General features: G+C 41.4%; 2 protein-coding genes across 7 annotated transcripts; both read left to right on the forward strand.

Moving 5' to 3' along the window:
- The first annotated feature begins 15626 nt into the window (after nt 1–15626).
- On the forward strand, nt 15627–18569 carry il12ba (interleukin 12Ba). Of its 2 annotated transcripts, XM_067518713.1 has the most exons (8): nt 15627–15728; nt 16317–16457; nt 16549–16836; nt 16984–17089; nt 17469–17710; nt 17842–18014; nt 18208–18348; nt 18490–18569. In XM_067518713.1, exons 2-8 carry the CDS (start codon nt 16370–16372, stop codon nt 18538–18540), a joined length of 1089 nt encoding a protein of 362 aa, XP_067374814.1. In that variant the 5' UTR covers nt 15627–15728; nt 16317–16369; the 3' UTR covers nt 18541–18569. The 2 variants fall into 2 exon arrangements, with proteins under 2 accessions (XP_067374814.1, XP_067374815.1); XM_067518714.1 differs by lacking the exon at nt 15627–15728 and having other exon boundaries at nt 16209–16457.
- Nucleotides 18570–33973: 15404 nt separating this feature from the next.
- ebf1a (EBF transcription factor 1a) lies at nt 33974–87536 on the forward strand. Of its 5 annotated transcripts, XM_067517583.1 has the most exons (17): nt 33984–34815; nt 35655–35811; nt 36865–36928; nt 37675–37730; nt 39061–39134; nt 40684–40752; nt 63242–63323; nt 64202–64343; nt 66696–66826; nt 68212–68338; nt 75445–75533; nt 78828–78893; nt 79516–79678; nt 80837–81016; nt 82805–83002; nt 83265–83333; nt 84602–87536. In XM_067517583.1, the coding sequence occupies exons 1-16, from the start codon at nt 34682–34684 to the stop codon at nt 83330–83332; spliced, it is 1800 nt and encodes a 599-aa protein (XP_067373684.1). In that variant the 5' UTR covers nt 33984–34681; the 3' UTR covers nt 83333; nt 84602–87536. The 5 variants fall into 5 exon arrangements, with proteins under 5 accessions (XP_067373687.1, XP_067373688.1, XP_067373684.1 ...); XM_067517586.1 differs by lacking the exon at nt 80837–81016 and having other exon boundaries at nt 33974–34815; XM_067517584.1 differs by lacking the exon at nt 83265–83333 and having other exon boundaries at nt 84599–87536.
- Nucleotides 87537–105119: the final 17583 nt, after the last annotated feature.

Consider the following 105119-nt stretch of genomic DNA (forward strand, 5'->3'; position numbering starts at 1 on the left):
CAGTCATGTTCCTGACCTGTTGCCAGTTTACCTAATTAGTTGTCAAATGCTCCTCCATTTGTTTTTGATTTGTGGCAATTACTTTTCCAGCCTTTTGTTGCCCTTGTTCCAACTTTTTTGAGATGTGTTGCTGCCATCAAATTCAAAATGAACTAATATTTTCCATGAAATGGTAAAACGTCTCAGTTTCAACACCTCATATGTTATTTATGTTCTAATGTGAATAAATTATGGGTTGATGAGACATGCAAATCATTGCATTGTATTTTTATTTACGTTGTCAGATCTTCCCAACTTTTTTGGAATTACGATTGTATGTGGGCCTAAAAATCTCAGAAATATGATGTCCAACCATATCGTTACTCTAAATGACATAGCTCTGGCCTCCAGTACTACTGCAAGGAACCTTGGAGTTATTTTTTAGCAGGATTTGTCCTTTACCTCCCGTATAAAATAAATATCTAAAACAGCCTTCTTCCATCTATGGAACATTGCCAAAATTAGGAGCATCCTGCCTCAAAATGATGCTGAAAAACTAGTCTATGCATTTGTTACTTCTAGGTTGGACTACTGTAATTCCCTACTTTCAGGATGCCGCAGTAACTCCATAAAAAGCCTGCAATTAATCGAAAATGCTGCAGCAACAGTGCTAACTGGAACTAGCATCATATTATCGAATCATATTTCACTTTCACTAGCTTCTCTCCATTGGCCTCCCATAAAATCTACAATAGAATTTAAAACCCTGCATCTTACATACGTATAAAGCAAAAAATGGTCAAGCTCCATCGTATGTAAAAGACCTCCTAGTACCATATCATCCTAGTAGATCACTTCAATCTCAGAATGCAGGCCTTCTTGTGGTTCCCTGAATTTCCAAAGGTAGATTGGGAGGCAGAAATATTTGTCATAATAGATGAGGTTGCGGTGAATGAATGGCCAATAAAGCAGACATTCAAGAGACAGGAGTCCAAATCAAATCCAAAGTGTGGAACAACTTTTTGTTGCTTATTGTGAGCAGTCACATGACTATGTAATGAATTTATGCAAAACAATAACCATAACCATGTTAATGTCTAAATCTAACACTGATTATGTTATGATAAGTAATTATCTGCAACAAATATCTGCCAACAAATGAAAATATCAAGCACCTTTTGTGTACAAAATGATGGGAAGTACAGCATTACAGCTTACCCCATGGTTAGGTTTAACTCTACCAGTTAGTTATAACACTTGCTAGAAATGTCTGATAAATGAATACAAACCAACTTGTTTTGTTATAATTCTATGTTTTATTAAACAAATATATTTTCCAACCATACTGCATTATATAATCTATTTACACGTCGGTCAATGGATACAAACACACACCTCAAATTATACAGTTCCTGATGTGAAACTGTGCCAAATGATGAAAAATATTTTTTTGTCCACAGTGTGGGACAGCAATTCTTTGATTTTCTCTTCTGAGTTACATATCAATTTATATAACTTATTGATGTTGTTTAACTGAGGTGGTTTGCAGTGTGTTACAACTAATAGCACAGGGTGCAGCCTTGGTAACACTTACTGCAACTATGTCATCTGTTTAAAACCTCCACAATGTTGTAAACAACAAGATGGTAATTACCACAACGTAAGGTTAGATATATATGATTTACACACCTTGATAGGTAGGAAATACTGTTCCCATGCTCCCTTAACAGCTAATGAGCATTCATATTCATAAACTGCTGTGTTAGCATGGATCTAATCCACTGTGTCTAATCCAGTGTTTATCAGCTGTCAAGGTTGGAGGACTTTGTTGATTTTTAAATATAGACTATTTGTCTCTATCTCTCAAAAGAAAATATATTTATTTTGGATTAAACTGTTTAAAAAAATGTATCAATCAAACTTCAGTTCAGAGAAATGGCTCCTAAGCAATGGGCCCCATTTTGCCTCCCAGGTTCTGTACCAATCCCACATTATTCATTGCGTGTTATAAATAATGCAGCTTTTTAATTCTGAATTTAACTGAAAGATGCATTAGCAAAATCTCTAAAATTAGCGTTGTGTTCCGGAAGAGAGCTGATATAATTATCGAATCTGATTGCTCTCCATCTCCACCATCATCTCTGACGTGTTGTTTACAAAATAGGAATCAAAGGGATAATAGACTAGCATACACCTGCTCACTCACCTGCATATAAATGGGAATATTTAGCAGGAACAAAACTGCATCCCAAAGAACCTGTGAGTGGGAGAGACAACAATGAGGTAGAATGCTTCAGGCTTTTCTCCTTTCTCTGCTCATCTTTTCATTTTTACTTCACATAATGGCTGAATAGCAATACTGTATGTTCCGGCCAATATTTAATACCTTTTTTTTCTGCTTGAGCATTTTTTAATACGTCTGTTTTATGAAATACAAAAGATGGGTGGGAGTCACTACAAATATTACAGTAAAATGCTGATTATGTCTTTTGATTTTTTGTTTTTTTGTATTTGAGGAACATATTACAAAGGCTGCAAGCCTGTCCCCAAGAGCAGTTGCTATAGCAGCAAGATCAGACATGGACAAGTAGAGTTGACTTTGTATAACTACAATGAAATTACATCATTGGTAATTACAAAAATTTAATTGAACACAAAAAACAGCCAGATTAAGTGAAGGACTAAACACACCAGAGTGTGCATCATTTTACCAGGATTCTTCAGAGGATAACCATCATTTTTTAAATTAATCATATTTTCAACGATTGCCATCCAGACACTAAAACCAACAGTGACTTGCTTTGATTTACATAATCAATGAGATCATCAACCTGGATGATCTCATTCATCTTTGCTGTAGACCATTATTGTCATCCAAAAAACCTTATTAACACATCAGCAAGAGACACTGCTCCACTGGATAACAGGTTTTCACTTCCAAAACGCATCGTGGAGCGATTTTTAACAAATGTTGCCCTACTGTGGGATCTCTTTCTGCAGCATTGTGAGCCAGTTAACTTCACATGCATTTCCTAGTGGAATTATGCTGATTGACAGCATGTGGAATCATATTTTCCTAACAATCTGTCAAATTGGTATGAATAACCATGTCACCCAGGGGTTTATGTGATTTTAAACATTTTTAAACAGCTGTTATACAACACAATTAATAACCTACTCCAGGTTGCAGAGTAATGGACATTAAACGTGAGAAAAAGCAATTGATTGTTGGTTTTAGTGTATGTATGGGGCTGGTTGGTAAGACACACTTTAAGTGTTTGGCATGCGAACGGTCTTTTAATGCTTCAAACTTTTTTACACGCAAAAGTAAACAATAATACAAAATAATGGCGCAGCTCAGAAAACGCTGCATATAAAGTGCCAGGGTCTTGATAAGAATGTTTCAAGGGAAAAAGACAAAAGATTTTTTTCACAGAAAATTGCGGTTTTATTTCAAACAGTATCGCTGCAATGTAGCGACATAAAATATGTGCATGTGCTGCTTAAATGCTACAGAAATCTCTCAGTTAGACTTGCTGGACACTGAAATAATACATTCTTCTCTATGATGCTGAACAACATAAAGAAAGGTGTAAGAATAAAGGAGAGCACACAATAGGTTCACCATTCTGTAGCGACGCGATTAGCAGCATTAAAAGTAAATCATATGTCCGCCTTGTTTTCAGTCACAGCTCTTTTATCATGTTGTGTCAGACTTGCAATCCAGCACTGAGTGACAAAATGACAGAACACACACTGCATTTAAGGCAAGTTTAAAATACTTGAAAAAAAGTTGAATTCCAGTATAGCAACTGTTTGAAGATGATGCAGAGAAAATAGTGATTTGTAGTTAATAGCTTACAGGGAAAACCACATGGTCTAGGGAGTGCACATATTTTCCAGGCTTGATAAATGAGGAAAAGATTCCAATGGATATGTACAGTATGATAATAGCAAAGACAGACATAAGTGGTTGGCCCAAATACTACATCAACTCTTTACACCCACATCACAATTCAACAAGTATGCACCATCATTAAAATGATTTATAATACACATGAACTCGGTTTATTTACAACACTCATTCAATACTAATTTATTATAATAGAGGAACACTGTAATTGTGTTGTTTTTTTTAAAGTGACAACTCTTCTGGCCAAATTCATATATAACCAGGCTTTTAATTGGATGTAACTCAAGTTCAAGAATGTGCAGCCTTCATCTTGGCTGAGACCGTGAGTGTAACTTCATCACCTACTTAAAACCAGTCCATGAACAGAACCCGAACCAGTCAAGACCTTATCATCATTAATACTCAGAAGGGGACAAGAAACCACTCGAACCAGTACAATGAATGAAAGCTGCTGCCCTCTGAGCACAGTGAGCCATATCACTGCTCTGGGTGAAGGGGATGAATAACTTAGGAAGTGCGCAGAGCTGTCTATTCTTATTCTTATTAGCCCCAATCAGCCTACTCAATGGAGAGGTGTGTTTGGCTGATGTGTTTTCAATAGTTGTTGGACATCAGGCTAACAGGCTGACAACTGACCAAGTACAGAAGATTCAATGTTGGCTTTAGCAACTGTACAGTATAGTGATTGGAGACAATACAATTGATCTAGAAAATTATCAATCTAATGCTCTAACATAAACATTGTGGACGCATAACACAAAGCATGTGCTGGAACAGTCAACCCAGAAAAGATAAGTGAGTTTATCACGGTGCTGAGACATGGTTTGGCAACCTCTATTTTTTTCAATATACTTTATTGATTACCATGAGGAAATTGTTGTGGACAGCTGTTTTCTTCAAAGCACTACAAACTGCGGGACCAGTGTCAACATGGACTTCGTCGTGGGGCCACGAGGAACTGGGAATAGAACCACTGACCTTGCAGTTCATGGACGATTGCTTTACCAACTGAGCCACAGCCTCAGCATGAACTAGAGTGCCCCCAACATATTATTGCTTTTACTAAATAAATACACTTTTGAACACAGGGTTCTAAGAAAGCAGTAGGAAAGAGGTAGAAAAATAAATAATGACATGGACTGAGACAGGAAAACAGTGGAGTTCATGTAAGGGAGAAAATAAGTTCACTAGAACTTGCATGAGTTATGATCATGGGAAAAATTTTTTTCTTTGTTGTCGCTTTACTTAGCCTACATTGTGGCAGATACCTCACATTTTTTAAAAGAATGAACTCGTTTTTAGAAATCTTAGTACAGTAACAGTTTTACAAGCTCCATTACTCCCAAAGTTAAACAAGAAAAACATAAATTCTGCTCCATTGAGTTCAAAATACAACAAGGGAAATGTAATAAATCGAAATTACTTCGATTTGAACATCTTTCAAAATGGAAATCTGCAAGGTGTCTACGGTCAATAGGGACTGACTTTTTTACAGAGGTGTTGTACTTTTCAGTGTATATGTGTGTGTGTGTGTGTGTGTGTGTGTGTGTGTGTGTGTGTGTGTGTGTGTGTGTGTGTGTGTGTGTGTGTGTGTGTGTGTGTGTGTGTGTGTGTATAAACATAACCATAAATAAGCTTGGTCGGGCTTTAGTTGGTATAAGCAGATAATACATTACAACATTGTATAGTCTAGGGTAAAATAAACTGACATTTATTGTTAATGAACATATTGGGGATACCGTTTGTATCAATATTTAGTGACTTTGGTATCTTACTGTAAGTCTCCACTGAGAACTGTGTATTGCTTATTTTTACATTGCTGTTCAGAGTGATGTACTATGTGTATAGAGTTTGACACTAAAAGACTAAAGATGTTTTCACATTCATATCCAAAAAACTGAAAGATTATCCATGCTTTGTGTTGTATATGTGAGCATGTAGATCAATGACTTCACAAGTTTAGAGCAAATCAGGGCCAAGTATCTGACTTACCAAAAGTAATGGGACTGTTTGCAGGTCATTTATGTCACAAATGTCAACAAACACAATATTTCTAAGTTGATAAAACACAAACTGTCCTGATCTTTTGTGTCTGTACTGAACACACCCAATACATATACAAAGTGAAGGTGGAAAATGTCACTAAACGTCAACTGCAGTCAGGTGTTAGCAAACCTGGAGTCCAATCAATAGAATTTGAATAGAGGTGTGGTTTAGAACTACTTTGACTCATAAAAACACTCAAAGGAGCGTCAGTGTGCTAGTCACAAGCAGCATCAGCTGATGGTGTGCCGCACAAAGAGGAGATCCCGGAAGACTTGTTGGAAAGATTTATCACATCACAAGATTATAGCCAATCAGGGCCTGGTATCCAAACGGCACTGTTTGGAGGTTTTCTGCAAAAATCGATCGTGAAATGTGATCTGACCAAAACAATATTTCTGAGCCGATAAAACACACACTGTCTGGATCTTTTGTGTCTGTGTTGAACACACCCAATAAATATACAAAGCGAAGGTGGAAAAAGTAACAGCTTCTGATGTCACTAAACGTCATATGCAGTCAGGTGTTAGCAAACCTGGAGTCCAATCAATTGAATTTTTTTTTTGGAAGATTCGATGTTTGGTTTTGATTCATAAATACACTCAAACAGCGTCAATGGGCTATTCACAAGCAGCATCAGCTGATGCAAAGAGTGTCTCGCAAAAAGGAGATCCCAGAAGACTTGCTGGAAAGAGTTACAGAGTAAACTCAAAGACAGGCATATTCATCAGTCCCACCTTTAGACATATTATCTATAAATTAAGATGATTTAATACTGTTGCTATTCTCTATAGAAGCTGGCACCCAGCCAAGATCACTCCAAAGGCACAACACAGACTGCACAATCAGGGAAAAAAAAACCTTGTGTAACAACTAAAGACTTGAGGGATTCATTAAAGTTGGTTAATATCTCTGTTCATGAGTCAGCCATAAGCATAATATTAAATAGGCATGGTATCCATGGCAGGACACCACAGAGGAAGCCATTGTTCTCCTAAAACAACCTTGCAGCACTCTTGAAGTTTACCACCTTGACACTCTACATGACTGGGAAAATGTCTTGTGGACAAAACAAAAGGCGAATTGTGTGGGATGAAAACACAGTACTACATGTGGCATAAAAAGAGAACAGCATACCAACAAGAATTTACATCCTGACAGTGAAGTATAGTAGAGCGGGCATCATGATTTGTGGCTGCTTTGCTGCCTCTGCATCTGAACTGCTTACCATTGAGGAGGGGAAAATGAATTGAGCTTGGAGTGGCTGTCTCCAGGCTGAAGCTCAGAAGAAGCTTAGTAATGCAGCAGGACAATGATCAAAACAAATTTACTAATCAACAAATTGGCTTTGGAGACAAATAAGGTTGAATCAGTTCTTTAAGAAAAATGTTTCAAAATTCCTCCTGAACACTGTGCAGGTCAAATCTACAACTACAGAAACCACTTGTTTCAGGATATTGCTGCCAAAGAAAAAATGCAAATTGTTTCGATACTTTTTCTTGTGTCATATCGAAACCTGAAACCTCCACACACTGAGATTGGATGTTGTTTCACTTGTCTGGAGATGTTTTGTTGACGTGAGTGAAACCTTTTGAAATCAAAAAATGTAGTTGCATATATAATTAGGGGTAGATTACTTCTTAACCCAGTAATTGAACTTTTTTGTGGAAAGAAACATACAGGGCAAGAATAATTTTTTAATTGGTCATAAATCACATCAGCAGATCTTAAATTGAACAAGTCCTGACAAAAAAACTAACATACAAACATAATTTCAAGGAAACAATTTTGCCCAGCTACTGTGTTTAAACACAAGCACCTTTAAACTAATCACAACATTAAGGCCATCTGGTGGCTTTAATGGTGTGACAGCGGTCAGCATGGGCACTTAGCCTCATAGCCACCTAGATGCAATCCAATGTGTGTTCTGACACCTGTTGATCATAGCTAGAATTACATTTTGCCTATGCTGACCCCTGACCAACACAACATTAAAACCACCAGGTGGTATTAATGTGTGGCTGTGTTGCTGATCAGGGGAAAATCACTGACACGTAGAGCTGATCTTTCATTTTGCTTGGTGTCTACTTACTGTACACACATCTTTCGTCACCACTGTATTTCTCCACTAAGTCCTGTGTAATACTATGCTGAATGACAAGTTTTAAAAACAAAGCATTGCAATCCACTTGGTCTCTGGTCCCTTTAGTTTAGATGAAATCAGATAAGCAAACTGTACATGACAAATGTTCTGTGGCCACAGACATTTTTCAAACATCAGCGCCTCCATTTCCTGTGTGTAAGTCCTTCAAGCTGTTCATCAAGCAAGAAAGAGGAAACAACGCCACGGCATTATCCTGCCTTTGAAGACAGTGCCTCAGTGGACATTTGGCATGCTGGCACGGCATCACAGGTCCATTTCCCTCATATGAGCCCATGCAGGTCTGATAGTACAAAGTGACTAGACTGAAATAGTCCATTACATTGACTGTGTTGGCCTGTACTACCAATTACACATCCCACTCTTTGATCCAAAATTACACCTGGATGCATCTGAGCAATGAAGTATTACCTTTAATCAAATGTACAGACTAACAAATCCTCTTGACTCCTCTTCTTCTTTTTTTTTTTTCTGTCTGTCCTTACATGACAAGGTGCCTCTCCAGAGACACACAGCCACATTGCTCCGCTTTGAATTGACAGGTCTAGCTGACAAGAACAAGAATTTTTGTGACTTTGTGTCATCACCATTTTCTGCAATAGTGACTAAATTCACAGTAATAGATGTTCTCAAGATCAACGGCTTTCAGCTTGTCCCTTCAGGGGTCACCAGTGTGGAACATGTTCCGCACATTGATTTAGCATGAGTTTTTACACCGGATGCCCTTCCTGCCATTTTTATCCAGCCTCGGGACCGGCACCAACGTGGTCCTTGGTGGCTGGGGGGGGCCACACCTGGTGGGCCCCTAGCAGCCTTCCACATCCCAACCCATTGCTCTACCACTGAGGCACCAGGCCGGCGTACAGTAATAGATGTTTCATAAGTCAATGTTTTCAACAAAGTAAGCTTTTAAAAACCAGGCAGGGCATTTGACAGCACTTACTGCCGTTTCAAGGACGTATCAGCACTCCACAATAAGTCTTTAGTGTGAGTGCTGGTGATCAGATCCACTGTGCAATTAAGTCAGTGCTTAATCTTTTCAAGTGCCCCGCTATTGTTTCAACTAAACAAAGACATAACGGGAAAGAACATAAATGTATTGCTCGTTTTTATGACACATCATCCCATCTTTTTTTATCGGGGTTCTTGTCTTCGAAATGTACCTGCATTCAAAACAATCATGACAGGAACCATGTTTGATAATGCAAAATATTTCTGTGTATGTGTGTGTCCTCATAAACAGTGGAACAACAGAAGTTTAAACAATTCTGGGCCACAGAGAAGATGACACTGAAGGTAACATCAGCTGTGTAGCAGGCGTTATCTGAAAAAATGGTTAAGTGAAGCTTTCTTTGTAGAGCTGACAGGACATTCATGTTCTCTTCATCTCTCTGTCATCCTTTCATTATCATGACTGTACATGCAATTGTTTTTGACGTTGCTATGGTAAGGTTGTGATCTACTTCTTTGCACACAGGGAGACGGATTAGCCCATTTTGTCTCTGATTTCTCTGACTTTACTTCTTGCTTTAAATGGCTTCAGGGTAGAGTGCCAAGACCCATGAGGACAGTTAAGTCTTTAACCATTTTCCATTATAAGAACTCTAGAACAGGAATAAACATGTTAATAATAGGGGGAAAAAATGCGATTTAAAAAGCAACAAAGAAGAAAATTAAAGCCACAGAGTTTGGTGCCATACCCTAAATAACCTAGATAACAGCGGGGCCAGAGGTCAAGTTGTTCAAAGCATATTTGAGCAGCTGATGTCAATGTTACAGGCAGACACTTAAAATAACACCAAAAGGGAAGTGATCCGTGAGTCACTTAGATTATTTGTCCTCTTTGATGCACACATACACCCACACACACACACACACACACACACACACACACACACACACACACACACGGGAGCAGCAGTCACTGACCTCAGTCTGATAAAGTTGTCAGACAAAAACAACAGTTTGCGCATGAAACAGCTTCTTTTCATGCTATAATACCACCCACAGACTTAGACAAAAAAAGCTCTATCCCACACTACGTGGACTGTTTGAAGGAAAACGTATCCTTCCTGGAAGTAAAGAAGGACATTCAGAGTTTAAATAAAATGCCCCTGTGTGATCCACTGAAACTAATCCGACACTTTTTTTAATATCACCAGTCCTGGCTAAGTCAGTGTTGGAATAATCAGAGTGTTAAATGCACAGCTAGAAAGAATGTAATCCAATATTACTGCCTGCCATACTAATTCCCCTGAAATACTAGATGCAGTATTTTAATATTGTAAAATATGTGAGTGTTACACACTTGAAAGGTTCCTAACAACTCTGTCTTCATCCTCACACTCAACTGAGTGGAAAAATAACAATTATAATTGATGGTATTTTATAAGATATCAATCATGAGATAAAGGCCCCTTCTCTTTCTGCTGTCTTTACTACAAAGATGTCAGTTTGCATTTCCTCATAAGCACCTCTTGCTCCACAGCCCTTTCGGTGCACATTGGGAAACAATGGGCAAAATCAATGCCCTCAACATTTTCTGGTTTTGCTGTATTCTTCAGTTTCTTCCGTTTCCTCCTCTTGTCTATTGAAAAAATCATCACCTCTCCTTGATAATTTCTGTACATAATAAAAAAAGAAACTCTTTGTTAGACACAAAGGCCTCTTTGTTAGACCATCGTCAGGACATCTGATAGACACTTTGATCACATTGATCTTTTTAAGCTTGAGCCCTCCCCTTGCTTGAGAACAATATTTTCATCTTTAACAAGTTTTGGAGTTGAATTGTATAAGTGAGTTTCCTTCAGTGTGTAAGGAGAAACGCTACAGGCGCCTGGAAAAAGGTGATATAATGCCAGAGAAAATCCCTCCACCTTCTCTCCAGCAGGCTACCCCTCACCGACCTCGTTCTTCTGAGAGAGGACGATAAACGAACCAGCACCAGCCAATATTTTTCTGAGAGAGGACGATAAAGACTGTGGCACTCTGGGATGGTGGTTTCATTAATAATTCTTCATCTGCAGCAAGAGTCTTGTGTTGAAACTTATTAAACTTTGTGAACTCTATAATTTGTTCTTAAAGGGCGTTGGTAGTTTTTCCTTTTGCTAAAGTTCTTTCAGGAGAGGATTTGATTTAAACTCTAGCTTCCTAGTGACAAGAGTTAATTAGTGATTTTAAAAAAATCAACAATTTTTAAATGAAAAGCAGTATCTTTCATATTTGTTACTGATGGTGGTGCATAACTGGTGGCACATAACACTATTAACCCTTTTATTTGAATCTAGCAATTGGCTGACTGAACCACCATTTTGGTCAGGACAGCAATGCAGATGCGTTCGATGGCCAACGCCAACTGACTCCCTTGGCCCCTACACCTGCTCTGGGTTAGTGCAATCACGTTTCAGTACATAAGCCAGCAGCCAACACTCACTCCAGATTGTTCACTGTGTGCTTTTCTGTGCGAATCCAGCAGGCCTGTTTGTTTCTGCATTTGATGCCAACCTGTCTGCCTTTTAAGTTGAGAACCTGCTTGTCGTTTTGGGAGGGACCATTACAGGCGCTCGTGCATGTTTCTGGAACTGTTCGACTACATCTGCTTAACTTGTGGCCACGCTTCTAAGTGTTTTGTTATAATCATCCAAATTTTTATTGCCAACATGAGGTTATAACTTCAAGTTGGCTTTAAACTCTTTAATGGAATGTTTTCATGATGACTTAAGTTTATTTTGAATATCTCAAATTTAAAAAATGGGAATGAGCCCAAAAAACAATTCCACAATTTTCAGATCTAGTTAAGAAACTCAACCTAATCATCAAACCTGGAACTAGACTACAGTATATATGGCCTATACCTGTGGTATCAGATTACAGGAAGAACAAATGGGGACATAAAAAGTAATCAGATGTAGTTTATTTAGATAAAGACATGTTCTTGCAAGTTTCTAGCTTGAACCAGTTCTCTAGTTTAAAACTCCTCTGGCACAAATCCATGCACAGGGAGAATTCTTCACCTCCATCCTGACAGAACAGTTTGACTTTATTAATGCAATAACTCAAGTCTTCAAATAATGAGCGGTTTTATACTGAGACAAATGTTACGAGCAGGAAATAGTACAATGTGTGACAGACTTAGACACAGTGTTCCTTGAATCTTTTGTCTATACAAATACACTCCCCATTTACCCCTTGTCCAGGATTCCACGGATTCACATGCAGTTGGAAGTTTGAGTTTAAAGACACACATACACATGCTGAGCTTTAAGAAAGCCAACTGAAACAAACAAATGCCACAAAGGTCTGTCTACAATGAAAAATAAATGAGTTGCCGCTAAGCTTCACAAAGTGATCTACAGAGAAGTACAGAGAAGGAGCGGTGCAGAATCCAGTTCTTGTACTTCCATCGGCTTCTTTCCTCGTCTCTTTGCTGCACACACTTGACATCATAAATGCCTTTCTCTTTTCCCCTTGTTCCCCCACTTTCCATCCTTCACCCAGATGAGATCATTACACTGATTTCATTCCAGCTGTTATGGGTTGTGGGAATGTTGGCATCATTCCAGTTAAGCACTGCAGATCACAAGCCTGAGCAGAGCCTCTCGCCCAGCCGTGTAATTCTCAACAGCTGCAAAACACTGAGCAAGGTCAGCAGCCATACTCAATTAAATCAAAATGTGTACATGTACTGCAGTATGAACAGTGTCAAATCATCGCTCATATTATGTTCTGCATAACTGATTGAACTGACTGAAGGATTTGATATTTCTTAAGTATTACTGGAACTAGTGAGACAGTTGTCCATTTTAAATTGAAAACTGAGATTACAGGCAGACTGCTGTAACCCCCTGGGGACATCTAGTGGTCAGGCAGAAATACTACATAGTTTATGCATTTTGTCTGTAGACATCTTCTGAAACATATTACTGTATATTCTATTTTAAAAACCTGCTCTAGCCACGCTATACGTGTTTATGAATTACAAAAGGCTGTTACACATTGTGATTTTAAAAATATATTATATTATAATAGAAAGAGAGTGCAAAGCTACATGTATGTATCTTGATGGATCTGAATTGGATTCAATGGATTCCTAGAAAGGCACATACGCTTTATAAACAACAATCTAAAATTACCCTCTGCATGATGTTCACAGTTTCCCTAGAAGGAAGTTTTAAATGTCAGTCACATTTTTAAAGTAGTCAAAGTGCATCTAAATTCTGCATATATTATACCCAAAACTCATATGTCAATATGCATGTGACCACAGTGAAGCAAAAGGGGAACATATGTTGTCCCTCAGTAACAATAAAGCTTATGAAACTCAGACCAAAGTTTCAATACATGCCTATGTTCCTGCTTCACATATACAGTGCCCTCATAGATCATTTTTGGATTATTAATTAATTATTATTTAACAAATGGCCACAAACCAAACCAAGAAGATCTGAACTCAATAAAATATGAATTCTAACTTATCAATACAAAGGAATAATAAAGAGAAGCAATAATAGTGTGACTGCTCTTTGTTCTGACCATTTTATTTCATGTTCTCCACTTCACTGGTTTCACTATGAGTTTGCAGTTCTCAGTGAAAACGATGGTGGGGAACTTTTCCAGGTTTGTTACATCTTCTCTAAGTGCAACACATAACCCTTCTGCTTCTGTTTCATATTTTACATCATTTATTATTAGTCCTCACTGATCATTGTAAAACCTGTTTTAAAAGTAAGTACTTTTAGGATAAATAATATGTTGTTATAGTACATAATGCAGTCACAAATATAGATGACAAATAGAAATAAAACTGATAACGGTCTAACCAAGATTGTTACTAAGTAATTGGAAACTTCGAGAATTTCGAAGATAACATCTGAGAAAATTAAGAAAATCAAAAATGAACAAATGGAATTGAAAGAGAAAGAAATTAATTACTTGTGGAAATAACTAAAAAACTGAGCACTGTTTTAAAAAAAAAAACACTATTCCATTAAGTTAATGATGGGTTTTCACTTCTTTCTCTGACAATAAAAATTGTCAGAACTCTGATGTTTCCAGATCACAAAGGCAATGCATTAACATCACTGGTATAAAAGCACTTGCTATACAAACACGCCTCACTCCAGGGCAATGACCTGTAGTAAACCAAACCCCCACTTGACATTCCAGTCTGTCATGTCCAAAAAAATTTTCTGCACATGCCGGTATGTTATATCCCACATGTCAATGTTCATCAGCAGAAAGACCTGTATGAAAACACCTCGATTGGGGAATAGCTGAAGAAACAAACAATCCAAGAATAAAATTACCACAAAAAGTAATCAGGCAGAATGTACTGTAGTTTATAAAGGCTGAACAATTCACAATTAATTAATAGTAACATTATTATGGTACGGTGCTATTGTAGGCACATGGATAGCTGGAGAAAAATATCTGTTTAGAGTTGATTTACTTAACATTTCTGCATATACTGTAATGGAATAATGAAAGTTCAAGGCTGCAATACATCATTTACAATATTGTTGTAGTATTGACCACTTTGCCAAACATTTTAGCAAATGATTGTATGGGATTAACAATAGTGCAGGTCACCAAGAGGACACATTTAGTCTCAAAATAACCTGAACTCTTTTTATTGGCCAGTTTCATTCTTCGGGTTTTCAGAGTGATTATGAAAAATAATTCAGATGAAAATTTTGCAGTTTAGGAATCAATTTGAGTTTACTTGATTTAGCTGATGGTCAGTGACATAGCTTGAGGCTGTCTGTATACACAAACAATGAAAGGCCCTATCCTGTCCTGGGACAACAATAAACTTTACCCGGGTGAGAATTTTATTATTAATTTATTTTTAAAAAATACAGGTAACAAGATCCTTTACAGTAGCCAGGCGTGTGTGTTTTCCAAAGGAAGTACGTGGAGGTTTCATATTCACATTTCTGTATTGTGAGGTGATTACGTGATGAAACACGGCAGCGTGCTGCCACAATGAGAATTTCATTTATTCCGTATCTCGTTAGAACGAGAAAAGAATTTGAACGACAAAACTTTCCCGTTATAATGAGAAGTTTCTTTGAAATACTGTATATGTAGTGGACCCATTGGTGACATGGATGGACGTGAACGTTTGAATCGGACCGATGAACTGTATCCTGGCTCGCAGCAAATCCTTATATCCGTGTAGTTTCCTGAATCGGAAGCTCCCCCGTGAGGGATAATGACGTTATAACGAAAAAACTTTCTGCAACCAAGCTGCTTATTGTTGTCCGTGTTACAGTGCGTCATGACCAAGTGAAAATGGCAAGGAAAACCCTGCCAACCTGAAAGTAGGTCACACAGGTATAAACCAATACGAAACATTATCATATTAAAGAGCACAAATACCTGTAATTGTGCATAATTATGCCCATAAAGACTGAGTGCATTAGCCAGTGAAACACATAAGTGGAAGTAGGCAAAGGTGGCTGAATATCCTGCCTCTGTTCATGCATGACTCCTGTTTGAAAAGTGAAGTGTTACTGGTTGTTCAGTGATGTTTTGGTTGATATGGGGAAGTTTTCTTCTTAAAAGTCACAGACTCTCGTATAAAAGTCACTGAGCCTCACAGAATTGCATTCACATACAGATAGTGACAAGGTAAGATGAATTGTTCACCCATTCATTTTTATTATGACTTTGTTGAAACTAATATAACAATATGGGAAAAGAACACTGTGTAGGTTTGCTTTGCCAATCAATAACAATACATGTTTCCTGAAGAACTATGTTGAGTTAGTTCGACATTGATGGACGTTAATTTTTATATTCTGGCCACTGGTTAGTTACCTTGTTTAAAAGCATAACCAGTGTTTCTTTAAAACAGGCTAAAGTTTGTGTTATTTTTATTGATTGTGGATATACTGGTGCAAATCTGTGAAATCTGTGTAATTTTGTAATTCCATAAACATCAGCCTAGCAATTTGGTCTATATACTGTGGGACTAGTAGGATTTTGTGTTGTCCCTTATTTAATTTCGTTTAGTTTTATTTGTTAATTTACTTACATTTTCATGTTTTTGTATTGTTATGTTTATTGATAAATTATTGCATTGATTTATTACAGCACACAGCTTTATTGCTTTTTCTAATATTAAGTCTGGATGTAATTTTCTTTGGGGATGCCCATTCAAGTCATTTTGATTTTGCTCATATTGAGTTTTTTGTGTCCTTTTTATTTCGATTCCAGTTTTACCTGTCACCACTACAATCACCCCCTTCTGTCTTCGCGCTGTGCTTCAGATGAAGTTGCTTGTTTTTAGCATAATTTGTGCCTTTCTACATGTCAATAGCCAAAATCCTAAGAGCCACAGGACTCTACTTCCCAATGGTCTGTATAATTTCTATGACAATACTTTACACAGCGCTCAAATAATTATCCATCAGCCTCTTTTCATCTCTGTATGTCTGTCCTTGGATAGTTCTGGTTGTGGAGGTGGATGGCTCTCTGGGGCAGCAACCCTTGACCTGTTTGGGGTCACCAGATGAGACGGTGAGGAGAGACAATGAGAGTCAGGATATTTTTTGGAAGAAAAATGGAGTGGATCAAGCAGAAAGAGGGAATTCATACCTGGTGCAGCTGGAGGAAAGCTTAGGAGGAGGCGAATACACCTGCCACAGCAAGGACGGATCACTTCTTAATCACACTATGGTCCTGATCCAAGAGGATGAAACCAAGAGGAGGAAAATTCTGGTGAAAAATGACCAAGGTACACTCTAATGTAAAACGCTCCACCACTGCAGTGGTACAAAAGCTTGATTAAGTTGAAATTTATAGTCTTTTTATAGTTAAATTTGATCTTTTTTTTTCTTTGTCTGTGTGTTTCTATTTCTGTATGTCTCTCTCTTTTCATTAGACGATTATTTAAAGTGTTCTGCTCAAAATTACAACGGAGAGTTCTACTGCTCCTGGACTTGGCACAGGAACCGCGTTGGCAAAGTTGCATTTATCAAAGCTCGACGGTAAGCTCACAAACTGCTGAAAACTTTTCTGTTTCGCTTTCCAATAATAACACAGTGCTCAGACTCATGGCAGAGTTGAGACTGCACAGTGACACCCTTAAATACTTCCTTATAAAAGAAAACATAACAAAGGACTTTTTACGTTATTTGAGGGTCACGGTCATGTCTTGGGATCAGATTTAGAGATAAATATAAGGCAGTTGCTCCTGAATGATTGATTGGTTTTGTTTTTAACATGAACTGCTCTTTCACCTGCTCATCTATAACAAGTTGCTACAACTTCTGGGCAAATAATCAAAGCCAACAACTACAAAATAAGTGTAATGCAAAACTGAAATGATTTTCTTCCTGTTTCTTTCTTTTTGGCTATTTTATGCAGTGTTTCTGACGACAATTATACCCAGTGTTCTGTGGACGCCAGTGGTCAGCATTGGACATGCTCCTCAGGTCAGAGTAACATCAGCTGTTTAGTGGACAGCAACGGACACAGAATCTCCTGCAGAGATGAGCAGCACTGCCCTTATGCTGAGGAGAGCAAGCAGATCCACATCACTGTGTATGTTAGGACTGAGCACTTCCTGGTGGAGAACTACTCGAGACACTTTTTTCTGTCACAGATAGGTGAGACATCTCGGAAAAACCTTTTTGTGTTTTGTACACAGAACTTCCTGCTTACTTTAATAAGTTTATATATTTTCTTTAACTCTTGCTTGTTTTCATGTCACTGTGTCTTCTGCTTAAACCCATGACAGTGAAACCTGACAAAGTGAGGATCGGTCAAGTCAACGCAACTCTGATAAAGTGGAGTTACCCAAGCTCCTGGAGCAGTCCCTACTCCTATTTCCCCCTAACCTTCCAGATCGCACTGCTCAGGGGAAGGTGTAGAAGGTGTGCAAATCCATGCAGAAACTCAAAAGTCACAAAGGTAAGAGGAACCTATTGAATGTAATGTGAATTTTTCATCAAAGTTCTAAAGAGATGAGTAAATACACTAAAGAAATGTCAACCTTACAACACAGTGTGTGTCAAATGACAGGAAATGCATCAACTCAACACAGAACAGAGAAATAGGCTACATATTGTGAAACTTCAGTGACCAAAATTTTTTTTTTTCTTAGATCTTAACCATCCACTCTACAGACATTTGTCAGTTTGAAGTCAAACACAAGGTGAAAGCCGTCTGTGTCCGAGCCAAGGATGCTCTCTGTAACTCACAGTGGAGCGAGTGGAGCAAGTGGAGCCAAGGGTCTCCCAGTGGTGTAAAGTTTATTTCTATTATTACCAATTTAGATCCCTTACATATGATGTAGACACGTGGCACAGGGTAACTTTTAATAACATCTGTAAATGCAAAATGGGAGTTATTTTAAACTAATCCTCCTGATTCATCTTCCTGATAGGGTGTGAAGAGAGGCCGAAAGAACCGACAGAAAAAAAGGAAACAAGCATAAAAGAAGATGAGACAAATCCAACACAGGACCTCTCAAGAAATTATTATTTAATAGATGTTTTTCTATTTATCTTATTTTATTTCCTGTAACTATATTTAATGATAAGTAAAGAAATAAACTTGTTTTGTTTCCTATCAGACATGTGTCCATTTGCTTTATATTAATTGCTCTGACCCAATCAGCAGGCTTTATCAAAGGGTGTTTTAAAAAATTGTGTCACTTGTAGAGAGAAGAGAGACTTAAACAGTTGTTTCTATTTGACCAACAAACAACAGGTTTAAATGTGATCCTCTGCTCAGAGCTTTGTGGCTTTTCCCCAACCTCTTAGGTGAGAATTTCGCTTTCGATGGAAAATTCTCCACTTTACTGTAAAGCAAATCATAGTGCTTTATATTTTAGGTTTGAAGTATTGCCCATCAGCTAAAAGGAAGATATTGAGTGTGTGGTCACATGCTAAAAGACACGTGTAGTTTTTCTCTTGTCATCTGCTTCCAAGTAACTATTGCTCTCACTGTCCTTCTCCTGGGTGCATTTGCCTGCCAAGTCACAATTCTGAGCCATTGTCACAAAGCGTCTGCTTTACATTATAAAAAAGAAAAACTAAAAAATATTAAGCCAACTAAACATTTTAATTAGGGTGGGTAATAAACAAAATAAATGTGTTTTCTGTGAAATTACAGACTATAAGGTGTTTGTATTTAGACTCCCTGAGCTGCATAGTAATATTAAAACTGAGCTCATCAACATGCCCTTCTGCAAACTTGCCTATAGGAGCATCTTTCATGGAGCATACTGATAGTTAACGGGCACTGACTTACAGTATAAGCCACAAACAGGGCTGATGCTATGATTCCAGTCATCGCTAGCATCCTCAACTGCCATTAACCCTCTTCTATGAGCAGAAGGAGTGAGTGTCTTACTCAACTTTACAATTACCTCTTCCTCACACTCAGTAGCTAACCTTGCTAAAGCTATTCCATGATTCCTTTTGGCTTGTGACACTTTACAATAAAGCAATGTCCACACATGACCCCTCATCACAGGGTATGGACCTAAGCGTTTTTGCATTCCAATTGTTTTTGAGATAGAATGAAAGTACAGTAATGCACCACATTTCATCAACTTTTTAAAGATAAATTAACCTGTAACCCATGAGATATTCATATACATCACCTGACATCCACTTTTCAACGACCATTCTCTGAGTTGCATGGAGTGATCTCCATGGTGCAGTTTTCTGATTCACCTGCCCACAGGTGATCACTGTTTGGGTAACTGTGCGACTTTATGAACTGCACCAGTGATAATTTAGATGAGTTACTTTAAAGGGGGTTAATATTTACGCAATCAGTAATTTTCAGTATCACATGGTTTCAGATGTAGAAGTTTCACATTTTGTACATTTTTTTTATACAGTAAATATTCACAAATAAATCAACCACGATTAAATAAAAGGTGAAAACTTCTCTGTCTGTTATAGGTTACATACCATTTAATATGGACTGTAGTTCTCCAGCAGCCTCTCGGTGGTGATTCTCACCCTAGGTTGAACACATCTGTTCTAAAGTTAAAAGACTAGGATGTCATGATCCAAAACTCTTGTTCACTTCCTTCCCCGGACTTTTATTTTGTTCCTCCTTTTCTCCACTTCTTGTCCTCAGTTTTGTCTCCAGCTTCACCAGTCATCCCCGCTCACAATTGCTTTCACCACTTGGTTCATTTTTGGATCATTGTGTTTGTTTGTCCCTGCTGTCAGTGCAACACTTTGTTTTCTGAGGTACCTAACTCATGATTCTTGGATTCCTGACCCTGCTCACATGGACTATTTTTGGTTTAAGGTTTGATTTGTTTTTTGTTTTGTTTTTTATTCACGTGTCTCAGTCGCTTCAACCTTTGGACATTATTAGTTTTCTAGTGTGAGTTAGTCTGGTTTTGATGCTACATTCTTGTTTTGCTCTTCCCAGTGTTTTCGTTTTTTCTGGTGTCTTCGTTTAGTTTCAATTTCCCGGGTTTTTAGGTTGCCACCCATTAAACCCATGTTTATCTTTTGTTCCGCCTCCTAGTTTGTCTTTTTTCAGCCCTCGTTAAATTCCTTTAAGGTCACGTCTCAGTTTTCAGTTTTGTAGTCATCCCTCTGGGATTTGCTAGTTTTGTCCTCCTTCATAGGAGTGAATGAGTTAATGTTGGTTGCTTTTCCCGGTCCTGTGTTAAAATCTTTAAAGCTCGATCTTTTCACTGAACCTCTATCGCCTTGTTGCTCTTGGGTCCACGTTAAATCTAAACCCTGACATAAGAATTTTCTCCAGAACAAACTAAATTTAGACAAATATAATGGCAGCTCTTTCCAAGTGTAAAAACCTGTATAATTATGTATTTATTAAATGATTTGTGATATGATACTTCAACGAATATTCTTCATATACCAGAAACATGTAAAGTGAAAAATGTTGCTTTGTTTCTGGTCTTATCTCCAATAACAGATCCTTAAAGATGTTAGTGAAAATTTATGCATCAAACCTTGCATAACTTGGGCTTAGTGGCTCTTTGCCATGCAAGGGAAAAGAATAAGTGCTTCGGAAACTGAAAAACCTGAAATTCCACTGTAACTTTTAGCATGGTTGATAAACAGATATGTATATTAGCAAAATTCCACATCACATGTAAGAAAAGCCCAAATAAACAATAGTAACCATCAGTCTTCCAGTATTGGTCTGTAACTCGACTGGTCAGGAGGTTGTGGTAAATCGTCCCTTCCCCGTCATAAAAAGCAGAAGAGGAGGTTAAGTGATGTAAGCACCCAATGAGATAATGTACCACAAGTGTTACTCTTGACACCTCTGACCTTTGACAATTTTGTTTCCCCTTTGTTAGAGGGGGCACTTGACAGTTTTGGGAAATGTTTCTGCTTTTGTCTTCTAGTTTCCTCCGTCTGTAATGTCAAACTGAAGAGCAATGTGATATACAGTAAGTGGAAACAGTTGAAAATGAAAGCCATATGTAACAGAATATGTTAACCTACGTATAACTCAATCCGCTTGTTGAAATTACTATGGAGCTGATCAGTTGGTTTTATCTAGAAGACATAAGAATTTAATGAAAATCCTCAGTGTGATTTTATTTTTCCCAAAGTCACATGACTTGATTTATCAGATAAACAATCTAAAATTCAAAAAATTTGTCAACTGTCAAAATTTGTCAACTGTCAGTTTTCTACCATATGCAACAACAAAATACACCATCCTTACATCCATTAATCTGGAGCCAGGAATTGTTTAAACATTTTACTATAAGCATTAGTAAAATAATTAATTGACAGATGATTATGTTTAATGGAATAAGTACTTCTGTGAAGTAACACGGGGAGCAAACCACATTTTACTTTAAGTCAAAGTAAACCGCAGTTAAAAAGAAGTGGTTACATAAACAAGGAGAAATGAGACAGGTAGAGACAGTGAGAGAGATAAATCACACTTTTGCACAATACATACAAATGTGGTGAATGAGCCATGAGCGTGTTGACTCTTAGCGATACTGGGTATCGCTAAGAGTAAACTGTGTACAGCGAGTGTCACGTCATTTCACAACACGCAGGACTGCATGGAAATGGCTAATAAAGGCCAAAGGGTGTTGATAAAATCATATTGTTTGACTCATGTAATCACAGACTTCCTAGTCTTGATGATACCACTTGTCAGCACTTTCTATCTTAAACCATTTGTGTCGAGGAACTAAACAGATGTAAATTGCGAATTAGCCAATTGCATTTTTAAATGTGGCCATTGGTAGGGGGTCGGCTTCTGGCACGTATACCCCAAATATGTCAAAAGCTTTGAGTCTTTCTCAAAATCGCTTCTTCTTTGTGTCATATACAGTCTCAGTGGCAACAGTCTTAATACTGTGGAAATCTCTCCAGCTATAGATCCGAAATAATTGTTATTGAGGTTGTTTTGTGTGTGTGTGTTGTGTCTCACTCACTAACAAGTGGGATCAGCCGCAGCACAACACCAAAGGTGACTGGATTGATGAAGCAGAAAGTTTAAGGTTTGTTCATTAAAACATACTAGTGCGGTGAGTTGCTGAGATGGCTAGCTGGCTAGCTTCCTAGCCGACTAGCTGGCTAACGTTACCCACAGCTATCAGCTGCGCCTAGCTGCTGGCTAGCGCTAGCTGATGTAGCGTATGAGCGGAGATAAATACAGGAGATGCTGTGCTGGGGAGTGTGAGATGAAATTGTGCCGCTGCTGTCTGCAAAGGTGACAAATGTTTTATATGGAATAATATTTCTTTGCTATACATTTATTTTAGAATATTTGACCGTTATGAATGTGGTGAATTTGATATATGAGTAAGTTATACTTATTTACAAAATGTTACTCTCCTGAACTTTATTTACAGTAAGCTAACTTAGATTATGTCAGGTAAGGAAAGATGAGCATTTTATGAAAATCATTTATTAGTAAGATAGTGAACTATCTCCATCCTACACATTTGTGTTTAGAGCTAATTTGTATTGTTCATCTGTCTAATGTTGACTGCAGCCCACGTCCTTTTTTAAATTAAATCGGGTTTTATTATTTAACTTAAAATCACAATTTTACTGCAAGGGGCTTTACAGCCTGAACAGTAACACCCTCAGTCCTTCACACACTTTCCCTGGTGCTTTTGTTTTAAGTTTTCTTAAAGGATTTGTTTATGGCAATGTGTTATAGTCATAATGCAACCCTGCTTATGCATTTCTAAATAAATATTTTAGTGTGACTTGAATTAAAGTAAATCAGGAAAATGGGAATATTTCACTATAAATGTAATTTAAATCACAGTTGTGCAACCTGTCAGCAATAACTGCATTACTGGTTTTAATTCTATATTATTAATTTATCATTTATTTACAAAACTAAAATTACAGTCAAATCATTAAGGACAAAATGATACATATGTCAGGTAAGGCATGTGCCTTCACCCCAAATCTTTAAATAGGTCTAGACCCTTTTAATATTTTATTCTGTAGTTTTGCTTCTTCATATGTTTTATAAATTTTCAGTCAAATTTGTTACATGTGTATGTGTGCACACATATAAACACCTGTCCATCCATAATCTATAATTGCAAAAAACATTTCTAGTGAGAAATATAGACTATATTCTTATAAGTGTTTATAAAATGTTTGGTTTATTAGTTTATTATGAATTTTGGTAGAAAAATGTAATGCCAGTCCATCTACGGTTCCCTTTACTAATATCATCAATACTCGTGCACAGTAAGTCTTTATTCATTTCGCTGTGTAATATTTCATGTAATTTTAAATAATTTCTATTTGGTTTCTGACAAAGTTTCCATCAGTTTCAGGGAACAAATCACTGTAAAGTGAAGTCATTGGCATTACCAGGACAGTGGGCAGGGGGTGGAACCACTGGGGTTTTTGAACCTCCTCATTTCTCATATAAAGATCTCCTCCTTCAGCATTCTTCCACATAAAAACCTTCAACGAGAATTATCAAGTCTCCTTGACAATTCAGTGATAATGTATGTTCATTGGGTGGTCATCAGTTAAATACTTTCATCTTCATTAATTAGAAATATTTTTTTTCTCTGTTTGATGTGATAAGCAGCTGTGGGTGCATTCAGTTTCTACTTTGAGCTGTTAACTGTGGCAATTTTAAATCATTACGGCTCTTCATCGTTATCATTGTCATGCACAACAAGACTAGAGGTATCATACATATATTGGTATATTATATTTAATGAGAAATCATAGAGTAATTGACAGCCTAAAGATCCAATCGCCTCAATCTGGCCTCTTTGACTTTATCTCCAAAACATCTAACATGAGCTGTCCCTCTGATGTCCTCATTCCTGATCCTGTCCATCCTCATCACTCCCAAAGAGAACCTCAACATCTTAAGCTCTGCTACCTCCAGCTCTGCCTCCTGTCTTTTCTTCAGTGCCACTGTCTCTAAGCTGAACAACATCGCTGCTCTCACCATCATCTGGAACACCTTTCCTTTCATTCTCACTGATGCTTTAACACACGACGCGCCTGAAACATTGCTCTGAACCTTTGACCCTAAGTACTTAATGTCCTGCACCTTCTTCACCTCTGCTCCCTGTAACCTCACCGTTACACTTGGGTCCCTCTCATTCACACACATGTATTCTGTCTTCCTGCGGCTAAGATTAATTCCTCTGCTTTCCAGAGCAGACTTCCACCTCTCTAGATTTTCCTCCCTGCTCTCACTACAAATCACAATTTCATCTGCAAACATCATAATCCACGGAGATTCCTGTCTAAACTCATCTGTCAGCCTGTCCATCACCAGAGCAAACAAGAAGGGGCTCAGAGCTGATCCTTGATGCAGACCCACCTCCACCTTGAACTCCTCTGTCACACCTGCAGCACATCTCACCATGGCTCAACAGCTGTATTCCTCTGTAGTTGCCACAGCTTTGCACATCTCCCTTGTTCTTAACCAGCACCAGTACACTTCTCCATTCCTCTGCATCCTCTCACTCTCCAAGATCTTGTTAAACAAACTAGTCAGAAACTCTACTGCCACCTCTCCTAGACACTTCCATACCTCCACAGGTATGTCATCAGGACCAACTGCCTTTCCACTCTTCGTCCTCTTCAACGTCCTCCTCACTTAAATCTCACTAAACTTCACTACTTCCTTCTCCACACCAGTCACCTCTTCTACTCTTCGTTCCCTTTCATTTTCCTCATTCATCAACTCTTCAGAGTTCTCCTTCAATCACACTCCTGGCACCTGTCAATAAATTTCCGTTCTTATCTTTAATCACACTAACCTGCTGCACATCTTTCCCATCTCTATCTCTTTGTCTGGCTAACCTGTACAAATCGTCCTCTCCCTCTTTAGTGTCCAACCTAGCATACAAGTTTTCTTCCTCATCACCAGAGTAATTTTACACACCACCATCCTGTGTTGTCTGGCTACACTCTCCCCTAACAATACTTTACAGTCACTGTTCCTGCCTCTTCTGAAAGTATTAACTACAGCCATTTCCATCCTCTTTGCAAATTCTACCACCATCTGTCCTTCTGCGTTCCTGTCCTGAAGACCAAACCTGCCCATCACATTATCATCACCTCTGTTCTCTTCAGCTACATGTCCATTGAAATCTGCACCAATGACCCCTCTCTCACCTCTGGGGATGCTCTGCATCACTTCATCTAACTCACTCCAGAATTTCTCCTTCTCTTCTAACTCACATCCTGCCTGTGGGGCGTAACCACTAACAACAGTGAAGATCACACCTTGAATGTCCAGCTTCATACTCATCATCCTGTCTGATACTATTTTCACCTTTAGGGCATTCCTCACAAACTCTTTCAGGACCAATGGTAAAACAACTTGAACCCCACTCCTAAGCTTCTAGCCTTGCTACATTTCCACTCTCTAGCCTTCCCTGTCATAGTCCCAACATTCAAAGTCCTAACTGTCAGTCCTACACTCTTGGTTTTCCTCTTCTTTCTTCCTATGAACACGCCTTCTCCTCTCCTTCTTCGACCAACATTAGCCCAATTTCCATTGGCACCCTGTAGGTCAACAGCACCAGTGGCTTTCGTTGTTAACCCCGACCATACCATCCGGTAGGAAAGTCAAATGGTGTGTTGATTTGCATGCTTAACATGTGTTTTATGTTGGACGACCTTCCTGACACAACCCACTGCGTCCAGACTTAAGAAGACATTAGCTTTTGCCCCCTTTTGTATTTGCATAATTATTCTTTAACCGGTAAATACGACAAAATAATTAAACTTCTGGGGAGCTGCTGGGGAACTTGTCTTATCTATACGTGCAACATATGGGCTAGTAAAAGCTTTTTGATTTGTTTGGTTTATTTACAGTACAGTCCTATGATGAATTTCCCATGGACTTTTTATTGTTCCTAGAAATCAGACTTAAAAAAAATATCAAAGCAAGATAACAATAATAGAAAATTGCTCCTCTTACTTCTCATTTGCTTAAACGGTTGTGTCCACTCAGAAGTCACACTTTCAAAGCAGTTAAAACACAGGCTGAAACAGAAACTTACTCCCTAAAATGGCACAAGTTGACTACAACTTGTAGTCACACTTTTACACTTTAGTCAGTTAATAACTATACAGTAGACAACAAAATAAAAAAAATGTAATATCCCAATATTCAGGGTGATTTAACTAGAGATAGCGAACCCTGTTGCACCCTGCACCTACACTTTTTAAATATGGGCTTTTGAAATGCTGTAAAAAAGATCATTTCTAACAAGTTTTATTTTTCATTCCAGGTCCTCCTGCATTCATTTGTACTATATTATTTCTTCAGTGGAAAATGTTCACCTAAAATCAGATTGTTATTTAATTAACTGCATTAGATTTAATTCTTTTTTTCCATATTGTTTAAGTTCAGAAAATATAACAATGTAAATGCTAGTGAAAGTGTAAATACAGAAAAATATAATGAATCTAAATGAGCCTTATGGATGAAAATATTCTTTAAAAAATCTAAATGAAGACAAGTAGTCTGAAATACTAATTTTACATTTATTCCAATTTCTATCACCTCGAAACATGTGTCTTCCTTTACAATGACAGAGTTAATTCAATAACTTTTTGGGTGCCTGAATGTTAACTTTTTGATGGTAACACCATTCCATTCGCCCTTCACTCCTCCCTCAACCACCAGGATAAGCCTGTCTCAGCATTTAACATGTTGTGCCCGCTCATCCCAATATTAATCTCTGGAATCTTGGCTTGAACATACAGCTGGATTCTAAACTTTTGAACAAACAGTGGTGAGAATTGTTGACATCTTTCCTTCACTTTGACCCTCAGCGCCAGAGTACCAGGGTTGCAAGTCCAGTCTTGTACACCCTCTTTACCAGCAACTGTGTAGCAACACACATTCCCAACGCAATCATAAAGTTTGCAATACCATCATGATCGGCCTGATCATTGGAAATGATGAGTCAGCCTTTAGAGAAGAGGTATAACAACACTGACATCATGGTGTAAGGACAACAAACTCCACCTCAATGTCTCAGACTAAAAAAAAAAAATTGGACTTCAGGAGGACACAGAGAACAGACAGCCCTGTCTACATCCAACGGAGACCTGTAGAGAGAGTTGAAAGTGTTAGGTTCTAAGTAAGGACTAAAATGGTTGCAACCCAGCACTCCACCAGGTCTGAAGTGGGATCTATGCAAGATGTGTATACCCACAGGACCATGAGGAAAGCTGGACAACTCATAAAGGACCCTAAACACCCCAGCCACAGACCTTTTACAATACTGCCATCAGGGAAAATTATACGGAGGCATCAGTGCCAGATCCAGCAGGCTCAGAGACAGCTTCTACTCATAGGCCATGGGTTTTGTGGCATTGCAGGGTGTATACGTAAGAGCAGTGGCACCTGTTTTTCTAATAACATTTTTGACTATTAACATATTAGTCCCAATGAAATTGGTTACATAAAAGCTATATGCTAATACAAATTAGATCAGACTGTTACTTTAAGTACCTCTATGTTTCTCTGTATTTTTTGAATGTAGTTACGTGTGTTTTCCATATGAGACATAAAAAACCTTCACAAACCCTAAAGCCTAAAGACTCAACATATGTGAATTGTATAGTTGTGTGAACTGGAACCTTTTTAATATCTTTTTATTTTGTGATTCATTACAGGTCTGTTTGCCCCATTATTTGTTATTGACCATTTTTACAATTAAAGTTCAGATAGGTCCTACTGAATAATTATCATTCAACAGCAATGAGGTGACGTATTCATAATAAACTGTATTAACACCAAACATTGAAAAAGTAGTAAAACCTTGAAGCAGAATGTGTTGGGAAAAGTGAGTGCTCACCACCATTCACATGTCAATATTTTTTTTTGTCCTCTCAGTTTATCCCGTGAGTTCAGAGTCGCCACAGCGGATCACTGTCCGCATGTTGATTTGGCACAGTTTTTACCCCTTCCATACGCAACCCTCCCCAATTTCTACCCGGCTTTGATACATATTCAAAATAATGTATCAATCCATAACTAATTTATACTTATGTACTGTAACATTGTAATGACAAAGTTATTGATAAAAATGTCTAAAATTTGCTTTAGAGTATTCTGTGAATGTGGATGTCGTCTTTCTATGAGGACTTGTCTTCTTTCTTATAAATGACTGAACACGCTTCCTAAATATTCTATTGTGTTCTACATACACTGATAAAACAAACAGATTTTTTTTCTAGTACCAAAAAAAAAAAACATTCAACATTAAAATGCCATAATAGGCTCACACCATTTTGTCAGGGGTAATGTTTGTAACAACTAATAAACCAAACATCCTATCGATCAATGAACGAAGTATATGAAATTTGTGCATATTTCTTGCAATAAAAGTTATCAAAATGTATAAACTGCATTTCCCAGCTTCAGGCAGAGCAGAGTCCACAGCATAGTGATTTTATAAAGGAAAACCTGGAATAACATTTTTGTGGAAACATGTTTCTCAAATTTCCTTCTCTTTTTTTTATTATTGTGACCTGAAAATTGTTACCAGACACATAGCAGTATATTTTGGATTTTCACAATAGATTTCAGCACAACAATATGTCTGTGGAACATACGAATGGACACTGACAGAGACGACTGGTGTTACATCAGGCAAGCTGGTAAACTATACTAAATGGATTTTGATTTACCAGCTCATGAGTAAGGTTGTGTTGGCTCATGTAACATAGCTGGAGCATCTATTTTATTAAACATTATAAGGCCTGTTCCAGGTGCATTAGACATCTAAAATAGAGGCTAAGTTAAGATTCAATGGCTAATTTTAGTATCCTGGATTGTGGTTTTTTCCTATATACTGATGCCAGTAGCTGCACCATAAAGTACCGATTAGGTAAAATTACCCAAACACTGAAGCCCTTTCTTTTCCCATGCTAAATCACAAGTTAGACAGTATGTGAATTGTAGCATGTTCTACTAAACGTCAGGCTACATGTGTGTTTACATGAGCCGACACACAATTTCTCATGGGCTGGTGATTCGAATTGAATTTAGTATAATTTACCAACTTGTCTAATGTAACATCAGTTGTCTGTGTCAGCAACTATTCACATGTTTTTCCAGTTCACAACCCAAAATTAAAAACAACTGAGAAAAAAATGCCCACACACACACATTCTAATTCCTAATATTCCTATAAAAAGACACCAAATAAAATTCAATGGTTGCCCGTTTTTTCCATTTTCTGATTTTTGTTATTAAATCAGAAAACAAAAAGTGGGTCAAATCCATTTTCGCCCTTTTTCTAAACAAACATTTGCGAACAAACCAGTGTTCCAGTTTTGGTTTTGTCGTGTCTTTTGTTTTCCTGCCAGAAGCCACTGTCACTTAATGTGGGCACAGGCCAATAGAAAACAATAGGGTACAAAAAGCATTGGTATCTCAGAATATACAGCCCATATTGTGACACTACGATGTTTTGCAGTGTGGACTATTGTAGCGACTGTACCTTTTGATGTGAGACTGGGTTGCTCCACCTAGTAGTTTTGTCTTTACAGTCAATATTATTTTCAAGTTAAGAGTCCACTCACATCAGAAGGGCTGAAAATGTTTTGGAAGTGAAAGATCAGGTTAGCAGAATGTTGCCATGATGCTGTGAAAAATGCCAGATTTTCAAAATATAAGAAGTGAAGTCAACACTCCTTCTGAAAGTTGCTTTCTTAGTTTTTCTTTTTTTGAACTTCCTTCATTTCTTTTTTACTTCCTTTTTAAATGTCACCTCTTCTTTATTCTTTAATGCCAACGTTTCCTATTTGTCATTTTTGTCCTTTAATGACAACTTCAACTTAACCGTCTTCCATTTTTTTCACCTTCTTTCAACTCTTATTCTCTTATTTGTACTACTTTTGAATTCCCTTTTCTTTTGCTTCTTTCTTTGTTTTCTCTATAGCTCCTTTTGTTTTTCTGTGTGTCATTATCTTCTGCTTCTATTCAACTTTTTCAGTTTAGACTCCAATTTTATGACTTAAATTGCACAAACTTTTTAGTGTTCAGCAATTTCTAAACTCTTCCACATAATTTCGTCTGAAATTGCCTTTTCTAGTTAAAATTGATTTTAGCTAAAATGGTCGCATCGGTCTTTAACTTGACTGGTTAAGGTAAAAATGGGATATATATTTTTTTATATCTAAACATAAATCCGCTATCCTTCTACTCAGAAATGAAAAAGAGAAGTGGCCTTATGCTTTTAGATGCATGGCAGGATATTTTTTCCCCACAAAAACTAAACATTCAACCATTAATTTCAAAACCTGAACTCCAAACAAAGATGTGTATTCAACAACAAAATTAAGAATTTTTGTGAGGCTCTGGTAAATCCCCCCTGAGACAGAAACATTTATAGTTTATGCTCTGAGTCATCTGGTGGCCAGAAGGGACATACTGAATCCACATGATTTATTTTAACTCTTTACCTTATTGTGATGTTCCCTACGAAATCAATTACATTCCCAACTTGTTCTCATGAATCCACAGGCTCATTGACCTTGTCCACATTTGTTGGCCATGTTAATTAATGGGCACAGACAAACAGCAATTTGGACAGATGGCGTTTATCTGCATGCTGCTTAGTATGCAAGTGTTACATTTGAGAATACAACTGACCTGAGAGAAAGTTAATCCGGTCTATTTAGTCGTGCAATAGCTCTTTATATCCACTAGATGGCAACATTACACCAAGTAGAATAACAGCGGAGCCTAAATGTATATTAAGCGTGAGAGTGTAAAGTCTTCGTAATTAAGTGCCACAGATGTGCACAGAAAATAATAAGGCAAAATTATTAATAACAATTTATATATTGCAATTATTTGTAATTATTTCTCACCGTTTTCCCTGGTTGTATTTTTAAGTTTGTATTTCTTTTAGTTAAGTGGTCAAACATTTTCCTTCATTTAAAAAAAACCTATTTGAGTATTTTAGTTTTTTACAACCGTAATGACTTTGTCTTTATTGTTGGTATCACTGAAATTGTTTTCAGCTGGCATCTTTTCTCCATATCTAAACAGTTAACATCTATCTTCTTTTATGTCGACTAGAGAGCATATTGTTAGACATACGGTCCATTCTCATAAGCATATGCCTGAATTTTATAACTAGTTATTTTTATGATTCTTCAATTCGATCAGGCCACTATTATCATCAGCCCAACCTTTTGATTTACGAGAACATCTGGTGGTTGTACAAGAGGCGATGCAGCAGCCTCTACAGTTTCTTTCTGGTCAGTTACTTCTAAAATGTCTAATAGAGTTATAACGCGGGGGATTTTTAATAGCCTCCCCATATGTGGACACTTGAACACAAGTCTCATAAGCACATATACAGCCATACACCTTTACATCATTTACATGAAGTGCACATTCCTGCCTGTGCGTAATGGCCTGTCTGGGTGCCATAGAGTTAGTAAAGCGCAGTATTAACATGGCTGGATCATCGGGCTCCATCTGACATCTCTGTTTTTGGATACTGAGACAGTGATATTTGGGCTAACAGTGTGTGTTGGTACTCGGGGATATAAATATACGCCACCCCAGGGGCCTGGAGTGTTCGCGCTGGCCCGCATGCCGACCAAGGCAGACAGATCATGGCGAGGGAGCCGGCCACAATCAAGCAAATGTGCTGAAGGATAGTTCTCAACGTGTGTGTGTGTGTGTGTGCGCGTAAACCTGGGGCAGTGTGAGAGTCATTTCATCTCATGTAGCTTTTATTTATCACCATTTATTGTATGGTGTACTCACGTGGAGGGCTGCTCACATTTCTCCTCCCACAGCAGGGGACATAAATAAACAGCTATAGACAATGACGAGATGATTGCGAGGGTTTGGTGTCTAACCTTGACCGTTTATGGCATTTATCAGTCTGTGCAAGCGCCCGAGACAGTGGATGAGCATTTGCAGTAGCACATGTGTCGCTTAAGAAAGTTATATCAGCGCTAAAATGAAAGTAAAACGTATAATTACAAAAGTGTACGTTTGTTAGAGGAAATTGTGCACATTTTTGGAGAGGCCGTAATAGTGCAGCTTTACCAAAGTGCGATTCCAACAACAGCAGTGTGTCAAACTGATTCAATTCAACAATTCTTGATAGAAATCTTAATTTTAAAAGATGCCCTCCTGATTAAAAACGACTATCTCATTCTCTCCATTTCATTATAAATAACCAAACAGTACTTATTGAACAGATGGCCCCCAGACAATTCAATTTGACAATTCAGAAATGACTCTCTAATGATGGGGAAAACCAGGATTGATGAGCAACATGAGGAGAGCTGTAACATCCTCACTGTTCTGTACGGCAGGCTCGAAAACAGATTTCATGCATGCGAACTCCCTTTGTAGTTTTATGGTTCTCTGAGCAGCCATGCAAATTTTCTTTTACACATTTTTTTGTTTGTTTGTTTGTCTCGTTTGTTTGTTTTTGAGCTGTTATTTTTGAGTGATTGCATTATTTTGGACAGCGGGACACAGTAGAGTTTAGCTGTAATCCTCATATTTATGTTGGATTCAGCATTTAGTCCCGCAAGATTTATGTAATGCATCTAATCAAAGCTAATTTCAAACCATCGGGCTGTAACTGAAAAATGTGCGCAGCGGCTGCCAGGCTTTTTGGTGAGCTGAAACTTTTCTTAAGCTCATAATCTGCCAGAGTTGATACTCTGTATGAACACTTGGACTGCTCAGCACACTTGATGCAGTCCTTATGAGAAAATACTACGTTTAAATTTCATTTTATGTTCGAATAAATACAATGGAGAATTTCTTCGGCGCTGGTTCATTTAGAAACAGTCATGCACAAAGACAATTAATATATAGGTTTTCACTTGTTGTTAAATTAATTTGACGCGCAACTAATCAAATTTAAAAAGAAGGTGCAACTATTCCAAAGGTCCAAATAGTTTCCTTTCGCCTTTTCTGCCACGTTACAGTGAGACGAAAGTTGTTATATTTGATGCTCACTGAAAAAAAGAGCAGATTTTGATTTGTTTTTCTAATGTTTTGCAGATGTGGGGACATTTTCACAGTTCTAGCTCAAGTGGCAAAGCAGGAAATATTACAACCACACGGCTTTTCTCTTCACTCTACTCTTTAGTTCTTGCGGACAAACTGCACGGATTAAACTAATGTCCTCCCCTGAGTTGCTGTTTGATAGTCGCGAACGCATATAATCGTCAACTCTCAACACATGCAGTGAACGACACAGCGCATACACGCTGGCACACACACTCAGACCGCGCACTGCCTCCAGCTAAGTGGCTGGGGCGGGACACAGCGTGGGACGAGGCGGGGACAGCAGGCGGGCGGGCGGGCGGGCAGCGAGCGAGTCGGGTTGGTGGACAGCTGATTGTCCGCGTTCACTTTGTTTTAGGGGCGTCCCTGCTCGCTTTGTTGACCACGCCTCTCTCACCTACTAGTTTTCTCCTGTTTGACATCTCAGAGATGGTCCAAAGTGATTCCTCAGGGAAGAAAAGAGCGCAGATCACCCGAGCAGGAGCTACCGAGCAGCGGAGCCGCTGTTTCCCAGGACGGCCTCTTAACTGTGCGTAATCTTCCGTTTCATTCATCTGAACAGAGGAGAAGACTGTAAATAAACAAACGGAGCGAAGGAGGGTGATTCATCTGCTTAGTTTTCGCTCTCGCTGTGGACTGCTTCTTTTTTCAGAACTGACATTTTGCTCGTGTTTTTGTCAGCTGCACCTTGATCCGGGGGACTGTCGCCAACTCAGTGCAGCGTCTCATCTTGCGCTTTCCCTTTCATCGCTCTCACGTTGTTCATCTTTACACTGTAGCTTCTGCTTCCCTTCGTTTTCTTCTGGAGTCGCTGACATGAGGTGCAGCTAACCCTGGATGCTGACAGTTCTCCCTTTTCCTTCCACATGTCGCATCTTTTGTTTACTTTGAGAAACACACGCGCAACTAAACGCCAAGTGAAATAGACCACGCCACTTTGCTCCTCTGACAGCGCGATCAAACAGACACAAGAGGAGGGGAGGCAGGAAAAAAGGAGGGAGCCAAGAAGAGGAGGATTGAGAGAGAGAGAGAGAGAGGGGAGAGAGAGAGAGACAGTGTGAAGGTGCGTTTTGATGTTTGGCATCCACGAGAGCATCCAGAGGAGTGGGAGTAGTATGAAAGAAGAGCCCATGGTGGCCGGGATGAACGCGGTTCGGACATGGATGCAGGGCGCCGGAGTGCTGGACGCAAACACAGCCGCCCAGAGGTGAGCCTGAGGCGGCCTTGGTGCTGCGCTGACACCGGGGAGTGGAGACCAGTGGGAGAGCGCATTGAGATCTGCGGTGTTAAAAGATGGAGAGGCTGAATCACTTGGGGCGGCATTGGTTCCCAGAGGATGCAGTTGTCGGATAATCGCAGTTTCTGCTGGCTTTATAAGTTTTTAGATCGAATTTGCTGTTATCATGATAAAATACTGTACGTGACCCAGAGTGGGTCAACATATTTCTGGACGCCAAGAAGGCTTGAATCAAAGTCGCAGGGTTTTATTGTAGACTTGGGATAAGTTTTGTGTGTGGAAAGTGTCCTGTGAGTTTGTGTTTGGGGGGTTGCATTTCACTTCTTTTGGCTTGATTCTCTTGTGGGCTGTGATAAAGAAGGATGGGTTACTTTTTAGTGAGTTCATACATTAAGTTTGAATTTGAGTTTTCCTTAGAAAATAAATAACAAATTCTTAATATTCCTTCTTAATCAAATTGCTGATAATTTTTGGGACGCAGGCCTATCATCATGAAAACCACTGATCTCTCCAAATTACAGCTTAATTAGTGTATTCAACACTTTTAGTCCCATAGCTTAATATTTTATCTTGTTTGTTTAATTGTTGCAAATGAAACTGCAACTGATCAAACACGCGACTATGCGCCTTAGAAATAGGTTTTCACTCAATTAAATGTAGTTGAGAATTTCAGAATGGACAGTGACTGAAACAGAAGAAACTGAATCTCGATTTTGAAAAGCAAATCTATCTCTGTTGCGTTTTCATTGAATGGATTTATTTGAATTGCCGTCGTGGTGAACGGTGCTGGTTTGTGCTTGTGTCCGCAGCGGTGTGGGTCTTGCTCGGGCACATTTCGAAAAACAGCCGCCCTCCAACCTCCGCAAGTCCAACTTCTTCCACTTCGTCCTGGCGCTATACGACAGACAGGGTCAGCCGGTGGAAATAGAGAGAACCACCTTCGTCGACTTTGTCGAGAAGGAAAAGGTGAGTTTGTACATTTCACAAAATACTTTTATCACGTACCAATTTTTAATAAAGCTACACAATAAGCCTACTGTGTATAAATGGTAGCGCTGCATTGACTGATGACTGACACAGAATTCTGGCCTGTTATGTCAAAGTGATAAATTACCAGACGTGTGTTAACAAAGTGGCCAGACGCACACAGCAGGGATCATTGGTCCTGAAGGCTTTCCTGATGTGATTTTTACATGTGGTTTCCTGAAAGACTTGCAGACTTCTGATTATTTTTGTTTGTCTATATAATTACAAAACTTTACAAATTTATTTTAGTCTAATTTACACCAGCCTATAAATCAAGTGCATAAAACCTTTAGTTGCCAGTGATGCTGTTGACTCGTATATTTTCAGATAATTTCAACAGAGCATTATCCCGCAGGGGCTGTCAGGGAAGAGGTTTATTTTTTAAACAAACATGAGAATTGTTTTTTTTTTTTGTTTTTTTTGTTTTTTGATAGGTAGATGAAGTGTAATGTTGATCTATATGCAATGACGTTCAGGCGTGTGTTTAGAAATATATCTTTAGGTCCCAGCATTGACAGTCGCCTTGTTTATTATTAAATAAAATGTCTTTCTACTGTCAGTATTCATCGCATATTTTAATACGACCCCGCGATTAATTGGGTATAAAACATTTTTTAAAGCGAAATTATTAAAAAGTGTTTTAAATATGTACAGCAATTATACAGACTTTCTATTTCCAGAAAAATAAAGTTTTAAATGCATCTATTTTGTTATTAAAGTGTTTATTTTTGTGTTTATCACTCAATTGAAAAGTTAAGATTACAGAATATATTTTTGTCAAACATCAGAAACAAAAGTTATTCAAGCTGCAAAAGAAAAAACTTTTTTTTTCATCAGGATGTGTGCATTATAAAAATGAAGTGGTTTAAATTTGATCGCAGGGAGACGTAAAATGTTTGCAATCTAAAAATAATGAGTTGGACGTGCAGCAAAAGTCCCAGGAGGAGATGGTTTGCTTGCTCTGACCGAGTGTGTTTGGTTTAATTTTCATAGGAAATGACGGGGGAAAAGACCAACAATGGGATCCATTATAGAATTCAGCTCCTCTACAGTAACGGTGAGTTTGGTTTCCATAATTTTTATTGAGCAAAAACAAAAGCAGTGAGTGAATGATACGGCAAAGGAAACGGGGGAAACAAGTGTGTTCACATCGTTTGTGTATTCTTTATTTATTGTTAATGTTTAATATTTTAGTCATTCTTTAATGCCATAATTAATATTTAATCTATGTATTAAAATGTAATTTACATTTAAATTATTATTATTATTATTATTATTATTATTATTATTATTATTATTATTATTATTATTATTATTATTATTATTATTATTATTATTATGTAATTCTCCTCCTAACAGTAAATCTTTCATTAAGATGGAAACAACCCAAGGCAGCAAAATGAAACAGTTCACATTTAACTTTTTAACTATTTGAACTTGGTGCCTCAGTTGAATAATTGATTACAATTGGGAAAAAAATAATTTGTTTCTACCAGGTGTGGCTTTTTCAAATTGAAGTTTTCATAAATAAAATGAACAGGGTGAAGAGATTAAATTTAATTTGTCAGTTCCAAGTTGTCTGACAGAATGCCACATTTGTTGCTAAATATTATTAGGTTGGACTCATTCAGCTCCTCTCAGATGCCTCATGGGGACAGTGAGAATGAATCAAACTTGTGATCTGAAATATCCCCACTAATGTGCAAAGCTTTCCTTCAGAGGTGACACGAAGCCTGCAGGTTACAGTTTAACTCTCTCTCTCTCTCTCTCTCTCTCTCTCTCTCTGTCTCTCTCCCTCTGCAGGGATTAGGACTGAGCAGGACTTGTATGTTCGTCTCATCGACTCCATGACTAAACAGGTAAATTGCAATAAACTACAAGCTCAAAGAACTAAACTCTGCATCAGCTCAGTGGCTGTGTAGGTCTGAATGTTGCCCCAAACTCCAACTGCTCCCCTCCTCCTTCTTCTCCTCCTTCTCTCCCTCCACCCCCCTCACCCTGCTGCATGCCTGTGTCTGAGACCCTCAACTTCAGCACAGCACAGCCGGCTTGATAAACGACCTGTCTTACCTGTGGAATACATTTACAGAGCCCTAGAAAAGTAGAGGACATGTGTCCTCATACTATACCTCTGCACAGCAGCCAGTAAGTGGGAATGGTGTGTGTGTGTGTGCGTGCGTGTGTGTGTGTGTGTTTTTTTACAAGCTTCAGGCAGTATATATAAGTATGTGTGTGTGAGAGACTGTGTGATTGTGCACATAGAATGTGTTAGTGTATGTACATTGTGTTAGTGTTTGAGAGGGACAGTGATGCATTCCAGCTCACTCTTTGATGACCTTGACCCTCATTTCCTCAATGTGAAACAGAACAAACTATCCCAAAGTGTGTTATGGCAAATTCAATCACACAAAGAAATACAGCACAGCACATGCAGGCTGGTACACACAGAGGGAATTCTCCGTTAGGATGAATTAGACAACGGAGAAAATAAGCCCCTTCAATGTTGTTTTGATATCAGGTCTTTTGTTTTGCCAATTCTGTCTCTAGTGCCATTAGGCATGAAGAGAGTTTGCCTTAGAATGAAAGGAGTTGGAGGGGATGTTGTTTGTGTGTACACATGGATGTTTGTATTTGCACGTTTATCCGCACGTGTGTGTGTGTGTCTGTGTGTGTGTGTGTGTGTGTGTGTGTGTGTGTGTGTGTGTGTGTGTGTGTGTGTGTGTGTGTGCAGGGTGATCACAGCCCTGGAGAGCATGTTGAGTGGGGTTGGAGGGGTAACCAGACTAGATTTTTGGACGCTGTGCAGTATGGACCAGATGGTGCACTATACTCCAGTCTGGCAGTCCAACTGCTCACTGTACACTGCATATAAACACACGTGCATGCACAAACACATATGCACACACAGGAGTACACACAAGCATGCATGGGCGCGCACACACACACACACACACACACACACAAACAATTTCTTTCTTACTGTCAGAACAGAGCGTTCCTGTTCAGGAGAAATGGATTCCCACGACACATACGTTTGCCAGATAGACAACACTACTCCCAGATGAAACACACACACACTCTTCACGTTTTTTTATATGCCCCTCATCATGGTTGACATTATTTTCTTTCAGTATACACATTAAATATGTAAATCATTTTTATTTTATTACATTTTTTCCCCTTGTTTAGCCCATTGTCTACGAGGGCCAGGATAAAAATCCAGAGATGTGTCGGGTTCTGTTGACCCATGAGATCATGTGCAGGTAAGGAAAACACACCCAGCTACAACCCTTTTTTTTACTTTTCTTTTCCGATGTTAGACCATATCAAGATGATTATTTTTCCTATGTTGGAGGTGTCTCAGTTAATGTAAAGAGGGGGCAAAGGTGTAAGGAGTACTGCTAAATTACAATAGGGATCTTATCATTTTCCTCAAAGTGGGTTGGGGAGATGGGCCCTGGCCTATTTCTTTTGGTAGGGGTGGGTATGTGTGTGCGTGTATATATATATATATTTATATATATATATACGTGTGTGTGTGAGTGTGTGTGCTTGCGTGTTTACATCCCTCTCATGTTCAGCTAATTAGGACAAGGAAAAGCTCATTACTCAAACCCATCCTCCTTAGTCTCTGTAATACATGCAGTTTGCTGTATCCTGACAGTGAGCTATGTACAGAGAAGAACCGCCTCAAATTACACATAAAACACAGACACACACATTCACACACTGACTCAAAAGTAGTAACCACGCAAAGTAATAGCAGGGCATCGCCTGCATTTAGAATCAATAAAAGCATCGTACAGCATGTGAATGTCCCTCAAAAGCCAGCCATGTAGAAGTACATGTAGAGTACATGTAGAGTACATGTAGAAAAATGGCTAGTGGCAAAAGTGTAGCCACTTCCTGGTTATCACACAAGGCAATTTAGACCACTTATTTTCATATGCTTCAGGAAATGGTTGAGATCAGAAATCTGATCTGGCTCTCCAAGTCTCCTGTCCTCAGGGACTCAAGAAAGTAAGGGGGAGGGTCATTCTCTCTCCCCCCATCGCTAACACTTATTTGTGTCTTTCTTCATCTCTCCCCACACACATACAGTAGAAGCTCAAGTGTAGTCAGATACAGGTACACACAATTGCATGCTGTACAGACAGACAAGCAGACAGAGGAAAAAAGTAGACACAATGATACCTTTTGGGGAAAATGGGGGGGTTGACGTCTCACAACACACTGTTACATTGTGCGGCAGTCAAATGATTTAGAAAGGACTCGTCACATCAGTATGCAACCCCCTTCTACCCAGCATGCACTACTCCCCAGGTCCAGTGGGACCACTCTGTGACCCACTTCTGAGAAGAGAGAAAGAGCGAGAGAGAGAGAGGCGGGATAGCGGGAGGGGACGAGCACTGAGGGAAAATAGAGAACATAAGATGTCTGGTTATGTGATGTCTGACAGAAATGGAGCTAACCTGAGCCCTGGAGGCTAATTCAAGTTTGCATCCAGCCCCATTGAAGCTCACCGCTTTTACTCTTCTCCTCCAAACTTTTCCTAATATCGCCCGCTGAACTCACCTGGTGTAGTGCTAAAGCCCTAGTCTTACTTCGACAAGCCCGGCAGAAATCCAATTCATGCTTCATCTTAAACTCCACACAAGTCTCACGCCCTTTCAATCCTCTTTCTTATTCCTTTAGGCTGACTTCCTCTCCTCTTTGCTGTAAATTGTGTTGCTTGGTTTGTTGTTCACATTTTGGTGACTAACCCCCCTTTGTCTCTGCCAACTCCCCCTCCCGTCACTTGCTTCCCTGCAGCCGTTGCTGTGATAAGAAGAGCTGTGGCAACAGGAACGAGACCCCATCAGACCCTGTCATCATCGACAGGTAAGAAAACTTTGTCCTTTGACCCCTGTCGACATGATGCTGCACTGTTGTCGAAGACACAGACACAGTATGTCCGACTGTTTCGTTATTCAACAAGAAGCGTGCGCACAATACAAATGCGGCAAAGATTGGAGAAACATAGTACAAGCATGACACAATTTGTATTAAAATTTGAGTGGAGTCGATGAATAAAAGCATTTTTTGACATGTGATCTGGGTGAAGACCTGTAACCTGCGGGCATAATAAAACAGGCAACAGGTTGTTAAAATTTAACCCACCATAATCATCTGTGTAAACCAAATGTGTGAAACAGCAGTAAATAATATTCTAGTGGTAAGTGTGTGAAGTGGAGGAGCAATCACAGAGCAGTTGAGTTGTGCTATAAGTGTGGTCACACAGTGCTGGTGTGGTTGGACTCATGACTTTGCTGATGAGTAGTTAGGGTTACAGCTACAGCCTGGTGCGTGTGTTTCTGCGTATAAATCTCACTCAGTGACAACTTTGCTACTGCTGATTTTGACACTCACACAAACTTGTTCTTTGAGTGTACACCTTTCCCCTGTTGTCATAAACTACCTCTGACCGATACAGCAGCTTACATGATTTACAGCCAGTTTTCAAAAATGAAAAGTCCCCCTGGATTTACAGTCTAGCCTTTGCTGTGTGCTCATGTGTGTGGCACATGTGAGCAAACTGTTTGGGGGAGGGGAAGGCAGGTTATTTATTTATACTTGAGCAATTGTTGAAGCGTGCAAATTTAAGACTGCTCTGATCAAGGAAAGAAGGAGAGTACTTTGTGTTTATCCTGAAGTGATCACTTTTTCTGTAGTTTGGGATTCACAACACACCCAAACAGTGGTATTATCAGGAGTATGTAGAAGTAGATTGTGATATTATTTAGAGTTTTATGTCTGATTTGAATTTGTCACATTTATGTGTATTTGTGTGAGTGTTAATGAGGCAGTGACCTGTGCTATCTGATGAACACAGCTGTCCTGTTTTCGTTGCTGCTCTGTCTAAAGCTGCTCTTTACCTGTGTGTGTGTGTGTGTGTGTGAGTATCTATCTGTGTGTGTATGTGCCACCCTCGTTCCGCTCCAGTGAAGCAGAAGGCCTCACCTCAGCGCTCCCTGAGACAGCTGCACCCCACCACGTGGCCTCAGACAACACGCCTGCCCATCACTCTGTTGCGTTTTTCTGATTTTTGTTTTCCTGTGTGGATACTTGTTGAATTTCTTTTCTGTAAACCCGATCACGCCATCTTTGCAGCCGCCATTATGACTCACCGTGGTTAAGCTGTGCCTTTAGTTTGGCGCAGTTTGAGCAAGGCCACCTTGGTGTAACAGGCCAATCTGTGCTGTGAACAGCTTTCCTATACTGAGCATGTGTTGTGGTTGCTCACTGGCGGTATTCCCCCGACACTCAACGGCTCAGGTGTGAGGGCAGCATTAACGAACAACAAATTAGAACAGGGGGAGGGAAAACAACAGCAATATCCCTGTTTTCCTCTCCAGCAAGCACTCTTTCTGGGCAGGAAAATAGGTCAGGTGAGAGGAGAGCAGTTGGGGAGGGGGGTAGCTACTTTTAAAGGATGGACTGAAGGGGAATAAGAAAGGAGGGTTTATACATTTACTCATTTAGTAGGAATATATTCTTGGCAGTTGTAATAATCAGCGATTCATAAACAAACAAACAACTGTGAGGGTGAAACTGACTCAATTACCACGATTTCCCCTCCTTCAAATTCATAAAGAAATACCATCAGCAGCCCCTCTCCTCCCTTGAAGTTATTTAGTTCGTTAAATAAGGGCTCGTTAGCCCTCTGCTGTTTCGCAGAGATGATTAGATTTTACAGCCCTAATTAGCTGGGCTAGCTCTTACTCTTCTGGAAGAGTAATGGGTCTGATTGCCTAATTAGCTCTCTCGTTAAGATGGGAGAAACAGGCCACTGCAGCAAAACCGCAGGAATGAGGAAAAATAAAGTCAGCTAATGAGAAACTTATTTGATTGTTAGGAGAACAAATCTGGTACAGTGTGGATCAGCAGCGCTCTGGGTACTGTATTCGCTCACTGGGAAAATCTCTCTCAGCCCCTCTTTATCTTGCATCCCGTCAGAAAGAGAATTCGTTTTGGCTTTAAAGTGCCTACAAGGAGCAATGCAATTCAGATTTTAATTATGAAGCATATTTGTTTATAGTGTGATAGAAAAAGGCACTTTGACTAACAAATGTGAAGCTGAAAGAAACATCTTCCACAATCTGTTCTGCTCTGTGAACGTTTCAGTTTAGGACTATCATAGCTGCAGTCATTCAATTTGTGTTGTTGTCATCTCCTACCGTCTTCATTTTCAAAGTTCATGTGATTGGAGTCAGTGCTGAAGATAAAAAATCAGCTCATGCCAGATTGCCAATGTATTTAAAGTGAAATTCAGAGAGACCTTAGTGATGACGTGTCCTGTCTGTGCTTGACACTGGGCAGGGGAAGCAGCTGAAAGGTGAGAAGCTCCTGTGTGCCTCTCTATGTCTTCCCGAGGGATATATGTGGTCCACTTTAGCCTCTTACAGAGGCTGGATAATATGAGGGGAGCCCTTAACTCTCGCCACCTCCACCTCTCTCTATCGCTCCTGGTTAGTGTGGGGTTAATCATATGCCGCCTCTGCCAGTCAGCATATCATCTGCGTGGATGGGCCTCAAATCACAAACACATTTCCCTCTCACCCATGTGCACCTTTCCTGTCTCTCTGCATAACTTTTCCAAAAATGTTCCCACCATAGAACTGCTTTTGCTAATTTACATCCATATAATTGCGGAATAATCTCACAACCCAAATCGGGTATGATTGTCCCTCCAGCCCATGTATGCTTTCTTGGCTTCTGCCACCTGTGTCCTGTGGCCCTTTTCTGCCCATCCGGCTCCCTGAGGCCTGCTGCAGGGTGTCCCCCAGGCTGGGAGAACATCTCTGGAGGGGCCAGAGAAACTCTCTGTGACCAGAGATAAGGATCCACTGGATAGCCCACCACATCCCATAATCCCCCCTTCCACCCCTCACAGTGCAGTGAGAGGTGGGGGTAGGTGTCAAGTTTACATGCACAGACAATGTTATTTCAGGTTTATTGCTGTTTTTGAGTGTGTGCTTGTATGTGTTTGCATTTGCACACACTCCTGCAGTCCGCTGTTGATGTGGCCCATTTCCTTGCATGCGTGACTGTACTTGTGTATCCACATTGATGTTGGTTGTTTCCCCAGGAGTGTGTGTGCGTGTTGATAGAGGCCATTTCCTGACGAGTGTGTGTGTGTCTTGGGTGAAGAATGCAGGGCAGGAAGTGCTCCTCCCGGGGAGGATGATGTCATGGCCGACAGTTTCCTGTTCTGCGAGCCAGTGGAACGGACTGACTCTCAGCTTCGTGGTGGGTAGTTAGCACTTGTGGATCAGAAACATGTTAAATAGTTTTGGCTCACTCCTCTACACCTGGTTTGATGTTAGACCAGGTCACCTGACATATCCGGAAAGAGCAGACACATTTTGCCACTAGTAATGATTTGAGAAATTCATTTTCTGACTTTTACTCCTCTGTCTCTAGTGGGGAACCCCCTCTTTGTTTTGGTTGCGATGTTTGGATGCACTTCCTGGGGTGAGAGGTCATGCGTTGCCTTGACTGTGCTAACGTGCAGTAGTGAATAATGTATGTCATTGACTTTATGTCAGTCCTTCCAGCCCCCCCAAGCCGAGCCCACCCATGTTTAATTCATCCATCTCATTTGTGTGTGTATGTGCGCCTGCAAATGTGTGTGTTTGTGTGCGTGTGTGTCATTTAGAGGCCCAGTCTGCACCTGTCCAGCCATTAGCCCCCTTCTCATTTGCATTTGATGCTAATGTGGTTTACTGGCAGTGCCTTCCGTCCCCTTAGCTTAGTTTCACTTTCATATCCGTGACTGTGTTAGTGAGAGGGTGAAAACACACTTTTCAATACAGCTGTCCTTCCATTTTCTGATCAGCTGATGTGTCTCACATCTGAATACTGTCTTTATTTATTCTTTATTTATTTGTTGTTTACTTTCCTACATCTTGGGTCTGCTTGATGGTGGACAGTCTTTTTTTCCACCTATCATCCACATTTCTCTCACATTTGGCTTTCTGTTGTGTCTCTGACCACCTATCACTAGCTTGACATTTCCCACCAAGACAAAGAAAAGCTCGAAACACAAGTGTCACGAGACCCCAAGGTTGACAATGCTTTCTCCTTCTTTTTTAAAGTTGTATAAGCTTCCCTGAGCTTGTTTCAGTGTTTCTCTTTGAGAGGAGTGATTTTTTTGCGTGATTTGTGGCATTTTTCTCACTGATGTGCAGTTTCTTTTTGTGCAGTCTTAGGGGGGACAGCTGCATTTGATGTTATGGGAGGCTTTGAAAGGGACTGGCCGAGAGCTGGTTGTGGTGTTTGTGCAGGGCTCAGGGGCAAAGAGGCATAGTTGCTGGCTCATCGATATGCAGGCAGAACTCCCCTCCCTCAGGTGCAGGCAACCTCACAAATCTGCCTCACAAAAACGGGCGCACACACACTCACGCGCACACACAAACATATGCACATACATAGTCAAAGACGCATCTCTCACCCTCAGATGAACTTACATAATACACATATGCAGACTCAGGCATGCGCATAAGAATCCACAGGCCTGCAAACATATATACGTATACACACAAATTCACTTACACACACACACATTGACCTGCAGCTCTCTGCATCTGTTTGGTTGCGTTCTTTTTTTCCTGCCGTGGTTACCCCCCCTAGGGTTGAAGGAAAGCATGGCCTCAGGGGACGGACGGCTGCGCTGATTGACAGCAGGGATTTTGGAGGTCGAGGAGCCTCTAAAGCAGCGCTGCCTCTTTTCTCTCTCATCCAGACCTTCAGCCCTCTCACCCTGAACAACTGGATTGCTTTCATTTGCAAACAACCCATGAAAAATTAACACATCATTCCCAGAGTATACTTAGGTTTGTTTATGCCAATATGACATATCAAATTAACAAAAGCTGTTTTTATTTGGTGGTAAGGAAACTATGAGGAATGCACTAATGCTTACGTTTGTGTGTGTATTTCATTGTTCATTTTAATTCCTTCCCCCATAAACTAAAACAGAGCTCCTATCACACTTTATAGGTAGTTAAGCTAATTCTCCCCAGCTGAATACAGTTAACAAACAGTTTATTAGGGCATATAAAATGTAATTTACAAATGTCAAAACAGTGCAAAGTTCTGGGTTTTATGACATGAGATGTTTTTTGGCTGGAGCTTCTGTAAATAGCGCAGTTGTACATCTATTTTCTCTCCAAACTGCTTTGTCATTACTGCTTGACCTGGCCACTCTCCTTGGCCATTCCCTCTGTCTTTGTGTCCGTGTTTGTTCTGTCCCAGAATGAAGGGGTTTAGCCAGCCAGAGCTGACCCAAATGAGTGCCGTCCTACTTCTCTAAGAGCTATTTAAGACATTTTGGTGTTGGAAATTGCAGGGCGGAGAGATAGAGATAGAAGGGGAGTGAAATAGAATGAAGATATATTTACCATATGAAAGGTCTCATGTATGATGTGTGAATGTGTGTGTGGTACTTCGAGTGAAGAAGGAGTAACGTTTTCCAGGATTTAGTCTGTGACTCGCCCTAGAAGATGTGCTCAATTTGCTTTTCAAATGAGCCGTGAAGAGCGCAAGTGTGTACCTCTCAGTGTGATGCTATACATTTGGACAAGGATGGTTATGTGTGTGTGTGTACAAGTGTGTGTGTGTTTGGGGGGGGGGCTTTGTTTTCTCTACGCTCTGATGTGTGTGGACAGTCTAGCTCCTGGCCCACTAAGTGCTCTCTCACAGCCTGTGTGCTACATGGCTACCTGTGTAGCTGCTCATAATTGAAAAGACACACCAGCTCCTCTCAGTGAAGGATACTCAGGCCTCTTCTCCCAGCAGGCTGAGCTACTGTGTCATTGAGCAGTGTGGCTTCCAGCTGCCCACATCTCAGCCCTCACTGATGATTCACTGTTTACTGATTATTTCTGCTAAGTGAGAACACAGACACGGCGCTTCATGCCAACTCCATATTCCCTGACCTGATGTCTTATTTCCTATCTGCTAGTTTTCCTCCCCGAAGCTCTATCTTAGCACCGTAGCCCAGGATGTAAATCCAGATGTCCAGGATGAGTGCTGGTAGCCCGCTGTGCCCAAGCAAGATATATAGTCTGTTGATTGTTTTCCATCAGTCCGTCCAGGAAGAATGGATCAGTGGCCAGGTGCTGTGAGCAATCCTCTTAGTTTCACACATCACAATGGAAGGAAAACCGTGGGGGAGACAGGGAGGGATAGATATGCAGTGTGATAATGGTGGTGGTCTATCTTTTTTAAAATAATTCTCTAGAATAAAAACACTTCTAGTCTGACACATATATGGGCTATTTAGTTACAATATTAATATAACCAAGTTCAACCATTTCATATCTTTCTTCTCTATGAGTTTTATGACATTGAGTTTGACTAATCTGAGCTGTAATGTTAGGAGACAAAAGGAAGTTTTCAAGGGAGTATCTCTGCCATAATTATACGTAAAGCAGGGACGTCAACATGCAGACAATTATGGTCAACAGTGGTGTTCGATCAAAGGGATGATATATTCTTACATTCCTAATATATTCTTTTTACTTTGCATTAATCATCAACAAATGAGACCCAAGCACATGTCACTGTTCGACTTCAAAAAGCAGAGCTGAATTTAAAGGCCTTTGTTTGTGTTTATGTAACTGATGAGGGGAGACAAAGCAAAGCGTAGGAAATCGACTGAGACACTTTGTTGTTTTACACCGCCTCACCCCCTTTGTGTGTGTGCTGCTATCGTTGTTTGTTTGTTTACCGAGTGGCTTGACCTCGCTGAGAGGAATGCTCACTCGTTTCCTTTCCTCCTGCGTTTGTCTCTCAGATTTTCTCCATCCATGTTTCTCTCTTCCTTTTCTTTTTCTCTTTCTCTGTGCGCCCCTGTGCCTATGTATCTTTTTTCTTTGGTCCTCCCACTCAAAACTCCGGATTTAACTCAGAAAGTTTTTTTTTTTTCGGTTAATCACACTTGGAATCTTCCTTGCATTTGAACACTCTTCCTCTGCAGCTTCTTCGATATGTACGTGCTGTGCAGGAGAGAGTCACACTAATTATCCCCAGTTATTGGCTTCTCCAGCGCAGGAGCTGTGATTTACATGAGGTGACATTCAGTTCAAACACGCAGACCTTCGCAACCTTTTTCTGGAAAACAATTAACAGCACCACTTTCTCTTCTGCCTCCCTCCTGTACCCCCTCTGTATTCTCTCTCGCTCTACCCCCCCCTCCTCTCTCTCTTCCTCTGGCTATTGTCTTCACACAAACAGAAGATTTACTGCCAAAAAAGCAAGGGGTGTGCAAGAAGGAGAAATTGTTGGTGTACATTCTGTGGCAAGTGATTACCTGCTTGTTAATTGACAGTTTTTCTTTTGGGTAGATGTTCACAAAAGAGTTTGGAGGAGCTATTGAACAAACTGACTAGGGGAAAAGTATTAACTTTTGCAGGATTGCGGTTAATGATGTTTCAGACGTGCTGTTACATTTGTACAAAACAGAACTCAAGTTAACCCCCTCCTCTGTGTGTCTGCCACAGACACTAATAAATTCAAGATACACGCTCTTACGTTTGCAGTTATGGACAGACATATAGCCCACACACGTATGTTCAAACACAGAGACAAACTTACAAGCTTGCCATTAATGAAGCGTGTTTCTCTTCTGTCATGGTGCCTCTGTGAGCATGACAAGATGTTTACACACAATCACGGATGTGCCTCTGATGTGGGCCAGGATGAAAGGGAGATAAGAGGAGAGGGAAAAGAGGAGGCAGAGACGTGACAGCGGACGTCGCGTATGGACTGCTTTTCTGTGTGTGACAGTTGTAACAGAATCCCACTGAGAGCCAAGAGAGATGACTTACGGACATAGTTAGATAACACAGACAGACAGAGAGATCTACCTCGGTAATTTCTTCTAAAAACGAACATTTTTTTTCTACAGAGGACTCCTCTGAACTCAACTACATTCTTAAATCCAGAGGAAAACAATTAGATCCACTCGTTTACCCTTGTCCTGCAGTGTAGATTACAAATGAGCAAACCTGGCATTTATCACATTACTACAAACATTTATTAAAGCCGGTTCCCCTCTAAAGCTGCAGAGATAACAGTGGGTAATTGCAGAGACTGGCTCTATTAGTTAAGTATGCCTAATGTCACTGCCTCAGAGCATTAATGGACGCCGTAGTATTATGTTCCTGTGCTCATTACCACCCCACTCCCCTTCAAACAGATACACACACACACACACACACGCACACACACACCGTCATACACATACACACAATACATATTCACACACCCTCTCCCCCCTTCATTGACCCTGCAGCAGGAGTCTGTGCCACTCTAATGAGAAATGGAAAACACTACTCCGCAAGCTACAAGACACACAAACACACACACACACACACACACACATACGGACACATGCACTCGGCGGGAGCCATTACAGGGGACAGAGGGGTACAATAGTATAATCACACACGCCCAAGGAAACAATTGTGCCGTTATCAGAGTGATCACATTATAAAAGTTTAATAAACACCAAATGGCCTAATGGTGAATTAGCCTGCATCTGCCCTGTGTTGTGCCAGGCTATAATTAGTGATTTAACAGAGACAAACAAATGTTTTTAGGCAGAGCTTTTCACAGTCAACAGATTTTCAGTTGGACATAAATTATTGCATTTGTTCAGAGTTAAAAGAAAATTTGTGGCTGTGATGATTTTGGTGTTTTGTGATCTTAACTCCAAGGAACCAAAAGTCACACACGGAGACAGTCGCACAAACACTAAACTACTGAGAGGAGACTTTGGCTCAAGCCCCAGTTTGGTTTTCTAACGGGCACTTGAGACGTGTATAGAGAGAGGCGAATGGGTGCTTGAGATTGTTGAAGAGGAGAAATAGAGAGTGATGGGGGCAGGGGAGGGGGGGAAGGAAGAAAAGAATGGCAGGGAATGACGTGGCAGTGAATGACGTGGAATAAGTTAGTCAAAAAGGAGGGATGGCACACCCCCTTCTCTCCTGTGCAAAAATGAGCAGTTGTGGGTCTATTTTGATACTCTTCTGTTTGTGTGTATCTGCATGTGTGCTGCAGGCATTGACTCTAAATCGATAACAATTTATAATTTACAATCACAAGGACCTTTCAGTTTTTATAGGGCCTCCATCTGAGCTCATCAATATTACATCAGGACCCAGACTCTTAGTGTGAGGGAGTAGGAAGGTGAGAAAATGGCCAGAAGAGGGATATGACTTTGGTCGAGTGTGTGTGAGTGTATGTCTGTATGTGCAGGTATGGGAGGATGAGAAGGAGGTGTAAGGGGTGGAGGAGGGCATCTGCTGAGGTTGTAGAAAACATCGCTTGCAGCATACACAAATGTGCAAAAGCATACCTGCCTTGCATGTGTGTATGTGTGTCTGCATCTGTCTAACTTCTTTTGTGTGTATGTGTACGTGTGTGTGTGTGTGTGTGTGTGTGTATGTGTGTGTGCACTTGCCAGCTGAGTGACAGCTTAGTATTGATCTGTGGGAGGCCCCAGTGTCATTAGACCCAGTATGGACCAGCAGGCACACGTGGAGGTCAGGGCACAGCGTTTTTGTGTGTGTGTGCTTGTGTGTGAAGGAGTGGGGGACCAAGTAGTGACAGGCTCAAGCCTCTGAAAGAAAATCAATCATGTCATAAGAAGAAGGTTTCCTCCAGCCTCCTTCTCCTTCTGCCTCCCCCACTCCTCTTATACTTGCTCCTCTTTTTCTTTTTTTCTCATTTTTTTCTCTTCGTTCTTCTCAGCTGGGAGATCATCCACTGTTGCTCCATTTATACTTTCAGCACTACTTTCTTCTAGGTCTTTGTTTTGTGAGCACTTCTGCCACACACACACAAACTACAAGATGCACACACACACACACGTTGCACCTCCTGGGTCAGGACAGAGGTACATGTGTGATGCGTGGATCAATCTGAGGGGTTATCCTGGCAAAAAAGAACCATTAGTGACAGAGATGATCCTGGATCAACCCTCATTAACTAAAAGGGCAGAGAGGCTGTTTTTCTAGTTAAAAGAAATAACTCCGAATCAGGGCCAATTAACTCAGAGGACGGACATTAGTTCAATTGATGGCATGCAATATTTAGTTTAATAGAAGTTTCATTCGAAAAGAAGCAGATTTGTTTTATTGTGAATTTAAGCTGTCCTTCACTTATTTATCATTAAGCATGAGCTTGAGCATACACACACACACACACACACACACACACACACACACACACACACACACACACACACACACACACACACACACACACACAGGGCAAGCATCCACCTGTTCTCCACTTTCCTCTCTTGCCTGAGGGGACTAGTATGGTAGATAACAGTTTGAGTGGGCCTGCTGCAAAACACTAATCAGACCTAACACTGCCTAATTAGCACAGAGTCCGCTGATTGGCTTACAGCAATAATTAACACAGGTGAGAATAATTAGCTCCCCATAGACCTGTTTGTGGCTGTGTGTGTGTGTGTGTGTGTAGAGGATGTTATTATGCAGCCTTGGTCCCCAGTGAGACTGAGGAGGCAGAGAGAAGAATCAAACTCATTACTGAAACCAGGCCAACCTGTGTTAGGTGCTCTGCTTTCCCACACCCAGAGAATTAGCCACAGAGAGATCCACCTCCCATCTGTGTGTGTGTGTGTGTGTTTGTGTGTCTGTGTTCGTGCACATGCTTTATGTTTTCCCTTTTCTTTCTCACTGTCTCTCCATCCCTTTCCCTTCAGCCCCCCCATGCTGATGACTGAAGGTGTGTTTGAGGACTCTTACCGCTAGGTGAACCTGCAAAGATAAGATGAAACACAGACACAGGGCATCTTTCTATCATATTCTGTCTCTCTGGTTGTCTGCTTCTCTCTTTTATTCCCTGCCTAGCCCTCTTTCAATCTCTCTTCAGAACTGTAAGAACAAAACTGTGAAAATAATTACAAAAAAACTGGCGAGCTCTGTCTTCCTGCCCATATAAAAAGCATCAGCATATAGCCTCACCCTTCTCATAAAATACCATACACTCCATGAACTACTACTAACTGCCTGGCTGTATGGAACCATGCTCAGCCATTGCTTCATGTCGCCTGTCCAAAAGAGAAAAGGAAGAATATAATGAGAAAGACCAAGGAGAGACAAAGACAAGTAAAATGAGTTTTTTACTGAAAGTCTGGCCGTCGTTTGTCAATCTGTAAGCAGCATGGTGTCCTCCATCTCTCTCTCCCTGGTTATTTTTACCAAAGTGCTGGTACTTTGATCAAGCAAACATCACAGAGAAGGAGAAGTGCACACAGACATTGAGAGGGGGTTAATATTGGAACACAATTGACGGCTTGTCACTTTTAGCTCCGAGGCACCAACATTGCAGAGTAGTTAGTTAGGTGCCGTAGAGGGAGATGGGGGGGGTGGGGTGGGGGGGGGGGGGTAACGCGCACATACACACCTCCGAAAGCTTTTTGTCTGCTAAATAAATAACAAGCAACGATGTAAATTGGTGTTTTCCTGGCGTGCGCAGCTGCTTCTGGGATGTATTTTTTCTTGTCAAGACATTTTAGAGTGGTTTAGGATTGCGGGATGTACAGATAATTAATTTAACCCCCCAAACTGTGCACAAACACACAGTTTGCTCTCATACCTACACACAGGGATCGGAGTAGAATATTCACCTGACCACAGGTGCATCTCAGCGTTAATGCGAGGCACATCCAGGCTGACTCCCACCCCATCGCATTCTCTACACTATTATTCTCCACCCACCAGGGCCCAGGGAGGTGCCAGGGGCGACATCAGCCTATAACCACACACCAGTAGAGACACAGTAGGAGAGGGAAGCTTATTGTTGGCTGACTGATCTCCAGTCTCGCACTGACAAGTCTCCCATGTTCACTGGATTTGTTTTTTGTTGTGTTCGCTCCTGGTAAACACAACAAGTACGTCTGTCACACTGAGGCTGTCAACACAACGCACACCCGCACTGTACTCCAAATCACATCAAGCTGTACTACACACAGACACACACCTAGAGATGTATGTATGAGCGAAATGGCTGTACTCAAAAGGAAGCTAAATGCATATAAGAGCTGTTAAAGCGGTGTTTATGAGAGGCATTTGCATAGTGTTCATAGCACTTTCTGTCTCCTGTTTCCTTTCCGTACACACATACACACACCCATCAGCACGTTTCCCTCTTCGAATACTGTCAATGTGCCTTCTTGACTAAAGAAACAAAATGAAGGAAGGTTGATTGAGGCAAAACAAGGAAGGTTGCTTTTTTTCATATTTCCTGTTTCAATAATTAATATGCATGAGTTTTATGGCCGCTTAAGATGCAATCAATTATTCATTAACAGCATGTTAATTGCATCCACAGTCGTGAATATTTAACCAAACACTAAATCAATGGGGTCGTATGAGCAGCAATATGGACATTTTTATAAGCTTTGGCAAAAATTATGTTAGGCTTTAATGAAAACAGCAGAGAAGAGACTGGAAAGGGACAAATGTGAAGAAAAATAACTTTGCCAAAGGATGGAAGGTTATGTTTGTAAAGCAGCAGATATGAATAAATGAAAGGTTGTTGACTCGCAATAGAGTAGTCAGTGACTCTTAGCCTTTTCTTCTGCTTTGTCTCTTTATTCCCATCTCCTCCTTTTTTAAATGGAGAGGATGTAATCTCTTCATCTCTGCCCACTGTAGCCAGCCTTTTTCACTCTCAAAGACTCCAGACTTCTTTGTCCTGGATCTTTGTGTGTGTGTGTGTCTGTGTGTGTGTTTGTGTGTGTGTGTGTGTGTGTGTGTGTGTGTGTCACAGTGGTGTCTGGACAGTGACATTTCTCTGCTTGGATAACCATCGTGCCCTCTGTCCCTCTGTCCCTCCAGCCATGACGCAGGGTAATGTCACCTGTCAGTCTCAAACTCCAACTAACCGCTGTCCCCCTTAAGTCCCCCACCCACATGGAACACCACCACCAGTCTGCTATCCTCTTACCTCGACCCTAACTGCTCATCCCACAATCCTCACCTGAGAGACAAAACCTTTACCTTCTCCCCTTCCCTCTCCTTTTGTCTTCCTCTCCAATTCCTCATATGACTCTATTTCCTCCTGCACTTTCGCTGTCTTATACCCAAATGGCAAACCCACCGCTTCCTAACCCTTTACATTTGCCTGCAGGACTCCAGAATATGGAAGGGGAGGACGGTACATACAGTGAATGGGAAAGTCAGAGGTGGGAAGCTGAATTTTTGCCCGGACTCTGGTGCGTTCTGCGCCTGTTTTCAATTACTCTCCTGGCACAGGCAGGGTGGAGGGTTATGCGTTATATGGGAATGTAATTGACTATAACTGCCCTCTTAACATTAACCAGGTGTACTAGCTGAGTGTGTGAGATTAGGCCCTAGGCTGTTATGGTGAGCATGGGCAATCTATCTGTGTGTATGCACATGTATGTTGCTGTTGTTGTTGATGTATTTATGCTTTACTCCTCTGAGGTGTTCCCATTAGCACTGCATTTAAATGTGCCATTTTTCCTGTGTGTCTCCTCCTATGTGCACTGGTGTTTATGTGTGTGTGTAGTCCTACTTGTGCCGTCATGCATCTACCTATGTGTGCATATAACAATAAGAGGGAAAGTAAATATGGGGCAGGATACAGATCCAGTCGACTTCAAGGGGGGTTAAAATGGGCCCATTCACTAGGGTGACACACTGTGATTTGTATGCATAGAACTATGCAGCCTGCAGGGCACTAGCCCAAGGGCTATCACAGACACCAAGACCAGTATACGTACAGGGGGAGGTGGGAGAGGTGAATGGAGAGTGTGTGTAGAAGGGTGAGTGTGTGTTTGTGTGGTGGAAAGAGAAGCATCAACAGGCTGTCAATCAAGGCCCGGCCACAGCCTGTCAGTCCTCGATAGAGCTTGTCTGGCGTAGAATGGGAGTCCCTGGGACCCTGAGAAGAGGAGGGAGAAGGAGGCGCAGAGGAGGTGGAGGAAGCAGGGAGGAGGTGACTGTCTCAGTGACTCGAGCTTTATTTGTTATTTGATACTGAGCATGTGGCATTTGAATGCAAATCTATTTCGATTGTTCCACCATCTGATAGGGTTAAGAGGAATCTATAGGGGATATGCATGTCTGCATGTGTAACAGAGGGCTGTTCGGAGATACACATACACACATGGATTAAGATAGAGAATTATTCAGATAGATTCTATTACTCGCCAATTCACTTGCATCAGGATACTTTCCTCTGAAAGCAATATAAGGATATTTAATCAGAATAAATATAAAGAAGAATGGGGTCAGAGGTTACAGAAATGTTTTATTTAGTGATTCTTGTGTCCTTGCGGTTAAAGTGCTTCTCTATTTGCAAAAAAAAAGGCAGAGTATGCAAACAACCTGTATACTTTCAGTATGTGCACATTTAAAATTGTGAGCTCATGCAGGATAATTATTTACCCTGTGTGCATGCGGAAGATTGTGTTTAAAAGCAGGCTTGCCAAGTAGGTGGACAGACGGACAGATAGACAGACGGATAAAGCTGGTATTACTGCAGTATGGAAATGCGAGGCTCAGTTTCCTCCCAATTAGAGCAGTGACTTCTGAAATGCCATAATACCCATTAATTAGCAGGCTGCTATTTTCTCAGTGATTTGGCTAATTAGTCTGCGAGGCTCTACACTATCTGGACCATAATTATTGGGTTGAAGCCATGCAATCACACTAACGAACACACACTCTTGTTCAACTTGATGCGCAAAAACTAGCGCACTCACGTTCATATACATACAGTATAAGGGGAAGAGATGCACATGCCGGCACACACTGCAACAATTTCCCACAGTTGAGTGACCCTAATTTAAGTGCCACCATTAAATGCTTCAGTAGCAGCATAGCACAGCACGAGAGAGTTAATGGTTGAAGAAGGAGATGAACAGTTACAGACTGGCTTCCCACTTCTTTAACTATGTGCTCCTCATAACATGTTCTTGTATGCTGACATAATTCAACATACAGCAGCACAGCCTTTCCTTCCTGTGAAAAACAACAGGAATGCATTACAGTGCCAGTGATGACTTGGCGTGTGTGTGTGTGTGTGTGTGTGTGTGTGTGTGTGTGTGTGTGTGTGTGTGCACGCGCGTTCAATGCTCTCTGTGCCTTGACAGTCCATCAGTGTCTCCCACTGGACAGACAGGCCATTGACACAGCACCATGAGGCCGGGAAACCTTTTCAATCACTCCCTTACTTTTCCCTCCCTGTCAGGTGACAGAAAGGTGTGATTGATCTGTTGTTTCTTCGTGTTGGTAAAGTAGTAGAATGAAGTTGTGTTAGGTTAAAAGGGTGGGGGGTGGGGCATATGTGGCAACCACTTTTCTAAGTTTGTTAATCATCTTCATCAACAATGCGGCTCCGAAACCTGCTGTGGTGGTCATGCAGCTTGCGTGTGTGTTTGCATGCTTGCATGCAAGTGTGTGTTCACACTCCTCGCAGCCTGATGAACTTCATAAGTGTCCCATCACCACTTTAATCAAATTACTTATGAACCAAAATTGACAGTTTTCATTAATTATAAAGGATTATTCTAATTGCAATTCAAATTTATTCATTTAGAACAGACGGCATTCAGTAATGTTTCAAGAAATTTGCATATTAAATGGAGAGGGAAGTCCATTAGCTATGCTAATGTATGCATGATTCCTTATTTTGTGATTGGTGGGCCATATGTAGCAGGCTGGGGGTTTGCAGGTGAGGAATCTAGAAGGAGCTGTAATATGTTTGATAAACACAGAGGGACGGGAGGCCAAAACACACACATTCACATGTACATGTACGAACACACATACACAAACACACACACACTTTAGGAAGCCATACGTCTCTGTTCAGTATCAATCTCCTTCTGTCTTTCCTCTGTCACACACTCTCTGTCTCACATTTTCTCCCTCTCTCCCACTCTCTGCTTTCATATTCCTCCCCCAAGACCCATTGGGGGGAACAACTTTTCACCCAAGAACAAACACAGCACACTAATTAAGTTTCTGATTTCTGATCCTGCTGCATTTAGAAACATAACCTTGAGCCTGCGTATAGTCACAGTCATAGTTATGATTTAATACAGTGCTTAAATGGAACAAAAAGAAAGAACTTTTGCGAGCAGCACATTCATCCCCACAATGTATGGGGCTGGTCTCAGGTTGACACAGTGCTCTTTATCAAGCTATATATAGTCCATGCATTATGCATTAAGTTTAACATGTGCTTAAATCAACACTATTCAATATGAATACATCAGTCTTCAACTAAGGTAGAGAGGAGAACAGTTAGGGTAAATGACTGCGCGGGGAGGCACACAGGCGGGCATAAGCACACGGTCACACACACCCTACGGCTGTGCGTTGGCTTCTACCCAGGCTGATGACAGGGCCATTATTCACTGGTCAGTCCCATGAGGACAGGGTTTGGACTGGACAGAGTAGCAGAGCGTCCCAGCATGGCAGGACAGCGCTGAGGTGAGAGGGCCCAAGACCCTTCATTACTCCCATGGTCGAGGGGCCTGGAGGTTTTCCCTCCCTCTCACTCTCTCTCTCTCTCTTGCTCTCTTTGTCTCTGTCTCCATCAGATTAATGGGCCAGGCCCGACAGAGGAAGTGTTTCAATCAGCACCGCCTGCCAAGCTTGTCCATCACCCAGACAGCCTCTTATTCATCATGGCTTTGATGCGCACACACTAACACAAACACACACACACACACGCACACACACACACACACGCATGCATGCACAGATGTTTATTTGGTTGCATTTCTTTCTCCATTGCTCTTGTAAAAAGTCAGGCCACAGGTAGTGATGTTATAGGGCTACAAGTTGCTGAATCCAACACTCCTTTCTCCATCACTGTTCCCAAGCTGCAGAGATTTCATTTCCTGTCTTTCAGTTTTCCCTGCACGATTTCTCAGTTGAATTTTGAATGATCCTTTTTGGATGAAATGGATGAAACACAATTGGTTAAGTGTCTCTGGGACTTCTGTCCCCAAGCTGAGACTGGAGCTCCGGCTCCGGGAGAAGCGGTGAGCGATCTCTCCCAAGTGGGGCCTCTCCCTGAGCGGCAAAGGCACATCGCTGTTTCCCCCTGACCCACTGTTTCCCTCCTCCAGAGTCCATTTGTTCTGAGAAATATTTAACGACAGGGCAAATTCAGCTGACATGTCATGCACACACACTGAGCTGATACGGACGAGGAGGAGGATGGGACGATGCACGGAGCGAGCTGAAAATAAATTTTTCAGTGCAGGAAGATGTTCTATTTGAATTAATCATGACACTTAAGATAGACATGAGGGCAATATAGAGGTGCTCACCGCTACTTTGAGTAGTAGCACTCCAAAGGAACGAAGAGTTGTGTGTGTCTGCCCCCATGTTTTTGTGTGTTCAATATTTGCTTTGCATGTTTTCTTTAATGTTTTGTCCTTTTCAGTCAAAGTTTAAATCTGTCTGTGTGTCTAGTTATCAGGTGATAGGAAAAAATGGGATGTTTTTGTCCCAGTATATCTAAACTGGGCCACTTCAGCCAGTTACAGGCTGGTGTCCGAGGCCCAGGGCCAGACCCAGAGACAGACCTGGTCCTGGATTATTAATGTCCCCCCCTGTGAAGCCAGCCCCCCTCTCCCATTCAGTGCCCCCCTACACCCCTGGGGTCAGTCTGCATGGCTCCTGGTGCAAGGACCCAGTCATAAATCTCCCTAAATTAGTGTGTGTATGTGTGCATATGTGTGCGTGTGAGTGTGTGCTTCCACGCTTAAACATATACTCCAGGCAGGGAGACAGGTCACCATGAAAACAACCCAGACTCTTGGTTGAAGTGTCAGTGATGCATGGCGGAAAAAGGCAAAGAATGAGTTAGGGAGAGAAAAAAAAAAAGAAAATGAGAAATGAAACATGTGAGGAGGAAAAGAAAATACAAAAAAACAAAAGCTGAGAAAGATATTTGATTTTCTGAGAGGACCAGACTTCACTTTTCCTTTGGTCACCTTTTTGTCACCGTTTTTGTTTTATTTGCTTAGAAATATTTACCCTTAATTTGAACTTGCGTTTGGCTTCATTAGGATCAGTTTCCTGTACATATCTTGATTCTTAATTACTGAAGACAGAATTTCCCATCCCTCTACCTGCCTAGATTAGTTCAACATGTCCCACGGTGCTAACAGGCATGGGGAAGTGCTGTTGTGTCACTTAGTTAACCCCCGAGACAAATGGCTCCCCTCCGGAGCAGGGTGAATTACACACCTCATGAAGCATATTAGGAGCCAGACACAGTGCTTTTCTCCTGGAGATGATCTGTACGACAGAAATGGATGGAGGGAGAGGAGAAGGCTGAGTTATGGCATCACCCAAAGCCACTTTTACAGCGCATCAACACCAGAACAAAACAGGGAGAGCAGAGAGAGGCGGGGCAAAGAATAAAGAAATGAGGCAAAAAGATTTACAGTGTAACAAAAGGCGGAAAAGATGAATAAACTACAACTACAGAGGAATATAAAATCACACAGTTCTAAAGTTATCCATGTTAAGTTTGACAAGGAAAACAACTCTTTACCTCATTTGTGGCTAATGTAGGAAAATTATTAGAAAATATAACAGAATTGTCCCTTGGAGGCTTCCTTGCTGTTAGCTAATCGCTTAGACAATCTTTATCGCTGCAGTAATAATATTTAGATGCTACAGGGATTACTTAAAAGTTGTGTTATAATTGCTTTCCTTGTTTTGTCTTTTATGGGCAGAGGGTGATTTTGTGTTTAATTGCTCCAAAGTGACAAATAATGCCCGTTATGATATGATGAAACTGTGAGATCATTAAATTACTACAGCAAATGGCTGCATGTGTTTATTCGTTCTTTTTCGCTGTTACAAATTTATGCCACGAGGCTTCAAGAGGCCAAGCAGTTATTTACACAAATTCACTTCCACAGCCATTCCTGGATTTGGGGGTAATTACGTGAGTGTAAAATGGTTTTATTTCATTTAATCCGGCCGGCGCAGCAATTTGCAGTGGTAATATTTGTAGCCATGGAGTCTGCACAGTAAAACAGCTTGAAACCAGCCAGAGTTTCAAATACAAACAAGGTAGAAGAGGTAATAATCAAAAGAAGAATCTATGCAATCCAAAATATTGTCTCTAGACGGAAAAGCGTTGTTTTGAGATGAGTTGCAGCACAGTGCACTTTTAAAAGCATGCAGAAACATCATGTGCAAGCTTAGAGTCAGGATTTTGACATTATTGCCATAAAGACTCTCAATGCCAAAAGCATAATCAATAAATGTTTGAATAACCACAAAACTGCTCTTGGGATTTCTACCTTCTATTGAATAATACAGTTTCACATTGCCAGGTTGTTTACAAAAAGTCAGATTCAATAATATGTAATCATAAGAAATTTTCAATCATTCTTTAATTCCTGTAATTATTTTTGTGAAATTGTAGAATCTAACACTTGCTTCTCTTATAGAAACCCCTAGATTTCAGAGAATAAAACAACCTGACCTCCGTGGTACCTATGACAATAATAACACAGTAATTAGTCAGTGAATCCAAGAATTGATGAAATGTTGATGGAAAGAAAATCATTTCTGATTTTATTCTGCATTTTAAAATATATTTATTGTTATATATTTATTAATATATTTATTTATGTAAACATCCCAATGGAATTACAAATTGATAATCATATTTTTTTCACAATAACAATAATAACCAGTAAGCTAAAAATCTCCAAGAGGATGACTGTCCATCCTCTTGGAGTCAGTGGCAACATGTTGACTGTTGCCACTGAGACAGAAGACAAACTAAATAGAAGGTAAGCGGAGAAGTGAAAAAGGAGTGGATTAAATTAAAATAGAAACAATAACAGCTGAAAAACCCTGGTTATGATGTGGGAGTAGGTTGCTGTAAATCTAAAAAAAGACTGAGCAGGAGTTAGGGAAGCTCTGAATGGTAATAGAAAGCTGAGCAGAGCAAATGAGAGTATTATTGACTATTGGCAGTTATCTGTCCATATTTACTGGTCAGCTGTCAATCAGATTATCCATAAATCCTTATTGTAATCTTTTTGCAATTGCATATTAACACAAACTGCTCTTAATCCATAACACCACCACCCTCCGTTGATCCATTTAGATGCGTAGATGTCCAGAGCACCAAATAATGAACAAGCTTCAGTTTTGTAATGTTTATGTGCGGGTGACTTCGGAAACCTTTGGTCATGTAAATAATGAATCACATGATCCAGGCATGCAGGAGATCGAGGGGACACGCTGACATATGGCAAAGCAAATGAGGCATGCAGACTTTCTTTCTTTCTTCTCCTTTTTAGAATTGTGTCTCACAATTGTCTCACTTTTCCACCACCTTGAATCTCTAATAGTTAACCTTCTGATTTGGTCACTTCTGACACTGGTGACCCTACCTTTTCCCCTTCCACTGATCCATCATCTGTCCATCATGAATCCACCAGAGAAGGAGAAGAAGCACACTTGGGGAAAGAAAAGCAGAGTCGATGAATTAAACAAGAAGTGCAGCGAGGAAGGTGGAGCATGTTGGACAAGTGTATGTGGACCACAGCTGTGTGTGAGGCCGCGCTCTGACCTCGAGGAGATAAGAAAGTTGGGAGACCCTCAGCCTGTGGGGTCCAACAGCCACTATAAAAAATAAAAACTCCATCTCTCTGCTTCATGAATTATTGAGATATTGGCCTACAGCTTCTAAAATATACAGGAGGGTGGTCTGTCTCTCTCTTTGGGTTTCACATACTCTCCACCTCGTGGATCTTTCTATCATTTCTCCCCTCACTTTTTACTTCCTTCACTCAGAACCAAAGCCATCCCTCCATACCCCCCACCCCACCCTTCTCTTCCCTTCCCATTCAGATTTAGCCCCTTGTGCCAGCAAGAGTGTAAATCAGAACAGAAACAAAGGCACAGATAAAAAGGGAACACCAGAGAAAGACAGTTTGTTATTCAGATCATAAGAGGCTGTTTTTTCTTTACTTGAAGAAGAGTGTCTACCACTAACCAGCTGTCATGCATTTAAGAGTTGTCAGGGATAAATTCACAAGTTCTTGTGTTACATCAGATGTTTGTAATGTGCACAGCAGTAGGCTGGCTCTTGAAATGAGACAGAATTCTCGTCTATTTGTCTTCTTGGCTCCCGCCCTTTTTTTCTACATGAAGCAATTGTCCAACACATTGCTGCTTACTGTGTTTCTCTTGACATGTCTCTCTCTCTCTGTGTGTGTGTGTGTGTGTGTGTGTGTGTGTGTGTGTGTGAGATGCGTTTGCCCGTGCATGATTATATCTAAGGCAGTTGGCTCCAAACACGCTGTCCAGTGCAGAATCCTAGCCATAACAAATGAACAGAGAGGAGAAAATAAGACATATGAAAGAAAAGCTGAGCAAAGGAGTGATTCTCTCTCTGGCTTGTAGAGATCTGTATTGTAAGCAGTTTCAGCTGTCAGCACTTCTTTGAGCTGCCTCAAAGAGAGGAGGAGGGTTGGGTGGTGGTGGTGGAGGGGGACCAGGAAATGTTGTAGTTTTATTTTTCCCCTTTTGAGGGTTCCTGTTTATTTGTACATGGCGCTGTTTATTTTCACAGTTCATTTGATATAGTTCTTTTCAGAGAGACCCACAATGCAGAGATGTACAGTAGTTTTAGTTAAAGAAGAAGTTGTCAGCCTTCAAGCCTTGGGGTGGGGCCAGGAAATATATCATCAACCGTCCCCTTTCTGCTTTTCAGGCCTCCGGTGCCTCCCCATACACACTCTCAAACACACACTCAGACTCCCCCTTTTACTCCTCAAGACCCTCCCTCCTCCCTCCCTCATTAAGTATTGATGCGGGTAGCCATACTTGCCATCTCAGCCTATTAATAATGCATGGCAGGTGCTGTTGATGTGGTCTCTCACACTGAGATTGAGAGAGGCAGGAATGGCAACACTGTGCTGCATAGTAGCTACAGCACAACCTCCGTCACACGCCTCTGCAGCTGGGGGGGCCTGCATCTGCCCCAGTGAGTTTATGGCAAGCTGTGACAGCGGCTCGGAGATGGATATACAAGGTAGCATCTTACTCAATACCCCGGAGCTGTTTTTACATAGAAAACTGCCTTTGTCATAAACAACTGATGGATGAGGGTGTGATAGTGTATGAGCCCTGTCTGCCACAGCTGTTTTATTTGTGTTTTGTGTTTTATTGAAGTAGCTTTCACTGTACTTTCATTGACAGAGAGATCTCTTTCAGTAGCTCATTTTTTTCTCGCTGTGTCTCCCTTTCTCTATGTGCAGGTTCTTCCTCAAGTTCTTCCTGAAGTGTAACCAGAACTGCCTGAAGAATGCAGGCAACCCTCGAGACATGAGGCGGTTTCAGGTGAGATGCAACTGCCTGTGTGCATCTACAATGTAATGGTCTAACTCAAAACCTCAAAACAAAACCACACTTCCTGGAACTGTCTTTCAACCTTTTATTCTGCAAAACACCTCTGCAGTTGTAGAGAAACACAATATTCTCTAGTATAAGTGATATCTTTGCCTGTGTACCACCTGTAACAAAGTTACAAACTACTCCACACTAGGCACTATAGTCTCAACACAGGCAGCAACATTAATCATGATGACAATCTTGTCTTCTAATTACCTCATGTGTGCATAATTATAAATGGAGCTACAAAACAGAAAATGTCTATAGGTTCAAGTTACACTGATTTAAAGCTGTTTTGGTTTTCAGGTTGGTTCACTCTTGCTGCTCTTGTAGCATCATTTTCAGTTGCAGCTGTTTTTACCCAAAAACCTCTAAAAACCCACTGTACACTTGCTGCCTGGCACTAAACAACAGACTGACAAAGTTAGCCTCTAGTGGGTGTGCGAAGTGGAACATATGGGCAGCTACAGATTCACATATCTTTGCTCAGGAGTTGGATACGCAAAACTATATCCTAACAAGCTTTCCATATCAACTTAAAAGCTACTTACTGCAAGTAACAAAAAAACTGAAAGTAAACAGAATTGAAAAAAAAAAAAGAAGTGCACCTTCCTGGGGAAAAATCCTGAAGATAAAGAAAAGACAAACAAGGGAAGTGCAACACAGTTGGTCCTGCCGGTTGTTACAGGATTTGAGAGTGCCCTTTTCATAATTTAGGCACACTGACATAAATGCACATGTTATAAGCCCCTATATCAATGAGATTTGTTGTTTTTTAAAAATTGTTTTTTCACTGTGTAGTTACAATGTTCGTGTCCTGTTTTCAGGTGGTCGTGTCGACTACGGTGAGCGTGGAGGGTCACGTCCTGGCTGTCTCTGACAACATGTTCGTGCACAACAACTCCAAACATGGGCGCCGAGCTCGAAGACTGGATCCCTCAGAAGGAACACCATCCTACCTGGAACATGGTATTAAAAGCAAAGAACCAAATACTCTGTCTGTCCGTCTCTAGCCTGTCTCTCCTAGCTTTGTCTTCCTCACTTTCTTTCACTCCGTTCAACTTCCCTCTATTCACCACCCCACCACCCCTACCACCCCCCTTCTTCTTGCTCCGCATTCAACCCCTTTTCTGTCTCGGTTCTATCCCACTCAAACCTACTCTCTTTCTTATCTCGCTCCTGCTTCCTCTCGGATTCTCACTTTACTCTCTTGTAGGGTTTCTAACTCACACTAAGAGAGGAGAGAGTGGTAGCTAGTGAGTCTTTTGTCTCTCCCTTGTGGCTTGCTCCCCTCAGGTCTCTGCCTCTGGGCCTTCTACTCTGCCTCGCATAAGCACTATGTGTCTTATGAGGTCTGTTCTGCTTAAAGCCAACACTGGCTTTATTTCCTCGGAGACCTGCTTTTATCCTGCAGCCCTCCATCACTCCCATCCCTCCCATCCCTCAGGTTTTCAAACACACCCATGCACACACAAAAAAGCACACACACATGCATACACACCCCCGCATGCACAGTCAGACCCAAACCTTTAATACTTCATAATGACATGTGCACATGATTTAGGAGCATGCACTGATTCCCAAGTCCCTAATCCAGTTATTTTCTCATTTCGATTTCCCAGACATTGAATAAAAGAAACATATTTTTTTGCTTTGAGGAAAGTCAACCTCAGGGATGATAATGACAAAAAACTAAGAAGGGATTTACATGATGGCCTGCAGTAGATTGCATTAAGATTGAATGTTATGGTTAAGTTACTCTAATGACTATTCTCCAGAGGTGAGGTGGACCACTTGTCCCTGTGACTGGTCTCACAGACGATTAGAAAAGTTTATAAAGAAGAGACATATTGGAGACGTCAGTGAGACTTGGATCTTACAGAGAATAAAGAGTACACACAGTACACGAACAGATGTTCCCTGTGTCAAAGAGATTTGTTTGGGAATTTACTCTTCTCTGATTTTTTATTCTCCTGATCACGGGGGTTAGAAGGAGGAACAACAGGAGTGAAAAAACAACATGGGGGGGGTACCAAGAGATGGTTGTGAGTTGTGATGAGAGGAAGGGGTAAAAGGGCATAATGGTATAGTAAGAACATGAAATAATAAGACAGAAGAAAATTAGTTCTTCTTGATTTTTCCTCCCCCCTTCTCGCATGTGTCGAGTTCGTTTGCAGGATACTCAACTTTGGGGGCCCATTTCAGTCGGTAATAGATGAGCAGTGCATAGAGTTGAACAGATGGCACTGAGGAACACCCCAAAGTATAATCCTATCACATGGATTCACGTTCCACCATCTGGTTAATCCACACACAAACACACACACACACACACACACAAACACACACACACACACACATGTAAACACACACATGCACATGGAGCACACATAATATCAGCGGCTGTGAAAAGGAGGCATCTTAGGCCATGATTACGGCCACAGATTGCTGCTTGGTGAACGCTGATCTCTGTAGGCGTATCGGGGGGCTAAATATCATTCCAGCTTGTTGGGAAGGATCAACAGAACAGGGAGTCAGGCAAAGAGCAAAGGCTAGGCTACAGGGAAAAAAAGTCAGCCTTGTCTAAAGTGGATTATGCTGCTTTGCAGAATTACAACATGTCTGACAAGCTGCATATCTGTTAAGGAGAGGAGATTTAGCTTGTATAAACATGTATTTTCCCAATGCTGTTCTTTTCTTCAATCACATCCCATAATCTGCAAGTCTATAACACCAACAGATCAAATCAAAAAGCACATTGAATACCAGTTATTAAAAATGTGGTTTATTGTTGTTGTTTTATGTATTTTGATAAGAATACATTTTAAGCTTCACGTGAGAGATGAAATGAGCCTGTGTGGTCACGCAGTCTATAGCTTATACTGACATAGCTGAACAGATATATGAAACAGCAGCTGAGCAAGAGGTAAGTGTTTGGTTAATGAAGGCAGAGTATTCAGAGGGCAGAGCTACTGTTGGCTCTGCTCTGCTCCCCGGTCGCGTGGCCTTTGATCAGACACTCAGCACACCTGACATTTACACGCCCGCACGCTTTGCCACGTGTCATAAAACAAGCGCACCGCTGCTGCCCTCACACACAGGGCAAGGGTGATATTTAATAACAGGGTGTGTATAATCACTCTGATTAGTATTCCTCGCTCGCCCCTGACCCCTGGAGAGAGAGAAGAGGGGAGGTGTGTATGAGAGAGAGAGGGAAGTGAAAAGAAGACGAGGGAACTGGATGGTGTCAATAGCAAGGTCCTTCATTGGGTGTCATTAGGTTAGTTAGCATCTAATCTATTTTGTCTGTGACTCTTGCAGCAACCCCTAGCATCAAAGCCATCAGCCCGAGTGAAGGCTGGACCACAGGGGGCGCTACAGTTATCATCATCGGGGACAACTTCTTTGATGGCCTACAAGTCATCTTTGGAACCATGCTGGTGTGGAGTGAGGTTAGTCACCATTTGTCACCATCCTGGCAATGTTGACTTGGCACCAAGTAAAAATGCAGCAAACTCCACTTATGACCACTTGTTACAGGGTATAGCCTGGACATGGGTATGATATCTGACTAAGTGCTTTTCTTTGTTTTGTTTAGTCTTTTGCGATATTTATATATGCTATATGCTATAAAAAATTAAATTTACTGTAAACATTTTGCTACCACTCAGTAAAACTGCAAACGTTACGCTAATTACACACGTCAAAATAAAAAAAATCCAAATTGCAGTAAGCATTTGTCAGGATTTCTTACAGTTTCGAAAGCTACAAATTTAACCAAGTCAGTGACAACATTTACCGGATTAACTAATAATGAATGTAATGATAAAAATTTGTAAACCCTAAAGGAGAGAAAATATAGAAAAATAAGAGCTCACGTCTCTCTGTGGCAGCTCTTATTTCTGTCATATATCTGCTCAGCTCCTTTCCTGTCTTTTATTATGTTACTATCTGCAAACTGTACAGTATGAATCTCTTTGTAAGGAGCATCTGCCACATGACTAAAATGTAAATGTAGTGTATGTGTGAAATTGAAGGTCAGCGAGCAGCGCAGCTAAACAGCTTTTTCTTTAGTAAAGGAATAATTCTATAAAAAGCTCTTATATTATCTCACTGAGAGGTGAGTGGGGGCAGACAATGGTGGAATGAAAGCTTAGCTAAGTGAGCAATGAAAGGGACAGTTAGAACAATACACATGCATACACATGCACATACACAAGGCTCTGGCAGCAGCATTGATAGCGTTTGAGCACTGCTAGCTTTGAGTGCTAGTTGACTATAGCGTGCAGAAAGCGAGCACTCAGTGAGGTCTCGTCTGTCTTTTGTCTTGTTACAGTTTTCCTTTAAAGACCCTTCAGGATACACAGACACACATACATGATGAGTGGGCTCATCAACCACACTAAGTGAGCCTGTTTAAGACTCAGTGGTACTTTAATGTGGCTAACAGCAGCTAGACAGCCTCATCTGACATACACTGAGATAGGGGCAACAAAGACAAGCATATTATACAGTTGCTTATACTGTAGAGTAGGCATAGGCAGTGGAAGGTGTGTGTTTTATTCATAAACAGATAACTGCTTTTGAAACCCCCCTTACAGAGTCCATGTCAGCACTGATAACCATCCCAAGCCTCACAGTGACATTGCCTTGGGCTATGAGGCCACCTGAGGGCTTTAACGCTAACACATCATTTTCAGGCTGATTATAGAAAGAAAGAAAGTCAAAAGCTGCAAAAGAAAGGTCTGAGATGAGCTGAGAATAGCCCCCCGTGCACAGGTTTAGATATCATGTTTCGCTGCATTAATCTATCTGACCTATCCGTTTCTTTCCATAGCTGATAACCCCCCATGCCATTCGTGTGCAGACTCCACCCAGACACATCCCCGGGGTGGTTGAGGTCACGCTGTCCTACAAATCCAAACAGTTCTGCAAAGGCACACCTGGACGCTTCATCTACACAGGTAGTACACTTTATAATGATACTAATTTATAGTGCAATCTAAAAAGAGAATGCAGCCCAAATTTACCAATGAGCTGGATAATGCAGCTTTCATTTTTTAAATTCTGTTTTCTCCAGACTGTGCAAACAACATTTACTTTTTTAATCATTTTTTAAAAGTCATCACGTTAGAATTCTTCATGCAGTGGCTTTGACTGCTATTAGGTCTGTATTTATATTTGCAATATCTGCTAAAAAAAAAGTGTACAGTATATATGCTGTCATTTACTGTATGCTGGTTGCAGAGAAAATGTGCTTGCTAAACAATTTAAAATTCAATAACATGACTCAATAATTCAGTGAAATAGCCCACTGATCACAGGGGGGAAAAGGGTTTGCCCTCTTTTATGAAGCAGGTTAAGGTCAGAGTGAGGTTTAACCTTTTGATTAGTGGGATTATTGAGATTTAACCCATGTCAAAGATGTGATTCAGAAAGGAAGGAGTCTATGTGGAGACTGGGATTTTTGACTTGGAGTTCAGGTGCATGAATATCTTGAGTGCTACATCAGACCGTATCGATGCAGCGCTGTGCAGTGAAAAGAGCAGGAGAGAGTGAATGTGAAGCAGTGATTAACCAATGCGAGGCCACAGGTCCCCAGGGAGACTGTGAATCACATAAATCTGTCTGTAATCTCAACCACTGATAGACTTAGGCTGTAAGCCCCGGCTGGAATTGCCAGCATTTGATAAAATCGCCATTGAGAGAGAGCGTGTGCGTTGTATCGCCAGCATGCATTTTCTGCATCTTGTGTGTGTCCTAATTACTGTGCATGGACAGAATCCATGTCCATGCGTCATAATTATGACTTTGTTTGTGTATTTATGGGAAAGGCTGCCATAGGCTGTGTTTGTTTCTATGTATGTGTGAACGTACCCCAAACACAAATGCGCGTTGACAAGTAACTGCATTACTAAGACAGAGGGCAGATGGGTGGGCAGCCTTTGCCATGCCAGAGCTGTCCAACAGCCAGCACTTTGCCAAACTCAAAGAGCTGTGTGTAGGTGTGTGTCTGTGTGTGCACAGCCGTTTAATGTGCCAGGCAAGTGGGAACCGTATGCATAAATGCCCTATCTCTCTCCAGCCCTCCACTCTTTCACCTTGTCACAATCACTTATTCAAAACTTACTTCTTTGAATGAATTCATCCCACCCCACTCCCCCCTTTTTTTCTCCGTCTGCTTCTTGGCTTCTCCGAAGGCACATAGAAGAATCTCAACAGGTGAGGTAGCAAGAGGTCATCCACTGGGAGCTGAAGACACACACTGTGATGCTGCTTGCCAAGCACTGGCACCTTCATGGTGATACAGTCAACCGTGTCGAGGCATAGATCCCAGGTCTTCACACACCCCACTTCAGCCACTGCTCTGTACCCTCAGTGGCTATTTGTACCTCCTCCTCAGCATCTTTCTTTTTAACAATTTACCTCAACCTAGCGAGGAAGAACCTGCTCACATTTGGTATCTGGAATGAAAGGCAGATGAGCAGAGCATTTGGATGGAAAAAGGCAATTGACAAGAGTAGAGAGACAGAGAGGTGGATGAGAAAGGGAAGAGAGGAGAGGGATGGGATGGAGGATTACCATGGGCCATGTTGCCCTCCTGGGTCTGTTTGGCACCAGTTTGAGCCCAGTTGCCAGTGGGTACTAATCATGGAGGATTGGCAGCACTGCATGGCAGCTGGCAGCTAGTGCATACACACACATCAACACAACCCCACACTCACACACATGCATATACTCATATATTACATGTGCACACACGAGCACACCGAATTACATTGGGGACAGCTGGCATTGCTAATCAACTTCTGCTGAGAAGAGGAAAGCGAGCAGCTCACAGACCTAATTAAGTCAACACATACCCAATACTGCTGCTACTGCTAGTTTGCAAAAATACCCAACACATACACACAGACACGCATAATGCACCTATAGGTTTACCCCCAACTTCCTGTATGTGATCACTGATACTCCACAACCAACCGTTGAATTGGGAAAAACATTCAGCTGTAGTTCAGGACAGAAGAGGGAAGCAGGGGACTTTTGGTGCAGAGGAGAGTCAGAGAGAAGCTATTACAGTAATGTGTCCTCTGTCGTCTCTGAGGACTCCTCTGCCATTAGACTTCAGAAGGCTCCAATTAGACTCATCAAAGGCAATTAAGCTCTCCACTGATAAGAATAAAAGAATGTTTTTTTTCATTCTTTGCTCTTCCTCTTTCTTTTTATCCCCTTTATCCCCCTTCTGTTCCTCACTCTGCCCTCTGCCTTACCCACCTCTGGGGCTGAGAGCGCTCCCTAATCTCTCTTTCCCTCTCTCTCTCATTATCAGGTCATTGCCCACCCCTCCCCTCTCCCCTATACCAGTGCATCTCCGTGTTTTGTTGTGTATCACCTTTTACTGGATTACTGTCTTTGTAACATTCATCAGAGAAACTCTCCCTTCTCTTTTCTCCATGCAATATAGAATGATAATACCTTCTGCCACTAGATCCCATGTGAGTGTATGTCTATATGTGTTCGTGTGTGTGACACAGGACTACTGGCCATAGATTGGAGGAGTTGATGAATCACCCTTGTCGTTCAAAAGGCAATCCCTCCCTCCTCAGTATGCAGCGTTGTCTGCTTAGTGCTTCCACTACAGCCTCTGCTGATATTAAAAGGCTGTGCTGGCTCGCATTAAGGCCAGCACCATGTGCACCGACTCACATCCACAGACACACACGCACAAACATTAGGGGTAGTTTTTCAGTGCTGAGTGCAGATTAGGTGTGTAGGAAACATCACTCAGTTTCTGCAAAGAGGAGCAGTGAGGGAAAAGACAAAAGTCAAGAACAGAATTTAAACCAGGCGGGATGCTGCTGACATCTCTCCTCCTCTCTCTCTGCCTGCCTCTGAGCACCAAATTAGTTTTAAGAGAGGAGAAAGGACTCCTGTTTGTCATTTTATACACGACAGACAATGGAGTGAAACACAGATGAAGCCGCAGTAAATGATGTAATCATAAACATGCGCTAAAAAGTTTTGATTTACTTTTCTAATTGTAGATCCAAGCCCAGTGATCAAGTCAACTTGTCACACACACTGAGATGATTGTTTTGCTCATATGGTACCTTAGGACTTCAGATAACTGTCTTGAAATCCCAATTTTTGGTGCAGTTTGTCTAATAATCCGAAATCTGTTGCATGTTTTGCTATATGGTACATTAACGATATATTTGTACACATTCTGGATTCATGTGCACGTGTGATATACCCACACTCGTGCATGAGCACACTCACAAATCCCAAACACACAAACGCAGCATGTAGTCATCTGGCAATAAAAGTGGGGTGCAACCACGAGCTGGTCAATTACTCGTCTTGCTCCTATTTGTGAATGCTGTCTTTTTATTGAGCTTGGGTGGAGGCCTGCTGTTGATTAAAACGGCTGGTCTCCAGCTGGAGACAGGACCAGCTGAGATAGCTGCACACATTCACATTTACTGCACACCGCCTTAACTGCAAGGAAATTCACACCTCTATTTGAGATTGAGATTAATTTTCTGCACCATGCGGCTTGTCTTCCCTCTTTAGCATGCCCCTTTCCTTTAACAGAAGCATCTGCTCCATGATGATGATGTAAATGAATTTCGAACATAGATTATTTTATACCCTGCTGAAATGAGTGGCATTCACCAGGTGGAATGATTTCTAATGTTTTCTTATAGCTTAATTCAAGCGTGCACTTTTCATCCAGATTTTTTTATTAGAATTTGCATTTTCCCAGTGAGGATCCTTGTTGTCAGGTATTGTTAACTGTCGACATGCACTTTTTGCAACAGATAATTAGAGCGTGGGTTGTAGTAGCATCCAAACCGCCATTGATTTGTAGAATCTCTTAGCATACCGCCCCCTCCAAGTGCCTTCTCCCCTCCATCCTCTCCTCCTTCTTCTACTTCCTCAACATCAGCCTCCCCCTTCCTTTAGGAGCAAAAAGCTCTACTCATCTGTTTTCTGTGTATGAATTTCCAGCCATGCATTAGTCTCCCTGACATGTTCAAGCGATGCTTTATTTAGCTTGTCGGATTCTGCAAATAAACGCAATCTCTGGGTTTATGGAAAAATGGATAAAAATTAGATTGTAAGGTATTGATCTGGATTGTGAGTAGTTGGTGGGGGTGTCGTGTGTGTGTGTCTGCGTGTGTGTGTGGTGGTGGTTGTGGTGGTGCTAATGGGGGGTTTGGAGGGGGGAGGGGGGGCGGGCAGCTCTCATCTGTGTGAAGGGGGGGAGAAATGAAGCCATAATTCAGGGCTATTGAACCCCCTGCCACTGGCGGCATCGATCGCCAGGCAGCGCTTATGAGATCACACCTGAGCACTGGAGACTGCAGAGGGGAGGGAAAGGAAAGGAAGGGAGAGAGAGAGAGAGAGAGAGAGAGAGAGAGGGATGTGACGAGGGAGAGGGGAGATGAAGGAGTAGAGAGTGAGAAAGTGAGAGAAACAGAAGGTTGTGATATGATCAGCTCCTTACCCACTGTCTGAGGGCCTGTTAAGGTGTTAACATCAAGCCTCAGAGCCAATTACCTAACCTTGCAAGTACACTACTCACTCATGTCCACACACACTCATTGTTGTGACACAGGAGGAAAACGAGACAAGGCTACTGGACACTTACTGTAGTTTCCCCTCCTCTTCGTCCTCTCTTGTGTTTCCAGGACAACTCCACCATTCTGACCTCTCAATTATCCCTCATCCCCCCACCTACTAGTCTTTGCACCCCAAACATGCATCCCCTTTACTCCTCCCCTGAAGCTCAGACCACTAACGCTGCCTCCACCCCTTCCACCCGAGCCTCCTCTCCTCTCCTTCTCGTACCTTCTCACCCTTTCATACACACTCCCCCTGAAGCTTTGTGGGTTATTATAGTGAAATATGAAGCAGTGTGGATTCTAGGCTTCATGAAATTTCCATGAGCATTGATCTGATCTGATGTGGGTGATTGCTAGGTGAATCCCTCCAGTCCACGGCTGTTGCTCATCTATTCATTTATTTATGGCAGTTATGTTTTACTGGCTTTGATTTGCTCTTCTGGAGAGCGACAGCTAAGGATTATAAATATACCTGTATGGGAGAGTGTGCTTTGAATCCTAGAGTGTACACCACTCCTCTTTCGAGGCAGGAGGGTTTTTTTACCAGCACTAATTCCTGTGGTAAAACTGTGATATATTAAGCATACATATAAGAGCATATAATGCCAAGATAATCCCCAAAGAGACACAGCCAGATAGTTAGCAGTGCACACTGTCCCACACATACACCTCCTTTGGTTTATGGTGCTTGAAAACGAGCAGAAACAATATCACTTCCTCTCTCAATTACCAAAATTGTCTCTTTATTTGTAATAGGGGGTATCTCTGTATGTCTCAGGGTTTTTATGCTATTGTTCACTCGAGGCTCATTTGGCACATTGTGGAGAACTGATAAAAAATTCATCATAAAAACAAAAGCCTCTGAGACGAAAGAGGGGATGTTGTCGTAACAATCCCCTCCTCAGACTGAAGGCCTAATCCAGGGCAAATCCTACTTAAGGCTTTAGAGAGATCAGAGAATAGGGAAGTAATGTCAAATATTTGTCCTCAGAAATAATTCATACTTTATTTGTTGCCTGTGATCATCTCATTGTTTTGTCTTATTTTATCAGTGGACCAGCTGGCCTGTAATGTGTGTCTTCAGAAGATTCTTAAAAAGTTGAGCCTGCCTAGCATCTCAACTTCTACTTTTTCCTGTCTTTGCTTCTAGCTTTTCACCTTTCCTTTCTTTCGGTCTTTTGGATTAGTGGAACAGCCTGCTGGGAGAGCTGTCCAAATACGTTTGTGTTGCCAATACAGAGCATCACAGATTCCCACTTCTTTGCTTTCTTTTTGGTTTGTGGGTTTGCGAGAGCTGCTCAGGAAGAGCCACGGTGAATTCACGAGAGGTCCAGCAGGACAGCTTGTACTTATAGCCTCTAGGGGCCTTTTTCTGGGGGCCGCCTAGTCAGCCTGGCAGCTCAGATGTGAGGCGAGAGGGGCATCAGCCCCCAGGAAACATCCAAGCTGCGACCCACAGGGGAAACAGACGGACAGCACAGACGCATACAGGCAGTCCTCATGCATAATGACTCTTTTTCTTACACTTTTTACACATATACAATTGCCTTCAAAAACATACATGTATGTCAAGTCCACATACATGGCTAAAAACTCTGATGCACAAGCAGCATCTTATCAACTGTAGCCCGAAAAGTATTCAAGGCTGTTTTCCACGGATGTGCATTGACACCCCAGGCAACCTACAAAGAGACAGAGGGAGGAGGGCAAAAGACAGAGAATAGAAAGAGAGAGTACATTAGGAATGAATTATGTGGAGAGAGCACTTATCCAACAATCCTCCTCTGAAGTGTTTGTACTATAAGCCTCAGATCTTCATTGTATTTATTCTAATGTTTAAATATTCATGGTAAATCTTCTCATATTCAATTACCGTAGCAGGACCACAGCATGCCGAGAGAGTGCTTTCTCCCTGCTGCCTGGATGATCTGACTCTGTGTGTGTGTATGCATGTGAGTGTGTGTGTGTGTGTGTGTGTGTGTGTGTGTGTGTGTGTGTGTGTGTGTGTGTTTAGCTTGTTCCCTGGAGCGATCAAGCCTTTGTTATATTGGAACCAGGCTCTGTAATTGCTTATATTAGTCGCTGATCAACGCAAGACCACAGGACACATACACACACATGTATACACACATACATTCTGCCTGATTCCTGACAGTCTTTTTATTAACCACCAAAGCAGGCGACAGAGAGAGATTCATTACATCACAGGCAAACAAAGACACATCCCAGACTTAATAGAGAACACCCACATTTTCAGCGTGTTTAGTTTAATGTTGAAATATTCATGTAAAACCTTGCTTAATTCAGTCGTTTCTACCAACACTTGCTTCTCCGGCTGTATCTCTGTTGCTCTTGAACATAGGTGTTTTCATTATTAAGAATCAGGCATTAAACATTCTTTTTCTCATTCTATTTTGTTTTTTTTTTCTATTTCTGCTTAGCACTGAATGAGCCAACCATAGACTACGGCTTCCAGAGGCTACAGAAGGTCATCCCCAGACACCCTGGAGACCAAGAGAGATTACCCAAGGTACAGTGCCTGCACTCCTCTCATGTGTTATTTCTCCTGCTGGCAGCAGATATTTTATAGGAATTTGTCTTTGTAACACTGGTACAGAGACCTATTGACAACTTCTAGAGTTTCATAGCACATATGGATATACATGGCACAAGGGCAATATGAGCTCGCAAACAGAGGAATGATTGTGTGTTACAGACTGTAGGCTACACATGACACCCTGCAGTATGCACATAAACATTTTATCATATGTTCATGCTCATTTTCAGCTCAAACAAACACTTAATTTGGAGCAGCGAATGCACAATCAACTCTATTCATCCTTCCACTGAGTATAAGGTCATTTAGACTGGCAAATTGGGAGAGGAAAGGGATGGATGGAGGGAGGGGAAAAAGGGAGAGAGGGAGGAAAGGAGGTACAGGGGAGAGAGGAAGAGAGAGGCAGAAGCAGGTTAGGTGATCCATCATAGCTGTCCAGTCTTACCTCCTGCTGGGTCAGTGGATCGAAGTCAACCCCGGGTGGACTTTATTACTTCCAGCACACACACACACACACACACACAGCAGTACACACTTAGAAATGCACACTTTCACACACACACACACACACACACACACACTGGAGGGAAGTCACCATGAGGCAGAGATGGAGGGCCCAGGTAGATGGAGAAGGAAGATAGAGAAATCACTTGTCCTCGCTGTGTGTCATGTCTAGTTGATACAAGACTTGTCCTGGTGAGTTCTGGTCTTTAGCCTATAAACCCCCTGTATCTCTCTAAATATCTTTGTGTCCATCCATCTCTCCTCTTCTCCTCCATTTTCTCCCTCACTCAGTAGTGTCTCTTTCTCTCCTAAATGAACAGCGATAGCTGGCAGGCCCGGCTGTTCATTTCAGCTCTATTGATTTGTGCCTTTATTGAGGTAATAACAGTTTGTTGACCACACTTCTCTCAACTGTTGGCCTCAATCATTAGAAAGAGGGGCAGGAGAGGGGCATGCACTGGCAACTTCTCGAGATATAAATGTCCATTCACGGCCAGCTTGGCAAAGCCTCTTTGTGACTGTTCTGTAGTCAGTTTTTAATAGTAATCTGATTGATTGGAAACATAATGTATTCCATTCTAGTGGTATCTTTTGCAAGTGGGTTGTTAATGAACCCACACACACCTACTGAGTAGGGACCAAGTAGGATATCCGCTAGTGCCTATTCTATTCCTATATGTTGTGGTAATGATCCAGATTCCAGCTAAAAACAGCCTCCATACTGTGCTGTAGCTAATAGTCAGGCAGTCACTGTATGGAGGAAGCACTGGGTAGCCAGACTGCAGGGTGTTTAGCTAAGGCTGTGGTCTAGCTGGGGGTCTGGGGCCAGCTAATGAGTGACCGCCCTGCCAGACGAGGCCAGGCTCTGCTCTGGATCAGGTTCCCCTTCCTGTTGATGTCTCTGTGGGCCTGACTTTACGGGAAGAGACCCTGCGCCCAGGAAATGGTCTCCCCTTACAGCGGCAGAGCTAGGGAGGCAGCGCGGCGCTAACCACATTTATCTGTTTATCAGAACGACTCTGGAGCGCTGCCTAATCGCGTTTAGCTGCTGGACAGATCCCTTTGCTAACGAGAGACTGATAGGTACAGACAGGGCACAGGACCACGAAAGAGTGATTAATCGAAGGAATGAGGAGACAAAGAAGAAGAGAAAATAAGAGAAAGTAGTTTGCAAATGCAAGCAAAGAAAGACTGGAGGGTTGGAAAGATGGAGATGCGTAGATAGCAAAGAGTGTAGGCCCTAAGGAGAATTAGCTGAAAGCCTTGTGGCTGGTGCAGAAAGAGAGAAAAAAAAATTGATGAAGTGACTGAGGCTTCACGTGTCCTCTCTCAACACCGTTACAATCCAGCTAGGGATCTGTTTGTGTCCTAATGCTTCACACTTCCCTCATTTCCCCCCTCCTTCTCCCTCTCTCCTCCTCCTCCTATCCCTCTTTTCATCCATCTATCTACCTATCTAGTAATCCCTGGGAGGCATGGGGCGTCGAGGAAAAGCAGAGTGAAGGAAGCGAGGAGCGGTGCATACATACTAAAGAACCACTTACCTACCTAGGGCCTCTACGTCTCTCAATCACCTCGAGCAGGCCTCCTCTCTAGTCTCCCTTCTTTCCACCCACCCCCGCTCCCCCCTCTGCCTCCCACTCTGCCTCCCCCAAATAGTGCTAGTAATGGGAGGTTAACACAGAGGCAGCGCTCCCATTATTGAGTGAATTTAGCACCTCGGACAGCGCTCTACAATCTTTATTGCTTTGCTGACCCTCTCGTCATGTCCTGGGCGTGCTCGACAGCTTCCACATGTGCGTGACTGCATGCGTTTGTGCACCTGTGTGTGTGTGTGTGCTTGTGTGATATGAGGTCTGATTGAAAGGCAGTGTGTCACGGAACAGAGAGCACACATGCTCCAGGGCTTGTTCACAGCGAGGGATACACTCAGGAGAGTATAGCGCACAGCGTGTGTGTGCGCAAGTGGAAGAGGAGGGAGAGGAAGAAACGAGGGGAAGGTTAGAGAGGAAGGGGCTGCAATTTTCTGGTTGTCGCGCCTCCAGCATATATCCTGGCCCCGGCACATTAACTTTTAAAAAGGGTTTCGTAGGGCTGTAGGTGTCTACATCACACACACACACATAGAACAACTGCCTGGAGTCACACACTCATACACTCAAGGAAGGAAAAGAATAGAGAAAGGGGGTAAGCGGTAGAAAATGAGCATGGAGAAACACTGCGTTACGATAAATGTTTGATGTGGGAAATTCCATTCGTCGCTTTTCATCTGAACAATGATGTTCTACATTTATCACACTAGGTGGATGCGGGGCTGTTCACCTGGATCATTACCAGGGTTAATTCTGGGCAGGAGACAGGTGTGTCCCAATTGATGAAGAGAGTTGTATAGATGTCAACCTGATGATATGTTGTATTAAATAAGCTTGATGTGTGATCATATGCCGTGGATTCATGATCCAGCAGTGACAGTAGGGAGGAGAAGATGTAGAAGATGGTTGACTGATAGAGAGATATAGGCTCATGTTTTATTCACGGATAACGGTATCTTCTCTCTGCTCTCCCAAACTGCCCAGCTAGTAACAAAGTGCTAGGACAGGCCCATTTCTCTTCCTCTCCCTTTCTCTGTCTGCCTGCCTCTTTCCTCTCCCACAGCCTCTGTTCTGCATTCACAGCATAATGTAAGAAGTGAAATGTAATAAAAGTGACTGAACTCTAAGCCATCGTGATCAATCCGCTTCTTTTTTCTGCGCTTGGTTGTAGGAGGTGATCTTAAAGAGAGCAGCAGACCTGGTCGAGGCCTTGTACGGGATGCCTCACAATAACCAGGTAAACACGCGCACACACAAACACACCCCAAAATATACAAGAATATAGAAAAACATCAATATCTTTTTCTCAGACAAAATTATGTTTGTGGGTCGGACTGCTGGCAGCATCAAAGGCAGTGCCTTCACTGGCCCTGCAGCATCCTGCTGTTTTCACGCAAGATTTGGGACCAACAAAACACACACACACACATACACACACAGACAAAATATGTTGGTGCTTTTATCAGCCCATACACTGAGGAGGAAGGGAGGAGAAGTACAATGAAAACTAAATGTAGGGAGGAGAGGAGGAAAATGAGAAGACTCAGATGAGGAGGGGAAGTGGGATTACAACTGGACCAGAATGGAACTACGAAGCAGGGAGGAAGAGAGGAAGAGGCTAAAGATTTGATGAGTCTGTTAATGAGCCTTTCCTCCATTTACTGGAACCAATCCCACCACTCCCAGTGACCACTGATAAAAACCACTCAGCCTGCTAGGTTTACATGCACAATATCTCAAGTGGAGATCTAGCATTCTTGTGAAATCATAAAGCCTGCATCAAGGGCATATTTTCTCTTCTCTTCTCTTCTGTCTTTGTTCTTGCTAACCACAGCTCTTTTTTTCTCCCTCATTGTCAGGAGATGATTCTGAAACGAGCAGCGGATATTGCAGAGGCCCTGTACACAACGGTGCCACGAGGCCACAACCAGCTAGCCAGTCTTGGCACTGGCTCTGTCCATGCTGGCATGATGGCTGTAAACACCTTTACTGGCTCAGAGGTGGCGCAAACAACCAATCAGGGTGAGGAAACAAGTACAGCCTCTTCTGATGGGAAATGTGGCGTTGATGTATTTGTTTTTAGTGTTTTTTTTCTTCTGTTTTGTTTTTGTTCTTTGTTCTATTTTGGGGTGGATAGTAAAGATTCAAAGAGTGTGTTTTACGAGCAAGAGACAAATAAGTGGGAATCTGAAAAAGTAGGACCGGAGGGAGACACCAGCAAGATACAGGGAAAACTTGAGACAAGAAAAGAGCAGAGGTGAGAGAGAGAGTGAGCAATGGAGAAAGCCATGGATGGAGTACGATAGAGAAATATGAGTGGGTCCTAGGGGTGTGTATATTAGACTGGGGTCGGCCCCCGTCTGACAGAGAGAGATGTGGGTGCAGTCAGTGGTGATTCATCACATGTATCAGAGGCAGGAGAGGAGAGTGGATGGATTAGCCCCTGGATGTGTCTCAATACTTCCAATGAGCTTCCTGACGTCTTCCTCTGTCCTTTATCTTCATATGGTAACATCTTGAGATATGAAGAAAAGAGCAGATATTAGCTGCTTGACTTGTGGCCACCAGAACTGATAGTAGATAAGAAAAGAGAACTGGTGGTACCTAATTGTGAAAGAGGAGGCTACTACGTGAGTGAACTGCAGCCGGCATTACACAAGAGAATAGAAATGCCTGATGTTCAATTCCAGCTGTTTTTTTCTCCAGTGTCAGCATGTTTGACCTGAGATGTGTATTTATAGTATTCTCTCCATCTTGTCCTCCTTCTGTTCACTGTCCCTGTAAAGCACAAAGGAGAAAAGGTTCCTGTCAGAAACACTGGCTTCATTCTTTATAAATTACAAGAGAACTGCAGAGACCATTTAGTGTTAATTGCCTTATCAATATATCTAATTTTGGAGTGGAGCCAGTAAGGTTAAATGCCTCTTGTTTTAGTAGTTGGATTGCAGCTAGTTTCCCCACAAATCATTTTTCCTCCGCCCTGTACATTCCTTTTTCGCTCGGCCATATGCTGCCTAAGATTTTTCAAACATTTCTTTTGGCTTTTATTGCTGTGTCCATTAGCCACGTAGAGAAAAGAGTGTTTGGCAGCACTGCATGTAGGCTTTCTCATTTTGTTTTGTCTGCCATCTGCTACATCCCTAACACCTATTCTTTCTCCATCTCTGTCCCTGTCCATAGGTTTCAGTAGGAGTACAAGCAGTGTGTCCCCTCATGGTTATGTCCCCAGCTCTACTCCTCAGCAGAGTAGTTACAGCTCTGTCTCCACTAGCATGAATGGCTACGCTAACTCTGGCATGGCAACATTGGGCACCTCGCCCAACTTCATCAATGGATCTGCAGGCAACTCGCCCTATGCTAGTGAGTAAATCCTTCATTTGAAAGGAGGTTATGACAAAATCAATGCAAAAATAGCAGAAAGACTGATTCAGAAGCTTTTAAACAAAAAAGAATACCTCTTTGACAAGAACTGAGAAAGGGAGGTGGAAATAAGAACTGACACACCAGGAGAAAGTCGTACAGTTCAGCTGGCTCATCTGTTTCTTTAAGCGCAAAGTCAAACGCAAATCCCAGCTTTATTGGCCAGGGGAGCAGATCACCTAGCACCCCCATGACACACACTCCCCACCACCTCTGCTCACACACACACACACACACACACACACACACATTCACCCTCTACATTAAAGACCCTTGATTAAATCAATAAACTAATTGCAAGAGAAGCAATTCCATTTCAGCTCTTTGATTCTTGGGTGTTAACAAGTATTTTAACAGGCTCATCGGCCCCACACAGACACTTTCAATCAATGGCCCCTCGGCCTGCCTTTGTAGGTCCAATTTTCATTAATTGATTAGTTAGGCCCCTTCATAAATGGATTATGACTTTATTGCAAGGATTTGTCAGGAAGAGCTATAAAAGCTAAGTGTTGGATAATAACAACAATAAAGGCAGAGGCAGATATCAGAGGGCAGGTGAAATACGACTCGGCTGATTGTAAAATCACTGTGGGGGAAAATGCTCTTAGTGTATTAGCAGACAAAAGACAAATGCAGGAGAAGTGGAGGGATGGAGATGGGGTTTGTGTTGTGAAAATAACCTTCTGGTCATTTTTGTACAGTATGTGGATGAGTCTCACAAATTTGACTTATAACAGGGAGCAACTTGAAAAAACAGTAAAGCAACAGCTATCTTCAATATAATTTATAAGATGAGGTTCAAAACAATGGTAATTTGTGTAAAATACTTTAGGTATATTTACATTTAGTCAATTGGCATTATGATGTGGAACTGAGTTTTACATGATCGCACTAACACTTAAGATCGCAAAAACAGCTTAGTGTGGAGGAAATGAGTAGGAGCTCAAACATAACACTGACACATTATGACTGAATACAGCTAGTTAGCAACGGACTACAGCAGTTCACCAACTAGCCCTGTGAGTAGCCCCTACATCACCGAGCTTTTACGATTTTGCAAAGACAAGCCATTCAATTCAGTGCGCCACTTTCTGCTGCAACACTGATTGGGCACATACCATGTGGCCAGTACCTGATTACAACATGTTTGGGGCAGTAGCAATGAAAACACTAAGCAGCAATGAAGAAATATTATTTTCTCATTTGTTTTATTTATTTGAATCACTGACTCTGGCTGTTGAATTAAATCTCTCAAATGATTATCTGTGATAAAGGAGATGCAGGTGAGCCTGGTTTGTCAAATGCCCTGAAAACTACAAGTACAGCATTCCAAGTTTGCAAGATGTTTATCAAGTTGTTGCAACCCTTGAGCATAGGATGAGTCATCAAAACAGACTGATCAGAGGGAAATAACAAAAAGGCTTTAGGCTGTTTTCAGTGCAAGCTTGCAACTAAACATATTTTTTGTTAGCTTTGGAATATCTCATCTCAGGTGATTATTTAACAAAAAGTCTTAGCCAGCTGATTTGAGTCCAAAACATTATCCCTCCTGCCACTGTCCATTGACCAGTCCCTTTCTGTTCATCCCGTCTGCCTGTCCTCTGTCCTCGACCCTCTCTCTAACCCCATCTCTCCCCTCTCTGTCTTTATCTTTCCTCCTTGTCCTTCTTCCCTGCCCCCTCCATCCCACCCCTTAACCCCATTTCATACCCGACTTTCATCTCTCAGTTGTCCCATCAAGCCCCACCATGGCCTCGTCGACCAGCCTGCCCTCCAACTGCAGCAGCTCCTCCGGTATCTTCTCCTTCTCTCCAGCCAACATGGTGTCCGCAGCCGTTAAACAGAAGAGCGCCTTTGCCCCTGTTGTGCGACCCCAAAACTCCCCCCCACCCACATGCACCAGCGCAAATGCCAACAGCCTCCAAGGTAAGCTGCTGACATGTAATGGTTTTTTAAATTACATCGAAATTAGTTTGTAGCTACTGTTTTTGTGCATTTCGAAAAGTTTCTGCTGTAAAAAAAAAGGCTATTCACTCATTCTCAAGCTTTAATCCTGCTCTTCTTTGACCTCCTTATGATAACAGTGTCTCACCTTTACTTCCACTTCTTTATCCAATCTTCCTTTTCTTTCTTTTAACGTTCTATTTTAACCCTCTTTAACCCCCTCCACTCTCCTCCTTCACTGTAGATCAGTCTTTTGTGGACTCTAGCAAGTACTCATCAGCCAGCTCTCTGCAGGGCCTGGCCTTCTCCTGAAGTACGTTATCCCTCTCTTTGATTTTTTCTTTCTCTGTTTTCTTTTCCACTCCATGCTATCCCACAGTTCATTTGCATTGGCAGCTCTTCCTGCTCTACTCTTCCTTCTCTTTTTGTTTTTATTTGTCACTTTTGGTTTGTCAGTTAGACAGCATGCAATGCCATATGTGTTCCATTTCCTGTTTTCACTTCCTTTTTCCTTTCGGTGCTCCAGTGGGTGTCTGTCTAAAGAAATTATTTTGGTGGACAGCGTTGGGGGGTGTTTTGCCACGATGGGTTATTCTGTTCTCCCATTTCCATTGAATGCAGCACAGGGTCTGTTAGTCTGGGCAGGATGTTGTATGGTGTTGAGATCCTGAGAGAGAGAAATGATGGATGGGAATCTTTATCAGAGCCCCAAGCTAAGCACTTCCTCACTTCCTCTGTCGGCGTTGATGAGTGCTGACCACGGTGACCCAAGGGCCAGTAGCCACTGTGCGCTGATCACAGTGACATACACACATGTGCAGGCACGCATGCACACTATTCCGTTAATCCCAACAAGATGGAGACACTTAGGAAATAACCAGGGAATTAGTGGATTGAAGAGAGAGGGGGATCAATGGGGAGCCAATAAGTTATGTGAAAAATTCTTCTCTGTGATGGCTTCTGTGTAAAAACGGGGGGAAGGGAGAGGAGTGGGGTGGAGATGGGAGTGAGGAGGTGAACACAGAAGCGAAGCAGAGCATGGTAATAGAAGGTAAAATGTTGATAACGCTCTCTGTGGAAGACTTATGGATTCCATTTCCATGTTTGAGTGTTAAGTGTAATTTCATCACGTCTGTCATCCCACGTCACTGCATTCACTCTCTCTTGTTTGAATCATGCTTCACGATGCACAATGGGCTTACATGATGTAACTGCTAACAATTAACAGTGGCAGCTCTTGCATGAAGCTATTCAGAAAGCCTGCTAAAAACACTGAATTATGTCAGTGTGCGCCAAGTTAGCGGCGCGGCGGAGAAAAAAAAATGTTTTGATTTTGGGGCCTCGGAATGAAGAGATAATGAGGGAGAGTCGTCTTTGTTCGCCAGATGCTGGAGCACATTTCTGTTATGTGACTGTTGTGATGACAGATGAAACCCAGCAATCACACAACTGACCCCATCTCTCTCTCTCTCTCTCTCTCTCTCTCTCTCTCTCTCTCTCTCTCTCTCTCTCTCTCTTTCTTTACCCCCCACCCCACCCCCCATCTCACCCTTTTCCTCCCCCTGTTTTCCCACAAAGCAGCAATTCCCGGGATGATCGTTCCACCCATGTAGAGGATCTGGGATAGCTGGAGATTTGGGAATGTTGAGAGGAAAAGACACAGTAGCAGAGTCTGGCGAGTCTCTGTTATGCTCCGGAGCTGAACTGAAGGAAGTCAAGATAAGATGCAGGACTCTGTTAAACTCAGGCCTTTCCATTGGGATTTCATCTGAAGGGACAAGGGAGGAGGAAAAAAAAGGACAATATAAACCTTTGTGATGTTATTTCCCTCTAGGTTGAATTAGTGTAGCTTCTCTGACACAGCGTTGGATGAAGTGTATAGAGACTGATAGTTTGCCCACAGTGTGACACTGACCTCATGAAAAGAGCATTTATTTATCTTTATGTTTATGCCTGTAAGGTTTGGGTTTGATTACTGGAGGCCCATCTTGCAATCCGTAACTCGCACAAACAACAGTGAAGTGTTGGTTTGGCCGTGAAGTTTACGTAACCTCTGTCACAATAGAAAATGCTTTCCCCCAGCTCAGCCGGCTTAAAACCACACCACAACACACTGGCCAAATGGAACTAACATCGACTACACAAAAGAGCAAAGAAATACAGAAATGAACACAAGCAACCCCTTTATTTTGCTGCTAATTATCCCATAAAACTAAAATGGTGTATCAGAATCGCCCTATGTCTTTTCAACATCAGAAACCATGTCTTTCTCTCTCTCTCTTTTTTTCACTTGGTTTGTTTGTTTGAATTTAATAAAACTGTGAGGATTGAGCTGTTTGCAATATGCTTTTCTGCTTGTCATGTGAAGAATAGGTGATGATGATTTAGCCAAATTGACATTTTGTCTGAGATTTTAGTGAAGACTTGAAAAGCCAGAGGATGTGTGCATCCAGCCAGCACTGTACTGAAGGAGTCTATCAAATATTAAATTAGAATAAATTCGTATTATATGTTATATATTTTTGTATATAAAAAAGTTGAATTTTTCATTTGACATTTCTTTTTTGCTATAGATATAGTTTCAAATGTAAACATTAAATGTCTTAAGGCAGCTTCTCAGTACAGAAGATAGATTTACTGTGTGTTGTCAATATCTCATCTGCTAAACATGAGAAACATGGATTTGGATACATAAAGGGGGATTTCTGTAAAATATCCTATAAATAATGTATTTATCCCGTGTATTTGTACATTGCCTCTCACCCTCGTTTAGTTGTGTTGTGTAAGTTTAATACAGTAAGTGATCATATTTTACTGTGTTTTGTTTCATTATTTACTGTTGTCTCTCACTATTTAAATGTGACTTTTTTTATCTTTATGTTTTATATGTTAATTGTTTTGCATTGGTATACCATGCTCTCATTTGTTGATTCAAAACATGCCATTGTCTATTTTTGTATTATTTGTAAGTTAATAAAATGTTTTCTGTTTTTTTTCCTTATGAAAATGTTCATTGTATGGCAAAAAAGTAGCATTTTATTCAGAGTATTTGGTTGAAGTAGATTTTTTTAAGAATATATACACACATTAATATATACTGTAAATCTATATCTTTTTTGGAACTCTGAGGCTTTCAGATTGATACTGTTCTTGAACTGATAATATGCATGGGTTCTTCTCTTGAGTGACACTTTCTTTTCTGTGTGTGGAAACCAAGAGAACTAAGAAATTGCTCCGGGTTTCTCTTTCTTTGTGTTCCTCCTTTTTCCCCTCTGTTCTTTCTTTTCCCGTTATTTATGCCTGCTTACATGCTGTATCTATATACTCGTCTTTTATTTCTGCCACTGTAATCTTTACCAGCAGTCTAGATGCCTTAACAATGCAAACCCATTCTTCATTCAATCACTTGTACAGTTTTCTACCCTCACCACAATTGTCTATTGCCACAGAGGAATTCATGGGAACTTGGGGACAAAGCACAAACCCACTCTGTTTGGTGGTGAAGCCAGACTAGAATACAAAGAGCCATAATTCAACAATCACACACACCCCGATGTACTATAATATTACAGCAACGCTTTGAAGGACAGTCGACGCTGAGAGGCCTATGTCAGCTGTGTTCATTGCACTTTGGTGTTCACTGAAACACTTTGTCTTTTTTGTAGCGATTATGTAGCTTTTTTCCTTTGATTAATGAAATAATTTCAACAGCATGATGATAATATTTCTTATTAACCACGGGATCACAACAGCATGACAACACAGAGCTGTTTTAATTGTAGTACAAAGGGGAGCACAGTGAAGACGAGCACTGTCACAGCACAATTGTAATCTCACACATGGAGTCATAAGTCTGACTCCACTATCTGACAGTCGATGCCCCAGTCCTTCTCTCCCTGCCTTTGGACAATACAGCTTCATTACAAGCTAAACACAACAAGTGAGGAAGCATGAAAGGGAGCTTCTTGGCCCCTCAGCCATTTCTGTAGTCTTTTCTTTGTGTCTGCCGTGTGTCTTCAAGCTGTTGCTGGACAGAAAATAGGGCTTTTCTCTCTGCTTTTCTTTTCTAGAGCCTGGTTTTGTTAAGTGGGTAGAAAGGACTGTTTTAACAGAGGCGCCTGCTGACAGACGAGTGTTTTTCAGGCACTTGTGTTCCTGTGCTGGTCTATGCCAGGGCAGGGGGGGGCCACACCATATCTGTTTCAGATGAACTACAGAGGTCTGTTGTCATACAATGGCTTCTTTGTAAGCAAAGTTACATCCTGATGAATATTGGTAATGGGTGACAAAGTTTTGTATTTAGGTAACAAACAACAGAAAAAGATGCAAACCAAATAGCTGGTGTCTATTTTTTCCTCTGTTTTGTCTTTGACTGCAAATACACTGAACAGCTCTACTATATAAGGGAAGAAAAAAATTCTACTGTATAGATTGTTATTGTTTTTGATGAAAATTGAGCTGTAAGATAACTTTTGGACTCTCACAATGTTGAAATAAAGTTACCTCTTGTCTGTGACTTTGTCAATATGTCATGTTGTTATTTTAAAACACACCCACTTTGGATTTCGTCTATACATTCATTCGATAAACATGAAGAATGGAGCAATCAAAAGATGATGGTTTGGCTAAAAACACAGAATAGCTGAGAGTCAGTTAACTAAGAATCAGAGGGGACTTGGCTAAGACTTGTTCCACAGGTCAGAAACAGACCTGCATTCCCTCCCCAGCTAAGCTCCTCTCTAATGAATCTAATTCATTAGTACATTACTGATGGCTTGGTGAACATGGTTAGCCTGACAAGTTTCCTTCTAAACATATTAGTTAATGATGATTCCAAGGTTATTAATTGCAAACGCACCAGCCCACCATAATTGAGTCATCATTTGCATACCCGGTCATCAGCAGAAAATTAATATCTTTTTTAGTTTTGCATATCTAATTTAAGGGGGCTGCGATTGAATTAGCTTGTGAAAACAGCGGATCCCGGGATTCTGCTGACCTCAGAGTGTTCCAGGGTCTCCACGGTAACTGGAGGCTTCCGTAATGTCGAGGGGGGAGAACGAGACGACCTGGAAGTACTGATGAAATAAGGACTCATAAACAGTGTGTGTGCTTGTGTGTGTTTGTCTTCTTAATTGCCCAAAGGTTCATAACTGTGCAGGGCCTTTTCTCCCATATATCTAATAACAGAGTTAGAGTTTGCTGACAAACAGTAAAGTGGGTTGTAGTGTGCACGATTTAGCAGTAAGAGGTTGGATATTGAATTATGGAGGTTACACACTCAGTGCTGGGGAAAATGAGTCCTGGAGCCTAATGTTTTTGATTAGCGAGCTGCGCGCCACTGCCGTGTTGCACCGCACAGCTCCAGGGATTCAGCTTTCCTAAATGCAGCTTGCAGTGAACCACACACGCACACACACACACACACACACACTCATAAATCATAAATACACATAGACAAAAGGTGAACCCTTTTTGCTCTTTATTTCCACCAGTTTTCCAGGCCCAGATAGACTGGTCAGTGTGGGAGGAGGACAATAGGAGTGGGAGGCCGAGGGCAACATGGAGTCAGCAGACCTCAGCCCTCTGGAGACACAACATTAAAGAAGCTATTCCTGGTGAACTACTTCTCTGGATACACACAGCAGAGCCTTCACACTTCAAGAGGGGTGCTGTTCAGGAGCTTCTGTGCTACTAGTATCCTAATGAAATATATTAATGCACACATTCCTCACTCTCCTCCTCCTCTTTCTCATTCTCCTCCCTGCATGGACACATGAAGGGAAGAAGAGCGGAGAGGAGAGAGGCGTATTTGAAAGAAAAACAGGAGTCCCCATGGGGATCCCAGATAAGGAAAGAAAAAGGAAAGAAATGGGGAGGAGAGCGAATGGGAGAAGTGGGGGTATTCAGAATGGAGGCAGACCTAGACAGTGAGCAAAAGACAAGAGGAGAAATGAATATTAATAATATTCTATGTAGGAAAATAGTCACCATGGACATCATAGAAAGATGTAGAGAAGCACCGGGAAGCAGGTTCCATCCCTGGCCCCACTTACTGTCTATGTACTTGCAGGTGCACATGAGCACATTTGTGTGCATGAACATGCCTGACAGGAAGACAGAGCATATTTGAGTACAGGCATACCTACAGTAGGATGAGTGTGCACTCACATTCAGGTTTGCGCTCTCGCTCATACGAGGGTGTGTGGTCGTTTCCCACAGTAATTATCATGGTGACTGTGGGTGTCTGTCTATGATCTGTGTGGTACCTTTCAGAGGGAGCCCAGCAGAGCCTGTGCTTTATATTCCCTGTAATTGCTGCTGCTAATTTACTGTGCGTTGGCCTAATGAGTAGGGAGGTGAGGCTGGGGTATGTAATGGATGTTAGAGAGACAGAGATAGAAAGATGGATTTCACCACTGCTGGCAGAGAGAGGGAGAAGGGGAGGAGGCCGGCGAACTGTGTGTGTTAAGCAAGCATGTAGAACACTTATCTTTATTGTTCTACTAAAATAAAAAAAAAAAAAAAAAAAAAAAACAAAAGATAAGCTATTTGCCCCCCTTTACTTTTCGTCTCTCTCTCCCCTCCCCTCCATCCTTCCCTCATGCAGCTAGCAGTACAGTGGCGACTGCAGCGGGCACATTAGACAAGCTTTTTGTTATGTTGATTAATGATAAAAGCAAATCCATAAATAATATAGATTATTTATTCCATTTATTCACATGCTAATTAGAGCTAGGAGCAGATACCTCAGAGAGATGGCCTTTTTTTGTTAGTTTTCCCGTTTGTTCCTGCTCAGCCACATAGACCAACTGACATTCAGGCACAGGCAGAGACAGTCACATATTAATGTCATTCACACTTTGAAGCACCAGTGGTATCTTGTGATGTGGACACGTTCACCCTTCATTTCTCACTAATGAGGTCATGATAGAGGCCAGTGGTTTTCAGTGGTACTCACACACACCCTCTGTTTTTATACACACACACACCCTCCCTGCACACTCCTGATGAGCGCTGGATTGACAGGGTCGTCTTTGATTGATGCACCGCGGTTCTTCCACATGTTCTACAGCTCAGTCATTTAATTATGTTTCCTAAGCATCATTAAGTACCATTATATTCTATCATATTCTAATGAGAGAGGTGGCCAGTTGCAGGACAAGCTAATTGGTGATTAATGTTGTGTATCAGTGAGAGACAACGCAAGATTGGCCGTTTAATGGCACAACACTGTATTTAAGTGCTGAATATGTAAAAACACAAACAAAGGGGGAGAATTAGAGAAGCTGTGATTGAAATCAAAACAGATATTGGCTCTTAGAGGTTTAATCTCTCACTTTTCCCCCTTGGCCTCACACCCACCTCAGCTCCTCCTCCCTTCACACACACTACGTTCTTCCTGCATTATCTTGAATTGTTCACCTCTTAGCCACATTACACACACTTAGTCAGATAATGCAGGAAACCGTCTCTGCAGGCATAACTCACCTGCTCCTCCAAATGAACCACTAAGTTTGTATTGATGCACTGCTTCACAGGTACATATAGGCACAGGAGCGCACACACAAGCAACACACAGACACAAACATCCTCATCTGGTATTGACATGCCGCGCGGCTCTAGGTGTTTCCATTTAAGGTCAGTCGATTGCCTTAAGTATGTAATGTTAGGAGGGGGGTCCATAAACATGTCAAATTAGTAGTAATGAATGACCAGGCACTGGCAGCGGGAACTGTCAGGGTGCACACCCAGGACAATACATTACCCTGAGTTATCCTAGCCTGCCCTCCTCTAACACACGCACACACTGACCAAGCAGACACGGGGTGTAAACTAGCGGGATCCATTCAGTGGTCACAGACTCTGCATTAATAGGCTGTGTGGCTGATTGGTGTCTAAGAGATGACAAAAAAGATGTGAAACAAGCAGCAGACACAGTGTTAGTGTATAGAAGGTTCATGGGGAAATAGTCTGAAAACAAAGTTGAAAGATTGACAGACACAACCAGTGTGATAAGAAGAAAAAGGGCTGAAGAAAAACTGCATGGAAATAGATAGAGTGATAGATAGAGGACTAAGCTAGAGGGAGAGAAAACAAACTGTGGTATTTATTTTTTCTTCTCAGTGTTGAAACAGGAAAAGGACCTCTGGTTTAATAAACCATGAATCCTTTCACAGAGGGTTTGTATGTTATTCTTCGGAGAAACAGATACATAGGGAGTGAAGGAGAGACACAGAGAAAGAGAAGCACAGAGCAGCAGCAGGAGGAAAAAAATGAGATGCTCTACAGCCATATGATTTTGGTTCTCCACCTCTCTCACCAGCACACACACACACACACACAGACACACACACTCCTCAGCCCACTTCCAGGCTGTATGTTAGTTTTGGGTTAGAAGTATGTGGGATAGAGAAGAGGGGGCTACACATCCTCATCAGTCCAGCCTGAGAGAGAAGAAGCGTAAATGAGAAGTAAAGATATACTTCCATCTGTAAATGATTACATCTTTCTCCTGTCTCAGCATTTCACAGTTTGTGAAGATTCTCTAACATATTCGCTCCACACAGAAAATCTCCAGGCCACCACAACAATGCATGCATCAGTATGTGGTGCATACATAAACAGGAGAAACGGCCCACTTGAATTCTTAAGCTTGTTTTACTGTATGCATTGTGGAGAGAGTGCTAAATAAACATGTACACAAACATGAACCTACTGTCTCTGTTTGCTCTCTCCTTATCCCTTATCCCAGAGACTCCCCCTCCCCCCTCCCCCTCAACTCTCTCCCTCTCCTTCCTGTAACAAAGGTTACATTGATCATGTTTCTAAAAGAGACTCTGTATTTCCACATGGCCCTGCCTCTGATATGTTTTTCTTGGCAGGTTGGACTTCTACTTTTGTCATTCACTCAGCATATTTTAACAAATTAGAAACATTAGAAACCAGGATCGCTGCAATGTTTTGGTTTGGTTTCGAAACTCTTACGGTCCCCACAATTATATTTCAAAACACGAGCGAATAGTTTGACAGCCATGCAGAATAAAACCCTAAAACAACTTTTTCATTAGAAACACATGCTCTCACAATTAGAACCTAGTATTATGTTAATGTGTGTTTGCATTGGCTCATTTGTTGTCATGTGAATGGTGACACCGTGTGAGTGTGTGTGGGTTCGTTTAGCTGCGCACACATGTATATGCACTTACACGTGTGAGGGTGCGGGAGTGACTGTGTGGTTGCCTCTGTGTGCATGTGTGCATGTGTGTGCAAGTGTGTGTGTGTGTAAGGGACAAAGGGACACAGTGCTCCACATAACAGCATTACAGATGGCTGTTGTGAGTGGTTGTGACAATGAAAGCGAGTAAGTTCCCACTCCATACAGATGTACTCTGAGTGACCTTACAAACACAGTAGAACTAAAACAGGCCCCCTACCTCTCGCTCTCACTCTGGCACACACTGTCAATTCTCACTCAGCCCTTGTGGGGCACTAAAAGTTGTTTCCTGAGCCAGGAATACATCAAGGGCCAAGAATATATAAGCAAGGAGCAGGAGAGAGGCATAACTATGGTCCAGGAAAGCATAACTTGGACTAAGTAAATATTGGGCTGAAGGATTAGTAGTTTTTGCCACCTATAAAAGCAAGACAGGTATGCCAGCCTGAGTTAACAACCACATGCTCTGACTTTACACTGTATCCTGAATTGTTTCACCAAGGAGTTGCTGCAGACAAAGAGAACATTTCAACAAGTTCAATTTATGGTGGAAAAGGAGGAAAAGTTAAAAATGACTTTACTTAGCTAAACAATTGCCCTTTGCCATTCGCTGACTTAGTGGCTGTACAATAATTACTGAAAAGAAAGGCCTTCTATGTTTTTTCTTTTGGGGATCTCCTCTTGCGTAAGAAAATACAACCTACCCCCAGAATCTTATATATAAGATTATAATTTACCTTAATTTTCTCACTATTTAAGTCTTTTCATTTTACTGAGGTTACACATCAAACTTTGGTGTGCGGTTTATTTTTGAAACAAAGTTTTTCAGAGCTCCAATCCTCCTGGGATTGCTGCCTCTAGTCTGATAAACTGCTTCTAGGGTTTCAAGGATGTCACTGCAGTAGGATTGTTAGTGATTAATCATTAACCAATGAATAAAACTAAAATACTGTATTATTATTGATGATGATGATAAGAACTTACTGTTTAACAGACAGAAATTAAACTGCAGTTGCTGTATTCCCTCCTTGCCCCACTAGGCCTTTATTTATTTACTGGCATGGTCTGTGTTTTCTGATTGTCTGATCGCATACGTATTCTTGTCTTTGCAAAGAAAGATAGAAATAAGTCGCACTGAAACTTACTTTGGAGACTTTGGAGTCATTTTGATGAAAAATATAGCAGAAAGTTGTTTTCTGCTGCTTGCTGGTTAAGCTTTAGATACCTGTGGCTTATGCTAAAGTGAAGCCACTGCTCGTCAGTACTCTTCACATGTTTCACACATCAACACAAAAGTGATGAACTGTGAAGACGACCCCTGCTCTTACTGGTGCCATCCCTGCCACATTTGTTCCTGCTGAGCAGGTGTTTCAACAGGTGGATTAGCGTTATTACACGTTTTACAAACAGCATATTAATCTGATCTAACGTTTGTTAGAAAGTACAGCGCTTACCAGACCTCTGCTTGCTCCTCATCTATGCTTCACATTAGCAATTTGAGGCTTCTCTAGCTGCCACTTGCGTTACATGCTCAAATCTCAGTTCAAACCACCAATGACTAAGTTGTTTTATGAGTAATAAAGTTGAGAAAACATCTGGGTTAAGAAAACACTTTTCTGTAATTATTTCTTTTAATTACATTTTCCAAATAGATAACAACTAAACTAACTAAACTAATGAAAGTCTGACAATGTTATACAGCTGCAATTCCAAACAGACATTTAATCAATTGATAAATTATACATAGATGTAAGTTACCAAAGTCATGGCAATAATGTAAAATGCAATAGGTACATCTCACAATCAAGTTTCCCTACAAAAAACATACATAATTCTCCACTTTTCTTACTCCCTAATAATTTTTGTACAGCCCCTTTTAATTCTCTGTCTCTTTTTAAAACACAAATATGTTTAAAGGATCTGTCTTAGAGCATTCCTCTGCCTTCTGTGATGTTGAAGCTGATTTTGATTTTTGTCTTTGCTTGCTCATTCTTTTATTTCTCCTCTGAGCCAGCTCTTTTCTGGTGGTGGATTGTGAAACAACAAGAATGTTTTTTATTCTCATGCGGTCTCACCCACAACATTTGTTTCCAATTTGACAGATTTTGGAACAGAAATACTTGGGAGAGAAATGATAGTTCCACGATGGTTCAAAAATAAGCTCCTTACAAAAATCCTTCACCTTTTCTTCAAATCTATTCCCTCTCCCATGATGCACTAAGGTTCTCTCCCCTCTGCTTTTCTTATTTTTACCTCTATTCCTTTTTCCTCTCAAGTCTAAAGAGAGTCACCTCATCATGTATTGTGGGAGAGATTGTAAAGTTTTCATTGAGCCCATGTGGAAGTAATTTGGCTGTAATCTCCAGTAATTGTGACTGTAACACAGAAACGGGCTGGAACAGATTGGCCTCATATTTTTCTCCAGGGTCAATATGAGCTTATCTCAATATTTAGCGTTTTGCCTGATTGAGTTATCATATCACATTTGCTGTTAAGAGCTGAGTGATGTCAACAAATGTAACCAGAGAGCCTGAAATGCTGCTTTAAATCACAAAGAGGAAGGTTCCTGTTTGAAGAAAACATACACGTCAATGTCAGCGTGACCCACAGAGAACTGACTTTTTTTTTTTAAATGCATGACATTTCAGAGAACTGTAGAAAAGTGAAACAAAAATGCTGTTAAAAACCCCACCATTACAGGGCGACCTATCCTACATCTGAACCCAGCTTCCCCTGACCCATGTCACACACACATTCTCTATCACGCACACAGAAGTCAAGAACACTCTGCTCAGTTGCTGCTAAGGTGCAAATGGTTTGTCTCTCCGCATCACTGACCTAGTGCTGCTCCTTCACCTCCTCTCTCCACTGTCTGCTCCATCTTGACTCTGTCTATCAGTGCTCCACCTCAGTCACCCCTCTCTCTCTCTGCACCCACTTTCTTTTCTTCACCCATACATGTCTCACTGTCCTCTCTTCATCACACTTTCCATTTTTCTGACTCTCTACTGGTTTTCTCCCTGCTTTCGTAGCCCCATGGCACTCGCTCACACATCTTGATTAATGAGTAATCTTGTTGCATTGTACTCAGCCATCCTTGTCCATGTTTAATAATGGCTCATTTGATTTCTTCTTACTACTGTTGGGTGGATGGCAGAGAATGAGAGCTAGAAGCCATGCAGTTATCATGAAGATCATGTCAACTTTGAAGCCACAAAGACTACAAGTGATTAAGACCCTTCAACTTGGGGTTACTTCATCACAATCATTCGTCTTTTCTTGTCCTACCTTCTGGCTGTAAAACCCACAGAGCTGTATCCACCCCTTCCGTTAATAACATTCACTCTGCCTCTGATACATTAGCCAGTGAATGATAGGGCAAAGCCCAGGCCTAATTGCTTTCGTCTTGTAAAGTCTCAATTCATTTCTGCTGAGGAGACAAGGAGATATGTGCCTATAGCACATACATACATGAGAAGCCACACACACGCACAGACAACCTGATACGCACACTTTCACACACTTGCACTCATACTTACACACAACCCCACCTTTCCACTGCTGTTTTATGATGGATGGGGCTGAGGATGCATGGGGGAGGAGGGGAGAAGAGACTATAAGGGTGCATGCGTGTGTGCGTAGGTGTGTGTCTGTGTGTGTCAGTTGGAAAGAAAGAAAAAGGGAGAGAGAAGGAGAAAGAGAAGCTGAGCTGAGGAGCTCTGATTAACGACACAGAGAAGGGGTCCCAGAGGAGCTGGGGGAAGAGCAAAACTATCTAGGGCCAGCTGAGACAGAGCGAGAAAGTGTGTGTGTGTGTGTGTGTGTGTGTGTGTGTGTGTGTGTGTGTGTGAGAGAGAGAGAGAGTGTGAGACACAGAGGGCACAAAAAACAGAGGTAGAAAATGGGGGCTGGGGAGGGAAAGATGTTTTACTTTCATACGAGTCATTAAAACAGATTCACAAACACATGAAACTCTGCATATCCATCATCATCATTTGCAAATAGGAGTTTGAGTTTCAGCCCTGTTAGCCCTGGTGCTTCACACAATACATTCTTTCTTTTCTACCTTCCAGATGAGACACACACCCTTCAGATTAAATCTTCTCACCTTACGTACTTGAGGATCTTGAAGCCTGCTGCCTTGGGCTTCTGTCCACTGTGCTGTCAGAAAGGGAAACAGGGTGTATGTTGCCAGAGCACAGGCCATCACCTCTCCCTGATTGCACATGAGAGTAGAGGTAATGGGAGTGTAATAGCACCTTAAGTACCCCGCTCTCGCTGACACCGGCTGTATAGCATTACCCCGTGGTCTGACGATGTGGCAAAGTGTGTGTGTAGATTGTGTGGACACAGGGGTGCCTGCATTGGCATATGTGCATGTGCTAGTTTTTTGTGTGTGTGTGTCAAACTGTTTGTCTGCTGTGCATAAGTGTAGATATGTGTATGTGTGTCTGCTGAAAGTGTGTGTTGTGTTTTCCCTGCGGGTCGTTTGAGCCGCAGCGATCAAAGAAAGAGATGGAGGTTAACTGACCAGACCTGAGAACCTCCACAGAAGGACCTGAGGGACTCCTCTCTGTTAGCCCAGGTACCAATCATCTGACATACACACACAAACACACACAATCAGTGGAGCGGTGAGTGTAGACGGAGGGCAGTTTGGGTGATCCAGGGGGATTTAAAGATCTGTAAGGCCCAAACTAACTTTGTCACTTCACTCACGCAGCCGTAGCCTTTCACACACTATCCATTACCTCAGATAGGTTTGCTACAAAACATCAAATAGCTTTATCCCAACTCCTACATTCACGAAGAGATGCCTTGCACCGATATGGAAGTCCTGTAAAGTGAGTATAAGTTATATAGCGGTGATCCCTGGAGAGCAACTCAATGAGTAGCACTAGAAAGTTACACTGTATTCCTGAGTAGCTCAAAGTAATGATTGCTGCTGAAGGACTGAGAGTGGCGCAGTTCTGCAGGGAAGTTTAAGCTGGAAGCTGTGTTATCAAAAAGAGAAGGGGAGAAAAAGAACAAGCGCATTCAAGAGTGTGAACGTGTGCAAGTGTGCAAACGTGGAAGTGCGTGAGTTGCAGGAATGGGTGTGCAAATGTGCGTGGGTCTGGGTATGTGTTTGAAAATGAATGAGAGATAACCATCACAGGCAGCTGCCATGGTGAAGAGAGATGACTAGCACCAGCTACATGCTGCAGGGAAGTTTTCTTGAAAATAACATCGACTACTTGTTGATTCCAGGTGTGCATCTTCTTATTGTTGCAGACATAACACTTTTTGTGAGAGCTTTAATTCCAAACAGCATTTTACATCCCAGTGCAGTCGCAGGCAAACTGTTAGGATCCTTTACATAGCAGCAACAACAACAATTTCAAAATGCTCATAATTAAAGGGCGTGCATAATTTTTTTACTTATGTTAAATTACAAAAATGACAAATGGACAAAAATATTAAAAGAGGAAGAACAGCCCATTTAAGAGAGTAGAATTATTATACAAAATAATATGTCTGAATGATTTTATTACTTATGCATCAACATCTAAGCAGCATTTAAGGCATAAAGATTTTGACAAAAAAGAATCAAACAACAAAATAATGTATAATAATGGTAAATATTGTGAGCGTTGCCAAGGACAAATGTAGTTTATTCTTCTACGTCATAGAGCTCCATTGTTTTAAAGAACTCTTAAAAAGCAGTGCCCTACACTGTTGCACTGGGTAACATGTCCTATTAATACTTTAAACATGGACACCATTTATTTTTAGTCCCCTCACATACACAGTCCTGCTGCTGTAAATACCAACTAGAACTTCAAAAATATACAAATATGCCAATCAGTCTAAACCTGTTAAATTAATATTGGCTAAAAACTGCATTGCCCAGTTGTTTTAGAAAAAAAACTTTTTTAAAACATATATGTTTAATAGAAAAATATTTTCAACAGAAATTACAGAATTATTCCAAACTCAAGTATCCTTGAGAAGAACAAGGTTGTATGATTTATTGTATTCCCTTTACAAATAAGGGCATATGAGAAAAGAATTACTCTTCTTGTTCCAACTTTAGAAAGGTATACTGCAGAGGAGGTTTCAAATGCCGTTAGGGGATCCAACCAGCATTTTGTTGGATGCTTTAATTATACCCTACATCCTTCATTGTTGTAGCTTCGAGTGGAAATAGAGATAAATTTGACTTTGTGTACTCTTGGGTTTAATCTTTTATTACGCATAGTTAATCACATGTTTTATACATAGAGCTGCAACAAATCATTGATGAATTTGATCAAACAATGAATTTTCCGCTATTTAAAAAAAATAACCATTAAGACAAGATGCCAAACATTTAAATGACTTTTCTCGAGCGTGAATGTCTAGTGAATGTACTATTTTAAGATTTTGGGCTGTTGGGTGGATGGAAAAAACATAACCAATAATGAAAATAAGTGTCAGCTGCAGATCTGTTGCTAAAAAACACAATATTCCCCTTAAAAGAAAAGAGTACATGTACAGTATGGAGTAGCATTTAATTGGTTAACTTTCCAGCACTGCTGCAATGTAATTTGACTCCTGTTATCTTTACAGTATGCTGCATTTCCTGTATGTGAGGAATGGTAAACTGTCTTTTCCCTGGAATAAACAAAGCATATCCTCTTCTTTCAAGTTAAACATGACCCGGATGGTGACATTGAGAGCTAGGCTGTTTGGGTAGGTGATGGTGATGTGTGTGTTTCCATGTGTACTTGTATAATGGCAGGGTTGGGGCATAAGATCCTGCTGCTGGGTAACATCTCTGTCAAGATGGCTTTGCTCCATCACCACCCTATACACAGACAGACACACACACACCAACACACACACATACACACACGCACACACACTCCATCAGCACCCGTTGAGGACTCATCAGTCGCAGCGGAGCACATGTGGCCAGAGTATTCTAAACAAAGCTTTATAAAGCGCTCAACTAAGACGGCTCGATGTGACAGTGAGGGTACTAATGACGCCTGGAGATCGCTAAATACGCCACTGACAGACCAACGGCCCGCATGCCATGGCATACACACACATACACCACACACAAGTTTTCATTTTGGCATGCACTGACAAACTCTCGCAATCACTGTGGCACGATGGAACACATGCTTGCAGTGGCAAACACACAGATGCACAAAAACTGATACACACCTTGTGCCCAAGGGCATCTGTCCACAGCCTAAGAGCTCCCAACTGTTGAGGAAAACAGCTCAATTAGCTCAGTGGAGAAACCAATGAAATACATCTATACACACACGCACATACACACGCACACACACCACCCACACACATACACACACACACACATTCAGAATCGCATTGATCCTTTCCCAGTCTGTGGCTCTAATTGGTGTGTTGATGATACTGTGAGAGTGTGGGATCCTTCAGGCAACCATAGAATGACTTCCAGCTCTTTATTTCTCATTTAAAGTTGAAATACACCCACAAACCCTCACAGTCGTATGCTGCAAACTATATTCTACCTGATATTCTTTTTGAGATTCTTTTCTAACGCTTGAGTTTAATCTAATTTTTCTAGTGGGTGGTGTTGCCATACCTTAGATCACTTCAGGATCACAAAAGCGCACACTTCAGGCTTAAATATCTGCACATACCAGCGCCATAAATATCTAATAGCTTGATGACTTTGTTGCTCCCTGTAGATTAAACAGTTGTAAAAACAATCTATATATCACGTTCATGTCCATTAAAACTACATACACAAATGCTCAATGGGCCTCAATGCAGATCTGACACACACATACCTACACACAAAATGTTACAGCAAGTTATTGAGAGCAAATGGGGTAGAGTTATTTCTATAAAGGGTCTCAGTGGGTCTCAATGATCTCTACTCCTGTCGAGTGGGAGCAATTTAGCGAAGCACATACTGGTATATTAGTAACTGAAGACGTCTGGGGACAGAGCTGCTCTCTCTAAAACCCTATCTCTCCACTGTGACCTCTAGAGCATTCACAACTGGGACTGGTAGGCACTCTCCATCTTTTGACTTCTGTCTTTTCCTATCTCAGTTCTCCTTTTCTCTCTGACTTTTGGTTCCCTTTTTTTTTTGCTATATTCTCTCTTACTTGAGTGGAAAGTTGTCTTCTTTAATCCATATTTTGTGCCTTCTCTCTCTTCATTCCACTCATATTTTACCCTATTTTTTCAAATTTCCCTCACTCTCTCTTACATCCATCCTCTCTCTCTCTCTTCATCCCCTCCTCCCTCCCTCCTTGGCCCCAGGGACGGACTGCTGATAGACTGTGTACACCAGCTGCCCAGGGGCTATTTTTAAGGAGCATTTGTCCTTCTCCTTTCCTCTGGAGACTGACTCAACCCAACAACATCTCCACCGTGCACACTCATATGTGTGCACAAACACACACAGGCATTAACACATGCACTCATTAGCCCATGAGCATGCATGCCCCACACTTTTCTCTCACACACATCCTCCGTCCAAGGGCATTCAGTAAATGTAGGAGCAGCTTGTAGCAGCAATGCCCACTGCTTAACTGCACAGGAGCCCAGGCGTTCCCCTGCCTCAGAGGGCTCATAAAGCTACCCTCCTCCCAGGGCCTGGCTAATACGCTCCCTTGTTCTATCCCTGCCTTACAATAGTTTGTAAAACAATACTGTAAAACATGGTTGCCGAGTATTGCGTCAGGCTGCTTTCATCACTAAACCTACAGCAGCCAATAGGGCCCCTTGAATAATGCATACAGGAAGTTGGAAGATTTGAGTTCCGTGGCACCCTACGAACTGCAGCACTGTTTTGTGTGCTTTCACATGAACTTGTACAAACACAAGATGCACAGAAATGGACTCCCAAAGCATGAATATGCTGCATAAAGAATAGTTGAATTTGAGGAATAACAATAAAAATATTAATTTAATTAGTATGCCCACTACTAACGCAATGCTGAAAAATTCTGAATTTATTTCCATTTTCATTTGTAACCTTGGTGATAATTGTAAATGAATTTGTTAACAAGCTACTAAATTATGTTCAAAGCGTAAAATCTAGGCTGTGAACCTTACTTTTGTGTTGTGTTCAACCACTGCTTCTCAAAGCAAATGTAAAAGATAAAATGAATCCTCAAACAACTGCTCCAGCAACCTCGTTAAGACATTATTTACTTTCATCGTTAGCCAAGGAAGAGGACACTAAAAATCTGTCAGCAGCCTGAAACGCCTGCTCGAGTGTCTGAGCACTGTTTAATTGTGCCATTTATCAGCCAAAAAAGCCTACACACTCATAAATAAACACAATGCCCGTGCAAAGGAATTATAAAAATGTCACGGCTAACCCACGAGTGAGGCCAGTGTTGATGCATATTAAGCGATTTAGTCAGTGAAGGAGTGGAGCAAAAATATGATGGTTAATTTAAGAGTCATTAAAATTGTATGAATGTGCATTGCGCTTGCTTAGAGTGGGATTTTCTCTGATCGGTAACGAAGAGGGAGAAAGAGCAATACAAGCTGCCACACATTGTGGTCTATAAACTCACTGATTGATCATGGTAGAGGCAAACCTGAGAGGGAGGCCCAATCAATGTTTTTCAGTCTGAGGAGATAGTGTGTGTGTGTGTGTGTGTGTGTGTGTGTGTGTGTGTGTGTGTGTGTGTGTGGCATGCGTGGGTGCAACTATGTGTGTATTTATGTTTACTTACATCCAAGTGTGCACTATTTTGTCTGTATATGTTTATAACCTTTTGTGTCTCATGCATATTGAAGTGCATGTGTGTGTTTGTGGAAATTTGTGTGTGTGTGTGTGAGATGTGTGTGTTTTCCTCATTTGAGGAAAGACAATGTTCTACATTCCACAGGGGAACAGAGTCATTACTGAAGCAGGAACTCAAGCCTGGAGGCCACGGCTCTGCATGTAGTGTGAATAGATCGAGCTAGTTTCTTGCTGAGGCGTGCTGTAGAACATACACTCCACCATTACCAGTGCCCTGCAGTTCAGACCTCACTCCCACTTTATTTCTGTTGGGAAAATTAGACACAAAGTTGACACAAACAAACAAGTAGCTCACCGTGGCAGCTCTGAGGTCTGCAGCCATCATTGGTTTATCAACCAACAGTACAACTTTCTAAAAATTTTTTAATTCAAGAGGAGCTCGGTCGGACATTTGTGAGTTGACATGCAGATCGAAACGGAGCTGATTCTGTGTGAGATGGACCCAGAGCTCCAGCTATGACCAGCCTCTGAGGGACATATCAGCTCTGAAGCCCTCTGCTGCCCTCTGTTGGGGGCTGAACCTCAACCAGTTCTCAAAAAGTGCAGGTATGGGCATATGGCAGCTGTCTATCACTAAATAACAGGTGTGTGAGTGATTCTCCATTCTCCCACTCTGCTCCTCTTCTTTTGTTAGTTTCCCTCCTGGAATGAAACAAAGTATGGCTTTGGGTTAATTTCCCCTGTTGCTGACACAAACAGGTCGTTAGCATGGCTCACAGGAAACTATTGTTCCATCATAATGGAAGTCACCTGATGTCACCTGATGCTTTGTTGTCCTCTGTCATTCTCTTTCTGCATCACTGTAGAACTTTTTCTTTATGACTTTTACATGTGTTAAAGCACAAACGTACAGTTGGTGTGTGATGTACTCATGCTTACAGATATATTGTACATTTCACAGTAATTTGTACTTTTTCTCCCCCTTTTCTCTTAGTACTCTTAGCCAGTAAATTAAGCGTGACATATCTGGGTTGCGATATGTGTTTCTATACAGGACTAAATTTCTTTTGATAACAGTAATACACACATATTGTGCAAACATACCAGCCACCAGCCCTAACACACACACACACACACACACACACACACACACTACTTCTTTTAATAACCTCCTTCTGTGTCACTTTTAAAGAATTTCTCTTTCTTTCTCTACATCCATGAACTTACTTCATTCCATTCAGCTGCATTTCAGACCTTTTTTTTTTCTCTCAGTCCAAATTTCTTTCTGCATTTTCCGGCATACTTCTAATACCAACAATGGGTTTCCAGGACCTGCAGTCATAAACATTGTTATAGACTTCCAGTGCGCTAACAGTGTGGCACAATAGTCTTGATTTTGATTGACACCATGGGTGATGTGTAGAAAATAGGAATATTTACAGTATTAGTATTAGTCATGGTAAAAATTCCAGTCACATCACATACATACTCTTAAACCACCCTTGATCTATAAACAGACTGAAAATGAAGAGCCTTGATTGGCTGAGAGAATGATTGACAGCTGAACGTGTGGAACCTTTGAATGTGAAACTCAAAGGAAAGATGGGAAGCGTGTTTGTGCAGGTCCCAAGGGGGGGAAAGCCTGGGTTTTACACACACAAACACACACACACACACACATACACGCACACATAGACACACAAACTGATCTTGCTCTACTTTGGGCTGCGCTCCACATGAAAACGTTGATTCTTCGTGTTGTTTGAGACGAGCTGTGTGTTGCACTGCAAAAGAACATACAGGTCTGTATATACATGTAGTCGGACAGGTCTGTGTGGAGACCAGAGCAGGTGAGATTGTATCCATCTACAGTGCTGTACCTTGGCCTTTGTGGAATATCTCTCTTTCTTTGCCTCTCTGCCTCATTTCTACTTTCTCTCATCTTCTGTGTGACTCTTTCTTTTCTGCCTTTTAATATTTTCCTTTCCTTTTTTTTCCTCTTTACTTTTTCATACTCTTTGCTTTTATTCCTACTCTTGTCCCCAGAGGGGCAAATGAATGAGTTCCATTCACATCTTCAGATACATTTAGGTTACACAAAACAGCAAAATAACATTTTTCCATTCAGTTTTCAGCATATGTTTTGTAAACTTCTATCTTTATCATTCAAACATGAAAAATATCCAGATGGTTTATCTACATATTTGAATTTTAGACAAAACCATAATTATAATGATATTGTTTTCTGTCAGTGTGCTACTGACTCATCATTCTCTCAAAATGATGTTTAATATAGAAACTGAAGGTATCACTGTGTTCTACAAATGGCACTCTACATATGTGGAGGCACTGTGCCCTTGACTATCCCCCTGCTGAAAGTAAGTCTTAGCCAATTAACAATGTCTTCCACTAGGTCTACATGCACACACACAAACATGCATGTGTCTGCACTCACACACACCTAAACCTCACAGCTCATGGGACTAAACCTCATTAACTGCTCTGAGACAGACACTCTCTCTTTAATCAATCCTTTTCTAAGACTGCGTGCACATGGAGGGACGCTGACAATACAACGCAAGCACACACACACATCCACAAACACACACACACACATATGGAAAGAGAGAGAGGCTTAGATACATTCACACACTGGTCTCCCTGAGAGAAAAACATGGTCATTTGCCAGGGTGATTCAACTCTAAAACACCCTAATTATTTCGACAAAGCCACTTTGTTTTGGTGCTGGATGAAATGTGAATGATTTAGCATATTATTATTATGCCTCTGAAATATTAACCAACCCCAAGGGACTTTATCTGCTCTTTTAAATATATGCAAATTATTTTATTTTGGTTTGGTTTGTTTCCAGTGACTTTTGTGAATTGTGTTTGGATAATTAAATGAGTGCGTGCAGATGTAGAATCGCAGGCAGTGCCTACGCGATATGATGATCTGCCAGATTAGCATACAAATTAGGAATGTTGCACCTCGACTGCTAATCGACTAACTTTTGTTTTCACTTCAACCTTGACCTATTTGAAACATACACCCTGGTATCTGGCATTGGAGTGGGAATGTAAACACTGTTTCCTGGCTTTTAATTGATAAGACTCATTTGATATTGTCCTTCATTGCAAAGCACTTCTCGT

This window comes from Channa argus, chromosome 10 (genome assembly GCF_033026475.1).
Source record: "Channa argus isolate prfri chromosome 10, Channa argus male v1.0, whole genome shotgun sequence".
NCBI lineage: Eukaryota > Metazoa > Chordata > Actinopteri > Anabantiformes > Channidae > Channa > Channa argus.

What these genes read in the sequence shown, in the direction of transcription:
- ebf1a (XM_067517583.1), top strand. Translation starts at nt 34,682, where the DNA reads ATGTTTGGCATCCACGAGAGCATCCAGAGGAGTGGGAGTAGTATGAAA. An exon ending in CCATGCTGGTGTGGAGTGAG is followed by an intron (nt 66,827 to 68,211) that starts GTTAGTCACCAT and finishes TTCTTTCCATAG; the next exon opens with CTGATAACCCCCCATGCCAT. An exon ending in TGGACGCTTCATCTACACAG is followed by an intron (nt 68,339 to 75,444) that starts GTAGTACACTTT and finishes ATTTCTGCTTAG; the next exon opens with CACTGAATGAGCCAACCATA.
- il12ba (XM_067518713.1), top strand. Translation starts at nt 16,370, where the DNA reads ATGAAGTTGCTTGTTTTTAGCATAATTTGTGCCTTTCTACATGTCAAT. An exon ending in CAGGACTCTACTTCCCAATG is followed by an intron (nt 16,458 to 16,548) that starts GTCTGTATAATT and finishes GTCCTTGGATAG; the next exon opens with TTCTGGTTGTGGAGGTGGAT. An exon ending in GAAACTCAAAAGTCACAAAG is followed by an intron (nt 18,015 to 18,207) that starts GTAAGAGGAACC and finishes TTTTTTTCTTAG; the next exon opens with ATCTTAACCATCCACTCTAC.